The sequence below is a fragment of the Megascapheus bottae genome, chromosome 37 (assembly GCF_031878675.1).
Source record: "Megascapheus bottae isolate mThoBot1 chromosome 37, mThoBot2.hap1, whole genome shotgun sequence".
NCBI lineage: Eukaryota > Metazoa > Chordata > Mammalia > Rodentia > Geomyidae > Megascapheus > Megascapheus bottae.
This window is the reverse complement of record NC_143545.1, coordinates 2,011,125-2,117,077: the sequence shown is the minus strand read 5'-3', so window position 1 is coordinate 2,117,077 and position 105,953 is coordinate 2,011,125. Positions and strand designations below refer to the sequence as shown.

The 105,953-nt window shown below is 57.4% G+C and overlaps 9 protein-coding genes across 20 annotated transcripts; 5 read left to right on the top strand and 4 right to left on the bottom strand.

Annotated features, from left to right (window-relative positions):
* Window positions 1-333: 333 nt before the first annotated feature.
* Gpr162 (G protein-coupled receptor 162) lies at window positions 334-5,199 on the bottom strand. The gene is made up of 4 exons (XM_090325074.1): window positions 3,921-5,199; window positions 2,377-2,566; window positions 1,725-1,882; window positions 334-1,087 (listed from the first exon to the last, which is right to left on the bottom strand). Exons 1-4 carry the CDS (start codon window positions 4,764-4,766, stop codon window positions 557-559), a joined length of 1,725 nt encoding a protein of 574 aa, XP_090181200.1. The 5' UTR covers window positions 4,767-5,199; the 3' UTR covers window positions 334-556.
* Window positions 5,200-8,058: 2,859 nt separating this feature from the next.
* On the bottom strand, window positions 8,059-20,423 carry Cd4 (CD4 molecule). 2 transcript variants are annotated; one of them, XM_090325078.1, is made up of 10 exons: window positions 20,342-20,423; window positions 13,500-13,586; window positions 12,957-13,127; window positions 12,055-12,213; window positions 11,500-11,730; window positions 10,682-11,017; window positions 9,914-10,114; window positions 9,526-9,650; window positions 9,228-9,295; window positions 8,059-8,620 (listed from the first exon to the last, which is right to left on the bottom strand). In XM_090325078.1, the coding sequence occupies exons 2-10, from the start codon at window positions 13,546-13,548 to the stop codon at window positions 8,590-8,592; spliced, it is 1,371 nt and encodes a 456-aa protein (XP_090181204.1). In that variant the 5' UTR covers window positions 13,549-13,586; window positions 20,342-20,423; the 3' UTR covers window positions 8,059-8,589. The 2 variants fall into 2 exon arrangements, with proteins under 2 accessions (XP_090181204.1, XP_090181202.1); XM_090325076.1 differs by having other exon boundaries at window positions 13,500-13,581; window positions 20,342-20,422.
* Window positions 20,424-25,105: 4,682 nt separating this feature from the next.
* On the top strand, window positions 25,106-31,847 carry Lag3 (lymphocyte activating 3). Its single transcript, XM_090325107.1, has 8 exons — window positions 25,106-25,366; window positions 25,758-25,905; window positions 26,050-26,312; window positions 28,241-28,510; window positions 29,171-29,446; window positions 30,687-30,929; window positions 31,283-31,413; window positions 31,689-31,847. Exons 1-8 carry the CDS (start codon window positions 25,309-25,311, stop codon window positions 31,815-31,817), a joined length of 1,518 nt encoding a protein of 505 aa, XP_090181233.1. The 5' UTR covers window positions 25,106-25,308; the 3' UTR covers window positions 31,818-31,847.
* A 310-nt stretch (window positions 31,848-32,157) lies between these two features.
* Ptms (parathymosin) lies at window positions 32,158-38,501 on the bottom strand. The gene is made up of 6 exons (XM_090325183.1): window positions 38,450-38,501; window positions 36,858-37,276; window positions 33,428-33,499; window positions 32,998-33,070; window positions 32,858-32,919; window positions 32,158-32,727 (listed from the first exon to the last, which is right to left on the bottom strand). Exons 1-6 carry the CDS (start codon window positions 38,499-38,501, stop codon window positions 32,677-32,679), a joined length of 729 nt encoding a protein of 242 aa, XP_090181309.1. The 3' UTR covers window positions 32,158-32,676.
* A 3,644-nt stretch (window positions 38,502-42,145) lies between these two features.
* On the top strand, window positions 42,146-45,937 carry Mlf2 (myeloid leukemia factor 2). The gene is made up of 8 exons (XM_090325095.1): window positions 42,146-42,362; window positions 43,061-43,138; window positions 43,469-43,595; window positions 43,829-43,864; window positions 44,565-44,618; window positions 44,699-44,827; window positions 44,922-45,081; window positions 45,434-45,937. Exons 2-8 carry the CDS (start codon window positions 43,089-43,091, stop codon window positions 45,628-45,630), a joined length of 753 nt encoding a protein of 250 aa, XP_090181221.1. The 5' UTR covers window positions 42,146-42,362; window positions 43,061-43,088; the 3' UTR covers window positions 45,631-45,937.
* A 1,820-nt stretch (window positions 45,938-47,757) lies between these two features.
* Cops7a (COP9 signalosome subunit 7A) lies at window positions 47,758-52,469 on the bottom strand. 2 transcript variants are annotated; one of them, XM_090325091.1, is made up of 8 exons: window positions 52,294-52,469; window positions 51,560-51,788; window positions 50,515-50,593; window positions 50,142-50,230; window positions 49,040-49,242; window positions 48,475-48,580; window positions 48,235-48,389; window positions 47,758-48,155 (listed from the first exon to the last, which is right to left on the bottom strand). In XM_090325091.1, the coding sequence occupies exons 2-8, from the start codon at window positions 51,719-51,721 to the stop codon at window positions 48,116-48,118; spliced, it is 834 nt and encodes a 277-aa protein (XP_090181217.1). In that variant the 5' UTR covers window positions 51,722-51,788; window positions 52,294-52,469; the 3' UTR covers window positions 47,758-48,115. The 2 variants fall into 2 exon arrangements, with proteins under 2 accessions (XP_090181217.1, XP_090181218.1); XM_090325092.1 differs by having other exon boundaries at window positions 50,515-50,590.
* A 7,843-nt stretch (window positions 52,470-60,312) lies between these two features.
* Window positions 60,313-65,316, top strand: Pianp (PILR alpha associated neural protein). Of its 3 annotated transcripts, none has more exons than XM_090325086.1 (6): window positions 60,313-60,649; window positions 61,983-62,044; window positions 62,188-62,729; window positions 63,431-63,512; window positions 64,538-64,759; window positions 64,979-65,316. In XM_090325086.1, the coding sequence occupies exons 2-6, from the start codon at window positions 62,028-62,030 to the stop codon at window positions 64,998-65,000; spliced, it is 885 nt and encodes a 294-aa protein (XP_090181212.1). In that variant the 5' UTR covers window positions 60,313-60,649; window positions 61,983-62,027; the 3' UTR covers window positions 65,001-65,316. The 3 variants fall into 3 exon arrangements, with proteins under 3 accessions (XP_090181212.1, XP_090181214.1, XP_090181213.1); XM_090325088.1 differs by lacking the exon at window positions 60,313-60,649 and adding an exon at window positions 60,864-60,949; XM_090325087.1 differs by lacking the exon at window positions 60,313-60,649 and adding an exon at window positions 61,613-61,749.
* A 7,470-nt stretch (window positions 65,317-72,786) lies between these two features.
* Znf384 (zinc finger protein 384) lies at window positions 72,787-92,860 on the top strand. 7 transcript variants are annotated; one of them, XM_090325068.1, is made up of 12 exons: window positions 72,787-72,823; window positions 74,076-74,132; window positions 81,550-81,620; window positions 81,714-81,951; window positions 82,136-82,183; window positions 82,295-82,673; window positions 83,167-83,259; window positions 87,858-88,082; window positions 88,707-88,889; window positions 90,050-90,128; window positions 91,458-91,616; window positions 91,743-92,860. In XM_090325068.1, the coding sequence occupies exons 3-12, from the start codon at window positions 81,555-81,557 to the stop codon at window positions 92,061-92,063; spliced, it is 1,791 nt and encodes a 596-aa protein (XP_090181194.1). In that variant the 5' UTR covers window positions 72,787-72,823; window positions 74,076-74,132; window positions 81,550-81,554; the 3' UTR covers window positions 92,064-92,860. The 7 variants fall into 7 exon arrangements, with proteins under 7 accessions (XP_090181194.1, XP_090181192.1, XP_090181197.1 ...); XM_090325066.1 differs by lacking the exon at window positions 72,787-72,823 and adding an exon at window positions 73,335-73,567; XM_090325070.1 differs by lacking the exon at window positions 72,787-72,823 and having other exon boundaries at window positions 73,599-74,132; window positions 82,412-82,673.
* A 2,816-nt stretch (window positions 92,861-95,676) lies between these two features.
* Window positions 95,677-105,473, top strand: Ing4 (inhibitor of growth family member 4). Of its 2 annotated transcripts, none has more exons than XM_090325097.1 (8): window positions 95,677-95,764; window positions 101,283-101,354; window positions 103,286-103,452; window positions 103,574-103,679; window positions 103,976-104,081; window positions 104,250-104,397; window positions 104,812-104,873; window positions 104,981-105,473. In XM_090325097.1, the coding sequence occupies exons 1-8, from the start codon at window positions 95,728-95,730 to the stop codon at window positions 105,018-105,020; spliced, it is 738 nt and encodes a 245-aa protein (XP_090181223.1). In that variant the 5' UTR covers window positions 95,677-95,727; the 3' UTR covers window positions 105,021-105,473. The 2 variants fall into 2 exon arrangements, with proteins under 2 accessions (XP_090181223.1, XP_090181222.1); XM_090325096.1 differs by having other exon boundaries at window positions 103,973-104,081.
* Window positions 105,474-105,953: the final 480 nt, after the last annotated feature.

Sequence of the window (105,953 nt, the reverse complement as noted above, 5' to 3'; positions counted from 1 at the left end):
ATCACTGTGTGTGTGTGAGCGTGTGAGTGTGTGCACGCGCCCGTGTGTGTGAGGGTCTCACCTGTTCTGGGTCTTGAACTTGGGGCCCGGGCACTGTCCCTGCGCTTTCTCAGTCCAGGCGCTCTACCACTGAAGCCACAGCCCCACTCCCTGCTCTGTGTGTGTGTGTGTGTGTGTGTGTGTGTGTGTGTGTGTGTGTGTGTGTGTGTGTGTGTGTGTGTGTATGGGGAGTGATTTTGGCCCCCTGTGTCTTCTAGTGTACACACACACACACACACACACACACCTCTCTGGGACAATGCCACAGACACAACCCAAACACACAGGTTGCTATGGCAACACTGGAGCTTTTAATACAGTTTGCTAAGGGTGATAAGACGGGGTGCACATGGGGTGGCTTTGTCCGGGAGGGCGCAGGGTGGGGGGGGGTCTACTGCCCACATCCAGTGTCCATCTCCACCCAGCCTGGAGCCAGCTGCCATTGGTTGGGAGACAGAGTGTGTGTGTGTGTAATATGGGGGGGGCGTCCCCCCAGATCCAACAAGTCCGCTCGGGCCTACAGGGTCAGCTGGGAAAAGATGGGGTGCCCAGGGCCCCAGGGCCTCCCCCAAGCTCTGCTTCTCCCCTCGCTCCCCGTCAGGGAACAGCGCCTGGCCATGCTTGGCCCAAGAGGAAGTCCGATGCCTCTGTCATCCGGAGAGCCCAGTGAGGCCCTTCGGGGAGACAGACCCCCCAAAAGTGGTCGAGGCCGGCGGGGAGAGGGCCCTGGAGAGGCAGTCGGAGAAGGCAGAGGTGTCTCATCGATGAATGTCGTGATCTCTTCCCGGAAAAAGCCAGGACCCCGTGGGGGTCCCCCGGCGGACCCCAAAACTCCACTTTCTAGAAATTGCCGCAGGCTAGCCAGTCCCCCGCCTTCAGCATCTTCTTCATCTTCCTCATCCTCCAGCCTGGGTCTCAGGTAATCGGGGGGACCCCCGAGGGCCCGGATGTCATCTGATGAGGACCACTTGTGTAAGAAAGATCCGGGCTCCCGAGGGGTCGAGAAGGTGTTGATCTCATCATGGGATAGCCGGCGGGATAGGGGGACCTAGGGAGAGAAGGATGGGGTGCCATGGAGACCAAGGCAGAGCAGGGAAGAGGCCAGGCGGGGCTTCTTAAAATGGTGCCATCCATGGCCGGGAGTTTGGCCTAATGCTTAAATGCTTGCCTCGAATGCATGAAGACCCGGGTTCGATTCCTCGGTACCACATGCATAGAAAAAAGCCGGAAGTGGTGCTGAGGCTCAGGTGGTAGAGCTCTAGCCTTGAGAAAGTCCAAGGACAGTGCTCAGGCCCTGAGCTCAAGCTCCATGACTAGCCATACTGTGTGTGTGTGTGTGTTGCCAGTGTTGGGATTTGAACTCAAGCCTTGGGCGCTGTCCCTGAGCTTTCCCACTCAAGGCTGGCACTCTACCACCTGAGCCACAGCGCCACTTCTGGCTTTTGTTGTTGTTGTTGTTCCTCGGACGTAAGAGTCTCCCGGGCTTTTCTCTCCTGGGAGGGTTTTGAACTCGCCTCCTGAGGAGCTGCCATGACAGATGGCGAGAGCACCATCCTTTCCAGCCTCTCCAGTTTCCTGGTTTGAGGACGGCGTGACAACCACTTCTTTGGCTTGCCTCTTGCGGGTGACATGTTGGAAGCGGGGCGGGGGGGGGCAGATCCAGGCCGGGTCCCCTAACCCCCTACCTGTAGGTAGTGAACCCTCTCAAGAGGGGGAAAGAGCATGTGTCGCCCCGGTAGCAGTTTTGCCTGGGTGGGGTCCCCGCTGGCCGGTCCTGTGGCTCCATTAGCATTGAAGCGGACTTTGTACACGCGTGTGTCCATGTAGTCATCACAGCATTCGTCTGAAAAGAAGAAGAAGGGGCTCAGGCCGAGGGTACCCCCCTCCTTCCTCCTGGATGTCCCAGCGTTTGGGTGACACTTCCTGTCTATTATTATTATTATTAATAATTATTATTATTTTTATTTTCCAGTCCTGGGGCCTTGAACTCAGGGCCTGAGCGCTGTCCTTGGGTTTTCTCAAGGCTACAGCTCTACCACTTGAGCCACAGCACCATTTCCAGCTTTTTGCTGCGGACGTGGTCCTGAGGAATCGAACCTGTGGCTCTTGAAATTCAGCTGGGTTTCTCGGGTTCTCTAAGAGAGTTGAGGGGTCTGGGGGGGGGGCTGAGGTCCAAGGCAGAGGGGGGGGGCCTTCAGTACAGAAAGGGGGGGGACCAGGGCGTTCTGGTGGGGCCAAGGCCAGCCCCGCGGGGGTGCTGGCTGCGTCCAGCAGGGGGCGCCGGCGAGCGGGAAGGGCAGACAGGAGGCCGGGAGAGCAGAAAGAAGCCCATCTGACCGTCCTGGCCGTCCTCCTCCGACATCATGGCCACGCACTGCTCCCACACGGTGCGGACGTCCGCCCGGTAGCGTTCGCAGGACCAGATGAAGGAAGGCAGAAGCAGTGTCTGCGCCATGGAGCACCACAGCACGGCCAGGACCATCCACGGCGGGGCCGAGTCGGACTTCAGGGAGAAGAAGCTCACCACCTGGGGAGGAGGAGAGCGGGGTGGACGGGGGGCCTGGTCAGAGCCACCCTGCCATGCCATCGGCGGATGGGACTCACAGGACACCCACAGACCAGGCAGGGCTTGGGAGGGAGGAGGGGGGGGGATCGGTGGGTGGATAGAAAGGCAGGGACAGGATGCTGGGTGGGCTTTCCACGCATGGATGCCCACGGTCTCCTCCCCAGAGGAAACAGCTCTCTCGGCAGATGGATGATGACTTGGTCCGTGGACAGCAGAATGGGTTCTGGAAGCCTGTCATCCCAGCTCCTCAGAAGGCTGAGAGCTGAGGATCCAGGTTCAAGGCCAACTCAGGCAGGAAAATCTGTGAGACTTTTTTTTTTTTATTTTCCTGACCAGTCCTGGGGCTTGAACTCAGGGCCTGCATGGGGTCCCTGAGCTTTCTCAAAGCGAGCACTCTACCACTTGAATCTCGACGCCGCTACTTCCAGCCTTTTCTGTGTAGTGCTGAGGATTAGAACCCAGGGCTTCGTGCATGCTAGGCAAGCACTCCACCACTAGGCCACGTACCCCGGGCCCCTGTGAGACTTGATCACCAACGAACCAGCACCAAGTCAGAAGTGGAGCTGTGGCTCAAGTGGTAGAGAGAGTGCTAAGCTTGAGCACAAGAAACTCAGGGACAGCGCCCAGGTCCTGAGTTCAAGTGCCAGGAATGACAATACAGCAATCAATCAATAAAACGTAAAATAACAGTCATAGAAAGTGGACGACACACCTTGGTATCTGATATGTTGGGTATATGCGTATTTGGTTATTTAAAATAGGATAGGGAGGGGGGGAAAACAAGATGAGGGGCGGGGGTGGGGGGCGGGAAATGGGGACCAAGACATGAGAAAGGGTATCAATGTGAAGTCATGCACCTTCTATCTGGTGAATATAATGGAACCCTTCTATTAAGTACAATAAAAATATATGGGGAAAAATAAGAAAGAAAGTGGATGACAGGGATAAAATAGGAGTTCAAAAACTGACGGTGGGGGGGGGGGCGGCCGGGAGTTTGGCCTAGTGGTTAAAGTGCTTGCCTAGCATGCATGAAGACCCGGGTTCAATTCCTCGGTCCCACATACATAGAAAAAAAGCCGGAAGTGATGCTGAGGCTCAAGTGGTAGAGCTCTAGCCTTGAGAAAGTCCAAGGACAGTGCTCAGGCCCTGAGATCAAGCCCCACCACTGCCAAAACACCACCACCACCAGACAGAGGAGCAGATGGAGGAAGGGAGGGCGGACGTGGAGGGGAAGGATGGGATCACGCTGGTGGCGATTAGAGGGGCTGAGGTTGGAAGTGGGTAATTGGGGGGACCCCCCCTCTCCAAATCTCACCAATATCGGCACCCCGGTGAGGGAGTCGTAGAGAAAGACGATGGCGCTGACTAAATTGGTGACCTGCAGTGATGTTTTCGCCGACTCGGAGCCATCCAGCGAGGACCGTCGTTTCCCCCGAGAATCTTCCACCACTATGGCTGGCACCTCCAAAGCTGCACGGGTCCCCAAACTCCCTAAGCCCCCCATCTTGGCTCTCTGAGCTTGTCGAGCTCTCCGTGGCCGGGCCCATAACGTCTGATAAAACGTAATGGCGACACACACCAGCCCCATGACAATGCCCCCCAGAAGGAGGAGACTGAAGCACACCCCAAAACCAAGGCCGATCTTGGAGACGATGAACTGGCAACCCCGGGCGTAGTAACGTTCCGCATTGTTGTGCCAGCCGATGGATGGCAGGGTGGACAGAATGAAACTGACCGTCCAGATCCCCATGACCGCGTGCAGGGCTTGCTTCTTGGCGTTGCTCAGTCGATAGTTGACCGGCCATCGGACCATCCACATGCGGTGGTAGGACAGCGAGGCCACCGTGAAACAAGTAGCCAGGGCCAGGGTATAGTAGGTGGACACGAAAACCTTACAGATGCTCTCGTTCCAGTCGTAATCCGAGGACGCCTGGCGCCTGAGCTGGACCACAGCAAACGTGGTGAGGGGGACAGTCGCCATCAGAATGTGGGTCCCCGCCAGGAAACACAGCAGCAACTCCAGTGGCTTGTGTTTCTGCTGCTTGGCTGAGATGCTTAGGATAATCCACGCATTCGCCAGAAGAGCCAACAGCCCACAGGCCAGCCAGGAGAAAGCGTTGGAGCGCAAGGCCTCTTCTTCTCCGGTCCCGCCCCGAGCCATCCTCTCCTCCGCCCACCCCCACCCCCCTCTTGAGCTTTCGGGGGTGGGGGCTACGTCTCACCCAGGAGCTTTACTCAGGCCTCTCCCCATGGTGCCCCAAATTGGTGGCCTGGATTCAGGCAGGGTGCTACTGAGCTCGCACTGCGACTTCACATGTCATGCTTCCAGGGCAAGATGGACAGGGCGAGCCTTGCAAGTCAGAAGAGACTCAGTTTGGCCTCCATGTTGCTTGGGTCTCTGGGATTGGATTGGTGAACTGGCTGGTTTGGAGTGCGTGGCCCAGGTGGAAAGCTCTGGAAAACGCCCAGGCTCGGATTTTACAGGTGTCTTCCTCGGGGAAGGTTCTAGATACCTCCACTTTTCCACTGCTCCGTCGGTGGTGGCCTGGTTGGGCTGGGTACCTCCTGGTTCCCTCCAGGCTGGGCTTCGTGGATAGGCTGTAAGGGGGGAGGAAAAGAAGGGGGAAGGTGGAAGTCAGGCCTGGATTATTATTTTTTTCTTCTGCCAGTCCTGGGTTTGAACTCAGGGCCTGGGCGCTGTCCCTGAACTTCTTTTGTTCAAGGCTAGCGCTCTACCAGTTGAGCCACGGCACCACTTCTGCCTTTTTCTGTGTCTGTGGTACTGAGGAATCGAACCCAGGGCTTCCTGCAGGCTGGACAAGCACTGTACCACTAGGCCACGCTCCCAGGTCTACACTGCGCTCCACCTTTGTTTTCCTGGAAAGCTGGGGATGCAGCACGTGTAGACCTGGAGGTGTGGCTTAGTGGCAGAGTGCTTGCCTAGCGTGCATGAGGCTCTGGGTTCGATTCCTTCCACCACAGAAACAAAGCCACCAAAAAAGAATGTAGAGAGAGAAACATACACACAAAAAGCAAAGAAACCTCAGGGATGGTGTCCAGGCCCTGAGTTCAAGCCTCAGGAGGGACAAGGGAAAAAAAAAAGCCAAAAGGGGAGGTGTGACGCAAGTGGTAAAACACCAACCTTGAGGGGAAGAAAAGGGGGGGGGAAGCCGAATGGGGAATGCAAAACCCTGAGTTCAAACCCCAGTAACAGCACACACACACACACACACACACGCACACACACACACACACACACACAATAGCTCCGAATGGGAGACACACAGCCCACATTCACTTTGTGTGTGTTCTACAAACGGCCTGCCCTGCCTGAGGGGTCCCCCGGAAACCAGGCTGGTCGGGATTGAACTCGGCCCTCCCTCAGGCAGATGGTTCCCCAGGGGACTGGAGAAGGGAGATGGGGACTGGAGGAGGGCGGGCGGGGGGGGGGCAGACACATCCAGAAATGGAAAGATGGGGGGGGAACCAGAATGCAAGAGGCGAATTTGAGCCGAAGAGAAAAGAGGGGGCACAGCTATAGTATCTGAAAATAGACAGAGAGGCTGGGGAGGGGAGACTGGGGCGCTGGAGAGGATGGGGGGTGGGGGGTGGGGAGACCCAAGCAGGAATCAGAAAAGGCAGCCTGAAGGAAGACAGAAATCATAGAAAAAGCACCCCCAGAAAAAAGCAACCCCCACAAAACCCTGCCGGGTTCCCCCTTCCCCGGTAGCTAACCCTTCACTGGCCTGGCCTTCAGCCTCAGTTTCCTTTTCATGCAACCAAGTGTACCCCTTGATCTTGAGGCACCCCAGGGGAGGGATGGAGAGGAAATGGGGAGGGGAAGGAGGAGGGCGGGGGGGGGAGAGGAAGACAAGACAAGGCGTTATGGTTCTGGAGCAAATGGGAGGGGAAAACAATCGGGGCACCCCCCCCAATTGCGAGGCTCTGTTACTTCAGATCCTTTGCCTCTCCCCCCCCCCAAAAAAAAAGAGATTCCTGTCCTTTCTCATCGTTGTCTTCCCTGGAGCTCAGCCACTCTGGTTACCATAGCAACGGCCAGCCAGCCGGGTGATGGACAAACTGGTCCAGAGGCCCCCACACCTGCCCTCCCCTGCAGTCTGGGACCCCCCCTTTCCACCCACCTGATCTACAAGCTCAGCTGGGGAGGGGTGCCCCCCAAATAGAGATGGGACGAGAGAGAGAGAGAGAGAGAGAGAGAGAGAGAGAGAGAGAGAGAGAGAGAGAGAGAGAGAGAGGGTGAGAAGGACGAAGCGGAGAAGGTGGAGGGAGGGAGGGAGGGAGTCTGGGGGCGCAGTCTGGACAGCAGGGGTTCCCTCGTCTGTCCTTGGCAGGCGAGGTGAAGGGCTAAGGTCACGGGGTGTCCCCCTGGTCTCCCCAGCTTCCCCAGGCAGACCCAGCTGGTGGCTGGGGCGGCCCACAGGGGAGGAGGCGGGAGTTTGGGGGGAGGGGGGCTGTGGGGAGGGGCGGTGATGGTGGGGGGGCCTGGAGGGGGGGTCCTCTTACCTCAGGCTGTGCCCAGCGCTGCTGGGGAGACGCATTCGGTCCCCACCGGGCTCCTGCCAGCTCCGGCTCACCCGCCCTCCTCCCTCCTCCCCTTCCTCCGTCCTCTTCCCTCCTCCCTCTCTCTCTCTCCTCCCTCCTCCCTCCCCCACCCTCCCAGCTCAGAGGCCCAGCATCTCTGTGTCCAGACCTGGCCCCCCCACAACTCTGGGCCCTCCAGGAACCCCTGTTTGGATCCTGGGTTAGGGAGCCCCAGGACAAGGTTTTGGGGTGTGGGAGTGACAGGGGGGGCTTGGGGGAGGGGGAGAGGAGAAGTAAGCCGCTCGGCCCCCACCCCATCCCTGGCTTTTTTTGAGGGGGGTAGCAACAGGAACACAAGCCCAGCTGCCTTGCAGGAATGGCTGCATGGGAAGAGGGGCACCCCCACTCTGAGGGTCCCCCACCCCGTGCCCCCCACCCCCGTGTGTGTGCCAGGGGGGCCGGATCCCTATCACTTGAGCCACAGCTCACATTTGGCTTTTGTGTTTTCTTCTGGTTAATGAGGAGATAGACTCGGGGTCAACGCTATCCAAGCTGGCTTGGAACTGTGATCCTCCTATCTCAGCCTCCAGAGTGGCGAGCTTCCCGCAAATGCCCCTTCTTCAGGGAAATGGCATCCTACCATCTCCTTTGTGGGCACTGGAGCTTGAATTCAAGGCCTGGGCGCCGCCTCTGAGCTGCTTTTTTGCTCAAGGCTGGCGCTCCACCATCTGAGCCACAGCACCACTTCCAGCTTTTTTCTATGTCTGTGGTAGAGGAATTGAACCCAGGGCTTTGTGCGGGCGAGGCAGGCACTTTATCACTAGGCCACGCTCAGTTCAGTTCCACAAACCTGATGCTTGAGCTCCTTTTCTGGCGCTCTACCAACTGAGCCAGGCCAACACTTCGTTTTCCTGATAGTATGTTTATTACATTTCTTTCTTGTGTGTGTGTGTGCGCGCGCACAGGGTGTGTATTCAGAGTCAGGAAGTGGTAAAAGCAGGAGGCCAGGGGGACCGGCAGGGTTCTGGCACCTCTGCATGATTGGCCCTGTGCTTCGGGCTCAGAGCCTTCACCAATCAAGATCTTGGATATTTCCAGGTGCCCAGCTGCCCCCCCTCCCCGTGCCAGCCAGGACTGGTTCCTGTGCCCTCTGCTGGCACCCAAGCCAACATCTGGAGAGGGTGTCTAGGAGAATAAGGGGTGCAGAGGAACGGTGGGGTAAAGGACCCCCCCAAATCCCCAACGGGCTTGGCACACCGTGGTGCCAGGGGAGCTGGGAAGAGAAGAGGAGGCGTCATGGCCGGAGCTGGAGTCAAGGCGGAGGAGGCCGGAGGCTTTGCCATCTTTTACAATCATTTGATCCACAGGCCCAACGCTGACCGGAAATGCAGGCAGAGAGCCGGGGTGCTGGTGGGGATCCCCCCAAGAGCAAGGCCTGCATCTCACATGAGAGCGTGCATCTTCTGTGCCCGGCTATGAGGAAAGAGGAACAAGGCAGGGAGAAGTGAGCGCGGGGCCTGGCTCACACCTGCATCCCAGCTGCTCGGGACACTGAGGTGTGAGGATTGGGGTTCAAAGCCAGCCCAGGCAGCAAAGTCCCTGAGACTCTCATCTCCAATTCACTCGTCAAAAACAAACCACAAAAGCCAAGGGCTTCGAATGTGGCCTGGTGGTAGAGAGCTGGCCTTGCATGCATGAAGACCCGGGTTCGATTCCATGGTCCCACATACACAGAAAAAGCTACAAGTGGTGCTGAGGCTCAAGTGGTAGAGCTCCAGCCTTGAGAAAGTCCAAGGACAGTGCTCAGGCCCTGAGTTCAAGCCCCAGGACTGACAATTCCCCCCCCCATCCCTGCTGTCCCTGAGCTTCTTTATATTCAAGCCTGGCGCTCTACCACTTGAGCCACGGCTCCACTCCTGCTTTTTTAGGTGGTTGGCCTGGAACCACCACCCACTGGATTCTCCTGAGCAGCTAAGATGACTGGTGTACAAAGCCAGTACCTGGCTTCCTTTTCTCCTTTCCGCCTCCCCCTCCGTCCCCCTCCCCCTCCCCCTCCCTCCCCTTCAGCCCAGTCCCTTACTGGGGACACTGGCAGGTCTTCTTCTCACTGAGCAGCCTCTTGATCTGGGACGTCTTCTCTGCTTGGCGCTGTGGGGGGATAAGGAAGGGAGGGGCTGAGGGCCCTGGGAAGGGGGGACTGGAGGGAGCAGGGGGAGGAGCCTCTGTCTGTCTGTCTGTCTGTCTGTCTGTCTATCTGTTCCTCTAGGGGGGAATCAGAACGTCAGGGGACTGGAGCCACCACCGTGGCTGGTTTCCCAGGGCGGGGGTTGGGGGGTGGGGGGGAAAGGGACATGGCGGGAGGGGTGGGGCTTGCTCACCCTTCGCTGACGACATTTCACGCAGCAGAAAACGACCACCACCACCAAGACCACCAGGCCTCCAGCACTCCCCACCACCAAAGCCAGAAACAAGGGCTGGCCTGGACTCCACGGTGTGAACTCCACTGAGGGACACAGAGAGAACATGATCAGAGCCTCCCGGCTTCCCCTGCAAGGCTGGCCTTGAGCCTCCATCCTCCCATCTCAGCCTCCTGAGCGGCTGAGGTTACACGCAGGCACTGCTAGTGTGGTTGGATTAGAAGCGGGAATCTGAAGCCTGGGACCCCACCCACCCCATCTTCGGGCCACTACCCATGACTACTGCCCCTCTGCAGGTCAGGTGTGGCCTGGGCCCCCCCCGGGACGAGCTGGGAAGTGGACTTCTTACCCTCAAACCGGGCCTGCACCAGGGCTTTGTCTGTGTTGCTCAGGGAACACATCCAGGCCCCCGCCTCCGGGCCGTCCACCTTCACGGTCTTCTCCTGCCTTGAGATCCTGGCTTTCTGGTTCTCCAGCTGCAGGCTCAAGTGGAGTTTGGAGGAGCTAGGACCCAGGACCTTGCAGACAAGATGGCTCCCCTGCAGGGCCACTGAAAACAAAGGTGACCACTGAGTCCTGGAGCCTGAGGACTCGGGGTTCCTAGCATCTCAAAGGTAACTACATTCGCTAGAACATTACCATTATTATTATTGTTGTTGTTGTTGTTACTTGGGCAGTACTGGGTTTTTTAAATCGAGGCCTCTGGTTGCCTCTGTGTATGTCTGTAGTACTGAGGAATCGAACCCAGGACTTAATGCGTGCTAGACAAGCACTCGACCCCTCAACCACCCTCCTGGCACTCCCGATCTGGAGTTTGAACTCAGGGCTTGGGTGTTACCTCTGAGCTTTTGCACTCAAAGCTAGAACTCTACCTCTTGAGCCAAAGCTCTACTTCTGGCTTTTTTTTTGGGGGGGGGGCTCATTGGCAATACGAAGCTGACTGATTTTCCTGCCCAGGCTGGCTTCGAACTTCCATCCTCAGATCTCAGCCTCCTGAGTAGCTGGGATGACAGGCGTGAGCCACCAGGGGCGCAGATGTTGGGCACAGGGTCTTCGATCCGGGAAACGGGGCCCTGACCCCCCCCGCCCCGCCCTCCCACTTAGCCCTCCCCCTTACTTATCATCACCACCAAGTTCAGGGTCTGACTCAGTTGTCCCCTAGCGTGTTTCAGAGTCAGGACTCCAGAGCCTGCGTGCTGCGCCGAGGCTTTGGGTAGACTGAAGCGGATGGGAAGGCTCTCGGCCAGCTGGAGCTTGAGCTCCTGCGCCAGCTGAATGTCCTCTATCCTCCCGTTTCTCAAGGAGAAGGTGGCCCAGGACTTGGAGGCAGAGGTCCCATCAGGTCGCCATGTCAGCTCCCCACTCAGCCGTTCGTCGTTCAAGCTAAGCGGGGAGGAGAACTGCAGCGGCTCCCCCTCCGCCTTGTAGACCGTGTGTGTCGTCTCCTGAAAACCTGGGCAGTGGGGAAAAAAGGAGGATCGTGGTCCAGAACCCGAGTAAGCCAGGCACGCTGGCTCCCGCCTGTCCTCCCAGCTACTCAGGAGGCTGAGATCTGAGGATCGGGGTTCAAAGCCAGCCTGGATACAAAAGGACCTGAGACTCTTATCCCCAATTAACCTCTAGAAAATCAGAAGTGGGGGGCTTGGCTCAAGGGGTAGGGTGCTAGCCTTGAACTGAGGAGCTCAGGGACAGCGCCCAGGTCCTGAGTTCAAGTCCCAGGTCTGACAAATGCAAGCAAGAAAGGAAAAGGGGGGTCTCTGGGGCTTCACCCCTCTTTGCCTTCCCCTCTCTTCTTTCTCAAGGCCTGCCTGACTGCAGGGGCCAGGCTGGGGTGGGGGGGCAGGCAGACCTGAGCCCCAGGAATCTGCAGGAAATTCATCACTGGGCCAGGAGAAGGGGGGTCAGTCCAGGGCGGGGCCACGGGGCCCCTCTTACCCAGAACCCGGATGTCCAGGTTGAACTGCAGCTGCTTCGAGCTCTGGGAGACGGTACAGGTCCATCTGCCGCTCTGCGAGACGTGCACGGCCTTCAGCTTGAGCTCCTTGTCCAAAGACATTTCCTCCCTGGGGCTCTTGCATTTCCCGGAGGGGGTTATGTCTGGGGGGGCCTCCAGGGTCAAAGTGAGGCTCTCGCCTTGCAGCAGGGGAGACGCTGGGCTGGAAGTCACTGTGGAAAGGACACTTGGCTTGAGCTGGTGGCTCCCGCCTGGCCTCCCATCTCCTCGGGTGGCTGAGATCTGAGGATCATGGTTCAAAGCCAGCCCGGGGCAGAAAAGTCCCTGAGACTCTGATCTCCCATGAACCACCAGAAAACCAGACATGGAGCTGTGGTTCAAGTGGTCGAGCGCCAGCCTTACCAGCAAAAGAAACTCAGAGACAACACCTAGCCCTGTGACAGACAGACAGACAGACACACGGACATATCACCAGCACAGGGCCTCGTTTGCGACAGGGCTTCATCAACACGGTCCCCTGGGTCTGTCCCACTCACGTTTGTACACTTGTAACTCAACCATCGTGGTCTTCTGGTCCACTTCACAGATGTATTTGCCCGAATCTCTCATCTCAAGGGCGCTGATGGTGAGAGGAAAAGACCCTTGGTCCCACTGGTTTTTCCTTGAGTCAAAGCGCTTGTACAAATGAGGGTTACCTGGGGGGGGGGAGAAAGAAGATGCCACAGGCCGATCTGCTGGGATGAGGGGCCTGCCTTTAGCTGGACGCTGGTGGCTCACACCTTTTATACCAGCCAGTCACGAGGCTGAGATCTGAGGATCGAGGTTCAAAGCCAGCCCGGGCAGGGAAATCTCTGAGACTCTGATCTCCAAGGATCAGAGTGCTAACTTTGATCTGAAGAGCTCAGGGTCAGGCCCTGAGTTCAAGTCCTTCAAAGGACAAAATTTCTAAAATGCCCAGCCTTGGGGCCTGGAGTTTGGCCTAGTGGTAGAGTGCTTCCCTAGTTTGCACAAAGCCCTGGGTTCGATTCCTCAGTACACAGAAAAAAAAAAGCCAGAAGTGGTTCAATGGCTCAAGTGGTAGAGCACTAGCCTTGAGAAAGCCCAAGGACAGTGCCCAGGGCCTGAGTTCAAGCCCCAGGACTGACAAAAAAAAAAAAAGGCTGGCCTTGTGTGCCAGTTCGGGGGTTTGAACTCAGGACTTGACTTTATTCACTCAAGGCTAGCTCTCTACCACTGGAACCACAGATCCAGCTTTTTGGTGGAGTCTCCTAGACTTTCAAACTGCGCAATCCTCAGATCTCAGCCTCCTGAATACCCGGGATGACAAGCGTGAGCTAGGAGCAATGGCATTTGAGATGACACCATGAGGCAGAAGCGTGTCTATTGAATACGGCGTGGCTCGGGGGTCTCTGGATAGGGTGGGGCCGGGAGCTCCTACTTCGACTCAGTATGCTGTTTGGGTTCATATTTGTTAGAATCCTAGTCTGGTCCGCGAGTCTCCACGTGAAATGCAGTTTGTTCTTCGCACGGGGGTTACATGGAAGTTCCACCGAGTATCCTGCTTTTCCCAGCACCAGTTCCTCTCCTTTGCCGACCACCAGGATGGATGCTGAAGAGAGAAGAGAAGGAAGATCCAGTGCTCAAGCCTCGGGCCTGTCACAGTCCTCTTTGGTTTGGGTTTGGTGTGTCAGTCCTGGAGCTTGAACTCAGGACCTGGGCTTTTTTTTTTCCCCCCTTCAAGGCTGGCGTTCCACCATTTGAGCCACGCCTCCCCGCCCAGCTTTTTGCTGGTTCATCTGAGATAAGAAGTCTCCATGGACTGGACCTCCAACTGTGATCCTCCGCTCTCAGCCTCCTGAGTTGGGGGGTGACAGGCCCTGATACCCAGCATGCATGCCTCCTTCCCCCACACCTTTGTACTTTCCCATCAGCCCTCTCTCCACCCCACCATCTCCTCCAGGACCCGAGTCGAAGCACTTACCTAACAGAAGCACCAAGGCCAGAGATGCAAAAGACAAGGTTCGCGTCATGGCAGCCTTGATAAGGCCGGCGGTGGTCAGGATCTGAGCTTGCAGAAACAGAAGTGGTGGAGAGTCAGAGCCCGGGGCCCTGCGGAGACCAATTCTCTTCCCTCAGGACTCTGAGAGCCAGCCATGAGCTGTGCACACAGGAGACAGACAGACGAAGCCATGTGTGTGTCATCCATCCGTCTGGCTGTCTGGCTCTGCTCTGTCCTCTCTCAGCCATCAATCACCCCTCTGTCTGTTAGTTTTTTACCATCTGAATATCGATCCGCCCTTCTCCCTCTCTGTGGGGTGTGCACTTAGGAATGCATTTTTTAATGCGCTGGCCTCACGAGTGGGTGACGTGGGCATGGCGTGGCCATGGCGGGGTCCCCGGGCCTTGCCCCTGCTCTCTGGAAAGTTCCATGGAGAGGCCTTGTGGTGTTGGTGTCAGGCCTGCCGTGCCCGGGGGCTGTGCTGTGTCCTTTCTCCCCCTCCGTGGACCTCCAGCTACTGGGGAGACCCTCATGACAAACTCCAAGGGAAAAGACAACAGGATGCCACCTCAGTGCCAGGAAGCGGGAGGGTGGGGGTAAGGGCTGGTTGATTGACAGCTCTATGCACAAATCAGTGGCCAGGATGACTGGGTTGGGTCCAAGCTTATCCTGTCACCTTTCTGACACCCAGAGGTTTCGTTGCAGGGGTGTGTGGGGGGGAGACAGTCCTGGGGCTTGAACTCAGGGCCTGGCCACTGTCCCTGAGCTTTTTCACTTAAGGCCAATGCTCTACCCTTGAGCCACAGCACCACTTCCAGTTTTCTGGTGGTTCGTTGGAGATCAGAGTCTCATGGACTTTCCTGCCCAGGCTGGCTCTGAACTGCAATCCTCAGACCTCAGCCTCCTGAGTAGCGGGGGTGACAGGCGGGAGCCACCATTCCTGGCCAAGTGACTCTAATGCCTTGGAACTTTAACCAGTGTTCCCCAAACCACAGACAGCCCAAGCTTCAGTGCTTCACACCTGTTCTTCCAGCTGCTCGGGAGGCTGAGATCTGAGGATTATGGTTCGAAGCCAGCCTGGGCAAGAAAGTCCTTGAGATTCTTATCTCCAATGAACCACAAAAAACAACCCGAACAAGAACCAACAGCCAGACGTGGAGCTGTGGCTTCACGTGGTGGCATGTCGACGCGTGGCAATAAAACTGCTCTGTCGCTGTGCCCAACTATGGGTGGAGAAGGGGCCTCAGAAAATTGAACCTCGAATCCCGATCCTCCCTGGAGTAGCCTCCAAAACAGCTGAGATCACAGAGCTGAGCTGTGATTCCTCACAGGAATGGCTGGTCCTCTCCTGCTGAGACCAGGTCCAGTCTGCTCTTTCCCCTTCATTTTTCCTAACGATGAAGAGTCACCAGCTGGGGCCCTGGTGGCTCCCTCCTGGCATCCCAGCTCCTCATAAAGCTGAGATCTAAGGATCGTGGTTCAAAGCCAGCCTGGGCAGGAAAGACCCTGAGACTCTGAACTCCAATGAACCACCAGAAAACCAGAGGTGGCGCTGTGGCTCAAAGTGGCAGAGTGCCAGCCTTGAGCCCAGGCCCAGAGTTCAAGCCTCACACCCAATCAAAAAAAAAAAAAAGAAAAAGAAAAAGAATCTCTAGGGCTTCCTTGTTGGTAAAATCAGGAAAACAAATACTGGATAAAGTTTGTGACGCCGATTCGGAGAATTGAGCTTAGCACCTACATTTTTGCTGACAACCGGATCCTCTGCTTCTGTATTCCGCTTAGCTGACATTACACAGGGAAGTTGGAAAGATTCCACTTAATGCATGACACCCCCCCCACTCATTTTGGGAACAAAAAGCCCCTATTTGTTATTCCTTGGGGTGCTTCTGGGTTCCCAATACTTAGCAGTCGTCTGGGCCAGCTATAATTGGCTATTGATAAATTCCTTTTTTTAATGCTAGTAAATAAGCTCATAATTCAGATTCAGTTTTGAGTCCATGGTCTGTTTGCTGGGAGTTCTTATATTGGAGCTGGCTTCGAATCGTGACTAGCTTGGATTATAGAAATGAACCACCTATGGATGGATGGTTGAATATGGGTGGGTGATGGATGGATGGACAGATGGAGGGATAGGTGGATGGATGAATGATGCATGGACAGATGGACAGATGGGGAGATGGCTGGCTGGATGATAGATGGATGGATGGATGGATGGATGGATGGACAGGTGAATTGATGGATGTATAGATGGACAGATGGAAAGATAGATGGCTGGGTGGGATGGATGGATGGATGAGTGGATGGATGGATGATGGATGGATGGGTGGATGGATGGATGGATGGGTGGATGGATGGATGGATGGATAGGTGGATGGATGGATAGATGGGTAGGTGGGATGGATGGATGGATGGATGAGTGGATGGATGGATGGACAGGTGAATTGATGGATGTATAGATGGACAGATGGAAAGATAGATGGCTGGGTGGATGAATAGATGGGTGGGTGGGTGGGTGGGATGGATGGATGGATGGATGGGTGGGTGGATGGATGGATGGATGGATGGTTGGATAGATGGATGGATGGGTGGATGGATGGATGGATGGATGGATGGATGGATGGATGGTTGGATAGATGGATGGATGGGTGGATGGATGGATGGATAGATAGATGGATGGATGAGTGGATGGATGGGTGGGTGGATGGATGGATGGATGAGTGGATGGATGGGTGGGTGGATGGATGGATGGATGGATGGATGAGTGGATGGATAGATGGATGGATGAGTGGATGGATGGGTGGGTGGATGGGTGGATGGATGGATGGATAGATGGATGGATGGGTGGATGGATGGATGGGTGGATGAATGGATGGATGGTTGGATAGATGGATGGATGGGTGGATGGATGGATGGATGGATGGATGGATGGATGGATGGATAGATAGATGGATGAATGAGTGGATGGATGGGTGGGTGGATGGATGGATGGATGGATGGATGAGTGGATGGATGGGTGGGTGGATGGATGGATGGATGGATGGATGGATAGATGGATGGATGAGTGGATGGATGGGTGGGTGGATGGATGGATGGATGGATGAGTGGATGGATGGGTGGGTGGATGGATGGATGGATGGATAGATGGATGGATGAGTGGATGGATGGGTGGGTGGATGGATGGATGGATGGACGGGTAAACAGATACACACAGATGGACAGAAGCAAACAGCTAAGTGTTGGTTTTGTTAACACCAGCTGGCAAAGAGACCAGGAGGGGGATTTCTGGGAAGAAGGGAGGGGAGGGAGGCTGGCCTCAAATCAACTCAGCAAACAGGAAAACATTTACAGGGTTGGGGCTAGGAGTTGAGTTTGGCCTAGTGGTTAAAGTGCTTGCCTAGCATGCACGAAGACCCGGGTTCGATTCCTCAGTACCACATACATAGAAAAAGCCAGGAGTGTTGCTGTGGCTCGAGTGGTAGAGCTCTAGCCTTGGGGAAAGACCAAGGACAGGGCCCAGACCCTGAGTTCAAGACCCAGGGGTCTCAGGCCACAAATTCCCCCCTTTGCCCCCCCTCCCAGGCTGGCTGTGGCCTTGGGGAGCAGAGTGAGATACCCAGCCTCCTTGTGGAATGGCCTGGCTTCTCCACACTTGTGGGCGCACACCTTGCCTCCCCTAGGTAACCCCATCTCAGCACTCGCATGGGCTTTGTGGAGAGGCTGTGGTTTTGGAGCCATGGTTTCTTTAGTGCCTCAGTTTCCGCTGTCATCTTTGACATCAAGGTTTTTTGTGTCACCTTCCCCAGAGGCGACAAACATCACCCCAGCCGTGCTCACTCCCCGCCCCTGGGAGAGGATGGGGGAGGGAGGAAGGGAGGATGGCTGGTCCCCCCCCCAAATCCTCCCCACTCCACCCTTTCCTCTTTCTCTGCTCCCATCCTGACCTCTCCTCGTCCAGCCCCCTCCCCCTGGGGGGCCCATGTTACAAAAACCACGATGGCTGAGCTGGATTTCTCCTTCCTGTCCCTCTCCAGCAGCCAAAAACATCTAGATCCTTCTGTCTGTCAACAGCGTGTCGGGCTGTGGCTTTGATCTGAAGAAAGTCTGCAGCACGGGGCCCAGAGCTGAGAGACCGAAGCAGAAGATGGCTTTCTTTGGGGAAGGAAGGTGGAAAGAGACAGAGGACGGGGTGGACAGATCACCCCTTCCCCCCACACGCTCAGGCCTCAGGGGAGGGGAGGGCAGACAGGGAGGGCGGGAAGGAGAGAGAGAGAAGCTTAGGAAAGGAACAGCCACCAGCCACCTGGACAGTGAGAAGGCCTTAAGTTCAAGTACCATCATAAGAAAATCAAGAAATGAATAAATAAGAAATAAATAGTTAAAAATAAGGGGCCGGGAGTTTGGCCTAGTGGTTAAAGTACTTGCCTAGCATGCATGAAGACCCGGGTTCGATTCCTTGGTACCACATACATAGAAAAAAGCCAGAAGTGGTGCTGAGGCTCAAGTGGTAGAGCTCTAGCCTTGAGAAAGTCCAAAGACAGTGATCAGGCCCTGAGCTCAAGCCCAGGACTGGACAAAAAAAAATAAAAATAAGAAGCCATAGTCATCCACCATCGCACGTAAAACTCACACTCAAGGGAGACAAGGCTGATAATATTTTAGAACACAAGCCAGGAGCTTGATGGCTCCCGCCTGGTGTCCCAGCTGCTCAGGTGGCTGAGATCTGAGGATCGTGGTTCCAAGCCAGCCCGGGAAAGGAAAGGCCATGAGATTCTCCTCTCCAATGACCCACTAGCAAAACCAGAAATGGTGCGGTGGCTCAAGTGGTAGAGCGCCAGGCTTGAGCTGTCAAGAGTTCAGGGATGGCAACCCAGCCCTGAGTTCAAACCTCAAGACTAGACTCTGCATAAAAAGAAGATTCTAGAAGGCAAGAGACAGAGAACAGAGCAACCACACACACACACACACATACACACACACACACACACACACACACCCCGCCCTGAGCCCTGGAAGTCTCTGCCACCCCAGCCCCTGGTGGAGGGCACAGGCCCACCTCAGTGCCAGGCTGTGGTCCCCCCTTGCACTTTGATGCCCCCCTCAAATCAACCCACTCAAGCCCAGACGCGGTCTGAGCCAGCACCCCACACACCGCCAACTGCTAACCAGTTTCACCCCAACTTCCTAGACACCCCAGCCTCGCGGGACCCTTGAAATCTGTGACTGCAAGTGCAGCCCTCCTCTCTCCGCACCCCACATTGCCCAGAGCAGAGGTCTTTCCACCCTCCTTCCTCCCCTGTGCCCCCCAAGAAACAAACACCTCCCCCCCAGAACACAGCTTTTGGGCCTCTCTTCAGGACACCCCAGAGTCTCCCGTCTTATCAAAATGATTTCAGTCAAGGAATATTGTGTTTACGTACTCGTGTGTGCCACCCCTGGGGCTCGAACTCAGAGCCTGGGCGCCGTCCCTGAGCTTTTTTTTTTTTTTTTTGGCTCAAGGCTGGCGCTCTACCCCTTGAGCCACAGCTCCACTTCCGGCTTTTTGATGATTCATGGGAGAGAAGAGTCTCCTGGAATTTCCCGTCTGGGCTGGCTGGAAGCTGTGATCCTCGGATCTCAGCTCCCCCAGGAGGTGGGGTGACAAGCGAGAAGCCAGGGTCAGCCAACACACACCCAGATTTCAAATGTCCCAGAGCCCTGCTCAGTCCCAGGCCAAGGGCCTCAGGGCACCTCAGAAGGTATGGGGGGGATCAGAGTTTGGGGGGGGGAAGACTCTTCTGCAAGAGTCCCCAGGCTGAAGGGAAGACGCCTCCCCTTAGCACCTGCTCTTTTCCCTGATGAGGGAGGCAGCCATTTTGTGTCGCCTGATGGCAGCCAGACCCTGGTGACAAACGCCTGTCACCCTCGCTACTCAGGAGGCTGAGATCTGGCGATTGTATTTTGAAGCCAGCCAGGGGGAAGGGAAGTCCAGGAGATTCTTAATGGCCAGTCATTCTCCAATTCATCAGTCAAAGGCCAGAAGTGGACATGGGGCTCAAGGGACGGAGCGCCAGCCTGGAGCAAAAGAGGCTCAGGGACAGAGCCCAGGTCCTGAGTTCAAGCTCTAGGGTCAGCACACACACACACAAAAAGAAAGAAAGAAAAGAAGAGAGAAAGGAGAGGGAGGGTCTGGAAATTCTTTTGTTAAATGTCGCAAGGGTCTGGGGACACTTAAACAATTAATGCTCTTGGAATCAATGTTTCTGATCTCTCTCTCTCTCTCTCTCTCTCTCTCTCTCTCTCTCTCTCTCTCTCTCTCTCTCTCTCTCTCTCTTTCACTGTCTCGAGGTCTCTCCAGTCCTCTGCTGGCTTTCTGGAACCTTCCTTCCCTGATCTCACTATTCCAGCCAACACATTTCTAAGGAGACGAGGATGGGGCGAGGCCTTGAACTCACCAAGCTCACGGGAAGAGGGAAACGAAAGTGCCCAGAAAGCAGGCGCTGGTGGCACAGGCCTGCCATCCCAGCTACTCAAGAGGTTGAGATCTGACGATCCCGGTTCTAAGCCACCCTGGGCAGAAAGGTCCATGAGACTCTTCTGTCCAATAAACCAGCACAAGAGCCAGAAGCCTTGAGGGTGGGGGCAAACAAAACCCTCCACGGATAGTGTCCTAGGCCCTGAGTTCAAGCCCTAGCACCAGCACACACCTGAGAGAAAGAAGAGACAAAGAGAGAGAGAGAGAGAGAGAGAGAAAGAGAGAGAGAGAAAGAGAGAAAGGGAAGTTATGATCTCTTTCCAGTGCAGCCAGGGGCGCCATCTTGGTACGTCTCCCTGGAAAGTTCTCTTACCTCTGGGTCTGTCCTTCGTTCAGTCAGCTGTTCACACAGGACTGAGTTGTGCCACCTCTCACCCAGGGAGGAGAGGCGTCTGTGAACTTCTAAAGAGAGAGACAGACGTATACAAGTGAACAGACAGGAAGCTGGGGCCTGACACTCGAAGGCCGGCCTTCCACGTCACTTTGCGAGGACGGGGTACCTCCCATCGCCCCAATTCTTGCACCCATGGGGAAGTGGTCAGAGAGAAACTGTCCATCAGAACAACCTTGAATCAGCCATGGCACTGTGTGGCTCACACCTGTCATCCTAGCTACTCAGGAGGCTGAGATCTGAGGATCCAGGTTCAAAGCCAGCCTGGGCACAAAAGGACCTGAGACTCTTATCTCCAATGAACCTCTAGAAAATGGGACGTGGGGCTTGGCTCAAGGGTAGGACAGTAACCTTGAGCTAAAGAGCTCAGGGACAACGCCCAGGCCCTGAGTTCAAGTCCTAGTACTTGCATGCAAAAAAACCAAAAAAACTAAGATAAATAAAAAGCTGGTTAGGCGTGTGGCCTAGTGGTAGAGTGCTTGCTTAGCCTGCATGAAGCCCCGGGTTCAATTCCTCAGTACCACATACGTTGAAAAAGCCAGAAGTGGTGCTGAGGCTCAAGTGGCAAATAAATAAATAAATAAATAAATAAATAAATAAATAAATAAAAGCCTGCGGATGTGATTCAGTGCTTTACTTAGTTTGGAAGACTGAGATCCATACCTAGCACCACAAAAAATGAATTTAAAAGAACAAGAAAGGAAATAAGCAAATAATTTTAGCTATGCTTTCATTTTATTATTTTTTTTTATTATTTTTTTGCCAGTCCTGGGTCTTGAACTCAGGGCCTGAGCACTGTCCTTGCACTTTCTCAAGGCTAGAGCTTCTACCACTTGAGCCACAGCTCCGCCGGCTTTTTGATGGTTCACAGCAGGTAAGAGTCTTATGGAATGTCCTGTCCCAGGCTGGCTTTGAACTCTGGTCCTTAGATCTCAGCCTCCTGAGTAGCTGGGATGAGAGGTATGAGGCAGAGGTGGGGTCCAGAGAGACCCCAGCCCTCAGTCAGCATGACAGAGAGATGGAGGCCAGCTGATCAGACAAGAAAGGAACGTAAGAGCCCAGGTGCAGGCCTGCGGTGACCTCCTTTCTAGAAGCATCTGTTACTGCCATACCCAGGGAGCTGAGCTGGGGGCAGGGCCTGGACTAGAGGGTGGGGAGTGGTGAGGGGTCAGGGGTGACCCCTAGAAGAGAAGGAAGCCAGGGGTTCTCACTACAGGCACGTTTCACCCCAGTTCCCCCAGGACTCAAGTTCAAAGGTCCCCTTGGGCAATTCCCAGGGGATGAGCCAGGCTCCCCAAGCCTCATGGAGTTTGGGGGTGAGGAGGAGAACTGAGGCTGGGCTCAACCGTCGACACCTGCAACCCCAGAATCAAACTGTCAGTGAGGAACCCCCACCCTGACCCCATTCCTTTCAAAGCAGCCAGCTCAGCGACCCCCAGCTTTTCTTCGTTATGTGGTGGTGGCAGTCATGTCTCGGGCTCAGGTGGGCACCGTAGCTCAAGCCTGTAATCCCGGCTACTCAGGAAGCTGAGCTCTGAAAATGCAAGTTCAAAGCCAGCCCAGGAGGCAAGTCCATGAAACTTAGCTCCGATGAACCAGTCAAAAGGCAGAAATGGAGCTGTGGTTCAAGTGGTAGAGCACCAACCTTGCACTAAAAAAAAAAAAAACAACAACAATGGGGCGGTAGAGGGGGCATGGAAGTGTAGCCTAGTGGTAGAGTGCTTGCCTAGCATGCATGAAGACCTGGGTTCGATTCCTTGGCACCCCATAATAGAAAAAAGCCAGAAGTGGTGCTGAGGCTCAAGTGGTAGAGCTCTAGTCTTGAGAAAGCCCAAGGACAGTGCTCAGGCCCTGAGTTCAAGCCTAGGACTGGAGGGAAAAAAAAAGTCTCACAGACATTTTAGTGCCCGGGCTGGTTTTGAACCGTGATCCTCAGATCGCTGCCTCCTGAGTAGCTAGGATGACAGCCTCCGCGCCCAGCTATTTGTTTGTTTGTCTTTTGATGGGAGACACGGGGTCTTCCTGTGTTGCCAAGGCTAGTCTTGAACTCTTGGACTCCGGAGCCACTGGGATTACAGGTTTGCCACACTGCACCCAGCCATTATCCCATGAGAAAGGCGCTGAAAGGAGGCTGGAGGAGCCTGCAGCCCCTCAGGGACTCAGTGGCCGCCTGTCCCTATGCTTGCTCCACAGCTCTGTCCTTTGTCAGGCCAGGCGTTCTCACCTTGCCAGGGCCCCAGTTGTGTGTTCTGCAGCATGCATCGTTCTGCGCCTCTCCTGTGGCTTGCACAAGACGCGTGAGCATGGCCTGCAGAGGGCAGATGGCACCCCCACCCCCGCCATGCATGCATGCCATGTAGCACCAATGCCCAGACCTGCAGCCCTTCCACGCGGGAGTGTGCGACCTGCGTCTGCCAGCAGGGGGCGGTGTGCGCCCGGGTCTGGGCAGAACAGTCACCCAGGCCCCAGGCCTGCTGCAGAGATAGCAGAGACGGTGGCTGTGTGTGTGTGTGTGTGTGTGTGTGTGTGTGTGTGTGTGTGTGTGTGTGTGTGTGTGTGTGTGTGAGTCAGGAAACCAAACACAAGGGCTGAAATGCAGTTGAACATACCAACATATTTAAAATACATATCCACATATATGAATATATATTCATCTACAGGTACATGAAACAGGACAGACAGAATAATGCACTTAGGGTGATGAGACAGACAGACAGACAGACAGACAGACAGGCAGAGAGTGTACGAGCAAGGAAGGAACAGACAGATCAGAAGGAGAGTTTTGGCCGGGTGTGGTGGCTCACGATCCCAGCTACTCAGGAGACTGAGATGTAAGGATCACAGTTCAAAGCCAGCCTGGAGAAGGAAAAGTTCCTGAGACGCTTGATTGCCAGGGAACCACCCGCAAACTGGAAGTGGAGCAGTGGCTCCTAGCCTTGAGCTGAAGAGGTGAGGCACGGTGCCCAGGACATGAGTTCAAGACCCATGACTGGCCAAAAAAAAAAAAAAATGTAGGCCAGGAGTGTGGCCTACGGATAGAGTGCTTGCCTAGCGAGCAGGAAGAGCCAGGTTTGAGTCCTTGGTACTCTAGACATAGAAAAAGCCAGAAATGGTGCTGTGGCTCAGGTGGTCAAGCTCTGGAGAAAGTCCAAGGACAGTGCTCAGGCCCTGAGTTCAAGCCCCAGAACTGGCAAAAAAAAAAAAAAAAAAGTGAACTATACAACTTGTGGGTGGGAAGACGAGGGGAAAACTGGGAGAGAGCGAGGGAAGGGGGGAGACTGTCCAAAAATAACCCCCCTCTTTACCCGACACATTTATTTATTTATTTATTTACTTACTTACTTATGCCAGTCCCGGGTCTTGAACCCTGGGCCTGGGCATTGTCCCTGAGCTTCTTTTACTCAAGTCTGGTGCTCTACCACTTGAACCACAGCACCATTCTGGCATTTTCTGTGCCTGTGGCACCAAGGAATCGAACCCAGGGCTTCATGTGCTCTACCACTAGGGCCACACTCCCGGCCCCAAGCCCATCAGACCATCACCTCTGTAACAATAAAAACTTGAAGGGAAGCTTGAAAGAGCGGGGATTTACAGGCGTTTTATTTGGGTTTATTTTGTGCCCTTCCTGGGACTTGAACTCGGGGCCTGGAGCTTTACCACTTGAGCCACGGCTTCCTACTGGAGTTTTTTGGTGGTTCTTTCCTGCCCGGGCTGGCTTTGAACCTCGGTCCTCAGATCTCAGCTTCCTGAGTAGTTGGGGTGACAGGAGGGAGCCCCCTGCACCTAGCTCTTTGGGGTGCCTGGGTGCTTCTTCCCAGAAACACCCCCCTATCACCCCCAAACCACACGAGCCTGACACCGCTGAGTCCAGTGGAAATCTTTGCAGCATTAGCTGACTGAACCAGGCCAAGTAGAAACAGGAAGTCCCGCCCCTGAAGGGAAAGACTTGGAGTCCAGGGAGAAGCTTCCGGCAAGCCAGGCCTTCTGGGGGAGTGAGACTCCAGGGCTTCTGGAAGGTTCCTGAGCCCGCCTCCTGACCGGCTGCCTTCCACTCCCCAGGAGCAAGAACTTCTTGTTTATTTGGTTACTGTTGTTCCAGGACTGAGATTTGAATTCAGGGTCTCTGGCTCTCACTTGGCTTTTGTTTTTGGTTCAAGGTTGGCGCTTTCCTACTTGAGCCACGCCTCCACGTCTGCTTTTGGATAGTGATTCCTTGGAGACAAGAGATCTAAAGATCACGGTTCAAAGCCCGCCTAGGTAGGAAAGTCCATGAGACTCTTCACGCCAGGGAAACACCAAAAAGCTGGCTGTGGCGCCGTGGCTCAAGTGGTAGAGCGCCAGCTTGGAACAAAAAGAGTCCAGGGACAGACAGTGCCCAGGTCCTAAGGTCAAGCCAGCCAGGGTGGGATCGGGGTGAGCTTCTGGTGGAGGGAAGCCCCAGGACGGAGGAAATAAACAAAGGGTGTGTCACCCCAGCACTGAGGGTGCCTCTGGAGGAAACAGCCCCCTCAGACTTTCCGTCACGAAGTGAACCCGAAACTTTGAGGTGGGGGGGCGGGCACGGGGAGGGGGGGTAGGGGAAGTGGAGACAGGGGAAGAAATTGGGCAGCACAGCACCCCAGCTCATCACCCCATTCGGCTCTCTGCTTCTGCTCTGCCAGGTTTTCTGGGGGTACCCCAAGAGGATCGCCCCCCCCAAAAAAATAATCTGGACAACTCTTCCAAGAATCCAGCTTGCGAACCTTGACCCTCCCGGCTGTCTCTTCTCTCGATTCTCTCTCTTTCCCTCCCCTCTTGGCAGAACCCCTGTTTCGTCCCCCAGCTCCCCAAATCCCCACCCCACCCCCAGATCTCTCTCCTCTTTGGATGATTCAGGCCATCAGCGCGAGATGCAGGGGGCTCGGGGTCTGAGCTGGCTGCTTCCTCTACTGCTCGGGGCCTTGCCAGGTAAGATGAGGCTGGACTCCAGCTCCAGGCCTCCCTCCCCTGTCCTCCTGCGCCCTTTCTGATCCCTTACACCCCTGAACCTTCTCTCCAGGGATCCCCCATGGCGCCCCCCAGATCCCTTCCATCCTAAGAGCTTTCCCTTTCCTTCCTTTCTTCTTCTTCTTCTTCCCCCTTGCCAGTCCTGGGACTCGAACTCAGGACGCTGGGCGCTGTTCCTGAGCCTCTCTGTACTCAAGCCTGGCGCTCAACCACTTGAGCCACGGCACCACTTCTGCCTTTTTCTGTGTATGGGACACCAAGGACTCGAACCCGGAGGCTTTGTGCATGCTAGGCAGGGCCTCTCCTCCTCGACTCCTGGCTCATGGCCTCATCCCCTCTTTTCTTCCCCCAGTGGGGGCCTCAGGCCAAGGGGACGGGGTCCCCGAAGTGTGGGCCCAGGTGGGAGCTGCTACCCGCCTCCCCTGCAGTCTTGCATGGCCCCTCCCGGATGCCAGCCTTCTGGGGCGCGTAGGTCTCACCTGGAAGTACCAACCGGACAGGTATGCACCCCCAAAACCATCTCTTCCCTCACCCCCCATCCCTGCCAGCCCTCCACAGCCGGGGACCCCATCTCCACCTCCTGATCAGCCAGGATTACAGGGGTGCATCTCACCACTCCAATTCTCTCTCTCTCTCTGGACCAGCACCCCAACGCCCCCCACTCCTGGGGGCTCCTCCGCTTCCCGCAGCTACATGGTGCTGAGTGTGTCTCCAGAAGGCCTGCACTTGGGGAGACCGCCGCTGAGAGCCCGGGTGCGGCTGGCGGAGCGGGGTGTCCAGCGTGGGGACTTCTCTCTGTGGCTGCATCCAGCCCTGCGCTCCGACGCCGGCCACTACCGGGCCACCGTGCAGCTGGGCGACAAAACCCTTTCCTGCCACCTGCGCCTGCGCCTGGGTCAGGCCTCGAGTAGGTGGGGAGAGGAGGAGATGAGAGAGGGGGTCTCGAACCCCCATCGGGGCGGGTGGAGGGCCCAGCGCGTGACTCGACCTCCTGAAAGGGGGAAAGGGGGCTGACAGGCCAGAGAAGCCTGGGGGAGGCGGGGGGCGCCCCCCAGAACCCCCCTTTTTCCTACCCACAGCCTGGGGACAGGACCGAGGGGTGATTCATTTCAAACCTTCACTCTGTGTGTCAGGAGTGAGTTTAGTCCCTGGCAAGGTGTGTGGAAAGAGAACGGTTGGTCAAGCCAAGGAAACCGGGCCTTTAAAAAAGACTTCATCATTATTATTATTATTATTGTTGTTGTTATTATTATTATTATTATTATTATTATTATTATTATTATGTGCCAGTCATCGGGCTTGAATTCGAGGCCTGGGCACTGACCCTGAGTTTCTTTTGGCTCCAGACTGGCGCTTTACTACTTGAGCCACAGCTCCATTTCGGACTTTTCTGTTGGTTCTTTGGACATAAGAGTTTCATGGAAGCCGGGCACGGTGGCTCCCGTCTGTCATCCCGGCTACTCAGGAAGATCTGAGGATCACGGTTCAAAGCCAGCCTGGGCGCTGAAGTCCGGGATACTCTTATCTCCAATTAACCACTAGAAAATGAGAAGAGGCGCTGTGGCTCAAGTGGTAGGACGGGAACCTTGAGCGGAAGAGCTCAGGGACAGCGCCCAGGCCCTGAGTTCGAGTCTCATGGAAGTTCTTGCCTGAGTTACTTTTTTTTTTGTTTCTTGTTTTGGGGAGGGGGGAGGAGATTGACCAGCTTCTGCCTAGAGTGGGCAAATCTAAACAGCATGATTCTAGAACCTTCTAGAACCCATTTCCAGAACCTTCTGGAACCCCTTTCCAGAACCTTCTAGAAGCCCTTTCCAGACCCTTGAAGCCCTTTAGAAGCCCTTTCCAGACCCTTCTAGAAGCCCTTTCTAGAACCTTCTAGAAGCCCTTTAGAAGCTCTTTCCAGACCCTTCTAGAAGCCCTTTCCAGACCCTTCTAGAAGCCCTTTAGAAGCCCTTTGTAGAACCTTCTAGAAGCCCTTTAGAAGCCCTTTCCAGACCCTTCTAGAAGCCCTTTAGAAGCCCTTTCCAGAACCTTCTAGAAGCCCTTTCCAGACCCTTCTAGAAGCCCTTTGTAGAACCTTCTAGAAGCCCTTTAGAAGCTCTTTCCAGACCCTTCTAGAAGCCCTTTAGAAGCCCTTTCCAGACCCTTCTAGAAGCCCTTTAGAAGCCCTTTCCAGACCCTTCTAGAAGCCCTTTAGAAGCCCTTTGTAGCACCTTCTAGAAGCCCTTTAGAAGCCCTTTCCAGACCCTTCTAGAAGCCCTTTAGAAGCCCTTTCCAGAACCTTCTAGAAGCCCTTTCCAGACCCTTCTAGAAGCCCTTTGTAGAACCTTCTAGAAGCCCTTTAGAAGCTCTTTCCAGACCCTTCTAGAAGCCCTTTAGAAGCCCTTTCCAGACCCTTCTAGAAGCCCTTTAGAAGCCCTTTCCAGAACCTTCTAGAAGCCCTTTAGAAGCCCTTTCCAGAACCTTCTAGAAGCCCTTTAGAAGCCCTTTCCAGAACCTTCTAGAAGCCCTTTAGAAGCCCTTTCCAGACCCTTCTAGAAGCCCTTTCCAGACCCTTCTAGAAGCCCTTTGGAAGCTCTTTCCAGAACCTTCTAGAAGCCCTTTAGAAGCCCTTTCCAGAACCTTCTAGAAGCCCTTTAGAAGCCCTTTCCAGAACCTTCTAGAAGCCCTTTAGAAGCCCTTTCCAGACCCTTCTAGAAGCTCTTTCCAGACCCTTCTAGAAGCCCTTTGGAAGCTCTTTCCAGAACCTTCTAGAAGCCCTTTCCAGACCCTTCTAGTCTGGCGGCCTTGCAGTTGGATGGGACTGATGGAGCCTCTTCCCTTGTCCCCGAACAGTGGCCGTCAGCCCCCCCGGGCCCCTCTGGACCTCCGACCGTGTCGTGTTGAAGTGCTGCTTCGAGCGCCCCGAGCTCCCGGCCTCCGTGCGGTGGTTTCGAGGCCAGGGCCTCGGCCGGGTCCCCGTGCGGGAATCCCTGCATCAGCACATGGCAGAGAGCTTCCTCTTCCTCTCCCACGTGAGCCCCGCGGACTCGGGCCCGTGGGGCTGCGTGCTCGCCTACACGGACGGCTTCAGTGTGAGCTGCACGCACAACCTCACGGTGCTGGGTGAGTCCTCCGGCCGGGCCAGGCCCATCCAGCCACCGTCTCCTCCACGATTGTTTATTCGCATCTTGATTTCTTTTGTACTGGTCGTAGGACTCGAACTCAGGGCCTGGGCGCTGTCCCTGAGCTTTTAAAACTCAAAGCCGGTGCTCCACCACTTGAGCCATGGCACCACTTCCAGCCTTTCTACGTATGTGCTACTGAGGAATTGAACCTGCGTCCTCATGCATGCTCTACCACCAGGCCGCGCTCCCGGCCCTTCTCGTGTTTTGTTTTGTGGGCTGGTTTATGGAAGATGAAAATTCTCTCTTCGCCAGGCACGGGGGCTCCCGCCTGTCACCCCAGCTCCTCAGGAGGGTGAGACCTGAGGATCCATGGTTCAAAGCCAGCCGGGGCAGGAAAGTCTGGGAGACTCTGATCTGCAATGAAGCCACAAAAGACTGGATATTGGGCTGTGGCTCAAGTGGTCGGATGCTAATCTTGAGTGAAAAAGCTCAGGGACAGTGTTCAGACCCTGAGTTCAGGCCAGGGACCCACGCACACGCACACGCACACACACTTAGAGGCTCCCATGGACTTTCTGCCTGGCTGAACCTGGGATGCCAGGCAAAAGGGTGCCGTGCCCGGCTCAGTTGATCTTGAACTTCTGCCTCTTCTCTCCAGGCCTGGAGCCGCCGGCTCCCCTCACCGTGTACACAGCTGCAGGTTCCAGGGCAGAGCTACCCTGCCGTCTGTCCCCCGGCTTGGGGAACCCCTCTTCCCTCGTTGCTAAGTGGGTCCCTCCCGGGAGAGGTCCAGATGTGCAAGTGGCTGGAAAAGATGGTGACTTCACCCTTCGACTGGAAGCCGTCAGCTTGGCACAGGCTGGGAATTACACGTGCCTCGTGCCCTGGCAGGGTCGATCTCTCCAGGCCACCATCACTTTGGCAGTCATTACAGGTTAGCCAGGGGCGGTGGAGGCTGGGGAGAGGGGGGTGGACGCTGCTTTATAAGAGGGGTGCCGGTGACTGTCACCCCAGCTTCTCAGGAGGCTGAGGTCGGAGGATCGGACTTGGAGGCCGGTCCCTGCGGGAGACTTTTCTCTCCGATGAACCACCAGAAAAGGGGACGGTGGGGTTGTGGCTCAAAGGGCATAGAATGCCAGCCTAGAGCGGAAGAGCTCAGGGACAGCTTCTAGAGCCTGAGTTCAAGTCCCCCAAGGGACAAAAACAATACAAAGAAATAACAAACCGTTCCTAGCTCAGGAAGCCAAGGAGGGCAGCCTGTCTGCTCAGAGACTACAGGCCCTGGGGTACAGCCCTGGCTTCTCCTCCCCACCCCCAGTCCCCCCCAAAAAGAAACTGAAACTGAAAATCTCCCTTGAGTCACCAAATAAATGTTCCACTGCGTTCAAAGGGGCTTCCCTGCCCTGAGTTCCGGAAGAGGCGGGTCTGAGCTTAGACGGAGGGGTTCCAAGCATTTGAACAGGCCAAGTCTGGTGACTCAATCCTGTCATGCCAGCCCATCAGGAGCCAAAGCCAGCCAACCCCAGGGCAGCCAAGTCAGGAGACTCTAAAAAAAAAAAAGCTAGAATGGAGACACTGGCTCACATGGTACGGTGCCAACCTGAAGCCACGCTCAGGGCTGAGTTCAAGCTGTGTGTCAATGGTTCAGAGGGGCCAGGAGTGTGGCCTAATGGTAGAGAGCTCGCCTAGCAGGCATTGAAGCCCTGGGTTCGATTCCTCTGTACCACAGACGCAGAAAAAGCCGCAAGGGGTGCTGTGGCTCAAGTGGTAGAGCGCCAGCCATGAGTGAAAAAAAGCCAAGGGACAGTGCTCAGGCCCTGAGTTCGAGCCCCACGGCTGGCTTATTTACAAAGAAAACAGGGAGAGTAGGAGAAGACTCGGAGCTGAACCCGTAATAGGCGATAAGTAACAGGGTTCAGACCCTTCCCTCCGATTTTTTTTTTTCTCTCTTTTTCCTCTTTTGTCAGTTGTGGGGCTTGAACTCAGGGCCTGGGCGCTGTCCCTGAGCTCTTCAGCTCTACCGCGTTGGTTTTCTTCAGCACCGCGTCTGGTTTTCTGGTGGTTTGTTGGAGATGAGAGTCTCACGGACTTTCCTGCTTGGGTTGGCTTTGAACCACCCGATCCTCCGATCTCAGTCTCCTGCGTGGCTCACGCCCGTCTTTCTTTTTTTTCAGTGACTCTCCAATCCTCTGGGCCTGGCGGCTCGCCGGCGAGACTGCGGTGTGAGGTCACCCCAGCATCTGGACGGGAAAAGTTCCTGTGGCAACTCCTGGCCCCCGGATCCCAGAGGACGACGGCCCCAGGACCTTGGCTGGAGGGGCGGGAGATTGGGCTCCCTTCCCAGTCCTGGCAGTGCCAGCTGTACCAGGAGGAGAGGCTTCTCGGAGCAGCAGTATACCTGCAGGAGTCCAGGCAAGGTGAGAAGCCCCCAAATACAGCACCTCTCTTCCCAACTGTGACCCCAATGCAATCCCCCCCCCCACTTCCCCCAGTGCCTTCCAGTGGGGCATCTGTGATCTTCTAGGTACGGAGTATTTGTGTGTGTGTGTGCACCAGTTCTGGGCCTTAGCTTTCCCCCCCCTCAAGGCTGGTCCTCTACTGCTTGAACCATGCCTCCACGTCCAGGTTTTTGATGGCTCCTTGGAAACACAGGTCTCCGATGTTTCTGATTGGGCCACGGCCCTACTTCTGGTTTTCTGCTGCTTCCTTGGAGAGCTGGGATGACAGGCTCAGCCACTGGCCCCTCGCTGAGCCCGTGCTTTCTCCACAGGGGCCCGGCATTCCGGGAAAGCTCCGGGACCCCTTAGAGGGAGCCATGTGGCTCTCCTTCTCACCCTGGGCGCTCTCTCCTTGCTTCTCGTGGTGGCCGGAGCGTGTGGGTTTCACCGCTGGAAAGGGCAGGTGAGTTACGGCCTGAATGTCTCGTCTGCCCTCAGAGTGCTGTGTGGGCTGGGAATCGAACTCATGGCCTAGGCGCTGTCCCTGAGCTTCTTTTGCCCAAGGCCAGCGCTCTACCACTTGAACCCCAGCACCACTTCCTGCTTTGTGTCTGGGACACTAAGGAATCGAACCCAGGGCTTCAGGCTTGCTAGGCGAGCACGGAAGCACTAGGCCACTTGTTTTCTTTCCACGCTTCCCTCTTCTTCTCTCCACCACCATCGTCTCTCTCCCCACAGTGGCTCCAAAGAAGGTTTTCTGCTTTAGAGCTGGAGACTCGCCCTCCTGAGGCCCCCAGCAAGATGGAGGAGCCAGAGATGGAGCCAGAGCTAGAGTCACCAGGAGAGCTGGGGTCCGAGTGGCTCTGAGGTGCTCGGACCCAGCCCCCCCCCCCAATCTCCCCAGATCGGTGCCAATAAACTCAGCAGCAGTAGCGGCAGCGCTACTAGGACTTGAACTCAGGGCCTGGACACTGTCCCCCCCCTTTTATTATTATTTTTTTTGCTTAAGGCAGGCGCTCTACCACCTGACCCACAGCTCCATTCATAGCTTTTTTTTTTTCCCCAAGCGTCTCAGGGACTTTTCTATCCAGGCTGGCTTTGAACCTCAATCCTCAGAACTCTCAGCCCCACTCCCTGGCTTGGAACCCTTTCCTTGTCTGGACTGTGACCCCCCCACCCCCCGTCACCCCGCCAAGCAGGAGACAGGTTAAAAACAGAAGCGCGACCATTTCTTTATTAAATTATACAAAAAGGGGAGGGGAGGGGGGGCAGCGCTGGGGCTCTGCCCCGGCCCCACCCCGTCTAGGAGAATTGTGGGGGGGCTGGGGATGCAAGGGGGAGACCCGGCGGGGGGGGGAGAGGTGGAGGGGGAGGATGAGAAGGGGAGGTTGGTGACCCCAGAACCATGACATGGGATGGGTAAGCGGGAGAGGGGTGACTCAGAGGAGGAGCAGGAGGAGGAGGAGGAGGGCGGGGTGGGGGTGGGTTGAACAATGGCAAAAGTATGGAGGGGACGTTGGCTGGCTGGTGAGGCCGGAGAAGGGAGGCCCCAAAAGAGAGGCCTGGAAACAGACCCCCCCCCCATACGCACACACTCAGCAGGGGAGCCAGAAGGAGGGGAGGGAGGGCTAGACTCGCGTGTCCCCCCCCCACATCCAGACCCCAACACGGTGTGTGCGAGCAGGGGGAGCCTTCACCCCCCACCCCACTGGCAGGGGCGGGGGGCTCATGCCGACGCCCCGTTTTCTGTCTTCTGCCTCTTGGGATCCGCTTCCTCCTGTAGAGAAGGAAAAGGAAGAGTTGGGGACCCCCTCCCTTTACCTAATAGGACTGGGCCTCCCCCCCACACCCAGGCCACCCGGTTCTGGGTTCAAGGCCAGGGGACGGGATCATCTGACAGCCCAAACCTCCTGGTCGGCCGCTCTCTTCAGCGCGGGTCCTTCCTCGTCCTCGTCGTCGTCTTCCTCATCTGAGGAGCAGAAACGGGTCACTGGGGAAGGGCGGGGGGGACCCTGAACCCACCCGACACTGCTCCCCAGCCGGCTACCTTCCTCCTCATCCTCTTCCTCTCCATCTTCCGCTGTTTCCTCCTCCTCTTCCTCCGCGCCGTTCTCTTCCTCCTGGGGGTAAACCGGGCAGGTTGGGGTGTGCGTGTGTGTGTGTGTCACGTCAGGGTGTGTGTGTGTGTGCGCCTGTCACCGCAGCCGTTCTAGAGGCTGACACAGGTGGACCGCTGGACACAGCCATCCATGACACGCCTTTATTTCCAACTGCCTGGCAAAAAGCCGGAAGTGGGGGTGTGGCCCAAGGGGTAGAGCGCCAGCCCCGAGAGGGGGAAAAAAAAAGTGAAGGGGGGAGTGTCAGGCTCTGAGTTCGAATCCTCCTACCAGCACAAGGAAGGGGCTCTGAGAGGAGCATCACGGGAAAGGACGGTGGCAGACGCCTGCGTGGTCTTCTCCCACCCAACCCCTCCGAACCTCCACTACTTGTTTCTTTCGCTCCTTCCGGCCTGCCTTCTCCTCCACCTTATCCTTCTTCTCCTTCAGGTCCTGTGAGGGACAAAGAGGCCACCGCTTAGCGACAGAAACACACACACACACACACACACCCCTCCTCTTCTGAGACAGAGGGAAACTGAGGAAGCAGAGGGGAGCCACCGTACCCCAAGTTCTCCACGCCTGCCCTGTCCCACTTTGAGTCTACCTCACGGTCCTTGTCCTGAGTTCTCTGTCCTGGCTCCTCTCTCAGCTGGCTCTGGGCTCCCTGGGCCTTGGTTTCCCTAAGTCTGGATCTAATTCTCCAGGGACATGGAGAGAACCCCAGAACACTTCCCAGGACAAACCCTGGCTCCCCACAAACGGTACCCACTCCCCCACCTCCATTTCCTGGGCACAGGAAACCATGATGGCATAAGTGGAAGGAATTCTGGATAAAGCAGGATCAGAGACACCTGAAATCTTAGCAATTCGGGAGGGCTGAGATCCGGGTGGGGGGTTCAAAGCCAGTGTATGGGGAGAGGGTGGAGACAAATCCACAAGACTCCATTTTCTACTGAATCAGCAAAATGCTGAGCTGGTGGCGTGGCTCAAGCAGGAGAGCACCGACCCGAAGATGGTGATTCAAAGCCAACCCAGGCACTAAAGAACTTGATGGTCTTATCTCCAATGAACCACCAGAAAATGGAATTGGCTCTGTGGCTCAAAGGCTAGCCTGGAGTTGAAGAGCTCTGCGACAACACCCGGGCCCAGAGTTCAAGTCCCACACCACCAACAAAAAAAAGATAGGAAATCCTCATCTCAGCTGGGCATGTTGGCATCTCAGCTACTGAGAAGGCTCAGATCTAAGAACTGAGATCCAAAGCCTGGCAAGTCCGTGAGTCTCTGATCTCTAGTGAACCAGCAAAAAGCGGGAGTGGAGGCATGGTTCAAGTGGTAAAGCACCAGCCTGGAATGGAGAATGCTAAGGGAACAACAGTGTGCCTTGATGAAGCCCTAACCCCAGGATAAAAGGACACCCTGCCTTGATCTGGTAGAGAGGGACAGATGGGATTCCTCTCCTCTCTCACCCAACCGGGGGCCTGCATCCCCTGTGGATGGGATCTGCCCAGGAGCACGGGGGCTCAAGGAGGGGCTGTCCCTCATCGCAGACCCTCACCCCTCACCCCGCCTCAAGGCCCACAGCTCTACCCCTTGATCCCCAGCTGCAGTGGTGAGCAGGGAATGAGTCTCTCTAAACCTCTGTGCCGGTGGGTTTCGAACGGCCGTCCTTGGATTCAGCGCCACCCTGGCTCCCTCTGGCTGGTTTTCTTCTCTCAAGCCACAAGGCCCATGGGGCACGTGGGGGGCACGGGGGGGGGCTTCCCTTATGGAGGTGTTGGGGAAGGGGGGCCTGAGTGCAGCCAGCTCCACAGCTGTGGCTTCGTTTTTCCATCGGGACTAAGGGAGGGCGGGCGGGAGGGGGTCAAAGACCCAAGTCCAGGGTGCAGCGACAGCTCCTGCCCAGCCTGCTTTCCGGTCACTGTCCTGTGACCCCTGTGTCCCAGAAGGACAGGTGACTGGGTGGCGGCTTTGTGGGAGCAGGGCACCCGGGGCCCTGGGGACCCTGTCCCCCAGTCTGCACTCACCAAGCCACTGCCACCAGCACCCCATACAAAGACACCCACTGCACGTGTCACGGGTCCCCCCATGACCACGCGGCAGCCGCACGCCCCAGCCCACCTCTCCCGGGGGTGGGGGTGCCCCCACTTCTGAAGACCCCCACAAAACCCTGCCTGCCTTCAGGTCCCAAAGCAGCACCCCACAAATCAACAACCCTCTGTGGGATTTAGACGAAGGCTGGAAAGGGAAGGGAGCCACGCGGAGAGGCCTTAGCTTTCCCGGAGGCTGGTCCATAGGTCCGTCCGTCTGTCTCTGTCTCTGTGTCTGTGTGTCTGTGTCTGTCTCTGTGTGTCTGTCTGTCTCTGTGTGTTTGTCTGTCTCTGTCTGTCTGTGTGTCTGTGTCTGTCTGTCTTTGTGTGTCTATCTCTGTCTGTCTCTGTGTGTCTGTCTGTCTCTGTCTTTGTCTGTCTGTCTCTGTGTGTCTGTCTGTCTCTGTCTGTCTGTGTGTCTGTCTCTGTCTGTCTGTCTCTGTGTGTCTGTCTGTCTCTGTGTGTCCATCTGTCTCTGTCTGTCCGTGTGTCTCTGTCTGTCTGTGTGTCTGTCTCTGTGTGTCTGTCTCTGTCTGTCTGTGTGTCTGTCTCTGTCTGTCTCTGTCTCTGTCTGTCTTTGTCTGTGTGTCTGTCTGTCTCTGTGTGTGTCTGTCTCTGTCTTTGTCTGTTTCTGTCTGTCTGTGTGTCTGTCTCTGTCTGTGTGTCTCTGTCTGTGTGTCTGTCTGTCTCTGTGTCCATCAGTCTCTGTCTGTGTGTCCGTCTGTCTCTAGATACGTTTTAGGAATACAAGACCATATGGGAAGTGGGGGGGGGGGATGAGATGGAAAGGACACAGGAGGTAAACAGAGGCCAGATGGGAGGAGGGGGAGGGCACACCCCACACGGCGGACAGGTGAGGTCAGGGCTGGGGGGGGGGGATGACGAGGCTCACGGCCCAGACCCCCCACCCCCGCCCCGGAGGGGCGATCACAGCCGCAGGGGAACCGAGCAGAGTGGACAGCCCGTCCTGAGGGGCGGGGCCAGCGTGACGGACAGGTCCTCCGGGGGGCGGAGACGGGGAGACGGACAGGTGGGAGGGGCGGGGACAGGGGACAGTTCGGAGGGGGCAGGGACAGGGTGAAGGACAGGCGGGAGGGGCGGGGATTGGGTGATTAACGGGTCTGGGAGGCGGGGATAAGGTAATGAACGGGCCTTGGGGGCGGGAATAAGGTAATGAACGGGCATCGGGGGGCGGGGGTAGGGTAATAGCAGAGCCTGAGGGGCGGGGATAGGGTGATGGACGGGTCTGGGAGGGCGGGGACAGGGTGATGGACGGGTCTGGGAGGGCGGGGACAGGGTGATGGACGGGTCTCGGGGGGGGCGGTGATTGGGTGATGGACGGGTCTCAGGGGGCGGGGATTGGGTGATGGACGGGCCTCGGGAGGGCGGGGATTGGGTGATGGATGGGTCTCAGGGGGCGGGGATTGGGTGATGGACGGGCCTCGGGAGGGCGGGGATTGGGTGATGGACGGGTCTCAGGGGGCGGGGATTGGGTGATGGACGGGCCTCGGGAGGGCGGGGACAGGGTGATGGACGGGTCTCGGGGGCGGGGACAGGGTGATGGACGGGTGGCGGGCTGCCCGCTAGAGGGCGTGGGCGCGGCGACGGGCGGCGGGGGCCGGCGGGGGGGCGGCGCGGGGTCGGCGGGGCCCCGGTGCGCGGCCCGTCGGGGGGCGGCGGGGCGGGCTCGGGGGTCTCCGGGATGGCGGCCGGGCTCGTACCTTGGCGCTCAGCTCGGCCGCGGCGGCGTCCACGCTCTTCTCCGACATGATGCCGGGGCTGGCGGGGGGCTGGCGGGGTCCCGGGGTCCCGGGGCCGCGCGGGCGGGCGGGCAGGGCCTGGACGGCGAGCCGGGGCGCGGCGCGGGGCCGCGGCCGTGCGGAGCGCGGGGCGGGGCGGCGGGGCGCGCGGCGGCGGCGGCGGCGATCGGCGTCGGCTCCGCCACCCCCGAGCCCGCAGAGCTGCCGCCGACCAGCCGCTGCCGCCCCCGGGCAGCCAACCCGCTTATAAGGCCGAGCGCTGCCCGACGGGAGGGGCCTGCGCAGGGGTGGGGCCGGCGCAGGGGTGCGGCGGGGCGGGCGGGGCGGGGCTCCGCGGGCGGGGGAGCGGGGAGGAGCGGGGGGGGGGGGGGGCTCAGGATCTCCCCGACCCCCCCATACACACAGAAAGGATAATCGTAGCCGAGATCTCCGCCGAGGCGCGGGGGGGGGGGGGAACGGGAGGGAGGACGGGGAGGGAGGGCGGGCGGGAGGGCTGGGGCGTGGAGAGCGCGGCAGATGGAGGGGCAGGGCAGGTATCGGCGAAGTCAGAAGAAAGAGGGGGCTGCGAGCCGCCGCCCTCCCCACTCCTCCCGCCCTCCCCCTCCCCGCCCCCTCCACATTGTCTGGGTGGCCTTGAGGAGCCTAAGGAAGGATGGGAGAGGACAGAGCCGCGGCCGCCTCCCCCCACTCCGTGCCCTGCCCGGGTTCCTCCTCCTCCTCCTCCTCCTCCCCCCGGGAACCCCGCGGCCGCCGGGGAGATTGACGTTGACCTCTGGTCCCTTCGGGTTCTCCCCGCACACCTCGGCCTCTGCCTCTGTCCGGCTGCCCCTCTGCCCGCTCTGCCTGGCTCTGTCCGTCTGTCTGTCTGTCTGCTCCGCTCTGCTCCTCCTCGTCTCCCTGGCTCGCCTGTTTTCTCTCCGCGGTCATCTTCCTCCTCTTTCTAGACTCTGATGAAGTTAGGCCACGCACACGAGAGCGTGCACACACACGGGCGTGCACACGAGAGCCTGCACACCCATGAGTGCATACACACCCACACGGGCGTGCACACGAGAGCCTGCACACCCATGAGTGCATACACACCCACACGGGCGTGCACACACACGAGAGCGTGCACACAGGCACACAAGAGCGTGCACACGAGAGCCTGCACACCCATGAGTGCATACACACCGACACGGGCGCGTGCACACTCGTACGTGCCTGCGCACCCCGGCTCGGGCGCTCTGGGGCGGCTGGGGACAGAGCGGGGACGGACCACGGACCGGCGGGCCGGGGTTCGAGGCCGCGGACGGGGCGGGCCGAGGGCGGGGTCCAGGCCGGCCGCCCCCCCCTCCGCGCCCTCTCCCCCGGGTCGGCTGCCGACTCGACTCAGGCTGCCCGCCCTCCCCCCTCCCCCCTTCCCCCTCCCGGACTTCTTTAATCTCCTTCCCCCCCCCACCCCACTCCCGTCGGGCTCCCCCGCCCCTCCACCCCTCGCCTCCGCCCCGCCCCGCCCCGCTCCGCCCCGCCCCGCCCCGCCCGCCGTCTGGGACGCCCCGCGGGGCTCTCACCCACCCCGTTGCCCCGGTAACCGCCCCCCCATCCGGGCACCTCCGCGCCCATCCTGCATGTCCAATCACCGCCCTCCGCCCGCCTCCCGCCCACTTTCCGCGGCCGACCAATAGGAACGCTGTTGCCAGGTGGATGCTCATTTGAATCGGCCAATCAGGGCGCGCCGTGCCCTGCCCGGCCTTGTATGGGGATGTGAGGGGGCCGCTGCCCCCACCATCGCCCCCCCTCCGTCCTCCCTCCCGCTCCGCCCCCCTCCTCCCCGTCCTCCTCCGGAAGGGCCCCGGCCGGGACCCCCGGGGCGGGCTGAGCCGGGGTGGGGAGGGCGGAGGCCATGGGATGGGCGCCCTGGGGGAGGGAGGGAGGGGGGCAGGGGGAAGGGGGGAGGGAGGGGGGAAGGGGAAGGGGGGGAGGGAGGTGGAAAATTCCAGGGCGCTGGGGAGGCGGAGAATGGGGAGCCCTTGCTCCCCCCCCACCCCTGGGAATGGGGGGATCCTGGGGTCCTTGGGGAGGACAGGCCTCCCTCCAGAGGGGAGGACGGGGAAGGAGCTGGGGAGGGGGGCGACCCTAGCCCTCCTCCACGGGGGTCCCTGGAGTTCTCCCCCCCTTGGGGGACCCCGGGGTCCTTGGGGAGGACAGGCCTCCCTCCAGAGGGGAGGACGGGGAAGGAGCTGGGGAGGGGGCGACGCCAGCCCCCCCATGTGGGCAGGGTGGACCTGGGATGCGCTCTGCACATCCCTGAAGTGGGCCAGCAGAGGGAGGGAGCCAGGCCCGGGCCTCCTAGAAAACCACCGGGCTGGGAAAGAGCGCAGGGCTCGCTCACTCTTTCCATATTCCTCCCTTCCCTCCCTCTCTCTCTCTTGCTCCCTCTCACTGAGCCACCATGTCAGGGGTTCTGCTGCTTCGGGGGCTGTCAGAGGCCCCTGGCCTCTTCCGCCCAGGCTGGCTTCAAACTCGGGTCCTCCGAACTCAGCCTCCTGAGCAGCTGGCCTGGATCTTTTCATCAGCTGGTTCTGAGGGTTCCTGACGGGCAGGTCTGTGAGATCTGTACTTCCAGGGAGCCCCCCCCCCCAAAGAAAAGCCGGGAGGTGAGGTGTGGATGGTGCAAGGAGTAAAGCACCAGCCTGGAGGGAAAAAGCCAGCTGGGCGCGGTGGCTCCGCCTGTCAACCCGGCTGCTCCGGAGGCTGAGCTGTGAGGATCCGGATTCAGAGTCAGCCAGGGCACCAAAAGGACCTGGGACTCTGCCCTTGACCTCTAGAGAAACAGGAGGTGGGGCTTGGCTCAAGGGTAGGGTGAGAGCCTTGAGCTGAAGAGCTCAGGGACAGCGTCCAGGCCCGGAGTTCAAGACCCATGACCCCCCCCCCACACACACACCAATTCCAAGACTGTACAGAGGCCCCAGAGCTCAAGCCCCAAGTTTAAGAAAAGGGCAGAAGGGCAGCCCAGGGGGCTGGGAGTTTGGCCTAGTGGTTAAAGTGCTTGCCTAGCATGCATGAAGACCCGGGTTCGATTCCTCGGTACCACATACATAGAAAAAAACCAGAAGTGGTGCTGAGGCTCAAGTGGTAGAGCTCTAACCTTGAGAAAGTCCAAGGACAGTGCTCAGGCCCTGAGCTCAAGCCCAGGACTAGCAAAAAAAAATAAAAAAAGAAGGAAAGCTCCTGGTAAATAAAATACAATCTGCTAAAATATGGATTTGATAACTTACATTCCGGATTCGTAGACTGTGTGTGTGTGTGTGTGTGTGTGTGTGTGTGTGTGTGTGTGTTGGTCAGTTGAGGGCTTGAACTCAGGGCTTGAATCTTATCCCTGAGGTTTTTTTTTTCTTTTGTTCATGACTCGTCCTCCACCACTCCAGCCCTAGTTCCACTTGAAAGGATTAGTGTTTATTTATTTATTTAGGTCAGTCATGAGGCTTGAACTCTGGGGAAGGCTCTGTCCCTGAGCTCTTCAACTCAAGGCTGGCGCTCTTATCACTTGAGCCACAGCACCACTTCTGGTTCTCTGGTGGTTCATTGGAGATCAGAGTCTCATGAACTTTTGTGCCTGGGTGGGCTTTGAACCTCAATCCTCAGATCTCAGCCTCCCGAATAGCTGGGAATGACAGGTGAGAGCCAACGACACCTGGCTTGAAAGGATTTTATAAAGGCTTTTCCCAAAAAAGTCTCAATAAAGAACAATTTGGGGGTGAGTGGGTTATCTTTCAGTGGTTTTTTTGGGGGGTGGGGGGTTTGGACGTCGCTAGTCTACCAGCAAAGAAATCAGAGCAACGGTGACCCCCATTCCTCTGCTCCGAGACCCTCTCCCCACTCCTGTCCCAGAGAACAAGTCTTCCTGTTTGTCTTTACCCGTCCTGTGGTGGCCAAGGGCCAGAGTAAAGAACCAGAAAGAGCTGGGGCGCAGAGTCTGGTTCAAAGTCTACCCCACGCTTCTGCCGGCCTGTCTGGTTTGGCCTCAACACAGGGCCGCGTTTTACGCAAGACTTTTTTTTGACCATGTCAAAGTGTCCGCCTCTGGCCTTGGACCCAGGCCTCCTGGGCCCCGTTCTGAGTGTGTGTGACCTTGGGTGATTTGTCACTCACTGACTTCTCTCAGTCACCCCAACTTCAGATGTGTGTGTGTGTGTGAGCGAGCGAGCGTGAGCTCTCAGAAGACAGAGCTTGGTTAACCTGAGCCCCCCTCCAGCCACATCTGGGCTGTGTGAGGCTGCCTGGACCAGGAAGCAGTGTCCCTGGGGCTTCCCCTGGCCCCAGCTGGCCTCCAACTGGGGATCCTCAAGAGTTCAGCCTCCCTGGGTGGAGCTGAGGCCACTGCAGAAGCTCTGGCCCACCTGCCTGACTCCCCTGACCTGAGGGGAGGATGGGCGCAAGCCTGGGTGGGGGGGGAGCTTGAACGTACAAGGTTAGAGAGGGAGGGAAGAGGAGGGGAAGGGAGGAGGAGGGGGAGGGAGGAGGGGGGACGGGGAGGGAGGGAGGAGGGGGGATGGGGAGTGTGGGAGGGGGAAGGAGGGAGGGAGAGGGAGGAGAGGGATGGGGAGGGGAGGAGGAGGGAGGGGGAGGGACATGAAAACACTCCAGGGCCCAGGATGTGGGTTGGTGGCCCAGCACGTGCTTGGCCTGGAATCCTGGCCCTTAAATCGAACAAAAGGATCAATCAACCTCAACCAATCAATCAAGCCACCCGGCCCGTCCCGCCCCCCCCCCCCTAAAGGCCCAGCGCCACGTCCGGGTCCCCCGGGGCTCCAGGCCCAGCCCGGCCCCGCGGCGCCCTCTGCCGGCCGCGCCCCGCACCTGCAGCCACCGCGTCTCCCCAGGCGCCGGGACACTGCGCAGACTCCGCACAGGCCCCGCCTTCCCGCGCCTGACGTCACGCGAGGCCCCGCCCCCGCCCCGCCCCGCCGGCTGCGGCCTGCTCCGCCATCCCAGCCCAGATCCCCGGGATCACCCCATCCCGCCCCACCCGGATGTTCTTCCCCCTGCCTCCCCCCGCTCCCCACGAGTCCCCCGACCCCCGGCGGAGCCGCGGCCGCTTCCCCAAAACTCAGATCCAACTTCTTCATGAGCCCGACCTCCCGGAAGCCCCGTTCCACCGCGCTGGCCCCGCCCCCCCGCCGAGGTCCGCGCCGTCGGCCACGCCCCTCCCGCGCGTCACGACGCCGGGCGTGGCTGCCCAGGCCCCGCCCCGGGGCGGGCCCGTCGTGACGTCACTTCCGTCCGGGCCTGGCCGAGGAGAAGCTCCGCGGGCCGAAGGCGGGGTGTACGGAGGTGGCGAGCCCGAAGGGAAGAGGCGGCGCGGGCGGCCCGGGGAGCTCGAGCCCGGACCAATCCCTGCGATCCGGGCCGCGACCCTGAGCCTGCAGCGCCCCGAGAAGCGGAACCGGCCCGCATGGGCCGCTGAGGCCGAGTCCGGGAGCGGTGAGGCGGAGGGGGAGCGGGGCCGGGCCTGCTGCCCGCCTGCCTCCGGGGGAGGCCGGGGAGGCCGGGGCCGGGGCCCGGGGAGGCCGCCCGGCGGGAGTGCGTCCCCACGGGGCCCGCGGGGCTTCGGGGATCCCTCCTGGCCGTCCTTCGGGGGGGGGTGGACACCGACAGGCTGCTGTGTGGTCCTGGTCGAGAAGACGGGGTTTGGGGGTGACTGGGGGGTCCCCTTTTCTCGAACGCATCGTTGGGACACCCCGGGAAGGATCGCTTCCTGGAGTGGAGGGGGTCGGCCACAGTATCTGGAAGTGACACTGCTCCCCCTCCTCCTCCTCCTCCTCCTCCTCCTCCTCCTCCTCCTCCCAACCCCAGGAGTCGTTAGACTTGATTACCGGCCATTGGCCGGGTGCTGGTTGATGGTTGTCACCTGTCACCTAGGGCTGAGATCTTGAGGAACGAGGTTCAAAGCCAACCCAGGCAAGGGGGAGGAAAAAAACAAAAGTCTGTGAGTCCGTTATCTCCAATGAGCCATCCCCCCCCCCCCCACACACACACAAAAGGAAAGCTAGGATTCAAATGGTAGAGCACCCAGCCTGGAGCTCAGAAAACGAAGACAAGCCAAGGGAGAGCGTGCCCGAGTTCCGTCTCCCCGAAATCCCTGCACCCCTCCAATTAACTCAGCCTCGCCGTCTTTCCAGTGTGGAGCCCCCGGGAGCCCAGGTCAGAATGTTCCGCTTCATGAGGGACGTGGAGCCCGAGGATCCCATGTTCCTGATGTAAGAGCTCCCCCTTCCTTGCCAGGCCCCCGCCTCCAGCTGGCACCCCCCCCCCCCAATGCACTCCGAGCTCCCGGCACTTGACATGCAATCTGGAGTTCCTTTGGGCCAAGCCGGCTGCAACTGGCTGGGTTACTCCACGTGGGTTCTTAGAGAGATGTCAGTCCTAGCTACTCAGGAGGCTGAGATCTGAAAGACTAAGGGACAGAGTCCAGGCCCTGATTTCAAGCCTCTGGCAAAAGAAGGGGAAAGAGGGCATTAGTATTTGTAGCTTCTCCTGACTTATTTGGGGGTGGGGGTCACCCCCCTCCCGGGCCTGTGTACTTCCAGGGACCCCTTTGCAGTTCACCGCCAGCACATGAGCCGCATGCTGTCCGGGGGCTTCGGCTACAGCCCCTTCCTCAGCATCAGCGATGGTAACATGCCAGCCACCAGGCCCGCCAGCCGCCGGATGCAGGTAATGGTGCCAGAGACACTGGGAAACTGCCCCCCCCCCCAAGAGAGGGAAAGAACACTGGCTTAGCAAGAGTGAAGCTCTTCAGGAACCTGGGGGGGGGGGTGTCGGGTGGGCTGGGTGACCCCTTTTGAAAGGATGGAGGGAAAAATAAATAAATGGGAGTCCATGAACCCGACTTGAGATGGTAAGAGAGACAACGTGGGCTCCAATGCCTCTCCCTCCGTGTTCTGCAGGCTGGGGTGGTGTCGCCCTTCGGCATGCTGGGAATGGTAAGTGCTTCCTGAGCCTTCTCTTTGAACAGCTGTAGGAAGCCGGGTCGGGTCAGGGAGTGAGTTACTAGGTAGATTGCTGAAGAGCAAACTCCAGTCCCTGCAGGCCTGGGGACCCAGTGCAACTATGTAGCGAGGCGGTGCAGGCTCCCCACACGCCCAGGAAGCCGAGGTTGGCACATTTGAGCACGTTCATCCCCCGTCTCTTTGGGATCCGATCCATTCACAGTAGCTGATTTCCCTAAGGATGGAAAAGCCAAGCCTGAGCCCTGGGTGGCTCTCGCCTGCCACCCCAGCCACTCAGGAGGCTGACATCTGCGAATCATGGTTTGAAACCAGGACCTCAGCAAAAGCTCAAGGAGTAGAGCGTCTACCTGGAATGAAAAAGTGAAGGAGCCAGCACCCAAGGCCCCGAGTTCAAGCCCCAGTGCTGGCACGAGGGAGGCGGGAAAGGGGCTCCGTGGTGGAGGGCTGGCTTAGCATGCCTGCAGCCCTGGGTGCGACTCCCCAGTGCCACAGACACGGAAGAAGCCAGAGCGGGGCTGTGGGTCAAGGGGTAGAGCGCCAGCCTTGAGGAAGAGCCGCCCAGGGCAGCGCCCAGGCCCGAGTTCAGCAACCTGGACTGGGGGGGGGGGGTCCAGGAGTCACGGAGGGGAGGAGGCGCGGGGCGGCCCCCGACCCCGCTGTCCTCTCCCCCCAGTCGGGCGGCTTCATGGACATGTTCGGCGTGATGAGTGACATGATTGGAAACATGGTGAGGCTCGGGCGGGGTGGAGGGGGCGTCCGGGAGTGGGGAGGGCGCGGGGGGGGGCGCTTCACCCCTTCCCTCCCCAGGAGCACATGACAGCCGGGGGCAACTGCCAGACCTTCTCCTCCTCCACCGTCATCTCCTACTCCAACACGGGGGACGGCGCCCCCAAAGTCTACCAGGAGACCTCGGAGATGCGCTCGGCCCCGGGCGGGGTGAGGAGGGGTGAGGACGCGGGGAGGAGGACGACCCCCCCCCAGGCCCCGGGCCGTTCTCAGCCCCGGGCCTGCGCCCCCCTCCCCGCCCCAGATCCGGGAGACGCGGAGGACCGTGCGGGACTCGGACAGCGGCCTGGAGCAGATGTCCATCGGGCACCACATCCGGGACCGGGCGCACATCCTGCAGCGCTCCCGCAACCACCGCACCGGGGACCAGGAGGAGCGGCAGGACTACATCAACCTGGACGAGAGTGCGTGAGCCGCCCGCCCCGCCCCGCCCCTCCCCGCCTCCCTTGTGCACCTGCGTCTGTACTGCGCCTGCGCTGCACCTGTGCTCAGTGGGCATGTGTATGCCGCGCATGCGTGCACATTGGCAAGTGGATACCACGCCTGCGTGCAGGTTGGGCACGCGCGCATTGGTGTACGAATACGCATGCGTATATATATCCAGCGTGCGGGTGCTGCGCAGGCGTGCTGCCTTGCGCCTGCGCGTTGGGCCGCTCGCGGCCGGCGCTCCTCCCACGGCTCCTCCCGCCTCGTCCCCCCGCCTCGTCCCCCCTGTGGCCGCCTGGTCAGCACCACGAGGCCTGCTCTGACCCGCAGGTGAGGCCGCGGCTTTCGACGACGAGTGGCGGCGGGAGACGTCGCGCTTCCGGCCGCAGCGCCCGCTGGAGTTCCGGCGGCACGAGGCGGGCGCGGCGGCGGCGGGCGCGGGGCGCAGGGCCGAGGGGCCCCCGCGCCTGGCCATCCAGGGCCCCGAGGACTCCCCGTCCCGGCAATCCCGCCGCTACGACTGGTGAAGGGCCCGCGGGCGCCGCTGCTCCTCCTCCCCGTCCTCCTCCCCCACCCCACCCCGCACAGGCCCCAGGGCGCCCAGAAAGAGCATCGTCCCCCCAGCCCCGACTTAATATTAAATTAACAGGCCAGCCGCCCCGCCCCGAGCGCCCCTCCGCGCCCCTCCGGACCCACTAACTTGAGTTCTGGCTGCTCCCGCCCGGCCCGGCCCGCCCCCCACTCACAGACCTCCACGCCCTGCTCTGCCTTTATTTTTTTGATTAGTGCAACTTGTAGCTATGTTGATGGAATAAAGGAGAACGGGGAAAAGGATCGCGGAGGCTCGTGGCCGTGGCTCTTCCTCGCCGCCGGGCCCGGGCGCCCAGGCCTCTGGCTCCTGGGAGAGAGGCGTCTCCCAGAACTTGAGCCTGGAACCCGAGCGGCGGGACCGAGCTCACGTTTCGTGCGTGGCCGTGCTGGCTGGGCAGCCAAGTGGGTCACAGCCCGGCTGGCCTGCTGGGCGGCAGGTAGACCAGGGAGGGACCGGGCACAGCCAGGCCCCCTGCGTCCCTAGCTCCGTGCCTTCAGCAAATCTCGGGTGGCCACAGGGTTGCGTGGATGTGGACGAACGTGGATCACCAGCTGGGAGGGCGCCTGCGTGGCTGGGATGAGAGGCGTGAAGCCTGGCACCTGGCTTCTGAGGGGAAGAGTGGAGTTCCAGCCCTGCAGAGCCCTCATCTTTCACGTGTGGTCTGGCCATGTTGTGTGTTACGTTCTCTGAGGGTGGGAGCGGGGCCCCCAGAAGGCAGCAAGATGAACTTTCTGGAGGTGTGGAGGGGCTGGGAGCCAGTACGGGGTCTTGAACTCAGGGACTGAACACGGCCCCTTTTTTTCACTCAAAGACTAGCACTCTACCACTTGAACGACATCTTCACTTTTCAGTGTTTTGCTGGGTGACTGGAGTGGTTCCCAAATTAACCCGCCCTTGACCCCCAGTCCTCAGGTCTCCACGCCTGCGTAGCTGGGATTGCAGGTGTGAGCCCCTAGCTCCAGCCCACACCTGGCCTTGAGAATTAGTGTCTACAGCCCGGTGCTGGTGGCTCATGCCTGTAATCCCAGCTCCTCAGGAAGCCGAGGTCAGTGGATTTAGGTCACCATATCGGTAGAACTCTTTGGTAGAGCACTTGCATTTGGCTAGCACATGCTAGGCCCTGGGTTTGATTTCCCAGCAATCCCTGAGTGTTGTCGCTGAGCTCTTCAGCTCAGGGCTACCGCCCTACCCTGAGCCAAGCCGCACTTACCCTTTTCTAGAGCTTAATTGGAGATAAGAGTCTCAGGTCTTTTTGGGCCCGGGCTGGCTTTGAACCTTGATCTTCCCATATGTCTCCTGAGTAGCGAGGATTTACAGGGGCGAGCCACTGCGCCCAGCTAAGTGCTATGTTTTTGTTGGACAGAATTAACAGTTCACAGGACTGGCACAGTGGCCTTAATGGAAGTATCACAGGCTTCTTCAGTGACGCATATCCACCAGTCAGGACAGGTAGCAGGTGGCTCAAGTAGTAGAGCCCCACCTTAAGGACAATGCCCAGGCCTTAAGCTCAAGCCTCAGGGCTGGAAAAAACAAAAAACTCCCCAAATTCCAACATCAGAACATGTTACCCAGTCAGATGCCAGCGGCTCACATCTGTAATCCCAGCCTCTTAAATACACAGTCACACTGCATGCAGTGTGGTGTGTGTGCGTGCGTGCACGCGTGTGTAGGGGTTCAGCCACCTTATTAGAATTTTTGGTGCCAGTACTAGGACTTGAACTCGAGGTCTAAGCTGCTGTCCTTGAGGTTCTTTGCTCAAGTAAGTCTGGTGCTCTACCACTTGAGCCATAGCTCCACCGCTGGCTTTCTGATGCTGAATTGGAGATGAGTTTCCTGCCTGAGTTGGTTTGAGCTGCAGGAGCCACCGGGCCCAGCCCAATACGGCCCTTTAATACAGAAGTCGTTTCCCTGCGAAGCTGTCCTGAGGATATGGAGGTGGCAAGACAAAAGGCTGGAGACCGGGAGGGTGCTGGCACTGAAGCTGCACCCATGGCCGCCTGGCACCCATGCGTCAGAGCCCAGCATCCAGGTCTCCGGAAACAGCGCGATGAGCACGCGGAGATGAACTTCTCATAGATTTATTTCTGTGTCGTGTTATATAGATATATGTATATATTTCTCTTTCCTTTTTTATACAATCTATAGTCCCTTCCTGTCCCCACAAACTCACAGAAAAGGAGTCGAAGGCCCTCGGCGGCCGTCCACGCCTGGGCTCTGGGACCTTGGGAGCAGCTGTTTTGCCGAGGGAGGGGGACAGGACAGGGTGTAGTGCGCTGCGGGCTCTGGGGGACTCCACACGGGCCCACACGGTCCCCGGGGAAGAATCAAGGAGGGGTGGGGAGGAACCTCGGGGCGCCCCCAGCGCCAGGCCCCACGCGAGCAGGAGTCCGGAGCAGGGCGGAGGCCGGGGTCCTGCGGACTCAGTTGGACTTGGACCAGATCTTGGCGCTCCCCCGGAGCCTGGCGAGGGGAGGAGCGTCAGGATGCAGGGCGCCCGGCCCCCGCGCCCCTCGCCCGCGGCGCCGCCCCGCTCGCTCACCCCTTGCCCTTGGAGGCCTTCTTGCTGGGCTGGCGCTGGTTGGCGCCCGGCGCGGGCTCCCGCAGCTCCGTCAGGTGCTGCTCGGCGTCCTGGGACGTGGCCGCGGCCGCCGCGGCCGCCGTGGTCACCTTGATGGTTTTCTTAAGGTTGGCGACCTGGCCGCGGGAGGAGGAGGGGCTCACCAGGCGGGTGGGGGAAGGGGGGGCCGCGTGCCCGGCCCGCCCGCCTGCGCGCGCTCACCTCGCTCTCGATCTGCTGCTTCAGGCCCAGCTGCTGCTCCTTGTGCTGGTTGGCGCGGCTCACCTGCTCCTCGATGCCCGACAGCACCGCCTCGCAGCCCCGGCACCTGCGGGGGGCGGGGCTGGGGCTCAGGGGCGGGGCCACGGGACGGGGCGGGGCCGGGATTCAGGGAGGCGGGGCCACGAGCCGGGGAGGGGCGGGCCTGAGGGAGGCGAGGCCTAGGCTGAGGGGGCAGGGCCACGAGCCAGGGTGGAGGGGGCCGAGGGAGGCGGGGCTGAGGGGGCAGGGCCGGGGCTGAGGGAGGCGGGGCCACGGGCCGGGGAGGCGCCCCGCAGGCGCCCCTTGGGAGGCCGGGCAAGGCGGCTCTCTCTGGTCACCAGCCTCCCCACAAAGGCCTGGGAGGCTCTGCCCTCGAAGGAACCATCCGCACGTGGCTCCGGTGGCACTGCGCATGCGCGCGCGGGGTATACACATGCGCACACGAGGGGAGCGCCCAGGGCAGCGGGGCGCGCATGCGCCCGGAGGAGGAGGAGGAGGCGCACGCACCCGCGCAGAGGGCGCTCACCACTCGTGCAGGGTGCGCGCGATGGCGCTCAGGTCCTGGCGCTGGATGTCGCGGCCGATGCTGTAGTCCACCTCCAGCCGCTGGTTGCGCTGGTCCAGGGAGCCGCGCAGCACGTCGGCGTACACGGCCTCGATCACCAGGTCCTCCAGCTGCCGCACGTTGCGCAGCGCCAGGGCCTCCAGCAGCACGGCGTAGGGGATGCACTGCGGGAGGGGGCGCAGGGGTGAGGGGGCGCAGGGGTGAGGGCTCCCCACCCGGGCCGGGCTTTAGCAGCAGCCGGAAGAGCTCGACCAATGCCGGCTTTTTTAGTTCCTTGGAGTCTCCTGGACTTTCCTGCCCCGGCTGGCTTTGAACCTCGATCCTCAGATCTCAGCTCCTGGGCCGCTGGGAGGACAGGCTGGTCGTGGAGCTTGAACTCGGGCCCCGGGCGCTGTCCCTGAGCTCTTCTGCTCTGGGCTGGCGGTCCACCCCTCCAGCCACAGTCCACTTGTGGTTCTCTGGTGGCTGTTGGGCCTGGTCCCAGCAGACGCATCGTGAGAGCCGCCCGCGCAGGAGCAGGAGAATGCAGAGCAATGGTAGCCGACACAACCTGGAGCCACAAACCAGTGGCTCACGCCTGTAACCCTAGCTACTCAGACTGAGATCTGAGGATGGAGGTTCAAAGCCAGCCAGGGCACGGAACTGTGGGACTTTTAGTTCCACTAAACTACCACCCCCTGAAAAAAAAATATCAAAAGAAAAGAAAGCGGGAAGTGGAGCCATGGCTCAAGCAGTGCAACGCGAATCGTGAGTTCCAGCCCAGGACAGACACACGCACAGGCCACAGGCCCAACTGGGACAAAGCCAGCCGCCGTGCACAGCACACAATCAGAAACGAGCCTCATCTTGGCGGAGGCATGGCAGACCCAGAGCTTCAGACAGGCCACGATTGCACACACTGCCAGCATCTTAGTTGCCAGTTTGAACAAAAACACCGAAGACGAGTAGACGAAGCAAAGGGTGTTGAGCCTGAGTGGCTGTCATGGCGGAAGGGGAGGGAGGGATACAGAATGTTCCGGGCCCCACTGGCCTGGAACTGGGGGGGCTGAGGGGTGTCACTCACCTTGACTTTGGCAGCCAGTGTGATCACTGACAGATGGCGCAGCTTGTTTTTCTGCGCGTCGGTGAGAGGGGGGAGACTCCTGGCTTCCGCTAGGGGATAAGGCAAAGTGTGGGGCGCTGTGCTCGGTTCTGGGGAAGCGCTGCCTCGGGCCCTTAGCTCTTTTCCCCTCACAGCTGGCGCTCTACCACCTGAGCCACAACTCCATGTTCTGACTATCTGGTGACTCCCTGGACATAAAGAGTTCCACAGACACCCTCCCTCCCCTGCTGGTTGTGAACCACGATCCATGCCAGGAGTATCTTTTTCCAGTCTTTCCAGAAACTTCCCTGCCTTCTCTCTCCTGTCTCCATTACCCCGAAGCCCTTCTCATTACCTAGGTAGTCGGCGTACGTGCCATAGGCAAACACGGTGAGCAGGCGGAAGGTGGAGGCAAAGTCACTTTCGGCCAGCTGCTAGAAAAAGGGAAGAAGTGACAGCAAAGGCCAGCCTCCCGGCCTCCCAGCCTCCATAGCCCGTTTGGAACTTTCTGGGTCCACCCTTCCACCAGGACCTGTCTTGGCTCCCCTCCCATTATTCTCACAGAAAGGCAAAATCCCTTCCACCTTGAGGGCTCTGTTATAAGGCTGACCAGCCACTCAACTCACAAAGCACTTCTTCCAACGGACGGTGCCCTGATCCTTAGTTCAAGCCCTCAGTACCAACACACACACACACACACACACACACACCAGCCAGAAAGGGATGCTTTGATGACACAATCTTACTACAGGGAATCAAAATGGGTCCCAATGATTCACACCTATTAATGATAGGGAATGAAAAGAATGAGGGCTGGGCCCGGGAGTTTGGCCTAGTGGTAGAGTGCTTGCCGAGCATGCACCAAGAGAAAGAAAAGAAAAAAAACTAATTACTCAGAAGGCTGAGATCTCAGCATCATGGTTCAAAGCCAGCCATGACAGAAAAGTCCTGGAAGCTGGAGGTAAAGCTGTGGCCCAGGTGCCAGTCTTGGGCTGGGAGTGTGGTCTAGTGGTAGAGTGCTTAACCTAGAGTGCATAAAGATCCAAGTTCAATTCCTCCGTATATAGAAAAAGCTGGAAGAAGTGCTGTGGCTCAAGTAGTAGAAATCTAGCCTTGAGAAAGCCCCAAGGGCAGTGCTCAGGCCCTGAGTTCAAGACCAAAAACAAAAAAAAAAAGCTCAGGTACAGCACCCAGTCCCTGAATTCAAGCCCTAGTACTGGCATGTGCAGACACACACAGGCACCCACACACAGAGAAAGGAAAAACACTAGGTTTTCCCAGATCTCTCACTTCCAAAGAAAAAGCAACCTTAAGTTCTGTTCCCTTCCAGGCTATCTCGAGGTCCTACCCATCCCTCCTACACTCCAATGGCAACCTGGGGACCCCAGCCCACAACCCACCTCTCTGACATTGGGCATGTCCAGCAGTTCGCCAAACACGTAGACCCCGGGGGCCTCCAGCACCTGGTGGATGAGCGTGGCCAGCGCGGCGCCCTTGGCAGACTTGGCCAGGAGCAGGAACTGCTCCTGATTCTGTCCTGTCACCTTCACCTCCGCACTCATGGCTGTGCTGGGAGGGGTGGCGGGGGGAGGAGGAGCAGGGGGTGACCTGGTGACAGGCTGGCTGGAGCTGAAAGGAAAGAAGAGGGGAGGGTGAGGCTGGCAGGCCCTGAACACCTGTGCGCTGCAGACCCCAAAGCTACAGCCCCTGTGAGCCCGGTTAATGTCAGGAGGCTGCAGATTCCCGAGGATGGCGGTTCGAGGCCAGGCACAACAGGCGGGGGTCGAGGGGGAAAGGCCAAGTGACAGCGCCAGGAATGGCACCCCGCCGCCAGAACCAGTGCTCGGTGACTTCCCGGGGAGGAGCGGGGTGTGGGAGCCCCGACTCTCCTCGGCCACGCACCCCACAAACTCCTGGGCCCGGAGCAACGCCGCGTGCAGGGCCCCCACTGCCCCAAAACACCAGGGGCCCAGGAGGTGAGGAGAGCGAGGGGCGGGGCCACGCGGAACCCCGCCCACAAACGACGCCGTGCGCGCGCCCCGCCCACGTGACCGCACGCTCGGCCCCACCCCCCTCCTTTAAAGAGCCCGCGTCGGGGCCCGCGCCGCCCGCACGCCCGCCGGCCCGCTCGCACCCTGGACCAGACTCCGCGGAACGCTGCCCGCCGAGCTTCTCCTCCGGCTCCCGGGGCGGAGCCGCCGCTCCGTCCCCTCCGGCGGCCGTGCCGAGCCTTCCCTGCTGCCTTTCCCCGGCCCGGCCGCTCTAGCCGCCGGTCCTCTATGGGACGACCGCGGCTTTCCGGAAGTAGCTTCCGGGTGGGACCGCCCCCCTACTTCCTGCGGACGCAACTCCGGGAGGCGGGTCATAGGCTATCCCCGTTTTTGATTGGCTGTTGGAGAGAGCGAATGACAGGGGGCGGGGCTCATTGATGGAGGAGGTTGTGGGAGGCCTGTGGCTGGAAGACAGTTCCTGCAGACTTTGCATGTGTGTGTGTTCACATAAATACGCATGCACGTATACATGCGTGTGTGTGTGTGTGCATGCATGATGTGTGTATGTGCTGCTCCTGCAGCCTGCATTCAGGGCTTGGCTTTCTCCATGAGGTTTTCCACTCAATGGAATAGACACATGTGTGTGCACATATGTGTACCTTAAAGGTACATATATTTAAAATATGTATTATTTTACGGCCCTACAGGTGTTTGGTCACTTGAGGAACATCCTGGTTGTTTTTTTTTTTAATTGTCTTTTCTTTTCCCAGTCCTGGGACTTGAACTCTGTCCCTGAACTTCTTTTGCTCAACCATTTGAACTACAGCAACACTTTGGGGTTTTTTTTCTGTTTTTTTTTTTTTTATTTGTTTGGTTAGTCCTGGCTTTGAATTCAGGGCATGAGCACTGCCCTTGGGCTTAAGGCTCAATCACTTGAACCACAGCACCACTTGCCGCTTTTTCTGTGTATGTGGTACTGAAGAATCAAACCCAGGGCTTCGTGTATGCTAGGCGAGCACTCTACCACTAAGCCACGCTCCCAGTCCCTCTTGTCATTTTGTTTAACATCTTGTTTATTATGCTTAGACTGGCTTGAATCAGTTTTCCTGTTTCAAATTCCAGTTGAGCTGGGATGACAGGTAAATGCCACAATACTCAGCGTGTATAGGTTGAGATGAAGTTCACGCCGTTTTCCCCCACACTAGTTTTGAGCTATAATTCTCCCCATCTGGGCTGCCTGGGTGAGTAGCAAGTAGCTGGAATTACAGGTTGAGATACTGTAGGAAGTTCCCACCTAATTATTTTGTGGCTGTGGTGATGGAGTTGTGTGTGTGTTGGGTGACTGTTCTATCATTGAGATCAACTGTCCCAAGCCAGGTGCTGGTGGCTTATGCCTGTCATTCCAGCTACTCAGGAGTCTGAGATCTGAAGACTGTGGTTTCAAGCCAGCCAGCGCAGGAAAAGTCTGACTCATATTTTTTTTTTCTTTTCTTGTGTCAAATCTGGATTTGAACTCAGGGCTGGGCGCTGTTCCTGAGTCTTCTTTGCTTAAGATTAGCACCTGAGGCACAACCTATTTCCAGATTTTTTGGTAGTTCACTGGCAAAGAGTCCCGAGAACTTTCTTGCTCAGGCTGGCTTTGAACTGTGATCCTCAGAGATCTGCCTCCAGCCTGGCTAGGATTACAGATGTGAGCCCACCAGTGCCTGGCCAAGTCTGTAAGACTCTTATCTCCAATGAAGCAGCAAAAAAAAACCTGGAAGTAGAGGTGTGGCTCCAGTGACAGAGCACCAACCTTGAGGGGAAAAAGTTAAATGTCTACACCCCGAGTTCAATCTCCAGTGTGTGTGTGTGTGTGTGTGTGTGTGTGTATATATATATATATATATATATATATATATATATATATATGTAGTGAGGAGGTGGGAAAGGAAGGAGGAGAGAGAGAGGAAGGTAAGAAGGAACTAAATGGAAAAGAACCTGGCACCGGTGGCTCACATCTGCAATCCCAGCTACTCTGAAGGTTGAGCGCTAAGGAGCTCAATTCGAACCCAGCCTGCTTAGGAAAGTCCATGAGACTCTTATCTCCAATCAAATACCAGAAAATGATAAGTGGAGCTGTGGGTCTGTGGGGAGCCGGAGCGGCCGCCACTAAACAACCTCTTAGTCCTCCTTATCCGGTATGTGAATGCAGAGCGTTTGCTCTTTCCTCTGAGTCTGCGCGTATGACGTCAGAGGCCTGACCAATCCCGAGCTTTAAAACGGCCCTGGCAAGTGAGCGACCAATGGCAAAAAACCCCGGGTTCCTTGATTGTATGTAAGCAGCTACATTTCCCTGCCCAGGCCCTTTTCGCTTCCTGCTCCCCCTTCAATCGAAAGGTGGTCATTCTTCCTCGCTGGTCGAGGAGCTCGCTGCAACTGGTGCCGAGACCCGGGACCTTGGGAAGACAGGACGACAAGCGAAAAGGCCGAGGAGGATTCAGAACTCGACATACGGAGAGGAGACGTCGGTAAGTATCAGCCTGATCAGCTGAGATCCCCAGATATGCTGTTTCTTTGGGTACAATTCTGGGTGCTTGCTGTTGTCCTTCCTTGCTTGCTGCTGGTGTGTTTTTGTTGCATTTGTCTGCGTTGCGGCAACTCACAGATTGTTAAGAGAGCCAGTAGGACACTGAGGAAGCACCAGGATAGTCTCTCCGAGGCAGAATCAAATGGGGAGGAAAAAGGTAGGCCAAAAAGAAAAGGGAAAGAAAATAAAAAGGGGAGACTTTATGTCAAAGAACAGAGGGTGGACGCACCCTTTCAAGATACCGGGCAGGAGGGAGATAAGGAGGACCAAGGCATAAGAACAATGGAGCCGCCCCCAGGGCGGTCTTACCCGGATCCGGGCAGGTTTCAACTTTTACAAATAAGGGAGTCTAGAGATGAGGAGCTAAACGATTCAAATGAGGAGTTAAGCAACTCAGATGAGGAAGTGACTAACAATTCAGATGAGGAACAGGACCCGAAAGAGGGAAAAGGCTTGGAGGAGGCGGTTGCTAGGTATGAGGAGGGTAGGTATGGAGTTCAGCGACCTCTTCTGGCCGGAGTGTCTAAAGGAAATAAGCAAGAGAGAGCCATGCCCTCTGCGCCCCCGCCCTATCCTGTGGCGGCGGGAAAAAGTCATTTCATAAAAGGAAGCACGTGGTCCCGCCTGGCGGCTGCGTCCCCAGTTTTTGAGAACCCAGTTACTCAGGAGAGGACCTTTGAACCAGTCTCCTATAAACAGTTAAAGGATTTGATGGAGGCAGTACGTAATTATGGAGTTGCGGCCAGTTATACCACTGCCTTGCTTAGAAGACTGACTGCTAATGCTATGACACCTAATGATTGGTATGAGGTCGCGCGGACATGCCTCAATCATAGACAGTTCCTTGACTTCAGGTCTATAGTTATGGACAGAGCTCAGGCTCAATATAGAGTAAATGTACAAGAAGGGCGGCCCGAGTGGACTGTGGACATGCTCCTAGGGCAAGGACAATGGGCTGCCGATCAGACAAATTTCCCCTGGGATGTTTATAAACAAATAAATGAGGTTTTTTACAAGTCCTGGAGGGCAATCCCAAACAAAGGCCAGGTCACTGGCAGCCTCACCAAAGTTACTCAAGCTGTCACGGAGCCATTCTCCGATTTTGTGGCCCGTGTGCTCGAAACGGCGGAGCGCGTTTTTGAAAATCTTGAAGTCTTTATGCCAGTTGTCCAACAAATTATTTTTGAGCAATGTACAAAGGAATGTCAGAGAGCTATTATGCCGGTCAAGGAAAAGGGCCTGGAAGCATGGATAAAAGCCTGCAGGGAAATAGGGGGGCCATTAACTAATGCAGGCCTGGCTGCAGCTGTACTGTCAGCCACCCGAGCGGCCAAGGACTCTAAAGGTAAAGGATGCTTCAAATGTGGCCAACTTGGACACTAAACGCCAGTGTCCCAGAACTGCTCCCCAGGGTCCTCAGGGAGTTCAAAAGATGCCAGGAACATGTCCTAGGTGCAAGAAGGGAAAACATTGGGCCAATGAATGCAGGTCAGTAAAAGATATTAATGGACAGCCCATTCCTCCTCTTGTGATTTTTCTCCCCTCTCCTAATGTGGGGATAAACCCTAGAGGCCTAAAACCAAATGCCCTATGGCAAATGGATGTTACTCATTTAGCGGAATTTGGAAAATTAAAATATTTACATGTCTCAGTGGATACCTATTCTGGTATAGTACATGCCACGCCCTTGGCAGGAGAAAAGGTTTCCCATGTAAAAGTACATTGTTTAGAAGCCTGGGCGGCCTGGGGAAAACCCCTTCACTTAAAAACTGATGATGGCCCTGCCTATACTTCTCATGGTTTCCGCGCCTTTTGTGCGCAAATGCAAGTAGCCCATACAACAGGGTTACCATACAATCCGCAAGGACAAGGAATTGTGGAAAGAACCAACAAAAAATTAAAAGAAATACTTCAAAAACAAAAGGGGGGAATTGCGGAAGGAGCATCTCCCAGGGAAAGACTTTCCCTTGCACTTTTTACTTTAAATTTTTTTAATTTTAAATAGTGATGATAAGTCAGCAGCAGATAGACATGCTGCCCAAAACCCAAAAATTATAACTGAGATGGTTAAATGGAAGGATGTTATTACAAATAATTGGTGCGGACCGGATCCCGTAGTAAGGAGATCCAGGGGAGCTGTTTGTGTTTTTCCACAGGAGCAGGAAACACCGCTTTGGGTCCCATTGCGATTGACGCGAAAGGTGGAAGGAGAACCCGAGAAAGGCACTGACGATGAAGATCATTCTCATGTTGGTGGCAATACTAGCAGATCCAGTGATGGCCCAGGAGAGGATTTTGTGGGCGCGGATGAAGACCTTTCCATTACCAATGCCCGTGACTAATGCTTGTAGGACAATGGACTGATCAGTTTGAAAATCTAACCACTCAATTAAGATCAGAAATTATGTTAGTTAGTAGGACCAGGATCACAATAACAGCAGGACAAGTTTTGGATTGGGTAAAAAATTCCCTGTCGTTTGTTAAGGAGTGGGCTGGGCTGGGAGTGTTTGTTGCAGCCTGTTGTGGGCCCTGTATTTTTTGCCTCTGGTTGCTCTGTCGCATGAGATCTCGCAATAGAAGGGATAGAGTACTAATTGCTCATGCACTCACTGCCTTGGAGCAAGGACACTCTCCCCAAAATTTGGCTTGCAGCTTTAAAAACCAACTAAAAGTGCCCTGTACTGCCTTTGCACCCTCGAGACCTTAGTCTATTGCACGAGGAATAGGAGTACAGGCAGCCAAGAGTTGTGAAATGTTGGACAAAGTACCACTCCTGACCCTAACAGGTTAGGGAGAGCATGTGCGTCAGCATATGGGTCTGCGCCCCTAGCCCATCTCCACAAAGGGGATAGAGGGCCTGGAGGGGAGGGAGCCAGAGTTGATCGCCTGGGTCACTCCTCTAGAATGGGACCTCAAGTTTTACTTTGGAGGACAGCACCTCTACTCTCTTCACAACAGGTATGTTGACTTGCTGCAACAAAACAAGAAAGGGGGAGATGTGGGGAGCCGGAGCGGCCGCCACTAAACAACCTCTTAGTCCTCCTTATCTGGTATGTGTATGCAGAGCGTTTGCTCTTTCCTCTGAGTCTGCGCGTATGACGTCAGAGGCCTGACCAATCCCGAGCTTTAAAACGGCCCTGGCAAGTGAGCGACCAATGGCAAAAAACCCCAGGTTCCTTGATTGTATGTAAGCAGCTGCATTTCCCTGCCCAGGCCCTTTTCGCTTCCTGCTCCCCCTTCAATCGAAAGGCTCTCCGATAAAGTATGATTTGAGAAGAATCCTCGAGTGGTGGTCGTTCTTCCTCGCTGGTCGAGGAGCTCGCCGCATGGGTCAAAGTGTTAGAGTTCTAGCATTGAGCAAAAAAAGCCCAGGGACAGCACGCAGAAAAATATAATAATAATAATAACAATAATAATAAGGGACCAGGAGTTTGGCCTAGTGGTAGAGTGCTTGCCTAGCATGCACAAAGACCTGGGTTGATTCCTCCATACCATATACTTAGAAAAAAGCTGGAAGTGGTGCTGTGGCTCAAGTGATAGAGCGCTAGCCTTGAGAAAGCCCAAGAACAGTGCCCAGGCCCTGAGTCTGAGCAGAGGAAGAAGAGGAGGAGGAGGAGAAAACATAGGGCAAGGAGCCTAGCCTAGTGTTAGAATGTTTGCATAGCATGAATGAAGAAGCCCAGGTTTCGATTCCTCAGTACCATGTACTCAGAAAAAGCCAGAAGTAGAGCTGTAGCTTGAGTGATAGAGCGCTAGCCTTGAGGCATAAAGCGCCCAAGGACAGTGCCCAGGCCCTAAGTTCAAGCCCCAGGATTGGCAAAAAAAAAAAAAAAGTAAAAAACTTTATAGCAAACATTGTTTATTTGTTTACTTATTTATTTTGCCAGTCCCAAAGTTGGAACTCGGGGTCTGAGTACTGTCCTTGGGCTTTCTCAAGGCTCGCACTCCAGCACTGGAGCCACAGCACCACTTCTGGCTTTTTCTGAGTATGTGGTACGGAGGACTCAAACTTTATTTTTATTTATTTATTTATTTATTTTTATTGTAATTAGTAAAAGGGTTACATGATATTTGCCAGATAGAAGGTGCATTAATTCACATACATTGATACCCTTTCACATGTCTTGGTACCCATTTCCCTCCCCCCACCCCCCCCATCAAACCTTATTTTTATAAATGTTTTTCTTTTGTGTGTGTGGTGCTGGAGATTGAAGCATCAGGGCTTCACACTGCAAACAGGCTTCCTGGAAACAAAATATTCGAAGGGTTTCTTTTAAAAGCAAGAACAGAACAGCCTGTCAGTAGCTCCATTCAACACTGCAATAAAGGTCCTGCCAGCATAAGAAAAGGAAATTAAAGGCTTAGCATTGGAAAAGAAAAAAAAGGAAACTTCCATCTTTTTGCTGAAGATGTGATTGCTTTTGGAGAAAATTCAAAGTGTCTATAGAAAAAAGAAATTAGATAGCCGCAAAAAAAAAAAGCATTGTGAAAATTCAGTCTTGAAAAAGGAATGTTAACCATGACCGAAAAATCAGAATAAGATCTAGGAGTAAATAAAGCAGAATGTGCATTACAGAATCTGTAATGCAAACAAATATTATATTTCACTGAAAGACATTGAGGAGGATTTAAATCAAAACAAAGCTATCTCAAATCCATAAGAAGTACCTACATCAAAAAAAAAAGGTATCCAAGGGGCTGGGAATGTGGCTCAGGGGTGGAGGACTGGCCAGGCATGCAGGAAGCCCTGGGTTCAATACCTCTATACCACATACACAGAAAAGGCCAGAAGTGGCAGGGTGGCTTAGGTGGTGGAGCGCTAGCCTTGATTAAAAAAGTTCAGGGCCGGGAGTTTGGCCTAGTGGTGGAGTGCCTGCCTAGCATGCATGGAGACCCGGGTTCGATTCCTCGGTAGCACATAGAAAAAAGCCGGAAGTGGTGCTGAGGCTCAAGGGGTAGAGCTCTAGACTTGAGAAAGTCCAAGGACAGTGCTCAGGCCCTGAGTTCGAGTCCCAGCACTGACACACGCAGAATGGATCTCACACAGAATGGATCTGACACATGCAGAAAGATCTCACGATCTTCCTGCCGGGGTTTGGCTTTGAACCGCGAGCCTCCGCCTGCTGGGAGGGAGGCGGGGGTGGCGGGGGACAGGGGGGGTGAAGGGGGTGCGGCGCCCAGCGCCTTCTCCACCGGGAACACCCGAGCTGGGCCCCCGCCTCTGGTGAGTGCTCGCGGTGGCCGTGGCGCTGGGGACGCGGCACCCCTGCGCCCCGCGGAGTGGGGACCGGCCCGCACCCCCCGCCGGGGCCTAGCAGGGCTCCGGACAGGGTTAGACCTGTCCGACCCAGAGATAGAGGGGCCGGGCCGGCGTCCAGACTCCGGCCGAGCGGGGCAGAGCGCACCCCGAGCCGAGCGCATCCCGAGCCGAGCGGGGCCGAGCCGAGCGCACCCCGAGCCGAGCGGGCCGAGCCGAGCAGGGCCGGGCCGAGCTCATCCCGAGCCGAGCGGGTCCGGGCCGAGCGCATCCCGAGCCGAGCGGGGCCGGGCCGAGCGCATCCCGAGCCGAGCGGGGCCGGGCCGAGCGCATCCCGAGCCGAGCGGGGCCGAGCCGAGCGCATCCCGAGCCGAGCGGGGCCGAGCCGAGCGCATCCCGAGCCGAGCGGGGCCGAGCCGAGCGCATCCCGAGCCGAGCGGGGCCGGGCCGAGCGCATCCCGAGCCGAGCGCATCCCGAGCCGAGCGGGGCCGGGCCGAGCGCATCCCGAGCCGAGCGCTGCGTCTCCCGCCGCCGCCGCCGCTCCGGGCGCCCGCCCCCCTCGGCCCCGGCTGCTGCGCGAACCTCCCGACCATGCCCCGCCACCCGCCCGCCTGCGCTCAGCCCCGGCCCCCCGCCAGCCCGAGCGCCCGCGGAGCCCGCGCCGCCGCGCAGGTGAGCCGGGGGGAGGGGGGGCCCGACCCGCGACCGCCGCCGAGGGCAGGCGGGGAGGGAGGGAGGGAGGGCTCGGCTCCGCGCCCCTCCCCTCGCCGTGCCCCCGTCTCTCCCGAGCCCGTTCTCCCTGCGCCCCCGCTCCTCACCTCTCTCCTCCCGCCGTGGCCCTCCGTCCCCGGCCCCCGGCTGGTGCGGCACCGGCCCTCCCCCCCTCCCCCCGCCTCCCGGCGCCATCGAGGACCCCTTCCTCCCGGGCTCCGCGCGTGGATCGCGGGGGGGCCCCTCGGCGGCGCCCAACAGGTCGGTGGGGCGCGGGGAGGAGGGGCGGGCGGAGGCTCCCGCAGGGGCGACGCCGGGGCGGGGACCCCGATGTCCCTTCTGCGCCCCACCGGGCCCCTCTTCCATTTCCCTCCCCAGCTCCGTCCCCGAGGAACCCTAAACGGGGGGCCGAGCGCATTCCCGACTCCCCATCCTTTCCCGTCCCTCCGGGCCGCGCCGCCCGCCCCGGCCTCCTTCCTCCTTCCTCCAGCCTCGGCCTCCTCCGCCTCTCCTGACCCCTGGGCAGGGTGGCTCACGTCCCGGGCCTTTTCCTCCTGGGCAGGCTCCTCCCTTCCTCCACCTCCACCCCTGCCTCCCCCCTCCCCATCGCCCACCGCCCTAAGATGGACTTCCCCCTCCCTGTGTTGTCTTCTGGGAGGAGTTGAGGCTTCGGATGGGAAGGACCTTGGGGATGCGCTCCTCCCTCATCTGGGGTGGGGGAGCCCGGCCCCCCCTTATCCACCACCCTGAGCTCTTGACCACCTTTCAGCCAAGACCAGGAGGGCTCCCCAGAAGACGGCACGGGCGTGGAGGGGATTGGACCGGGAAAGCACTCCGGTTTCCCGCCCACCCGCCTCCCCCGTCCCTCCATCTCCCCTCCCTGCAGGCTCCCGGGGCCCCAGAAACACCCCGTCCCCGCCCCGGCTCCCCGCCCTCCCCCGCCCCCGGGCTCCCTCCCCAGCCTTAAGGTGCTCCAGGAATCACAAGGTTCTTGCCTCTAATTTAAGATCCAGGGAAAAAAAAAAAAAAAGCCTGGCGCGCAGGCTCGCTCGCGCCATAAGGTAGAAGAGGCAGGGAAGGAGGCCCGGGAAGCCAAGGGGTGGGGAGGTCATAAGGGGGAACCCCCCCCACACCCAGGAGGCGGTAGGTGGGGCTGGGAGGGGGGGAGAGCCCAGGAAGGGAATTTACAAGGATGCTGAGAGAGTGGGGCGGGGAGATGGAGGCAAGGCGGTGGATGGATAGATGGGGGGGTGTATGTGGTGACCCCCTTTTCTTCCCACGCCCCCCCCCCCAGTAAAGGCTGAGAATCTGGGTCACAGCTGAGAAAAAGACTTCAGACATGAAATGCAGAATGTGGTAAGTCTGGCCCAGATTGGGGGGCGAGGGGGGGGCCTTTCCGTTAGGAGGGGAGGACAGGAGGGCCGGGAGTGGGGGCTCTGCTGCCAGCCTGGCTGCCGTGGGCCTGGGTCTCTCACCTGCCTTCTTCTCCCTTCTTGTAGGCCTGCTCTGCTTCTGTCTCCCCTCCTCCCTCTCTGGCCACTGCTGCTGCTGCCTCTCCCACGGCCTGCTCAGGGCTCTGCCTCCTCCTCCTCCTCCTCCTCCTCTGCTTCCTCCTCCCCTCGAACCCCACCGGCCCCAGCTCGCCCCCCCTGTGCCCGGGGCGGGCCCTCGGCCCCCCGACACGTGTGCCTGTGGGAGCGGGCACCTCCACCCAGCCGATCCCCCCGGGTCCCGCGATCGCGGCGGCAGATCCTGCCGGGCACTGCGCCCCCCGCCACCCCCTCGGGCTTTGAGGAGGGGCCCCCCTCCTCCCAGTACCCCTGGGCCATTGTGTGGGGGCCGACTGTGTCTCGAGAGGATGGGGGAGACCCTAACTCTGTCAACCCTGGATTTCTACCCCTGGACTATGGTTTCGTAGCCCCCCACGGGCTCGCCACCCCGCATCCGAACGCAGACTCCATGCGGGACGACGGGGACGGATTGATTCTGGGCGAGACGCCCGCCACGCTGAGGCCCTTCCTGTTCGGGGGGCGTGGCGAAGGTGAGGGGGCGGGGCCCGGGGCTGGGTGGGCGGGGCCGGTGGGCCCTGGGGCTGGTAGCTGGACCACAGGCCTTGTTGGGGAGTGTCAGGCCTCCAGGAGTGGGGGGGGCACTGGGGACAGGTGTGTACACACTTAGTGCACTGTGGTGACAGATTTGGAGAAATTCATTTAGGCAAGTGGCGGAAAAAGAGCTTGAAAAGAAAAAAATGAGAGAGGGCTGGGAATGGGGCCTAGTGGTAGAGTGCTTACCTAGCATGCATGAAGTCCTGGGTTCCGTCGCTCAGAAAAGCCACAAGTGGCGCTGCGGCTCAAGTGGTAGAGTGCTAGCCTTGAGTAGAAGAAACCCAGGGACAGCGCTGCCCAGGCCCTGAGTTCAAGCCCCAAAACTGGCTTTAAAAAAAAAAAAAAAAAAAAGGAAAGAAAATAGGTGTCAGGGCACTGGTGTCTCATGCCTGTTATCCTGTTCAGGAAGCTAAGATTTGAGGGCGGTAGTTCAAAGCCAGCCCAGGTGGGAAAAGTCCTTGACATTCTTATTTCCAGTGAGCCACACCAAAAAGCTGGAGGGGGGAGGCGTGGCTCAAGTGGTAGAGTGCCACCTTTGAGGCGGGGAGGAAATCCAGGAAGAGCCCCAGCACCCTGTGCTCACAGGACAGTGCTCAGCTCAACCACAGCCGACTGAACCTGTGTCTCCTCCTGTCAGGTGTGGATCCACAGCTCTATGTCACCATCACCATCTCCATCATCATCGTTCTAGTAGCTACCGGCATTATATTCAAATTCTGGTAAGCCGTGGGCAGGCAGCTGCCGGCGGATGGGAACTCAGATGTGTTTTTGTTTCTGTGCCAGTTTTGGGGCATAAACTGGAGGCACTGTTCTTTAGCTCCCCCCGCCCCAAGGCTGACACGCTTATTTCAGCTGCATGCAGTCTACTGCTGCCTTTTTTTGGGGGTGGGGGACCTGCTTTGGTCTGGCCTTGAAGTTCAATCCTCCCATCTCAGCCTCCCCAGGAGCTCATTACAGGTGTGAGCACTGGTGCTTGGCAAGGAATGGAGTGTTTGGAAATTAGAGCTTGGTGTGGGAAGGGAGGGAGAGGGTGATGGTCTGGTGAAGGCTGAGCCAGTCTAGATCAGACCTTAGGCAGGACTGTGAGAATCAGTGTGGATTTTTTTTTCCTGAAGAGCCCCACTCAGTCGTGGAGCTTGAACTCAAGGCCTGGTCACTGTCGGTGAGCTTTTTTGCTCAAGACTAGCACTCTACCACTGTGAGCGCCACAGCTCCAATTACTGTTTTTCTGGTGGTTCATTGGAGATAAAAGTCTCCCTTTCCTGTCTGGTCTGGCTTGGAACTGCGACCCTCAGATCTCAGTCTCCTGAGGAGCTGGGGTGACAGGCGTGAGGCATCAGCGCCGGGCCTGTGAGTTCTCTTCAGTGTGCAGGGAAGGGTTTTTGCAGGGCACCTTCGCAGGGAGAGTGGATGGGAGCTGCTGGGAGGATGAAGAGAATCTAGAGCTTTCTTTACACAGACACATATCCTTAGGGATGGGTCACAAGTTCCTTCACACTTGAGAGAACCCTGGGAGTCATGTGTTGGGGTTGATGTGGAACCGGAAGTCACTTCAGAGGGGGCCTGAGGGGAGTGGGGGGGAGGCCGGATGGGAGAAGAGTTTGGGGGGCAGATGGAGTGGGTAGAAGAGGGGGCTGCAGAGGTTCCCTACCTCCAGGGAGCTGTCAGGTCTGCAGAGGGCCGGGGAGGATTTGGGGGGGGGTGCTGAGTGCATGACACCCCCTCCCCCCATGTGCCCTGCCAGCTGGGATCTCAGCCAGAAGCGGCGCAGGCCCTCGGGGCAGCAAGGGTCCCTGAGGCAGGAGGAGAGCCAGCAGCCTCTCACCGACTTGTCGCCTGCTGGTGTCACTGTGTTGGGGGCCTTTGGGGACTCACCTACTCCCACCCCTGACCATGAAGAGCCCCGAGGGGGACCCCGGCCTGGGATGCCCCAGCCCAAGGGGGTTCCAGCCTTCCAGTTGAACCGGTGAGGCAGGGGCCACGGGTCGGGAGTGTTTCTCTGGGTGGGAGGGGTGCCTGAACCCCCCAAAGCCCTCATTCCTCCTGGGGGGGGTGGGCCAGCCCCCCTTGCTTCTCCTGGTCACTCCACCTTCCTGTGCTCAGTCTCCCTGGCTGTCTTGATGTCCCTGCTCGACTCTGGCTTGGCCCCTGGGTTCCTGACTGCATCCTTTACTCTTCCTCTCAGGATCCCCCTGGTGAATCTGTGACGCTCCCCCCTCTCAGTGTTGGGGTGCTGCCAAGCAGGAGGTCAAGGGGCTCGGTGTAGCTGCCATCCCAACTGAGCTGGGGGAAACAGAGCCATGGGGGTGGGGGCTCCTGGTTCCTGCCCCTGGCACAGCACCCCCGAACACTCACAGGCCTCGATCCTTGCCCTCTCATGACGAGGGGTTCTGACACACTTGTGACTTTGGGTCCCCCCTTTGCACACTCACATAAGAGCCTCTGACATGCACCCCAGCCTCATGGGCTCTACTCCTCATCCTGTTCTCTGTGTGTGTGTGTGTGTGTGTGTGTGTGTGCGCGTGTGTGCATGTGTGCATGTGTGCGCTCCCCCCCACACCCCATTTTCTTCTTGTTTCTTCACGCTCCACTCTGGCTGCCCGTGTTTTCAGCACCCCTCACGTGTCAAGTGCTTGGTTTTGGTGTGGCGTGGCCTCTGCTCAGTCTGCCTCATCCATACCCACTCGTCTCGTGTCTGTGGCCTCTGCATGCTGCCCCCAGAGGTGGGTGGGAGGTCGGCTGGGGCCCCTCGTGCCCTTCTCTGTCCTGGACAACCCCCAACCCATTTCATGCCCTGGCTCCTTCCACCCACCTCCAGGGCGCTGGCATTGGCCAGAGGGCAGGGCCATGGAAGAATGGGGGTGTTTCATCCCCCCCCCATGACTCGCGTTCTGGTGTCTGAGAGAGGTGGGTTTGGGGGGGAGTCGAGTGCTGCACTCCATGACAGAGACGCCACGTGTCCTCCCCCCTCCCTTGCTCCCAAGTCCCCTTTGTCTTGTGTGTCCTGGCTGTCTGTCTGTGTGTGTGTGTGTCCCTGTGTCTTCCCCACGCCTGAGCGGGGCCGCCACTTCCCAGCTTCCCTGTAGGGCCTCCCTAGCTCCGGCTAGGCTGCTAGGGATTAGAGCTGGTTCAAGGCCATCAGGAACTCTGCCTCCACCACGTCTCCCCCTTTCCCTCAGGTCCCCCCTCCTTCCTCCTTTCCCCCCATCAGGTTCTCCCTGCTCTCCGCCCTTCCCCCCACCCCCCCTCTTCCTGTCACCTGGCCCCTGCGCTGTGATATATATTTTTGTATTATCTCTTTCTTCTTCTCGTGGTGATAACCTTGAATTCTTGTGGGATGTTAAGTTTCGGAATTTTCAAATAAAGCCTTTGCAAGATACCCAGAGTCCCCTGGTCCTTTCTTTTTTTTGGGGGGGGGGTGTTAGTAGTAGGACTTGAACTCTGGGCCTGGGCTGGCGCTCTACCCCTTGGGCCACAGCGCCACTTCTGGTTTTCTGGTGGTTCATTGGAGATAGAGTCTCATGGACTTTCCTTCCCCGGGCTGGCTTTGAACCTGTGATCCTCAGATCTCAGCCTCCTGAGTAGTGAGGGTGACAGGTGTGAGCCACGAGCACCACCTGGCCTGGATAGGAGTCTCAACATGGAGCAGAAGAGAAGTAGGAACAAGAAGAGGGAAGGCTTTTGATGAGCAGTCGGGAAATGGAAAGGACCAGAACGGGGAATCAGAAGTGTGGTTCCCTTGTTTCTTGTTTGTGAAGGTCGAGAGGAGACCGAGAAAAAGGGGATAATTATAGAGGACAGGCAATGGCGAAGCAAGCCAGGAAAGGAGAAAAGAGAACTTCTAAGAGGGGTGCAGGGGAAAAGCTGGAAGATGGCGCAGAGGAGAAAGAGGAAGGAGGGAGAAGCCTTGCTCTGCTTCCTTTATTTTTGTCCTTGCCCGCTAATCTGCCCCCCCACCCCAAACAAAAGCCCCATTCCAAGCCCTGTGGTTATCTTATTAGTTTTCCTCCTCTGCCCTTGCTTAGATAAGAGGCGCTGCTGGGGTACGGGGGTGGAATTAAGGGGTGTGTTTGGGGGGAGGGAACACAGCTGCCCAGCTGGGACCAGTCACCTCTGAGCCCTCTGGCTTGGTTAGCAACCAGCTTCTCAGCAGTTGCTAGGCTCCACTGTCATAGTAACCACCCAGGTTCTCCCCCCCACATGCCTCCATGGATGCCCCCAGCTGCTCCCTGGAAATAGGGTAGCCCCCCCTCCCCAGGAGGGAAAAGGAGACCAGGGAGTGTGCCAGAAGGCAGTAGAGGGCTGTACCTGCCTCTCTGGGGATCTGAAGGCAGGATGGCAGATGTGTTGGTAGGTGAGGGGTTGTACGGGTGGGGGAGTAGGGTTGAGTCTCTGCCGTACATGTTAACAGAGGTGCGTGTTTAGGGTGCCAGACTCCCCTCGGGGGAAAGGCGTACTCCAGCGGAAAGAATTAAGTAGGCTGAAGGGTGAGCAACTGATGACAGAAAAACCCAGCGTGGTGTTGCCCGCCTGTAACCCCAGCCACTCAGACGATCGTGATCTGAGGAGGGTGGTTTGGAGAGTCTAGGAGGGTCTTACCCACAAATCACTAGCAAAAAGCTTGAGTGGAGGTATAGCTCAAGTGGTAGAACACCAGCTTTGGGGGGGGGGGCAGGATGCTAAGGGCAAGGCCTTGAGTTCAAGTCTCAGTACTGGTACGGTAAAACAGCAAACAAAACAGAGATTCTGAGCCCATGCTTTGTGAGGAGGGCTCTGTCAAGCCTGCTGAAGGGTAAGAGCTGGTGGAGAGACCTTAACCTTGCCCAATTTCCCCCCAAGGAATCAAATCTTGGGGGGGCAGGCATTGGTACAGGGGAGACACTCATGTTGTCACCTTCAGCAGCTGCCTCTTCCAAGGGCCATCATGACCCGTGGCTCATCCATATGCAGAAGACCACAGATGAAGGCGCCTAATGAAGAGGGAATTAATAACCGCCTGATTAGACTTTCCCTAAATTTAAATAAATTAGAATATACCAGCAGGACACTAGCAATTCTCACCTGGTTCTTGTTCCTGAATACCTCGTTCACAAGGACAGAGGAGAGACAACCCTAGGCTTCTGGATTGTTTTAGAGAAACTAAGATGCACTGCCGTGAAGCCCAGGAGAGTGGCCTCTGTCCCAGAGTTAAAATGTAGACTGGCCTGGCGCTGGTGGCTCATGGCAGTCATCATTTGAGCCTCAGCGCCACTCCTGGCTTTCTGGTGGTTCATGGGTGATAGGAGTCTCATGGACTTTTTGTCCAGATTGGCCTAGAAAGTTCTTGGACACTGTAAGTAACAGGTAGCATTTTTCATTACCCAATGACTCCGCCAGCCCTCACCTGAACGTGGAATACTTGTAATCACAGCTCGAACCAACTCAGATGTGGGAAGCCCAGCAAGAAGGGATCTCCTGGGCAGAGAGCTTGTGTGGGCATGATTCAAGATGGAAATCGAGCCAGCTGGGGAACCCTGGTTAAAATGAACCATTCTCCTCCCCCTCCACCCCACAGGGAGGGCCCCAAAGCCTCTTACTGGGTTTAAAGAACTTAAAATCTGCACCAGGGACGGGTGGCTCGCGCCTGTCATGCCAGCTACTTGGGAGACTTAGATCTGAGGATCATAGTTCAAAGCCAGATTGGGCAGGAAAGTCCGTGAGACTCTTGAACACCCATGAAGCGGTAAATGGAGTTTGTGGCTCAAGTGGTAAAGCCCAAGCCTTGGATAAGAAAGCTAAGGGACAGTACTGAGACCCTAAGGTCCAGGACTGAAACACACAAAACAAACTTGCTACATATACATATATATAATATGTATATATATATTATATATATATAGACACACACACATACCCGACACACCGAGGCATTATGTATAGCACAGGAGAGCCTGAAGTTAGGGTGATCATTACTATTTGGCTGTTGTTTTTGTCTTTCTTTTCTTGTTGGTACTAGGTTTGAACCCAGAGCTTTATGCTTGCGCTATCCATAGAGATATGCCTCCCTTACTTTTTTTTTTCTTCTCCATTTTGGCCAGTAATGGGGCTTGAATTTAGGGCCTTGGCACTGTCCTTGGCCTTCTCAAGGCTAGCACTCTCTCATTTGAGCCACAGCACCACTTCTGGCTTTTTCTGTGTATGTGGTGCTGGGGAATCGAACCCAGGGCTTCATGCATGCTAGGCAAGCACTCTACTGCTAGGCCATATTCCCATCCCTGTTGCTAATCTATCAACGTAGACCAAGTTCTGAGCACAAAAATAGGACAAAGGGAAGTGGCTCAAAGTGATATAGAGCTAGCCTTGGGCAAAAGAGCTCGAGATAGGCCCAAAGTTCAAGCACCACAATTATCCCCCCTCCAAAAAAAAAATTAAATAAAACTGCTGGTGGTTCATACCTGTAATCCTAGCTACTCAGGAGATATGAGGATCTCGGTTCAAGTCTAGCCCTGGCAAGAAAATCTGTGAGACTCAGCTTCAATTAATCACAGCAAAAGTCAAAAGTAGAACTGTGACTCAAAGTGATAGAACTCTAGGCTTGATCAAGAGCTGAAGGACAGTGCCCAGGACCTAAGTTCAAGTCCCATGACTGACTCAAAAAGACAGATTTAAAAGACACATTGCATGTATGGTGCTGGGGTTTGAACTAAGGGCTTGCTCTACCATTTATGCCATATAGGTTCAAGAAAACACTTTAAGTTAGATTCCAGGCATCTGTGGCTCATTCCTGTAGTCCTAGCTATTCGCTGCTGAGATGTGAGGATATAGGTTCAAAGCCAGCCGAGGCAGGAAAATCTTGAGATTCCTATGTCCGATTACCTACCAAAAAAGCTAGAGGTGGAGCTGTGGCTCAAGCCAGACTTGAGCAAAATAAACTCAGGACAGCGCCCAGGCCCCGAGTTCAAACCTCACATTCAGTAAACACAAAAAACAAAAAAAGCCATATTTAAAAAAAAAAGGGGGGGGGGCGAGGGTTTGGCCTAGTGGTAGAGTGCTTGCCTAGCACGCACGAAGACCCGGGTTCAGTTCCTCGCTACCACGTACATAGAAAACAAGTGGTAGAGCTCTGGCCTTGAGAAAGTCCAAGGACAGCGCTCAGACCCTGAGCTCAAGCCCAGGATTGGCTAAATAAATAAATAAAATCTAGAGTTAGAGTGGGCACTGGTGGCGTAGGCCTGTCGTCCCAGCTAGTCAGGAGGCTGAGATCCGAGGAGCAGTTAGTCTGAAGCCAGCCTACACAGCAAAGTCTATGAGACTCTTAACCAGTGAACCAGAAGATAATTGGAAATTGCGCTATGTGGTTCAAAGTGGTAGAGTGCTAGCCTTGAGCACAAGAGCTCAGGGACAGTATCCAGGCCCTGAGTTTAAGTGCGATGACCAACAACAAAAACAAACAAAAATCTATCTAGGGAGCTGGGCGCCCGGTGGCTCAGGCCTGTAATCCTAGCTATTCAGGAGGCTGAGATCTGAGGATCTCAGAGCAAAGCCAGCCCGGGCACTAAAGTCTGTGAGACTCTTCATCTCCAATTAACCACCAGAAAACCAGAAGTGGTGCTGTGGCTCAAACAGGAAGCTGGTAACCTTGAGCTGAAGAGTTTAGGAACGGTGCCCAGGCCCAGCGTTCAAGTCCCATGACCAACAAAAACAACACAAAAATCTATTTAGGCACTATAGCTCAGGCCTGTAATCCTTGCTACTTAGGATGTTGAGATGTGAAAATTAGTTTGAAGACAATGTGGGCAGAAAAATCCCTGACTCTAATCTCCAGTTAACCATGGAAAAAGCCAGAGGTGGAGGTGTGGCTCAAATGGAGAGCAGTAGCCTTAAATGAAAAAGCCAAGTAAGAGGGTAAGGCTGAGTTTCTAAGCCTGGTACAAAATAAAACATTCCCAGTGTTACTTTTGATATCTGTAAGATGGGCACTATTATTTGTTAGGGAAATTTTGCTTTCTCCCTAAGGGTCTATTACTGCTGAGACAAGAGACCTCAATTCTGCTCTAACCAAAACACAGCTGAGCCTAGCAGGTTTCTGGCCAGATGTGGAGGCACTTTTGAAGGAGCGTTCATTTACTGGAACAATCTATATTTACTCAGCATCTATTAACGGCTTCAGGAAAGCCATATGAATAGTTTCTTCTCTGAGGAGCTGACAATCTTACTGAGAAATCACATACATGAACCAGCTAAAATAGCACTAAAGTAGAGACTCAGGGGGAAGCTTGTGGCTCATGAGATTTGAAGATTATGGTTTAAAGCCAGCACCCTCAGGAAAGTCCATGAGACTCTTACCCGCATTTAACCACCAGAAAACCCAAAGCAGCACTGTGGCTCCTAGGGGGGAGAGCTGTAACCTTGAGCAAAAAGTGCAGGGACAGTGCCCAGGCCATGAGTTCAAGCCCCATGATGGACATAAATTAAAAAAGCTTTAACTTATGTGCACTTTTGGGTCACCCACAGTTTACATAAACAACAAGACAGTTGCTGCTTCAGAATGGGGGGGGCACTTTTTTAGCTCTTCAGAGGCAAGATCCACATGAGAAAGCATCATGCAGGCAACAAAAAGGAAGGCTGGGAGTTTGGCCTAGTGGTAGAGGGCTTGCCTAGCATGCACGAAGACCAGGGTTCGATTCCTCGGTACCACATGCATAGCAAAAAGCCGGAAGTGGTGCTGAGGCTCAAGTGGTAGAGCTCTAACCTTGAGAAAGTCCAAGGACAGTGCTCAGGCCCTGAGCCCAAGCCCAGGACTGGCAAAAAAAAAAAAAAAAAAAAAAAAAAAAAGGAGCAGGAGGCCCTAAGTTCAAACCTTGGTATTATATATGTGTGTGTGTGTGTGTATGTATAGGATGGTAGAGATGAATAGTAGATGGATGAATTCAGATAAAGTTTATACGGAAGCCATTAGGTTAGGCTTCCTGGAAGATAAAGATTATACATACATATATAAATAAATATATAAATATTCTATATAATATATAACATAAATATTCTATATAATATATAACATATTATATAATATATAAATTATATATATAATATAAATAGAATGTAAATATAAGTATATAATATAAATATTTATATTGTATAAACATATTTAGTATATACCATACACTTATATAAGTATATATTATATATATTAAATATAATATATATTAAATACATATATATATATATTTTTTTTTTTTTTTCCAGCCCTGGGTCTTGGGCTCAGGGCCTGAGCACTGTCCTTGGGTTTTCCCCAGGCCGCAGCTCTACTTTCTGGCTCTTCCTGTGTCCGTGGCACCGAGGACTCGAACCCGGGGCTTCCTGGGCGCTAGGCCAGAAACTCCACCCCACGGCCACACCCCGCGCCCTGCGTGAGCCTCTCACCTCCCAGGACCCAGCGAAACCCTGCACACGGAGGCGTGGGCTCAACGGGTCCCCGCCCCGACGCCTACCTTCGAGCCCGCCGAGCCTCGTCCTCCCGCCCGCTTCCCTCAACTCCTTCCCGGAAGGCGGAACCACAGCCCTAGCGTTCGACTTCGGGCCCCTTACCTCCCCGCCACTTCCGGCGCCGTGACGTCACATCCGCCTCGTGGGGTGGGTGTTGGCCCACGTCTTCCCGGAGCCGAAGCCACTTCCGCCCTTCTCCCCCCCGACTTCCGCCCGGACTCGCCTGGAGCCCGTTCTGCGCCGGAAGTCCCCGGCCGCCACCGGAAGTGACTCGGCCTCGGCCCTCCCGGCGGCCCCCTCCACACACACGCCTCGCTCCGCCCCTTTCCTCCTGGCCGGTGTCTCCCACCCCCCCCACCCCGTTTCCAGCGCTGTTTCCCTCCCTCCCCCGGCCCTCCCCTGCTCGCTTCCGGTTCCCCCGCCTTCCCCGCGCGCGCGCGCGCGCGGATTCAGCTCGGAGTCCGTGTGTGTGTGTGTCAGGGGGGGGGGTGGGCGGGAGGGGGGGCGTGGAAGGGTCGGGGGTGGGGGGGGTTCCCGGGAGCGCGGGCCGCGGCAGCACTTCCGGGTGAGTGCGGGGAGGGAGGGGAGGGAGGCCCCCGCCCTGCCGCGTCCCCGCGCGCGCGCGCTCGCGTGGGTGTGACGCCGCCGCCCGGCCTCGCGCCCCCGCCCCGCGCGCGCCGCCCCCTCCTCCTCCTCCTCCTCCTCCTCCTCCTCCTCCCCGCGGGGGGGGGGCGGGCGCCCCGCCGCCGCGCCCGCCAACGACGCCGCAGCCCGCGCCGGGCTCCCCGGGGGGCCCCCCCGCCGGTGAGTGCTCGGCCCCGCCGCGGCGGGCGCGCGCGCGCGGCTCCTCCCCCGTCCTCCCCTCCGCCGGGCGTGCAGGGAGGGGGATCGGGGGGGGGGGGGAGGGGGGCGGCCCGGCGCGGGCGGGAAGCGGAGCGGGGCGGGAGGTGGTGGTGGTGGTGGTGGTGGGTGGGGGGGCGGTCGACCCATCCACGATTTGACTTGTGTGTCCGTCCCGGAAGCGGAAGTGGTTCTGGAGGAGCGGGCGCTGGGGCGGAGTGGGGGGGGGCGCAGGGGGGCGGGTGCCCGTCTGGTGGGTGGCAGAGTTCAGCTCCCCGGAGGGGAGACGCGGGGACGCCCCTGAGGACGGGCCCGGGGAGCGGGGCTGGGGGGGGTGACACCCGCCGAGAGCCCGCCCCCCCGGGCCGTGGGGGGGATCGGAGGAGGAGGGGGGCAGCAGGGCCACCGCCGAGGGTCCCCCCCCCCGGGCCGGGCGGAGGGAGGTGACTTCTGGGCACCAGGCCTCGGGGTAGGCGAAGGGGGCGAAGTCCTGGGCAGAAGTAACGGGGCGCGGGCGGGGAGGAGGGGGGAGGAAGTGGCTGGGCCTGAACTTGGCCCTGTGCCCGACCTGAGAGCCCGGGCATCCCCTCCTTAGCCATCAGCTTGGCCTTGTGAAGCCACTGCTGGGATCCAGGGACCCCACTCCTCCCCACTCCTCCCCTGCCACCTCTTCTTGTCCGCTCAGCCTGCTCACCTGGGGCCCCCAGCCTGGGCTGTGTGTGTGTGGGGGGGGGGTCGGGGTGGCACTGGTTGTTGAGAGTTGGTTTTAGTTTTTTATTTTCAATCACCTATAAAAAGGCTCCCCCCCCACTCTTGTCTGCCCTTGTAGAAGTCTTGGAATTGGGAGTGGGGTGGCTCAGCCCCCCCCCTGCCAATCCTCCCCCCCACCCACACACACACACTGACTGCTGAGAGTCAAGGAATTCCTGAGTTTCCGCACCTTGGCAGGCCCTGTAACCCAGACAATTTGTTTACAGAAAGTTCAGGAGCCCTGGAAAGGAAAACTAAGACGACAGGAGGAAGAGAGAGAGAGGGTAAGACAATTTTGGGGGCTCCTGGCTTGTCTTAAGCTTGGATGGAGGGTGGGGGCGATGATGTTGAGAGGGGGGGGGTTAAGTTTTCCCTTTGGGGCAATGTGACAAGAGCGATTGGAGTAAGAGGTGTCGTATGCAATACTGGCATTCTCGGTGGGAGAAAAGTGAGGCTTTTCCTGTTCTTTCTGGGTTGCCTGTGAAGTGTTGTTATGTGAAAAGTTGGCCATGCACGTGTGTCACCTTCTCCTGCTGTCACCTTTGTTCACTTTTTAAGAGAAGTGTCCACAGCAAGCCTCTGGAGAGGGTTGTATTGGAGAAATTGATTCGCAGGTAGCGTCCAAAGTTATGGAAGAGCTGAGTTGACAATGAGGGGTGTTTCTCACTTATTTTACTGTGTTGTTACTGCAGTCTGTATTGGAGCTTCAGCTCAGGGCCTGGATTCTGTCTCTCACATTTCTGGTGTTCTACCACTGGAGCCATAGCTGTCCTTGCTACTTTTTAGTGGTTAATTGGAAATGAGAGTTTTACAGATGTTGCTGTGATCCTGACATCTCAGCCTCTTTGACTAGTTGGCATTACAGGTGTGTATTTCCCACCCCCCAGCTCACGTGGGATTTCTGTCCTCTGTGTTCTAGTGGAAGGTTTGAGGTGAGTCTGTGGAGAGATTCCAGTCTGTGACTTGAGGTTCTTTGTATTGGATGGGACAGATGACGTTTTCTGGGGGAAAAGAATATTGTTTCTTAGGTAGTTGTAAGTGGATAAAATTACATGGAGTAGGTTCTAGAAGTAACTCTGAGAGAATACAAACTCAGAGGCCTTGTAGTAATAAGAGAAAGTTTTAGAAGCCTGGAAGTATCAGTGTATGAATAATTGGAGTCCAGCACTCTTAACCTGTGTGTGTGTGTGTGTGTGTGTGTGTGTGTGCGCGCATGTGCATGTATGTGCGCGTGCACGTGCGCATGCGTGCTAGACCTGGGCGCCATCCCTGAACTTTAGTGCTCAGAGTTAGTGCTCTTATCATTTTGAGCCCCGGTTCTACTTCTGCTTTTTGATGGCTCATTGGACATAAGAGGTCTCATGGACTTTGCTGCCTGGGCTGGTTTTGAACCAGGATCTTCAGATGGGATTATCGAGTGTGGGCACCAGCTCCCGGCTGAGGTTTTAAGACCCAATCCAGGTGGGCAAGGTGGCCTCTGCCTGTAATCCTGTCACTCCAGGTGGCTGAGGGAAGCATGAGAACCAATTTCAGGCTGGTTTATGAAGTTTATTCTCCATAGGTTTTGAAGACAAGCTGATGTTTTAAATGTAGCATATTTCTTGGCCTTATTTGTTTCCTTAATTTTTATTTTATGCACACATCTGTGTATGTAAAGCAAGCATGTGTATATAAAGTGTATACGCACATGTGTATGTATATGTGCGTGTATGTGTCAAGTAAAACTTTGTGCATACTAAACACATTCTACTATTGAGCTACCAGCCTAGTAGTTACTTTTTTTTCCCTCACATTTCCTGAGTCTGTCATTTATAGTGGAACACACAGGGCAAGCAAGGAGAGCCACAGTGCTTGCCCCCAGCACTGGGTACTGGGTACCCAGGGGGAGAAGCCAGGGTCCGGCTAGCCACCGGTGTGGGTGAGGGCAGTGTGGGTTAACCAGACTTCTCCCTGGAGAAATGGGCTTTGTAGGTGTCGTCATCCCCAGTGGCCCAGGGCCTGTTGGAATGGTCCTTTACGATCCTCAGAGTGCGAGTGAGAGAGAGCGCGCTATTATTTCCTTATTAAAGGAAGAAAAGTGATACTCTTCTTTGCACACCCTTAGAAAACGTCATAAACTTTGTGTAGTTGTGCATTTTGGCATGGCTTTTTTTTTTTTTTCTTCCCATAAAGTGACTTAAGTCCCCCCCCCTTTTTTCTTTTGTTTTGTCTTGACAGTAGTAAGGTTTGAACTCAGGATTTTGCACTTTCTAGACAAGCACTCTACCACAGGAACCACACCATTTTGGTTTTTTGTCCAACACTTGGTATCTGATGCTTTCAGTCTTGGGCAGGCACCCTACCTCCTGAGCCATGCTTCCAATCCAGAAGCACTTTCTGCCAGTTATTATTTCAGTTATTTGCCAGTTATTTTGCCGAGACCACCGTGCTCTTCCCTACTTCCTGCATATGTAGGATTACAGAGATGACCTACCAGGCCCCAACTGGTTATATTTTTTTTTTGGTGGGGGGGTGGGCTTGAACTCAGGGCCTGGGCTCCTTCTTGGAGCCTCTCTATGCTCAAGGCTAGTGCTCTACCACTTGGATCAAAGCCCTACTTCCAGCTTTTTCTGAGTAGTTTATTAGAGCTAAGAGTCTCATGGACATTCCTGCCCAGGCTGGTTTTGAACTGTGATCCTCCGATCTCAGCCTCCCGAGTCGCTAGGATGACAGGTGTCAGTCACCAGTGTCTGGCTTGATTATTTTCTGTATGTGTGCGCAGGTTTTGGGGCTTGAAGTCAGGGCTCACACTCTTCACTTGGCTTCTTGCCCCCCCGGAAGCATTTTCAAAACTTGACCCTAAGGCCTCCATTGGCTTCTTTTTTGGTACCAGTCCTGGGACTTGAACTTGGGGCCTGGGCCCTGTTCCTAAGCTGCTTCTGCTCAAGGCTGGTGCTCTACCAGTTGAACCACAGTTCCACTAACTTTTTTTTAAGAGTCTCATGACTCTTGTCCAGGCTGGCCTTGAACTGCTATCCTCCGCTCTAAGCCTGTGTAGCTAAGATGACAGACATGAGCCATGAGGTACCTGGTTTCTACTGGCTTTTTTGCACCTGATTAATTGGAGATGTGAGTCTTATGGACATGTCTGCCTAGGCGAGTTCAAACCTCTGTCCTCAGATTTCTCTTGAGTAGCTGGGATTACAGAAGTAAGCAATGGTGCTGCCTCCAGCTTTTGTATTTTATTTTTTGCCAGTCTTGGGGCTTGAACTCAGGTCCTGAGCACTGTCCTTGGGCTTTCTCAACGCTACAGTTCTACCACTTGAGCCACAGCACCACTTCTGACTTTTTCTCTGTATGTGGTACTGAGGAATTGAACCCAGGGCTTCATGCATGCTAGACAAGCACTCCACCACTAGGCCACGTTCCTGGCCCTTGATTGATTTACTTATTTATTTGCCAGTCCAGGGGCTTGAACTCAGGGCCTAAGCACTGTCCTTGGGCTTTTCTCAAAGATAGAGCTCTACCACTTGAGCCACAGCACCACTTCTGGCTTTTTCTCTCTATGTAGTACTGAGGAATCAAACCCCGGGGTCTTTGTGCATGCTAGGGAAGCACTCTACCACTAGGCCAAACTCCCAGCTTATATTTTTTTTATTGTTATAATTAAGGTGATGTACAGAGGGACTGCTATTTTCAGCTTTTTATTTTAAATTTTATTTATTTGCTTATTGTTGTTTTTTGTTTTTTGTTTTTTTGCCAGTCCTGGGCTTGAGCTCAGGGCCTAAGCACTGTCCTTGGATTTTTCTCAAGGCTAGAGCTCTACCCCTTGAGCCTCAGCACCATTTCTGGGTTTTTCCAAGTATGTGGTACCAAGGAATTGAACCCAGACCTTCATGCATGCTAGGCAAGCACTCCACCACTAGGCCAAACTCCCGGCCCCATGTCTGCCTGTCTTACTGTCAGTTGTGAGGCTTGAACTCAGGCCCGGGCACTGTCCCTGAGCTTTTGTGCTCAAGGATAGTATTCTACCACTTGAGCCACAGCTCTCCTTCCATCTCTTGGGGCCTACTTGGAAATAATAGTGTCATGGATTTAGCTGCCTAAGCTGGGTTTGAACTGCAATCCTCAGATCTCAGCCTTTCCGGTCGTTAAGATGCCATCTGTGAGCCACGATTGCCTGGCACTGTCTTTTCTTTGTTTCTGCACTTGTAGCTGATTACTGAGCAGGCACCATGGCCCCTTTACTTTTGGGTGGTTTCTTTATAATAACTGGCCTGTGTAGTGCTTAACTGGGAGAAGTGTCTCTCTGATTCTCCCCAGCTTACTCATTATGAGGGAATGTTGTTACATTATTATTATTTTGCCAGTCCTGGGGCTTGAACTCAGGGTCTGGGCACTGCCCCTGAGCTTTCTCAAGGCTAGAGCTCTACCACTTGAGCCACAATGCCACTTCCAGCTTTTTTTCTATGTATGTGGTACTGAGGAATCAAACACAGGGCTTCATGCATGCTAGGCAAGCCCTCCACCACTAGGCCAGACTCCCGGCCTACTATTATTTTTTGTGCCAGTACCAGAGTTTGAACTTAGGACCTGACCACTGTTCCTCAACTTTCCCATTTGAGCCACACCCACTTCTGGCTCTTTGGTGGTTCATCAGTGCTAGAGTCTCCTGGACATTCCTGACCTGTCGAGATTTGAACCATGATCCTTAAACAGTAGGGAGGAGTCCGGATGTGAGCCACTGACCCCTGCTCTAGAACCTGGATTTTCAGTCTACTAGCATTCTTTCCAATCACTGCTTTCTCCTTCCTTTGAGCCACACTTGAAGCGTCCTGTTCCTCGCCCAGGGTAAACGAGCTCTGTCTTGTTGTCTGGTTTTTGAGTCAGGAGCCTTCTGCCTTGGCTGTGTAAGTGCAGAGGTTAGAAATGTACACCAGCAGGCCTGGGAGTGTGGCCTGGTGGTAGAGTGCTTACCTAGCGTGCATGAGGCCCTGGCTTGGCTTCCTCAGCCCACATACACAGAAAAGGCCAGAGGTGGTGCTGGGACTGAAGTGGTAGAACTGTAGTCTTAAGAAAGCCTCAATGCCAACAGGGAGAGAGAGGGAGGTGGGAAGGATAAGTGCTCCTCCCCTGAAGTGATGAGTCCCTTGCACAGGACCTGAGCAGACAGTGGAGAGCTCCATCCTTTCTGTGTCACCTCCTTTTTCCCACATCCCTCAGTTTCTAGGCCTATCTGCCTCCCCCCCCCCACCCCAGCCTGGCCCATCTTCTGTCCCCAGCGGATCCTTACTGCAGTCCAAGCCCTTGCCACACGCTTACCAGTTCTGGGGCTTGAACTCAGGGCCTGAGCACTGTCCTTGGACTTTCTCAAGGCTAGAGCTCTACCACGTGAGCCTCAGCACCACTTCTGGCCTTTTTTCTATGTACATGGTACCGAGGAATGGAACCTGGGCCTTCATGCATGCTAGGCAAGCACTTTACCTCTAGGCCAAACTCCCAGCCCCTCAATTAATTTTTTTTTATTAAAGAATTTATTGACATTGACTTTTTACATCGTATTTCAAATGACATGTTTAACAAACAAGTATTCAAGAATCTCTATATACAATCACTGGCACTTAGATTTTAGAACATAATTAAAATCAGGCTGAGGGTTTGTATGTCATAGATGCATATTAATCTATGTAATAAAACATTGTCTATAGAGGCATAAATTTTTATGTCTGTGTAGTTGTGTTTGCATTTCCAATGCCATGTCCATAGCTCAACTTTTATCACCACAGTGCCAGGTGCCAGTGGCTCATACCTAAAATTCTAGCTACTCTGGAGGTTGAGGATAGTGGTTCAAAGCCAGCCTGGGCAGGAAAGTCTAGGAGACTCTTAGGAACCACTCAAAAACCAGAAGTGGAGATTGACTCAAGTGGTAGAGTGCCAGCTTTGAGCAAAAAAGAAAAAAGAGATAGTACCTAGGCCCTGATTTCAAGGCCCAGGACTTACACCAAAATAGTAATAACTAACAATAATCATTTCTGTAGTGATAATGCTTATTTCCTGTTCTTCCTTTTTCCTCTCCTTTCCTACCAGTCCATCTGTCTTCTCTTTCTGTCCTGCTCAGGGTTGAAATTGAGGGCCTGATGCATGCCAGCGAGATTGTGTTCCCCTGAGCCACCCCACCAGTCTCTTCCTCTCTGCTTCCCTGTCCTCCCGCGTGGCTCCAGTGACTGCAGGGATAAGTGGTTCAGTGGTCAGTGTGTGAGAGCTTCCTGAGGCCCCCCAGACCCTCCTGTTGACATCCAACCATGCGATTCTTAATTAATTAATTAATTAATTAATTTTGGTCGGTCATAGGACTTGAACTCTGGGCCTGGGTGTTTTCCCTGAGCTCTTCAGCTCACAGGTACTGCTCGGGGTTACCCCTTGAGCCACAGAGCCACTTCTTGCTTTTACTATTATTGTTGTTGTTGTTGTTATTGCTGTTTGGGGGTTGGTTGGTTGTGGGGCTTAAACATGTGGCCTGGCACTGTCCCTGAGCTTTGTCGTTCAAGGCTATTTCTGTGCCACAGTGCCATTTCTGGTTTTCTGGTGGTTACCCAACGGAAGAGTCTCCTGGGGACTTTTCTCTCTGAGCTGGCCTCACACTGTGGTCCTCAGATCTCAGCCTCCTGAGTCTCGAGGATTGCAGGTGTGAGCCACCAATGCCTGGCTTTTCTCTTCCTTCCCTCTCTCTTTCTTTCCTTCCTTCCTTTTTGCTAGTTGTGGGGCTTGAAGTCAAGGCTGGGGCAGTGTCTCTGAGCTTTTTCAAGGCCTGGCACTCTACCCCCTGAATCACGCCTGCCTCTCCTCCCAGTCCTTACAGTGTCCTAAGCTTTGTTGTCACCTACATGCGGAGCAGAATTTGAGCTCCGAGAAGCATCTTGTTTTGAGAACTAGGAAGCAGACGCCTCCTGTGTTGTAAATTCCTTTAGCCCAAAGTCTGGGGCGCTCCGCTGGTGTACCCCCCAATCCCCTTCCTCCTGCAGCTCAGCCCGTCAGGACTGTCCGCAAGTGTGACCGGATGGTCTTGAACCGTGGCGGGCCACCTGTAACTCCAGCTTCTCCCGAGACTGAAGTGGGGGCATGTCACGTGTGAGCCAGGCCAGGTGGAAAAAGGGACCCTATCTGAAGAAAGTAAGCCGGGCCTGCTGGGGCGCGTTAGGCAGGAGTCTGGGTCAGAGGTCAGCCTCAGGCAGAACACACACAAAACCCCGGGCCTAAAAAAAAATCACTTGGGCAACAAGGGGCTGGAGCGTGTGTGGGAGTGGTAGACAGCTTGGCCCCCAAGGCCCGCCCAGGACCTTCATTTTTATCCTCCCTTGCTCGCTTTGCTTTCTGTCTCAATACCTTTTCCGGCTGCATGGAACTGTAGACCTGGATGAGAAATCCTCATGTTACTGATTCAAGGAAGATGGACTAGGGGAGGGCAGAGAGATGGGCCAGCCGAAGGCCCACGAGCAGGGCAAGGAGGCCTAGGGCACGTCCCTCTCCCCTGCTCACCTCCTTTCTTGTGCCAGCTTGAGAAGGAAAGTGATCCGCCCTTTTTCTTCATCGGCACAGTGCAGTAAGGCCTCGGCCTTGGAAGCGCTTCCTGTGTGCCTCGCCACATGCTGGGCATGGCGGGGCCAGGTATCCTGTGCCCCATGCCCAGGCCAGGCGCTGACCAGCTCCGCTCTCTTCCCTCAGGTAGAATGGAAGAATCTCACTTCAATTCTAACCCGTACTTCTGGCCTTCCATCCCCACCGTGTCAGGACAGGTGAGCCCCTGGCTCGTGTCTGGGGGGGGTGGGCAGAGCCTGGACGGTGCGTGGCCAGTGGGCAGCGTCCACTTTCCCTTTCCCTCCTGGCAGATTGAAAACACGATGTTCATCAACAAGATGAAAGACCAGCTGCTGCCGGAGAAGGGCTGCGGGCTGGCACCGCCACACTACCCCACGCTGCTCACGGTCCCCGCCTCCGTGTCCCTGCCCTCGGGCCTCAGCATGGACTCGGAGTCCAAGTCGGAGCAGCTGACCCCGCACAGCCAAGCTTCGGTCACCCAGAACATCACGGTGGTCCCGGTGCCATCCTCGGGTCTCATGGCCTCCGGTGAGCCCAGCCTGCCCCCTGCCAGGCCCTGGGGAGTTGGGGGGCCCAGCGATTGCTAGCTGCCGTGTGTATTAAGTGCCTGCCATGTGCCTAGCCCTGTGCTGGGCCTGGTGGGCATGCAAGGAAGTAGAAGAGGCGGTTCCTGCCTTTGACGCGGTGGCATTCTTTTCTTCTCTGAATCAAGGCGTCTCCTGCTCTCAGAGGTGGAGAAGAGAAGGGAGTCAATCGAGGGGTAAATCTCGCTGCCCCGTGGGGGCTGGGGGGGGGCATTCCCTGGGGGCTGACGGGGTGGGTGGAGCATGGGGTCCCCCACCTGACCCGTCTCCCTTCCTCCCGCCCCCAGGTCCCGGTCTGGTCATCACGTCTCCCTCGGGCTCTCTGGTGACCACAGCGTCCTCGGCTCAGACCTTCCCCATATCAGCTCCCATGATTGTCTCCGCTCTCCCCCCTGGCTCCCAAGCCCTGCAGGTGGTCCCCGAACTGGCCAAGAAAGCGGCGTCCACCCTCCCAGAAGAAGGGGGTGGCGGCGGTGGCGGCGGCGGTGGCGGCGGCGGGGGCACTGGCGGTGGTGGAGGTGGCGGCGGAGGAGGAGGCGGCCCTCCTAAGGCACCCCGGGGCCGCAAGAAGAAGCGGGTGCTGGAGTCGGGGCTCCCCGAGATGAGCGATCCGTACGTCCTCGCCCCCGAGGACAACGGCCACCAGAAAGACGGCAAGACCTACAGGTAGGACCCAAGGGCCGGGCCCGATGGGGAGAGAGGGGCCACGCGGGCTCGGGCCTCCTGCATGCCAGCCCCTTGGTCACGGGGTAGGAAGGCGAAGCTGCTGGCCCTTCTCCAGCGGGCTCTCCCCTCAGGGGCCACGCGCACCCCTGCCCCCCTTTTCCTAGTCAGTCTTGACTGCCTTAGGGTTCCAAGAGTCCGTCCTGGTGCAGCCCCTGCCACACCGTGGACCCCCCATCCGCCCTTGGGCCCTGCACGGCCCGGGTGTGGGGAGCAGGACCCCCCCTCTGGGGTGTCTGCTCTGAGTGACCCAGGGCCAGCTGCCCACAGGAGTCCCCCGCAGGGCCCCAGGCCCAGCTCCACCTGTGGTGCCACGCACAAACCCGTCCCGGTGCAGCCGTGCGCAGCCCTCCCCCGCGGGCCGGGCGTGTGTGCATGGCGGGGAGAGCCCGTGCTCCCTAGCGTACCCAGATGGGCCATGTTGTTCCCATTTTAGGAGCGAAGGGAACTGCGGCACAGGAAATGGACAGAGCCTTGGGCTCATGGATACAGTTCCCGGCTCCACCACGAACTTGCTGTGTGACCCTGGGCAAGTCCTTTCCCCCCCTCTCTGGGCCTCAGTTTCCTCATCTGTAAAATGGGGAGAGTTGCGTGTGCCTCCCGCTTGGCAGGAGAAGGTAGCCACGCTGTCGCGGCGGGATGTGTCAGGAAGTCACGCAGCTTTGTGTGGATTGTTTTGTTTTTTTGGTTTTTGGTTTTTGTTTTTTGCCCGGCCCACTCGTGCGGTGGCACTCACCCCACAGCGTTGAAAAGCCCTCTGGCACGAGGGCAGAGTTTCTGGGCCCAGGGATGGAGCCCTGCGGGGCTCTGTCTTGTCACCCCCCCCCCCAAATTCACGGCAGCTTTATTATTACAGGTGTACCCCACTTTATACAATAACTCTTCCCGGACCTTTCCACCATACCATGTTGTAAAGGTACCTGACCAGTTTGATGCATCTCAATAGCGAGCGTCCCGTCCGCTAACACGGAAGCCCCCGGGGGCTTTGGGGCGTGACGAGTCTCGGGTTTGTATAGCTCCTAGTGCCAGCTGGACTCGAACCTCTGCTAGTGTAGACGCTGCCCTCAGCAGGGTGCCCTTCGGGGCCCCTGTGGCTCAGCAGACCTGGGGCCTTTTCCGTCTCTCCTCGTGTGGATGTGACTGAAACCTGGAGGAAGAAGGGAAAGGCGCAGCGGGAAGGAAGTCTGCTAGGCTTAGCTTCCTTCTGGTCCTTGTTTTGTTTTGCGCCAGTTCTGGGGTTTGAACTCAGGGTTTTGACAGTTCCAACTCAGCTTGCTTGCTTGGCTGGCTCTCTGTCACTTTGAGAAGCCATGCCAGCTTAACTTTTTTTTTTTTAAGGTGGGGAGAGGGGGGATAAGAGTCTCACTTGGCTTTTTCTGCCCAGGCTGGCTTTGAACCAAGATTCTCAGAATCTCGGCCCCCTGAGTAGCTAGGAGTCCAGGCGTGAGCCACCTGCACCTGGCTGTGTTGTAGAATTCATGGAAGACTCCATACTGAGGTGACTAGAGAGAACTGTGCAAAATACATTTTTTTTTTAATTTAAGGAATTGCACTTTTGTCACACGATGTAAATTTGAACTTTACGAAATTTTTTTTTTTTCCTCACCTGTGTCAACGACCTCCACTTCTGGCATTCGGTTGGGATCTGGGGGGGATTCAGTTCTACCACTGGGGACTCATCATCAGTGTGTCTCCAAAATGGGAAGATGAGTCACTCACTGCTCCTCTGTCCTGTGGGAATGTTTGGAGGGAAACCTGAGTATTTCAAATGGTTCTGCCATCTGGGGAAAAACCCAGGTTAGAATTTGCCCAGCCAGTGAACCAGGCGGCTTCCCGTGTGGCTTGGCCCCCAGCCTGCCCATTTCTGTTTGGCTTCATCAGACTTGAGAATTAGAAATAGCAGGGTGTGCATCTTTCCTCTTTCTTTCTTTCTTTCTTTGTTTCTTTTGTGGGTCATGGGGCTTGAACTCTGGGCCTGGGTGCTGTCCCTGAGCTCTTCAGTTCAAGGCTACCGCCCTACCCCTTGAGCCACAGCCCCATTTACCCGTTTTCTAGTGATTAATTGGAGATAAGAGTCTCAGCGTTCTTTTGTGCCGGGCTGGCTTTGAACCGCAGTCCTCAGACCTCAGCCTCCTGAGCAGCTGGGATGACAGGCGTGAGCCACTGCGCCCAGCAGGGTGTGCATCTCTTGTCCAGGGTGCTTGGGATTCACCCAGGTGTGCACGGAAAATGGAAAACGTGTGTACACGGAATGAGACACCTCAGGGAACAGCACCCTTATCCGCACTGGAAGGTTCTGATGCCTCGTGCATGTCTGTAATGCCAGCCTTTGGGTAGGCTGAGGCAGAAGGGTCAAGGGTTTGAGCCCAGCCTGGCCTACATAACCTCTCCAAAAAAAAGTGAGATTTTTGGTCCATTTTTGTCTATAGGTTAGCCACACAGCCTGAAGGTGATTTTATTCCGTATTTGTAGAGAGCCTGCACTTTTATCTTGGCTGGCATCCGTCCTGGGGTCAGGTGTAGAATCTCCCACCGGTGGCATCGAGGCAGTGCTTCGGAGGGGCTGGAACGGGAATTGTGGGTGAGGGACGCCCAGAGCCATCTTCCACAGGGATCCGGGTCCCTTCACCTGCCCAGGACAATCACCTTCCGAGCCTCTCTGTGCCTCCTGTAGACCTGGGGACATTCTTGGCAGGTTGTTGTTAGAAAAGGAAAAGTAAGCCAGGGGTAGCAGTCAGTACCCGTCACACTCGCTGCTCTGGAGGCTGCGATTCTGAGCATCTTGGTTCAAAGCTGGCCCTGGTAGAGAAGTTCATGAAACTCTAATCTCCATCCAGTGAGCCATAAAAAAGCCCCAAGTGCCTGGTACTGTGGGCATAGCAACATATGGAAACTACCATTCCCAGCATTGACCGTTTAAGGTAGCATATTTATTCTGTCTTCACAGTCCTTCAGCAGTTAAGTGTTGGAGATTCTGTTCTCATGGGAACGTGTAAAGCACATTTGTTTGGTTACTTATGTCAGTTGTGGGGTTTGAACTCAGGACCTGGACACTGTTCCTTGATCTCTTTGGCTCATCGAGCCATAGCCCCACTTGGGATTTTCTGGTGGTTCATTGGCGATAAGAGTCTCGGGCTAGGTGCCAGTGGGTCACGTCTGTGATTGTAGGGTGCTCAAGAGGCTGAGATCGAGGATCAGGGTTTGAAGCCAACCTGAGCAGACTTTCCTTAGAGACTCTTATCTCCAGTTAACCACTCAAAAGCCAGAAGTAAGCTGGGAGTGCTCGCCTAGCATGCACGAAGACCTGGGTTCAATTTCTCAGTACCATGTACGGAGAAAAAGCTGGAAGTGGTGCTGTGGCTCAAGTGACAGACCACTGTCCTTGAGAAAGCTCAAGAATGGTGCTCAGGCTTTGAGTTCAAGCCCCAGAAATGGCGGAAAAAGAAAAAACCGAAGTGGCACTGTGGCTCAAAGTGGTAGAGCGCTAGGCTTGAGCAAAAAGAGTTCAGGGCGAGCACCCGTGCTCTGAGTTCAAGCCTCATGAATGACCAACAACAAAAATAAGCAATCTCATGGACTTCTCTGCCTGGGCTGGCTTCAGACTGTGATCCTCAGACCTCAGCCTCCTGAGTAGCTAGGATGGCAGCTGTGAGCCACCGGGGCACAGCTTGTTTAAAAATGAACTTTCTTGACAAGGGCCTGGTCTGGAGCCCCATCTTGGCACCGAGTGAGGAGGCTTTGAGTTAAAATGCCAGCGTTGGGGACTGCATGGTAGAGCACTTGCGTGGCAGGGACGAGTGTGCTAGTCGTGTCCTCACCATCGGGCCTTAGCAAAACCTCTGCCACTGAAGCTTGGGGCCTCTATTTTTGGAGGCCGGAGCTGGAGCTTGCAGTGTCCGTGGCCGGCCTCTCCATTCCACAGAGTCCAGCGCTGGGGCCTGGGTCCCTAAGCCAGCCTCTAACCCCACGCTGCGAGGAGAGCCTGGGTATGCACTGCCCCTGGCCCCGGGCTGTGGACCGGGCTGGCTGCACACAGGTCCGCCTTCCCGGGGTGGGCGAGCTGGTAGTCAGGTTTCCTTCCGAATGCTCCAGAATTAATAAGTGGTGCTTCAGTACACGCTTCCCTCGAAGGACCGTGACAGCTCAGTGGAGGAACTTGCTGGCTTTCTTCTCCATGCCAGTTTTCTCTTAAAAAAACAACAAAACTTGTAGACGCTGGGCACCGGGGGCTCCCGTCTCTGATCCCAGCCCCTCGGGAGGCAGCCAGCTTGGGCAGGGAATGTCCACGAGGCTTTTATCTCCAGTGAATCACTCAAAAAGCCAGAAGTAGAGGTGTGGCTCGAGGGGTAGAGTGCCAGTTCTGAGTGAAAAAGATCAGACATAGCACAAGCCCCGAGTTCAAACCCCAAGGCTGGAAATTACCAACCCCTCTACTCCCCTCCAGAAATCCTCAGCCCCTCTTCGAAATAAGATGGGGTGTGAGAGGTGAGCCTTCCCGGCCCCTTCACCTCTGGGCCTCAGGGTTCTAGAAGAGGGAGGAGTCCTGGCCCTAGGCTGGTGAGGCCTCCTGGTTTGGTGCTAGGCAGGACCAGAGCAGAGTCAGGTAGTTCTAGGAGAGAGCAGGGGCCTGGCGTTGCCCCCCATGGCTGCTGGCTTACTTCAGAAGGGGCTGGCCGGGGGGGAGGATTTTTTTTTTCCAGTCCTTAGGCATTCTCAAGGCTAGCGCTCTACCGCTTGAGCCACAGCACCATTTGTGGCTTTTTCTGTGTCTGTGGTACTGAGGAATTGAACCCGGGTCTTCGTGCATGCTAGGCGAGCTCTCTACCCCTAGGCCCTGCTCCCGGCCGCCTTGTGATCACTCTAACCCTTCCTCCCCCCCACCCCTCCAGACACTGCCCCCCCCAGGGAGTTAGTGTTCCTCTGTGCACAAAGCTTTGTGTGTGCAGATGGGGGGTGGCGAGGGCGGAGGACCGGGAGACCCCATGATGTGGGAAGGGGTAGGGGAGCGAGCTCCTGCAGTGCCCAGCTCAGATGCCCAGCTCTGCCCCCCGGCCAGGGCTCTCTCACCTTCGTGCGGGCCCCCCCACCCCTGCATGGGGAGGTCGTGACGCCGCCCTCCCTTGGCCAGGTGCCGCATGTGCTCGCTGACCTTCTACTCCAAGTCGGAGATGCAGATCCACTCCAAGTCGCACACGGAGACCAAGCCCCACAAGTGCCCGCACTGCTCCAAGACCTTCGCCAACAGCTCCTACCTGGCCCAGCACATCCGCATCCACTCGGGCGCCAAGCCCTACAGCTGCAACTTCTGCGAGAAGGCCTTCCGCCAGCTCTCCCACCTCCAGCAACACACACGGTAAGGCCACGCGCGCCTGCGCACGCGCCCCGCCTGCGCCCTCTGCCCCCCCAGGCCGTGGCCTCCGCCCCCCTCGCCTTTGCCATCTCGAGCGTCTGCGGCCGTCTGGGAAATAAACGTATCTCTCCGTGCGCGTGGGGGGGGCCTTGAACGTTGTCGTTTCCCATCCCCCACCCCGAGTTGGGGGACCGCGCCTCTGGTCCTTGAGTCAGTCTGTCTGTCTGGAGCCGGGGCAGGGCAGGCTGCCGGGTGCGTCCAGTCTGGGCCAGGGAGAGCCCGGCAAGTGCTGTTCTCTGTCAGTGGCTAACCGGAAGCGTGGCACCGGTGGCCAGCGTGCCACCTTGCAGGGATTCCAGGGGTGACCAGACTGAGCACCAGGAGGGTCCAGGAGCCATGGGCGGCACTCCCCCGCCTCCTGCGATCCGATGGATGGATGGAGGCTTGGTGCCTCTCTCTCGATCTCGCTCTCTCTCTCTCTCTCTCTCTCTCTCTCTCTCCCTCTCTTCCATGTTGGGGAGGAGAAGGAAGGGGCGCGCAGCCGTCCCAGCCACATCGTGTCACCCAGCAGAGCGAGTGCTCCCTCCTCCCTCCTTCCTCCTCTCCTCTCCTCTCCTCCCCCGGCAGGATCCACTCGAAGATACACACGGAGACCATCAAGCCCCACAAGTGCCCGCACTGCTCCAAGACCTTCGCCAACACCTCCTACCTGGCCCAGCACCTCCGCATCCACTCGGGCGCCAAGCCCTACAACTGCTCCTACTGCCAGAGGGCCTTCCGCCAGCTCTCCCACCTCCAGCAGCACACACGGTAAGGGAGAGGGGCGGGCTCCCGCCCCTGCCCGCCCGCCGGCATGCCCTCCCCACCCCCGCCCGGGACACCCACGGCAGCCCGCATGCGGGGGGCGGGGGTGGCGCCCGGCTGGAGGAGAGGCTGGCTGGCTGGAAGAGAGGAGGACGCCTCGAGTGGATGCCAAGAGGACATGGCGTGCGGGGCCGGAGCTGCATCGGGGAGATACTGACTGCGACTTGTAAGCCAGGACCTGGGGAGGCCAGGATCGATTTCCTGCGCCCCCCTCTCCCTCTGGAAAGGATCTGTGCACAAGATGGAGTTGAAATCGTCACGCCCAAGCGGAGGCGTTGGATGGGAGAAGCCCCCTCCGCGGGCCGCGGTCATGAGCAGGAGGTGAATCGCATGAGCTGGCATCAGCCTGGCATCAGCCTGGCACCACCCTGGGCTGTGTGCCGAAGGTTCTGAGGAATGTTGGAAATGGAGAACACAAGGCTTCACGTGCTGAGCACTCCCTGAAGACAAAGATGCTTCGACTTCTGAAGGATCACCCCCCACACTCCAAATCGTCTGGAGGGACCAGTGGGACTCGAACTTGTCAACTACAAGAAGTTGATGGTCGCAAATGGCGCTGGAGGACCGGAGGCGATCGCCTGGAACACGAGCCACTGCCTGGCTTTGAGGAGAAGGAAGAGACGCGGGGTGGTGCTGAGGCCTGTCCAGAGGGCCGGAGAAGCTTCTAGTTACGGCCATGGTTGGGAGGGCACCGCAGGCCCGTCCTGGCTCACGCAGCAGAGCGCCCTGTGGAGATGAGGAGGCGCTCAGGGTTGGCTCTGGCCTTGGGGGCCGCAAGGCGCCCCCCCCCCCCGGGGATCCCTGGGGTTTCCGTGTGGTTTCGTTGGTGTCACTCAGCCTAACTCTGCCTTTTTCGAGGCCCGGCCGGCTGCCCACTGTGGCGGGGGCCGAGGGCAGGGTCCTTTCTTTCTCTCCTCCCCTTCGCGCTCCTCACCTTGTTTCTGCCGGTTCCCAGGGGCAGGTCCTGTAGGAGGGCCCGGAGCTGAGCGCCGCAGGCAGTGTCCAGCCCGGCAGCGCGGGGCAGTGCCCGGAGGAGGCGCTGCGAATCCCATCCCCGAATGCCTCACTCACCCCTGCCGTCTTGTCTTCTCTCTCACCCCGTGCAGAATCCACACTGGGGACAGGCCGTACAAATGTGCACACCCAGGCTGTGAGAAAGCCTTCACGCAGCTCTCCAACCTGCAGGTAAGGACCGGCTCCTCCCGCCCCAGGCATGCGCGGGGCTGCATGTGGCCCCAGAACTGAAGAGGCCGGGGGGGGCCCTGGGGAGCTCAAGGCCAGCCGGGGTCTTGTAGTAACTCTAAACAAAAATGGGCCAGGCACAGGAGGCTACTGCTGTAATCCTGCCTGTTCAAGAGGCTGAGATCTGACTGTCTTATCTCCAGTTAGCCACCCAAAAGCTAGAAATAGAGCTGTGGCTCAGGTGGTAGAGCGCCAGCCTTGAGTGACAGAGCTGAGAGCCTAGACCCTGAGTTCAAGCTCCTGAATTGACCCCAAAAAACCAAAACTTACCTTTGGTTTATGAGCTAAGCTGTCTCCCCTGGTAGTCCATCGTATATTCATTAAATACATGACCCCCAATCTCCAAAGGAACTTGGTCGGGGAAAGCATTATTTTATGCTTTTTGGTTTACATAGCCGGGAATTGGACCCACAATCTGACACATGCAGCCAGACCAGGTGCTTTACCACTGAGCAGCATCCCCCTGCCTTTGTGTTATTTTTCTGTTTTTTGTTTTTGTTTTTGAGAGAGAGTCTCCATGTCTAGCCTTCAACTTCTTATATAGTCTAGGCCAGCTTGAAATTCAAATTTTTTTCTCAGGGCCAGGAGTGTGGCCTAGTGGTAGAGTGCTTGCCTAGCATGCACGAAGACCCAGGTTGGATTCCTCGGTACCACATACATAGAAAAAAGCCAGAAGTGGTGCTGTTGCTCAAGGGTAGAGCTCCAGCCTTGAGCAAGTGCAAGGACAGTGCTCAGGCCCTGAGTTCAAAGCCAGGAGTCCTGGCTAAGGCCTGAAATCCTAGCTACTTAAGAGGCCAAGAAGTTGGCCCTTGGTGCCTCCTGCCTGTCACCGCAGCATGGTTCCAAACCAGCCTGGGGGGAAGAAAAGCCCGTGAGACTATTCAGTTAATCACCAAAAAGCCAGAGGTGGAAGTGGAGCTCAAGTGACAGCGCCGTCCCTGAGCGAAAAGCCAGTAGACGGCTCTGAGGGCCAGCCCGGGGCTCCAGGCGGCCCTGGCCCCCTCACCCGCCTGTCATCCCAGCTGCTCCAGAGGTGGAGATCTGAGGCTGGCATTCAGTGCCAGCCCGGGCGTTGACCCCCGGAGTCTGTGAACTGCAATTAAGCAACAAGAAGCTGCGCGTGGCAGCGCGTCTCCAGTGGTAGAGCGCCAGCCTTGAGGGCAAGACAGGAGGGATGCTACCCAAGCCAGCTGCCACGGCGCCTCCTACGGGAGGGGGGGTGGAGATGATGGGGAGAGCGGCCCACCCTCACGCCGCGCCCCTGCTCCTCAGTCCCACAGGCGGCAGCACAACAAAGATAAACCCTTCAAGTGCCACAACTGCCACCGGGCGTACACGGACGCAGCCTCGCTGGAGGTGCACCTGTCCACGCACACGGTGAAGCACGCCAAGGTGTACACGTGCACCATCTGCAGTCGGGCCTACACCTCGGTGAGTGCCACGGGGGTCGATGGGGACCGTGGGCAGCTCTGATCGGTCAGCGGGCACCGCGCCGTCTGTCCGGCCGGCCATCCGCCCGTCCTTCAGCTCCTCCTCCGTCCTCTCTGCCCCCCTCAGGAAACGTACCTTATGAAACACATGCGCAAACACAACCCTCCCGATCTGCAGCAGCAAGTGCAGGCAGCGGCGGCGGCGGCCGCGGTGGCCCAGGCCCAGGCCCAGGCCTCGCAGCCACAGCAGCCCCCGCCCCCCCAGCCACCACACTTCCAGTCCCCGGGGGCGGCCCCCCCGGGGGGCGGCGGCGGGGACAGCACCCCCAACCCCCCACCCCAGTGTTCCTTCGACCTGACGCCCTATAAGACGGCCGAGCACCATAAGGACATCTGCCTTACGGTCACCACCAGCACCATCCAGGTGGACCACCTGGCCAGCTCGTAGAGATCCTCGCTGCCCCCACACCCCACCCCCGACACGCCTCGGGCCTCCGACACAGCGCATCCTTACTCTCAACCGTTCCTCAAGAGGAGCCACGGCCTTGCTCACTGGCCACGGGATCCGGAGCCGCGGGCCCCTCCGAGCAGCGCTTGGCGCACCGGGGCTTGGTGCTCAAGGGAAGGCTCTGCCGACACCGGCAAGCCGGACCCCCCCTCCTCCGCCCTGGCGCCGGGGCCCACCGAAGACCAGAGGCCGGCCCTCCCCAGTGTCCGACAAGGGAGCCCCCGATGCAAGTCGCCTGCCCTCCGCCTGCCTGCCAAGACCAGAGGTTTCTCCCACGTCCCCGCAGCCTTCTCCCTCCACCCCGGCGTGCCGCCTCCTGCTCTTGCTCATGGAGGGAGGGGTGGGGGGGTTGGACTTCTTTTTTGTTGTTGTTTGTTGGTTGGTTGGTTGGGGGGGGCAAGGGCTTTGAAGTGGGTCCCCCAAGGGGCCATGAATTCCCCCCAAGGAGGCCCAGAGTGGGGTATGATTTTCCCTGGAGCCTCCCTCCCCTCCCATCCCTTTTCTCCCCCTCCCAGGCCCAAGTTGCTATGGGAGCTTTGCCCTCTGTGGCAGGGCGCTGCAAAGAAGGGAGAGGTTAGGGCCCCAGGACTGGACTTAATCTCCCATGGTGCCACGGTCAGATGCTGGACATGGATTTATATATAAATATATATATAAATATATATATATATATACCCGCTCATCACGGCCATCTTTGTTGTAACCATTTCTGTGTTTATAAATGCATTATCTCCGAATTTCCATATTTGTTTTGTTTATTTTTTTTTTTTTTTTTACCTCCCCCCCCCCCCCGCCCTCCACCTTGTCCTCTGGCCATGGCATTTTTTTTTATTTCCTTTACTCTTTTTATTTTATTTTTAAATCACAGCAGATTTCTGAGAAAAAGGATTTAAAAAAAAAAAGACATAAATCAGGAACCAGTTGTTACAAAGCAATTTTAAAATGAGAAAAAAAAAAAGGAAAATTTTCTGTACAAAGCAAGGGGTGTTTTTAGAACATTGTATAGAAATAAATTCATGTGAAAGGTTCAGAGGCAGTGGAGCTGATGGTGTGAGTGAACACGGAAAGAGGCTGTTTGGGGGCTTTCTGAGGGAGGATCCCCAAAGGGCCATACCCAGCAAGTGCCACCTGCCTGCCCTCCCTCCACCCCAACCCTGCCCCGCTCCCCATTGAGGACTGCAGGCGTGTAGACACCGTCCTGGAAGTGCATTGCTTAAATGTGTGTGAGCCTAAGTAAACGCCTGGGATCCTGCAGGACCAACAGAAGGGCCTTCAGTACCAGGAAATGAAGGTTCTCAACTAAGTGAACTTAATGAGATTCCCTTCATGAAAAAGCCCTGCAGACTAGGGACACAGCTCAAGTGGTAGAGCACTTGACCTTAGATGCAGTCCCCTGTGCAGCCCAAAAAATTCTAAACTACAGGGTGCTGGTGGCTCATGCCAGCTACTCGAAAAGCTGCCAGCCTGGGCAGGAAAGTCTTCTGAGACTCTTCATCTCCAATGCACCACTTTAAAAAAAAAAAAAAAAGAATCTCAGTAAGTAATATGACATGGAGAGTAAATACAGCCGTGTTTGTTAGCTTCCTGAATATTTTTTTCCAACTTTCGTTGACCTTTGGAAGTACCCCAGCATCCCTGTCTTCTTTTATCACCACAGTTAGAACCAGAATATTATTGTAACACATTGTCATAACGCTATGAGGTAGGAACTGTTGTTTTTGTTGTCTAAAGAGAAACAGACATAAATTACCCAATGGACTGAACCCCAAGTAATTCACACTTGTAATCCTAGCTACTCCAGAGTTTTGAGATCTGAGGATCGCAGATTGAAGCCAGCCTGGACAGGATAGTCCATGAGATTTAGCAACAATTAACCAGCCAAAAGCTAGAAGTAGAGCTGTGGGTCAAGTAGTAGAGCACCAGACAGACATTAGTGAAAACCAGTGCCTCTGGTCCTGAATTCAAGCCCTAGTACTTGCACAAAAAATAAATGACCCAAGAACATAATTGTGATTTGAAGGGTGAAGTCCAGATTGATGATTGTGCCTTAACACTTGTCTGTTACTTAAGCTGGACTTTCCCCTTGACCATCACATACGGAGTCTAAGCTCTGTAGCTGGAAATGTGGCTTAACAGCCTGGCTGTGAGAGTTCCTGCTGTGCTTTACACCACAGTGACAGGTTTTACATTGAAAGCCAGCTGGGGTCTGAAGCCCTTGCAGATTTCAGTAGAGTGCAACATACAGCATCTGTTTTTTGGTTGGCATCTGTCTGACTCAGTTACTGTAGAGCTCCATTTGCCAGGCTTTTCAGAAAGTTAGCATCATCCACACAAGAAATAGAAAAGAGCTGGCTGCAGTGGCTCACGCCTGTAGTCCTAGCTACTCAGGAGGCTGAGACCTCAGGATCAAGGTTCAAAGCCAGCCCTGGCACAAAAGGACCTGAGACTCTTATTTCCAATTAACCTCTAGAAAATAGGAAGTGGGGCTTGGCTCAAGGGTAGCGTGGTAGCCTTGAGCCGAAGAGCTCAGGGACCAAGTTCAAGCCCTGTGACCCACACACAAAAAAAAGTAAACCAAAGTTGCTTTCATGGAAAACTACAACTAAAGACATGAACCTTGATCCAACATGTGCAGAAGCTGGGCGTGGGTGACTCATGCCTGGCATCCCAGCTATGCAGGAGGCTGAGATCTGAGGATCATGGTTCAAAGCCAGCCTGGACAGGAAAGGCCTTGAGACTCTTCATCTCCAATGAATCACCAGAAAACCAGAAGTGGCACTGTGACCCCAGTGGTAAAGCACCAGCCTTGCGCAAAAGAAGCCCCTTGGCCGTCAAAAGAAAAGTGTGCAGAATTTCACCTTTGGTATGGGTCTTCATATTTATATATAGAAAATTCCTTTTTTTTTTTTTGCCATGTTGAAGAAGACCACTGGGCAAGCTTGGTGTAGAGAACCTCAGGCCCTGGGGTTGCCATCTCCACCACCACCAAAAACTAACCTGGCATGGGCTGCTCCTGTGAGTGAACATCTAAACCTTTTTTCTAGTTCTTTTTTTCTGAGCCTTTTACTACTTCCCAACTTGCCATGGAGAAAATTCATCTTCAGCTGCTTTGGACACCAGATTGCAAAAAAAAAAAAATTTTAAGTGAAAAATAAAGTTTATATTCTGCACTTGTGGAGAAGGGAAGGTAGAATGGGATCCCCCCCCTCAACAAACAGCCCTGTTCCTCGCCCCAAAGCCACGGGCCAGGTCTGGAAGGGGAGGAAAAAGAAAAATGAGAAAAGTTTGCTAGCCACTGCAAAATGGCGCCTTCCCGTGACGTCATACAGCAGCGCCCGGCGCCCGAAGGGAGGGCAAGAGCGGGCGGAAGTGGCTTCGCCGGCGCGCGGCGCGATGTATACACGTCAGAGGCACCCCAAGCGCAGGCCACGGGCGGAGGTGCGCGCCGCGGTGAGGTGAGGGCGGAAGTGGTCGTTCGAAGGGCGGAAGTAACGCGTCTAAGGGCGGAAGCCGTCCTCCCCGAGCGTCGCTCCTGCGCCTGCGCGGTCTCCGAAGCCTCAGTCACTTCCGAGGCGAACCGGAAGTCGCTTTGTTTTGCTTCAAGATGGCTGCTGGGATGTATTTGGAACATTATCTGGACAGTAAGAGCGGGCCGGGGGCCGGGGTCAGGGGTCACGGGGCGTGGGGGGCCGCGGCTCAGGGGTCCTGTGGCCCCGACGTCCCGGGCCGGGGGGCATCGCCGCCCTGCGGGGCTCCCGGGCGGCCAATTCTCGGACGCTAAGGAAGGGGGGGCGGGGCGGGCGTCCGGGCCTGGCCGCTGGGCTGCAGACCGGGGGCGCGGAGGGGACTCGGGTTCCGGGGGCCCCTGGACACGCGAGGGGCGCCCTCGGGCCTCCTGGCCCGCAGCCCCTGCCGGCTCCCCCCACGTCCGGTCACCGCCGGCCCGGCCCGCGGACGCCCGGGAGCCGCCGCTCGGCCAGGCCTGTCAGACGCGCCGGGCGCTTGTTGGGGACGGGGGTGCGGGGTCTCTTGGTGTGGACGGGGGTGCGGGGTCTCTTGGTGGGTTGGGGGTGCGGGGTGTCTTGGTGTGGACGGGGGTGCGGGGTCTCTTGGTGTGGACGGGGGTGCGGGGTCTCTTGGTGTGGACGGGGGTGCGGGGTCTCTTGGTGGGTTGGGGGTGCGGGGTCTCTTGGTGGGTTGGGGGTGCGGGGTCTCTTGGTGGGTTGGGGGTGCGGGGTCTCTTGGTGTGGACGGGGGTGCGGGGTCTCTTGGTGTGGACGGGGGTGCGGGGTCTCTTGGTGGGTTGGGGGTGCGGGGTCTCTTGGTGTGGACGGGGGTGCGGGGTCTCTTGGTGAGGACGGGGGTGCGGGGTCTCTTGGTGGGTTGGGGGTGCGGGGTCTCTTGGTGTGGACGGGGGTGCGGGGTCTCTTGGTGTGGACGGGGGTGCGGGGTCTCTTGGTGGGTTGGGGGTGCGGGGTCTCTTGGTGTGGACGGGGGTGCGGGGTCTCTTGGTGTGGACGGGGGTGCGGGGTCTCTTGGTGTGGACGGGGGTGCGGGGTCTCTTGGTGGGCACGGGGGTGCGGGGTCTCTTGGTGAGGACGGGGGTGCGGGGTCTCTTGGTGTGGACGCGGGTGCGGGGTCTCTTGGTGTGGATGGGGGTGCGGGGTCCCTTGGTGTGGACGGGGGTGCGGGGTCTCTTGGTGTGGACGGGGGTGCGGGGTCTCTTGTTGGGGACGGGGGTGCGGGGTCTCTTGGTGTGGACGGGGGTGCGGGGTCTCTTGGTGGGTTGGGGGTGCGGGGTCTCTTGGTGAGGACGGGGGTGCGGGGTCTCTTGGTGTGGACGGGGGTGCGGGGTCTCTTGGTGGGTTGGGGGTGCGGGGTCTCTTGGTGTGGACGGGGGTGCGGGGTCTCTTGGTGGGTTGGGGGTGCGGGGTCTCTTGGTGTGGACGGGGGTGCGGGGTCTCTTGGTGTGGACGGGGGTGCGGGGTCTCTTGGTGTGGACGGGGGTGCGGGGTCTCTTGGTGGGTTGGGGGTGCGGGGTCTCTTGGTGAGGACGGGGGTGCGGGGTCTCTTGGTGTGGACGGGGGTGCGGGGTCTCTTGGTGTGGACGGGGGTGCGGGGTCTCTTGGTGTGGACGGGGGTGCGGGGTCTCTTGGTGTGGACGGGGGTGCGGGGTCTCTTGGTGTGGATGGGGGTGCGGGGTCTCTTGGTGGGTTGGGGGTGCGGGTCTCTTGGTGAGGATGGGGGTGCGGGGTCTCTTGGTGTGGACGGGGGTGCGGGGTCTCTTGGTGGGTTGGGGGTGCGGGGTCTCTTGGTGTGGACGGGGGTGCGGGGTCTCTTGGTGTGGACGGGGGTGCGGGGTCTCTTGGTGAGGACGGGGGTGCGGGGTCTCTTGGTGAGGACGGGGGTGCGGGGTCTCTTGGTGGGTTGGGGGTGCGGGGTCTCTTGGTGTGGACGGGGGTGCGGGGTCTCTTGGTGTGGACGGGGGTGCGGGGTCTCTTGGTGAGGACGGGGGTGCGGGGTCTCTTGGTGTGGACGGGGGTGCGGGGTCTCTTGGTGTGGACGGGGGTGCGGGGTCTCTTGGTGTGGACGGGGGTGCGGGGTCTCTTGGTGTGGACGGGGGTGCGGGGTCTCTTGGTGAGGACGGGGGTGCGGGGTCTCTTGGTGGGTTGGGGGTGCGGGGTCTCTTGGTGTGGACGGGGGTGCGGGGTCTCTTGGTGGGGTTGGGGGTGCGGGGTCTCTTGGTGTGGACGGGGGTGCGGGGTCTCTTGGTGGGTTGGGGGTGCGGGGTCTCTTGGTGGGTTGGGGGTGCGGGGTCTCTTGGTGTGGACGGGGGTGCGGGGTCTCTTGGTGGGTTGGGGGTGCGGGGTCTCTTGGTGTGGACGGGGGTGCGGGGTCTCTTGGTGGGTTGGGGGTGCGGGGTCTCTTGGTGTGGACGGGGGTGCGGGGTCTCTTGGTGTGGACGGGGGTGCGGGGTCTCTTGGTGTGGACGGGGGTGCGGGGTCTCTTGGTGAGGACGGGGGTGCGGGGTCTCTTGGTGGGTTGGGGGTGCGGGGTCTCTTGGTGAGGACGGGGGTGCGGGGTCTCTTGGTGGGTTGGGGGTGCGGGGTCTCTTGGTGTGGACGGGGGTGCGGGGTCTCTTGGTGGGTTGGGGGTGCGGGGTCTCTTGGTGTGGACGGGGGTGCGGGGTCTCTTGGTGGGTTGGGGGTGCGGGGTCTCTTGGTGAGGACGGGGGTGCGGGGTCTCTTGGTGTGGACGGGGGTGCGGGGTCTCTTGGTGTGGACGGGGGTGCGGGGTCTCTTGGTGAGGACGGGGGTGCGGGGTCTCTTGGTGAGGACGGGGGTGCGGGGTCTCTTGGTGGGCACGGGGGTGCGGGGTCTCTTGGTGTGGACGGGGGTGCGGGGTCTCTTGGTGGGCACGGGGGTGCGGGGTCTCTTGGTGTGGACGGGGGTGCGGGGTCTCTTGGTGTGGACGGGGGTGCGGGGTCTCTTGGTGGGGTTGGGGGTGCGGGGTCTCTTGGTGAGGACGGGGGTGCGGGGTCTCTTGGTGGGTTGGGGGTGCGGGGTCTCTTGGTGTGGACGGGGGTGCGGGGTCTCTTGGTGTGGACGGGGGTGCGGGGTCTCTTGGTGGGTTGGGGGTGCGGGGTCTCTTGGTGTGTACGGGGGTGCGGGGTCCCTTGGTGGGGACGGGGGTGCGGGGTCTCTTGGTGGGCACGGGGGTGCGGGGTCTCTTGGTGGGTTGGGGGTGCGGGGTCTCTTGGTGTGGACGGAGGTGCGGGGTCTCTTGGTGAGGACGTCTTGGTGTGGACGGGGGTGCGGGGTCTCTTGGTGTGGACGGGGGTGCGGGGTCTCTTGGTGGGTTGGGGGTGCGGGGTCTCTTGGTGTGTACGGGGGTGCGGGGTCCCTTGGTGTGGACGGGGGTGCGGGGTCCCTTGGTGTGGACGGGGGTGCGGGGTCCCTTGGTGTGGACGGGGGTGCGGGGTCTCTTGGTGGGCAGGGGGGTGCGGGGTCTCTTGGTGCGGACGGGGGTGCGGGGTCTCTTGGTGGGTTGGGGGTGTGGGGTCTCTTGGTGGGGACGGGGGTGCGGGGTCTCTTGGTGGGGACGGGGGTGCGGGGTCTCTTGGTGTGGACGGGGGTGCGGGGTCTCTTGGTGGGGTGGGGGTGCGGGGTCTCTTGGTGGGGACGGGGGTGCGGGGTCTCTTGGTGGGGACGGGGGTGCGGGGTCTCTTGGTGGGGACGGGGGTGCGGGGTCTCTTGGTGGGGACGGGGGTGCGGGGTCTCTTGGTGGGGACGGGGGTGCGGGGTCTCTTGGTGTGGACGGGGGTGCGGGGTCTCTTGGTGAGGACGGGGGTGCGGGGTCTCTTGGTGAGGACGGGGGTGCGGGGTGTCTTGGTGTGGACGGGGGTGCGGGGTGTCTTGGTGTGGACGGGGGTGCGGGGTCCCTTGGTGTGGACGGGGGTGCGGGGTCCCTTGGTGTGGACGGGGGTGCGGGGTCCCTTGGTGAGGACGGGGGTGCGGGGTCTCTTGGTGAGGACGGGGGTGCGGGGTCTCTTGGTGTGGACGGGGGTGCGGGGTCTCTTGGTGTGGACGGGGGTGCGGGGTCTCTTGGTGGGGTTGGGGGTGCGGGGTCTCTTGGTGGGGACGGGAGTGCGGGGTCTCTTGGTGGGGACGGGGGTGTGGGGTCTCTTGTTGGGGACGCGGGTGCGGGGTCTCTTGGTGTGGACGGGGGTGCGGGGTCTCTTGGTGTGGACGGGGGTGCGGGGTCTCTTGGTGTGGACGGGGGTGCGGGGTCTCTTGGTGTGGACGGGGGTGCGGGGTCTCTTGGTGTGGACGGGGGTGCGGGGTCTCTTGGTGTGGACGGGGGTGCGGGTCTCTTGGTGAGGATGGGGGTGCGGGGTCTCTTGGTGGGTTGGGGGTGCGGGGTCTCTTGGTGTGGACGGGGGTGCGGGGTCTCTTTGTGGGGACGGGGGTGCGGGGTCTCTTGGTGTGGACGGGGGTGCGGGGTCTCTTGGTGAGGACGGGGGTGCGGGGTCTCTTGGTGAGGACGGGGGTGTGGGGGTCTCTTGGTGGGGACGGGGGTGCTGGGTCTCTTGATGGAGCGACAGGGTTTCAGCTCATGAACCTCCATCTAGCTAGGCCCGGGCCAGGCCCCCAGCTCTGAATGGAAATCCAGTATTACGTGGGTGCCTTGTGGGGAGCCCAGCTCTTCACAATCCTGTTCCCCTGCACGTGTAGGCGTGGCTCAGAATCCAGTCAGTGACCCGGATATTTACTAAGGAACTGTGAGGTTTAGCCAGCTTGGGACACATTTGGTATGGTTTGGGGTGGGAGGGAAACAATGTCTAGGCCGAGTTCAAGCCCCAGGTGTGGAAGAGGGCTGCGGGGGAGAGTCTAAGTGACACCCTCTTCTTGGGTCAGTACTGGGGTGGACAGTGCACGATTGGTGAGACAGAGAATCCTGGCCTGGTGAGGGGGCTCACGCCTGTCATCCTAGCTATGCAGGAAGCTGAGATCTGAAGATCTGGTTCAAAGCCAGCCCGGGCACAAAAGAGCACAAAAGACTATGTAACTCTTATCTCCAATTTATCACAAGAAAATGGGAAGTGGGGCTGAGGCTCAGAGGTAGAGCAGTAGCCTTAAGCTGAATAGCTCAGGGACAGTGCCCAGGCCCCTCATATAAACCCCATGACCCACAAAAATAAAAAAATCCTAGAATCAATAAATAAATCCTGGAGTGGGGGCCGTAGAGTGCTTGCGGTGCATGCATGAAGACCTGGGTTCTATTCCTCAGTATCACATACACAGAAAAAGCCCAGAAGTGGACTCAACTGGTAGAGCATGTAGCCTTGAGAAAACCCAGTGCTCAGGCCCTGAGTTCAAGCCCCAGGACTGGAAGAAAGAAAGAAAGAAAAAAAAAGAAGTGTGAAACCCTGAAATGGAGACTAGTACTGATATGCGCACGTGCACACACACACACACACACACACACACAGTGGTGAGGTCGTGGGAGAGCCCTAACCTAGCACTCACAAGGCCCCAGATTCCACTTCCGCACCATGTGGGGGGAAAAAACATCCATGAATAAAAGAAGCTGTGAAGGGCTTGTGCGTGGCTCAGGCATAGGCCCTGCCGCTGACTCTGTTTCTCCTTTTCCCCCTAGGTATTGAAAACCTCCCCTTTGAGTTACAGAGGAATTTCCAGCTCATGAGGGATCTTGATCAAAGAACGGAGGGTGAGTACAGAGGACGAACTCCTCCTCATCGTCTCTGCTGGCTTGCTGTTCCTACAGCTTCCAGAAAGATCTGGGAGACTGCTGATTTTATCACTTACTGTGCTGCCTTCCTCATTGCAATTCCTGTGTGTGTGTGTGTGAATGTGAGTGTGTGACTTGAATGCAGGGCCTGCATGTTGCCCCTGAGTTCTTTCTGCTCTAATACTGGACCACTTTGAGCCACAGGGCCACCTCTGGCTTTTTCTGTGTATGTGGTCTGGAAGAATGGAACCCTACCTATTCTGTCGTTATCATCTTGGATACAGAACACATTTGGACTTGATGCTTGTACCCTGTTCAAGATGCAAAGGGTATTTGGGTATGATCATCTCAGCTGTGATGGGAAGGAAAAAGAAAAATAGGAGGATCGTGGTTCAGGCACTGGAAGCGAGATCCTGTCTCACAGTCCCATAAAGGGCTGGATATGTGTGGCTCAGCCATAGGGCACTAGCCTAGCATGCATGAAGTCCTAGGTTCGATTCCTCAGTACCACATACATAGAAAAAGCCAGAAGTGGTGCTGTGGCTCAGGTGGTAGAGCTCTAGCCTTGAGAAAATCCAAGGACAGGGCTCAGGCCCTGAGCTCAAGTCCCAGGACTGCCCCCCCCCCAAAAAAAAAAGAAGTAAAGGTGGGCCTGAACTGAACTCTGGGCAAATTTGCACACACTGTGCATCGACCCCTGAAAACTGCTAATGGTGATCACTCGATGATGTTCTAGAACAATCCTGAATCCTCACCTAAGACCAGCCGGAGACAATGGAACTGCCAGGGAAGAACAGTTGAGCGTACACATTGCCTGTTTACCCAGGCTCCCCCATCCACACACTCACTGCGTGTGCTGTGTTACTCCGTGTTCTTTTCTGTTTGTCCAGATGTTTCTCTCTGCACCCCCCAGACCATTTTTATGTCCACGTCAAATGTCAGTGAACAGCTTCTTTGTCTCAGGATGTTGAAAACCTTCCAGAATTAACTGTCAGGCCCAATATCTAAGAAACCGATGCAGAGGAGGGTTAGCAGAAAGATAAGGAGAACTGCATTTGGCTCTGCGGAGGCAGAGGTGGGTGTGAAGGTCATGAGTTCAAGGCCAGCCTGGGACATTGGCAAGACCTCTCCTGGAAAGGGTCGGGGAGGGGATAATAAAGGAGGGCTGGGAAGGTGGCCCAGTGGTAGAATGCTCGAAGTCCTGGGTTTGATTCTCACGACCCCATACACAGAAAAAGCCAGAAGTGTGGCTCAAGTGGTAGAGCGCCAGGCTTGAGCAAAAGAAGCTCACGGACAACGCCCAGGACCTGAGTTCAAGCCCCAGGACCAGGAAAAAAGAAATTGTGGGTCAAAAAGCCTCAAGCCTTGCAAATCATCTTAAAGCCACACATTTGTGGCTTCCGGCTGTCATCCCAGCTACTCAGGACGCTGAGCTTCGAGGATCACAGTTCACAACCAGTCCAGACAGGAAAGTCCATGAGATAACCACCAAAAAGTCAGGTGCAGAGGTGTGGCTCAAATGGACGAGACTTGAGCAGGAAATACCAAGTGAGAGCACAGTCTCACTGAGTTCAAGGCTTCCCCCCATGACATTATGTCATATGGTGTGATGATGTAGGAACAGGGTAAGAGATGTGTTTGGTCTAGACCCCAGGACTCTTTGTTGGTGGTAGTGGTGGTGGTCAGTCCCGGGGCTTGAACTCAGGGCCTAGGCACTGTCCCTGAGCTTCTTTTGCTCAAGGCTAGAGCTCTGCCACTTGTGCCACAGTGCCACTTGTGGCTTTTTCTGTGTCCGTGGTACTAAGGAATCAAACCTGGGGCTTCACGCATGCCAGGCCAGCACTCTACCACTAAGCCACCTTCCCAGGCATGCCAGGACTGTTGTGAGCCCGCCTCTGTCTGTGTTGTAGACCTGAAGGCTGAAATTGATAAACTGGCCACAGAATACGTGAGCAGCGCACGCAGCCTGAGCTCGGAGGAGAAGCTGGTTCTGCTCCGGCAGATCCAGGACGCCTACGGCAAATGCAAGGAGTTTGGTGATGACAAAGTGCAGCTTGCCATGCAGACCTATGAGATGGTACGACCCCCTCCCCTCTCCAGCAGCAGCCGGGGGGCCTTGGCCCGCCTATCCTCCGCGTCTGGGCCATTTCACTCCCCAGTCTTGGCACCACCCAGGGCGCTTCTCCTTTGGCCAACAGGTGGACAAACATATCAGGCGGCTGGACACGGATCTGGCCCGCTTCGAGGCAGACCTGAAGGAGAAGCAGATGGAATCCAGTGACTACGACAGTTCTTCTAGCAAAGGCAAAAAGAGCGGGGAGAGGGGCGGGGAGGTGGCAGGCTCACTTGGCAGTGCCAGGGAGACGCCAGTGGCTCACACCCATCACCCCAGCCACTCAGGACTAAGGCAGCCCCGGGAAGGAAAGTCCATGAGGACTCTTGTCTCCCATGATCCACCAGAAAACCGGAAGTGGGGCTGTGGCTCAGGGGCAGCCCAGGCCCTGAGTTCAAGTCCCTCCAGTGACCAAAAGAGAGAGAGCGAGAACTTGGTGGTGGCATACCTCCCCCTCCCTGCCTCATCTCTCTCTCTCCGCTAGAAGGCAGGAGCCAGAAGGAGAAGAAGGCCGCACGTACCCGCTGCAAGGGGAAAAACTCGGACGAAGAAGTCCCCAAGGCCACTCAGAAAAAGCTCAAACTCGTGCGCTCGTGAGTGCCCGGCCAGGCCCGCACCGGGTGCCCTTACCCCCACCCCACCCCGGGGCCCAGACTGGAGAGCTAGGAGAAGTCACCCGTCTAGCACCCCTCCCCTCACGGCCCCTTCCCACTGCACCCCTGCAGCTGACCCTGACCCTCTCTCTTCCTCTTGGAACGCAGAAGTCCTGAGTACGGGACACCCTCAGTGACCTTTGGCACTGTCCACCCCTCTGATGTACTGGACATGCCTGTGGACCCCAACGAACCCACCTATTGCCTTTGTCACCAGGTCTCCTATGGAGAGATGATTGGCTGTGACAACCCGGATGTGAGCACCCTCTTGCCTCTGTGTGGGGAGGACAGGGGAGGGGGGTGGAGGGCGGTCGCGGTCTACTCCACTCCTCAGCAACCAGGCCCAGCGGCCCCCTTCCCCGGTCCCTGAGACCCACGCCTGCAATCCCAGCCGCTCAGGAGGCGGAGATCTGAGGATGGAGGTTCCCGGCAGGGAAATGTCTGCCAGAGCCCCAAGTGGGCCTGCGGGGCTCCAGTGGTAGGGAAAAGAGCCAAGGGGGAGCACAAAGCCCCAGACCTGGCGCATGCGCGCACACAGGACAGAGAGCCCCTGCTGCATCGAAGGGCGGTGGGGGGCTTCCCAGAAGTGTCCCCCACCGCCCGGGCACGGGATGAGGCGCCTCTCCCTGCCTCCCCGGCCCCTCACTGCCCTGGCCTCTGCCCTTCTCAGTGCTCCATCGAGTGGTTCCATTTTGCCTGCGTGGGGCTCACCACCAAGCCTCGAGGGAAATGGTAAGCCCGGAGGAGCCCGGCTCCGCCCTCCTAGCCCGCACCCCCTCCCGGCCCGCTCTGCCCTCACTCATCTCCCCCCTCCCCTCCCCGCCCCTGCTGATCCTCAGGTTCTGCCCCCGCTGCTCCCAAGAACGGAAGAAGAAATAGATGGAGGCCGTGGCAGTGTCCACCTTCCCTGATCCGGACTTGAGACGCCAGGCTCGGCCTGAGCGGGGGCTGGGGGAGGGGGGGCCCTGCTGCCCCCTCCTCCTCCCCCTCCTCCCCCTCCCCCACGCCGCGGCTGGCAGCCGCCCTGGCCCGAGCTCTGCGGTGTTGGTGCTGCCATGCGGGGGGGGGTCCTGCTCCCGCCCCTGGGGCGAGGGGCGAGGGGCGGACACCCCCAGCCCACCCTCCCCCTGCCGCGGGGGGCCGGGGATGGAGTGCGGGGCGGGCGCGAGTGGCAGATAGAAGCCCGCCCGGGGGGCGCCCGCCGGGGATTCCGGGGTGGGTGGGGCGGAGGGGCGCCGGGAGCCCCCGCCAGCCCCCGCCATCGCCGCCGCGCCCCGCGGACCCGCCCGGCGCTCCCCACGGATGTTCCCAATAAAACCATGTATTTGCGTTGCCTGTGGTGCCGTGACTGTGCGCGTCGGTCCCGGGGCTGGAACGCGCAGCCGCGGCGCCCGCCCCGGGCCTCCGCTCCAGTCCAGTCCACGTCCAGCGAGGGCTGGAGAGGAGGCGTGCGCGGCGTTTCCTGCCCGGGCTGGCTCCGAACCCCGAGCCTCGGCTCTCAGCCACCGAAGAAAAGTCTAAAACATAGTGAACCCCCTCCCACCCCACCCCCGGGCTTCGCCTGTCACCCCAGCTACGCGAGGCTGAGGCTGCACCGCCACGGGCACCAGGGGGCTGGAGCCCTGCGCCAGGCCCTGCACTCGGGCTGTGGGCGTGGCCTCCCGTCTGCCTGTCTCCTCCAGAGGCCCCGCCCCTCGGCCCTGACCTGGCCCTGCACTCGGGCTGTGGGCGTGGCCTCCCGTCTGCCTGTCTCCTCCAGAGGCCCCGCCCCTCGGCCCTGACCTGGCCCTGCACTCGGGCTGTGGGCGTGGC

Excerpts from the sequence above, each read along its gene's own strand:
- Ptms (XM_090325183.1), bottom strand. The coding sequence starts at position 38,501 with ATGGGCGCGGAGGTGCCCGGATGGGGGGGCGGTTACCGGGGCAACGGG. Across the intron at positions 33,500-36,857 it reads CGGCCGAGCTGAGCGCCAAG|GACCTGAAGGAGAAGAAGGA; the intron begins GTACGAGCCCGG and ends TGTCCCTCACAG. Across the intron at positions 32,728-32,857 it reads AGAGAGCGGCCGACCAGGAG|GAGGAAGCGGATCCCAAGAG; the intron begins GTTTGGGCTGTC and ends CCTTCTCTACAG.
- Pianp (XM_090325086.1), top strand. Across the intron at positions 63,513-64,537 it reads GGCATTATATTCAAATTCTG|CTGGGATCTCAGCCAGAAGC; the intron begins GTAAGCCGTGGG and ends GTGCCCTGCCAG. Across the intron at positions 64,760-64,978 it reads CCAGCCTTCCAGTTGAACCG|GATCCCCCTGGTGAATCTGT; the intron begins GTGAGGCAGGGG and ends TCTTCCTCTCAG.
- Cops7a (XM_090325091.1), bottom strand. The coding sequence starts at position 51,721 with ATGAGTGCGGAGGTGAAGGTGACAGGACAGAATCAGGAGCAGTTCCTG. Across the intron at positions 48,390-48,474 it reads AGCAGCAGATCGAGAGCGAG|GTCGCCAACCTTAAGAAAAC; the intron begins GTGAGCGCGCGC and ends TCCCGCGGCCAG. Across the intron at positions 48,156-48,234 it reads AAGGCCTCCAAGGGCAAGGG|GCTCCGGGGGAGCGCCAAGA; the intron begins GTGAGCGAGCGG and ends TCCCCTCGCCAG.
- Ing4 (XM_090325096.1), top strand. The coding sequence starts at position 95,728 with ATGGCTGCTGGGATGTATTTGGAACATTATCTGGACA. Across the intron at positions 104,398-104,811 it reads TTGGCTGTGACAACCCGGAT|TGCTCCATCGAGTGGTTCCA; the intron begins GTGAGCACCCTC and ends TGCCCTTCTCAG. Across the intron at positions 104,874-104,980 it reads ACCAAGCCTCGAGGGAAATG|GTTCTGCCCCCGCTGCTCCC; the intron begins GTAAGCCCGGAG and ends GCTGATCCTCAG.
- Lag3 (XM_090325107.1), top strand. The coding sequence starts at position 25,309 with ATGCAGGGGGCTCGGGGTCTGAGCTGGCTGCTTCCTCTACTGCTCGGG. Across the intron at positions 25,906-26,049 it reads TGGAAGTACCAACCGGACAG|CACCCCAACGCCCCCCACTC; the intron begins GTATGCACCCCC and ends TCTCTGGACCAG. Across the intron at positions 31,414-31,688 it reads TTCACCGCTGGAAAGGGCAG|TGGCTCCAAAGAAGGTTTTC; the intron begins GTGAGTTACGGC and ends CTCTCCCCACAG.
- Mlf2 (XM_090325095.1), top strand. The coding sequence starts at position 43,089 with ATGTTCCGCTTCATGAGGGACGTGGAGCCCGAGGATCCCATGTTCCTG. Across the intron at positions 44,619-44,698 it reads GTGACATGATTGGAAACATG|GAGCACATGACAGCCGGGGG; the intron begins GTGAGGCTCGGG and ends TTCCCTCCCCAG. Across the intron at positions 44,828-44,921 it reads TGCGCTCGGCCCCGGGCGGG|ATCCGGGAGACGCGGAGGAC; the intron begins GTGAGGAGGGGT and ends TCCCCGCCCCAG.
- Gpr162 (XM_090325074.1), bottom strand. The coding sequence starts at position 4,766 with ATGGCTCGGGGCGGGACCGGAGAAGAAGAGGCCTTGCGCTCCAACGCT. Across the intron at positions 2,567-3,920 it reads TCACCGGGGTGCCGATATTG|GTGGTGAGCTTCTTCTCCCT; the intron begins GTGAGATTTGGA and ends CCTCCTCCCCAG. Across the intron at positions 1,883-2,376 it reads GGAGGAGGACGGCCAGGACG|ACGAATGCTGTGATGACTAC; the intron begins GTCAGATGGGCT and ends TCTTCTTTTCAG.
- Znf384 (XM_090325068.1), top strand. The coding sequence starts at position 81,555 with ATGGAAGAATCTCACTTCAATTCTAACCCGTACTTCTGGCCTTCCATC. Across the intron at positions 82,674-83,166 it reads AAAGACGGCAAGACCTACAG|GAGCGAAGGGAACTGCGGCA; the intron begins GTAGGACCCAAG and ends TTCCCATTTTAG. Across the intron at positions 90,129-91,457 it reads CGCAGCTCTCCAACCTGCAG|TCCCACAGGCGGCAGCACAA; the intron begins GTAAGGACCGGC and ends CCTGCTCCTCAG.
- Cd4 (XM_090325078.1), bottom strand. The coding sequence starts at position 13,548 with ATGACGCGAACCTTGTCTTTTGCATCTCTGGCCTTGGTGCTTCTGTTA. Across the intron at positions 11,731-12,054 it reads TGAGTTACAAGTGTACAAAC|TGACTTCCAGCCCAGCGTCT; the intron begins GTGAGTGGGACA and ends TCCTTTCCACAG. Across the intron at positions 8,621-9,227 it reads AAGACCTGCCAGTGTCCCCA|CCGGGCACAGAAGATGCACG; the intron begins GTAAGGGACTGG and ends CTTTCCTCATAG.